Consider the following 144,179-nt stretch of genomic DNA (forward strand, 5'->3'; position numbering starts at 1 on the left):
CTTCGTAGTTGGCCGTTCTGCTGGCCTTATCGAAGTGATTGGATAATAGCTCTGCAATTTCATATGGAGTGTCTTTTATTTCATCTTCATCTTGAAGGCTAGTTATGGGAGCAAAATTATTACGCCCACAAATCGCCTTCACTTTCCTCCAAACATCTGCTGCAGTAGTGATTTTGTCGATGGATAACACGTATTGCTGCCAGGATCGTTTCTTTGAATCTATCATAAGACGTTTTGCATACGCCCTGTATTTCTTAAAGGCAACAAGATTTTCTATGCTAGGACGCTTCTTAAAGGCGTTATACGCCCTTTTCTTTCTTTTTATAGCTTCACTTATTTCATCGTTTCACCATGGAACGGGTTTCTTCGTAAGTTTCCCAGATGTATTGGGAATATATCTCGATGCCGACTCAAGAATTGCATTTGTTATGGCGTCGACATCGTCCCCGATAACTCCAGTTGTTTCAGAGAGTATCGTTCTAGCTGTGAAGCTCGTCCAGTCTGCCTTATCAAATAACCATCTTTTATAGATGGGATATGTTTTTCTTGTAACATCAGTTACAATTTGCACCGGGAAATGATCGCTTCCATGCAAATCGTCTAAGAAATGGAAGCTGTACCACGGTGCTATCGATCCGCTTATTAGAGCAAGATCTATACAGGACGTCGATCCATCTCTGGCATTGAAAAAGGTTCCTGATCCATCGTTTAAAATAATAAGTTCTGAATTCATCAGGAACCTTTCTAGTTCCCTTCCGCGGGGATCTACTCGATCCGATCCCCAAAGAGAATTATGAGCATTAAAGTCACCCACCAGTAAAACAGGTGGGGGAAGCTCAGAAATTAGTCTTGCTATGTCATCCTTATTCCAATCAAAAATCGGCAAGTATATGCTGCAGACAGTGACCTGAAGCGGACGCTTCATTCTAACGGCGACCGCTTGTAGGGTTGTGTTTAGAACAACCGCTTCGGTGGTAGCTCTAGTCGATGTTAATATGGCTACTCCACCTCTAGCTCTTACATTTGGCGGTTGATCTCGCCGAAATATATCGAATCCTTTTAATTAAAAATTTTCATTTCTGCGGAAATGCGTTTCTTGCAGACATATACAAATCGGGTCTACATCATGTACCAAGCGTTGGAGCTCATGGATGTTTGAAAAACATCCATTGATGTTCCATTGTACAATCGACTCGCTAATTTTTAATTAAATTAATATCTGGGTTTGCCTTTCGGCCACCCTTTTTTCCTTTTTTTCTCCATCTTTCGAACAGCATCGTGTTCGTGGAGAACGTCGTCGCCTGTGTAGCTTTCGGTCTCCGAATCGGAGACCACCGAAGCCGCCGACGACGACGGGCATGGATTGGCGCCGGTTTCAGGCGCCGATTTTGAGGTGGCAAGCTGGTCGCCCCCAGACACGGGGGTCGCACCGGTCACCGCCTGTGGAAGGGGGACACACTCGTCCCCCCTGTGTGATATTTTGTGGCCTCTTGCTTTAGAGGCCACCTCAGTTGCGAGAGGCTTTGCAGCCTCTATAACACACTCTTGTTTCTTGTCATGAAGGATCTCGCTGAGACGGACTTGACATTATGGTTTGGCGTCCATTTTCTTTTCTACAGGAGCAACTTTCATTTTTACAGATTTATCTTCAGTAGGCTGTACCGCTATCTTTGGCTTAACAAATCCTTTATTGCTGAAAGGTTTCATCTTGTTTTCGATGATCCTCTCAATCATGTTAGCCAAAGTAGGCGCAAGTTTATTTATAATTTGTGTCTCATCTACAGCGATTGGAGCAGGGGCAGGAACAGTAGCAGCAGCCTGAGCATAAAATGTTGTTGCTCTAGATTTGCGGGCGTTAACAATCTTCTTGGCTTCGATGTAGCTGACTTTCTGCAGGGTTTTAACTTCCTGCACAGCTACCTCTTCTTTGTAGACAGGACAATTCCTGGATCTACATGAATGCTCTCCCTTGCAATTGATGCATGTAGGGGACTCTTTACACGGCTCTCCCTCATGCACCTCTTCGCCGCACACGCATATTTGCGTTCTCTCACATTTGATAGCGGTGTGGCCAAAACGTTGGCACTTGAAGCATCGCATTGGTTGCGGGATCAATGCCCGCACATCCAATCGATGTATCCCCGCTCTAATCTTCTCCGGCAAGGTAGGCCGGTTAAATGTGAGAACATGAGAGGCTGAAGGTAAGACTTCGCCATTCCTCCTCATGTTCAATCGGCGACACTCTATTACCCCTTGTGATGACAACTCCTCAACAATTTCTTGCTCGGAGCAATTTAGAAGATCCCGACAGACGACCACACCCCTTGAGGTGTTGAGCGTACCGTGGGGATCGACATGTACAGCCAGTTCTCCAATCTTTTTAAGCCCTAGGATCTTTTGAGACTGGACATCATTTACAGTCTCAACATGAAGTCCCGTGAAGGTCTTCCTTATTTCTTTTATAGGGCCACCACCGCATTTGGTTATCTCCCGAGCGATGAGAAAAGGACTCACCCTCGAGAAATTTCCATCCTCCTTTGTAATGACCAAATATTTGGGTTTCGGTACATTACTACTCTTAAAAAAAGCTTTTTGTAAGCTTTTCCTAGCGTCAATCTCAATCTTTCTTGACTCTGGACTTTTTCTCCGTTTTGCCCCAGGCGAAACGGCTGGTTCTAGACGAGGGTGTTTACGTGAACCCTCTGCCACGTTTGGTTGTTCAGTTTGCATGAACGGTTAATCCCTTCTGTAGTAAGGCTAGCCGCCGGGGTACACCCCCACTCCAGGGCTACCAACCCTGGAGGTCCGTTCCGGTACTCCGGTGGAACCGGCATATGTCCTGGCAGAGAGCGGATGCGCAGTCTCTGCACTGACTCCAGGCCCTTACACACAGAGGCTTCAGGACTCCTATGCCCCGAACAATATGGGCACCTTAACTACATGCTTGCCATCGTGGGGGGCATGTGGACAACGAAAGGTCTCCGTTACACCTGCTAATAACTTCGACCGTGGCCACCACATCGCCAGCTCTAAAGGTGGTATCAATCCATTTCCATAATCAGTAAGAATTTCGTATCTGCAGGTGGCCGCGAAATCCAGTCCTCTAATTCGGCCTGCAGATGAAAATCGGCCGAAAAAACTATATCCGAGAAACAATACTCGGAACCCCGTTAGCCAGCTATATGTATTGTACGTAAGTACAGCTGTTGCCGCCCTGGACGTGGAACGTAGATGTTGTGTTCCGGACGTATTATCTACCTCAGGGAATTATTATTATTATTATTATTATTAATAGTATTATTATTATTTAGGAATCACAGAAAAGTAATGTTGATTACATAAATGAAAATCGTCTAATTGTATTTTTTTTAAAATTAAGCAATTTATTTTTTAAATATTCGGTAATTTTTTTTTTTAAATAGCAACGGGACTAAATGAGGCACTTTAATGCAAGAAAAGGTATTGTACTGAATTATACGAAATCTGTTTCGCTGTATTTTTTGATGGGTATGGAGATTTTTAATTTTTTCATAAGTAACTATAAGTTCTACGAAAAAAAACACAAAAATAAATTAAGATATTTAACTTTTAATTTTCTTATTATACAAGTTTGATGATAAAGGCTACCAGATAATGAACTGGCAGAATAATTTTGTACCTTAGAAACTTGTTATGACTTTTTAAGGAAACCGTAAGAAATGAAGTAATTTAGAATAGAAAATAAGTGGCGAAATGTATTTTTAACAACGAAGACAAGTTGGCTTTTTATTTTTACAGTTCAAAGGAAAACAACAATGTTTGCTTTTATTAAAAATGAAAAGAATGTTTTCATATGCAAACAACAATTGTTAGTTACCGGGTCCCAAACATTTTTAATGAAGAAGCGGCACGTTTAACAAGGTGAAATTGATTTACGAAATCCTATATAATATTACCCTCAACTATTTCTTGTATATAATACAGTTACATACAGTGACTTTAAAAAAATTTAAATCATAAATATTTTTATAAAATAAGTTTAATGGATTTGTTTAGTTAGATATTTCAATTTTCTTTTATTCACTTCTTTTTATAATTAGGACTCGGGAGGTAATACAGTTGATAAAATCCTTCGGAACCTCTTACATTAAAGGTAGAAAAACCAGAAAAAATTACATAAGAGGGAAAAAACAACAAAGAATTAAAAAATAATATTTTAATAAAAGCATTATTAAATGAATATTAAATTCTTTAAAATATTGAAAAAAAAAAGTTAACAAGTGTACATGGTTTATTCACCAATATAATAAAGAGGAAGAATAGAATAGAAGAATAACAAAATATAAGAATATTTTATTACCTGTTAGCACTTTCTTTTTATCTTTAACCTTCGGAACCACCGCAAGGTATGACTTCAAAGTATGAATGAGGATGATATGTATGAGTGTAAATGAAGTGCAATCTTGTACAGTCTCACGTCAACCATTTCTGAGATGTGTGGTTAATTGAAATCCAACCACCAAAGAACACCCAGTATCCTCGATTTAGTATTCAAATCCGTATAAAAGTCTTTACTATTAAATGTTAACTAGAATGAATATTAAATATCCTTTCTTCATTGCGGAATAAAATTACCATATTTTGCTAATTAATACTCTGCTAACTGTTCAGGTTATTACAATAATAGTATTTTTGTAAAACAAATAAGGACTATTTATGTTGTGTATTGCTACATAACGCGTTTGTATCGTAGTGTTAAAGTCGTATTTTTTAAATGTATTTTGAACACGAATCAATTTTAATGTTTCATTCTTATTGATTTTTTAACAAATGTTTAATTAAGCGATTTAAAACATTATACCGATAATTAATACAGTATACAAAAGAACAACCTTTGTGCCTTTTAAATAATATGGCCAAGGTGGCCGAAAAGGCACTGGCTGCTCTTTTATGGGTATTCATGAACATCAATATGGATTTGTCAGGGGTCAATCGACCATCAAGGCAGTCGAGAAGGTGGTAGAGTTGGCAACAGTAAGGTGTCAGAGTGGGTGGTAGAGAGGCACCTGGAGAACAAGCGGTATTTCGGCTCTAATATTGTTGGATGTCCGGAACGCTTTTAGTTCGGTCTCATGAGTGAGCATTGTGGATGCGTTGATACATAAAGGTATTAGCGGGGAACATTATGCGCCAGATTGGGCAATATTTATGATTGATGAGTCTCAGTTGAAACAATTGATGGCAGCTGTAGATCATTGTTTTTGATGGGATATTGCGTGTTCGATTCCCGCAACAGACAACAGCCATTGCTTACGTCGATGATCTGACAGTGATGGTTGGTGGACAGTTTGAGGAAGAAGTCCAGGACAGAGGTAACGAGGTCTTATCAACTATTAAGTCATAGCTTGGGCAGCGTGGTTTAGCGTCTCCAGAAAAATGTCAACATATAATGCTGACTGGAAAAACGAAACTGTGTCCCATAAGGTTCGAGGTAGGCAAACACCGGATTCGGGGAGTGGAGACTTAAGTATTTGGGCGTTACTTTGGATAAACTTGCTCATTCAGTGAACATGTGGTATACGTTTGTAAACATGCAGAGAGTAAACTTGCGGTGTTGAGACGACTTATGTCGGCCCAATTGGCACCAAGAGCTTCCAAAAGAAGGGCTATAATGACTGCTATGACATCTATATTTTTTTATGCGATGCCTGTTTGGAAAAGCGTAAAACGCATTAAATGGAGTCTGAGCAGGCTCTGCAGTACCTCTGTTGGGAGTGATTACAGGTTACCGTACGATGTCTACGGTATGTCGAATGATGTGTGCTGTCAGGCGTTCCGCCAATAGAACTGTTGATCATGGAGCGGGGATACAGGCATGATGGCATTTGTAAATCAGATGCGAGGTTAGATGTCATGCAAGGTTAAATGTCATACAAGTCTAATTCCAAACTTCCCGAAGCGGAATAATAGGGCTTTTGGGGAGATGAATTTCCATCTCTCTCAGGTACTGTCGGGCCATGGGTGCTTTGAGGCTTACTTAAATCAATTTGGCAGGAGAGAAACGTCTATATGTCTCTTTTACGATGATGTTGATACAGTTGAGCATACTGTATTCCATTTTATGGCTTAGCGTAATTTACGAGAAGCTGCTGGTATTGATGGCCTACAGCCTGGGACCTTTTTTTTCTTTTTTTTTTCCACTCTACTCCCCTGGGCCGGTCCGACTGGTTGGTATTGCGCCACCCAGGGGAGTGTCTGGTAAACTCTAACGAGCCTCTCCGCCTACCGGCTGAACGTCCGGCATGGCAGGTCGGCTCGCCGGTGTCAGTTCTTTTGAGTGATTTTCTGTTTGCCCATTTGGAAACCACGACATACCTCGAATAGCCGTAACGTGGCACCGGGTCTTTTCTTACTCTTCTTCTTCATCAGAACCTATCTAAACCCTTGGAGTCCTCAGTGGATCATTGAGAACGACACACCTCAGCGTGCCGTCTCTCACCACTGAGGCTGTCCACCCTACCCTATTCTACACTAGTAACCTAGTCGCCTTTCATCTAAAAATTGTCTGTAAATACTGCTACTATAAATTCCGTAACCTTCTTCCAGTTTATTTCGCTCCTCAACATGTGCTCTAGGACCTCTGCTGGGGTCATACCTATTATGCCACAGTTCCTCCTTTTAATTGCCCACCTCTTGCAGCAGAAAAATGTGTGTTCTGCATTGTCAATTTTCTCACAGTACATGCATTCTGGACCTGGCCTTCTTCCAACACGATGGAGGTACTCATTGAAATTGCCATGACGTGTAAAAAACTGCGTGATATGATAATTTAACTCACCATGTTCTCTGTCTAACCATAGTGCAAGATCTGGAATCAGCTCCTTCGTGCGTCTGGCTGGTCCATCCTCCAGCCATCTATTTTGCCATCTATGTCTAAGTCTATTTTTTGCTTCATTTGCTTCAAGGGCTTGCGCCCTCTCGACTCTATTTAGGGCCATTAAGTCTATTGGAGGCACCCCATACAACACGCACAATGCCTCATAGGAGACCGTCCTGTAAGCTGAAACAACCCCCAGCAACAGCCTCCTATGAGTACTAACCAGTCTGTTCAAATTTCTTTTAACCCTGACTGAGTGCCACCACACTGGTACTGATTATAACATCATGGATGTCACTGTGGACACTATCGCACTTCGCTTAGTGGGTCTTGGAGCTCTTTGCGAAGACATTATTATATTCAAATTCTTAGTCATCTGTTCACCTTTGGCAGATATGTCTATTATATGCTGGGTGAACCGGCAATTCCTCTCATAAGTCACACCCAGGTATTTAATCTTTTCGAGCTCTGTTATTTGTTGGTTTCCAATTTGGATGGCCGGACGGTCTAAAATCCTCTTCCCTGTGAACATAATATATTTACATTTTTCTATTGCCAGCTGGAGTCCCCTCTCTTTCAACCAATTATCTATCGTCCGTAACGTGTTGTTAGCACTCTCTTGTACATCGACAGTTGTTTTACCCTTGATGAGTATCGCCAGGTCATCGGCATAGACAATTACTTGTACCCCATCCTGATAGTCTAGTCTTAATATCCCATCGAAGGCCAGTACAGACCCCTGTGGCACACCGCCATAAATATTGAAACGTAGGCACTCACTTTGCAGCTCCACCAAGCATTCTCTATTTGAGAGGTATTCCCCTATCTGCCTTCTTAAATAACGAATGACACCTTTTTCCACTAATGCCCTATTTATTGATTCCCACTTAATAGAACCGAATGCATTTTTTACATCTAAAGCTATGAATAGGGGAATACGCCTCGTTCTCCATGTGCTGCTCCTAGAATCCTTAGCCCAGTCGATCACCTTTGTCGCCGCCTGTATCGTCGAACGACCCTTCATGAATCCAAACTGATTTCCACTAATGCCTATTCCTTCCTCAAGTTCCTTAAAGATTCGGCCAGCGAGCATCTTCTCCACTACCTTCGCCATAGTATTTAAAAGACTCAATGGTCTGAATAAAGGTTCTCCATTGTCATTTGTGCCTTTTGGGATAAACACCACCCTAGATTCCTTCCAGATTCCTGGAAATGTCTTGTTTTCTAATCCATGGCTGGCAACATCAAGCATTTCATAAGGAATTCTCTTTATCAGCCCTTTAAGGAGTGCCGCTGGAATTCCGTCTGGACCCAGGCTCTTCCTATTACCCAGTTGTGCTACAGCCAAGTGCAGTTCAGAGAATGTGAAGCATCTGAGTTCGCATATAACATTTCCTGCAGTTTCTACTCTACCGGGGAATAGCTCATTGATTTGTTGTTCTACCTACTCATTATTTAATACGGGCAGACGCCTTCCAAATCGCATAGTGATTATTTTGTATGCCTGTCCCCCGGGGGCTCTGTCTAACTCCTCGCAGAGTCTGTGCCATTGTTTTTTCTTTGACATACGAATAGCTTTGTTTAAGGCCCGTCTGGTCTCTTTATAAGCCAGAGATGCCTCCTCGTACTCCTGTCCGCCTCGAAATTCTGAGTCTCTGCTTCCTTCTTCTGCGCGATTGTAGGAGCCCTCTCAGTGTTTCAATCTCCATATTCCACCAATACACTGAGTGTCTATTGGCTCTTCTGTGAGCTACTCTGCCCATTTCTTGTCGTATAACGTTAGTCAGGGCAACTGGTGTCAGATTCTCTATGTTGATAATCCTTTTGGCCGTTCTATCGATTATGATCTCGATCTGTTCCTTTGTAAAACTACTATAAGGCATTTTCTCTCTAGTCACATAGTCTGAGCCTTTTATGGTAATCATAGTGGCATGATGGTCACTCGCCACATCATGTGGTAACACTCGCCAGTCCCAGTGTTCCCTACTCCATCTATCGTCTATGATTGTTAAGTCCAAGACTGACGAGTGTCCTCTCGCCTCATATGTAGGGGTCCCATCATTTACACAATGACAGCTAACTGCCCCCATCATATCCGTAAGGATCTCACCTCTGCGCTTGGTGTATGCGCTCCCTGCTGCAATCGCTTTACTATTGAAATCACCTAGAATAATGACTTTCTTCCTAGCGTTATTTACTACTCCTTGTATTATGTCTAGTCTTCTAGTAAATTCATGTATGTCACAGTTTGGAGACACATAGGCACCAATCGCTAGTGTTGAATCCGACTCCACCGCCAACATGCCTCCAGATCTGGACGTCAATCTCCATGCTATCCTGCCACTTACATCCATAATCGCCACGTCACCATTTGTAGCCACCATCCAGCCTGATCTAGCAACAAGGTACTTGTTCGGTTCCGTGATTATCAGTAAATCAGCCCTCTGCTCTATGACCAGTTCACTAACCAAATTATGAGACATGGTGCTTCTGTTTGCGTTAACCATTATCACCTTAAGCATTTAAATGTTTTGAGCACCCCCAGCCTCCGGTGCGGTGTTCTTGGCTCCCACAATCCAGGCAGCTACTATGCTCCCGGAATTCAGCAATCTTGTGGTCTCTGCCTCCACAATTGAAGCAGAGATCCATTCTGTCAGGGCCCTTGCACTCATGTTTACGATGTCCAGTATTCCAGCATCTGAAGCACTTTTCCTCTGATTCCCTAATATATGCCCGACAATTTACCCAGCCAATCCTCAACCTTTTTTCCACCAGCTTACAGGCAGCCCTATACGAGGTGATAACTGTAACATTTTGGGTCTCGGCGTACCCTTTTCTAATTGACGATATCTTGATGTCCTCATCAGTACCTACTCTTGCAGTAATTGCAGCAAAATTTTCTGTCTCAGTGGTGTCATATTCTACATCCCTGATGTGAACTATTGTGCACCTTCCCGCTCTGGAACGCAGGTCAACATTCAGATCTGCCGCCTTATCTCGTAGGTTACTTGTAAACTCAGCAGCTTTCTGCGCTCCCTGAATTCTCACGTGGAGTTCTTCATTCCTACCCTTACGTAAGGAGATGACCGCTTTTGTATCTTCGCTACTTACTGCAGACTTCATCGTTTTAAGTAAATCAGAATAGGATTTTCCAGCTGCTTTGATAACCACAGTACGACTGTCAACTGCCGGTGGTGTCGACTTTTTAATATGGGCTTGTCCAGACTTGCCTTGTATAGCTTTACCTTCAACTGGGATCGTAAGCACTTTAACCGCTACTTCCTCGTCTCTCCGCAAATAAGATAATAATTTCTTCATATAGTTTCCAATATTATTATTTGGGATGACAAAAACTAAATTACCAGCCTGAGGAATAATCTTCCTTAAAGCCCTCAATATAGCTCCCATTGTGCTCTTCTCAGTAGCATTACCATCATAGTAGATTTTGTATTTACTTTTCTTAATGTCGTCACAGTCTCCAAGAATTGATTGTACATCTTTACGAATGTCGCCTACTTTGTATTTGGTACTAATACCTTCTTTTTCATCCCCTTGACTTGATTTACTTAAATCATTAACAGTACAAGAGTCCACCACCTCAGAAGACAACTCGTTAATCAAACTAATTTTGTTCCGCAAACTATTTGGCCACCTTTTGTGCAGTAGATCTATTATTTGCTCATCTGTCAGCTCCTTAGTAAGAATTTGCTCCATCTCATTTTCCACAACTATAAGGATAGGGTCTGTCTGAGTAGCCTGCGTAACAACTGATAAAGGGGACGAGACTTGCGTCAAGGCATTAAGCCCATCATATATGCCTTTGAGCTCCTGCTCATGTGTACTTATGTATTTTGAAAGACCCGGTCCCATATGCTGTCTCAACGCCACCATAGTTAATCCCAATTGGTAAACCAGATTGCTAAGGCTCTCCGGCGGTCCTTCTTCTTCTTCTGAGGACCCATGTCGGGGTCTCTTTTTACATTTACCCTCCGTTTTCTTAGTAATGGTAACCTATTGTGAGCTAGAAGCTCCCTGCGATGATCCCTCTAAGGGGAGTCCCTCTTCCCTCTTCGGAATCCCTCTTTGTCTCATATTAGCGCTGTTGGACTATGGGGACGATCCCGAGTCCAACGAGTACTCACTCGGGGATGAGAGCCCCAAAAGAAATTTGGTGAGGTGGTCGGGGGGGTTGGGGGTTGGTAAAATGTATCAACCCAAAAATAGGGTCCAAAATTTTGGGGGGGTCAGTGGGTAGGAAAATTTTTGTGATGGATTTATAACTTGGGATGAGGGATGTAGGACGAGTGATTCAGAAATTATTAAGGAACAAAGAATTCCCTAATAAAAACTAGTCTAAGGACTTTGAAAAATTTCACTCATATAACTACTAATACACGAAAAAAATTTCCTAAGTCCTTGTTTACAGTTAATTTCACACTGGTATTAGCCTGTCGAATAACTTAGAATAATTTGCTATTATAAGCTCTATTATAACCTCACAAAACTGTTAAAAAGTTATTGTACAATAAGTTTACTCACTTTTTATACACACTAGTAGTCTTTTGGTTATTGATAAAAGTCACCGACACTTTAACACACTATAATATCTATGATTTAGCGAGTAAAAAACACAAAAATATTGATCTCACTAATGAGAACAAAAAACTATAAAAAAACTTGATAAATCCGTAACCAAATAACTCAAAAATGATAGTCCGTATTCCTTGTCCAATCCACTTATAGTTCCAGTCCACCAAATCAATGTAAAAACCAAAAAAAACCAATCGAAAACAACAAAAAACGCGGAGCTCTAGAAAGACACGTCTACATACCGTGCAGTCCACAACTCGACTACAGCCTGGGACCTTCTTCTTCTTTTTCCTGTTTAGCCTCCGGTAACTACCGTTTAGATAATACTTCAGAGGATGAATGAGGATGAAATGTATGAGTGTAAATGAAGTGTAGTCTTGTACATTCTCAGTTCGACCAATCCTGAGATGTGTGGTTAATTGAAAACCCAACCACCAAAGAACAACGGTATCCACGATCTAGCATTCAAATCCATGTAAAAATAACTGGCTTTAGTAGGACTTGAACGCTGGAACTCTCGGCTTCCAAATCAGCTGATTTGGGAAGACGCGTTCACCACTAGACCAACCCGGTGGGTTTACAGCCTGGGACCTGATGGACTATATGCTAACGTCTGAGGTTAACTGGAGGTTGGTAGACTGATTTGTTGCCGAATTAATAAAGAAAGAGAATAAAGAGGAGCGACGACTAAGGTGATAATGTGTGTGCGTGTTAGGGATGAGTGGACAGTCCCAGTCGGGAGGGTCGACATGTCGAGGTGTGCCGGCTTCGTTGATCGACTGTGGACTCCAGGGAGATTTCAAATGATGGGTGCCTATATATATATATATATATAAATTAAAAAGGGGGATTGATTAACATGTTAGAAGAAAATTCCATGTGACGGATTATTCGTCACGCCACCTCCTCCATACCTAGCCATTCGGAGCTTCACCGGAAGTTGTCTTCAAAAGACTCAAAACATCTTGCAGTCTGGCCATTGTCTAGATTTCACGATGTGAATGCCACAAATGGCATTCCATCGGTGTAAAAGCCTAATGTAGAGCCTAACAACAACATTAAATCAGTCGTAAAAAAGACTATACCGACTGAGCTGAATATCCCCCTAACTACACCCAAAATGAGTAGTGTAGGGTCCAACACGTATCACCGGCAACTTAAACTATTAATAAACAGAACAAGAACGAAAAATCTTTAACTAACTACGAAAATATAAACAAGAATAAAACAATACCACACCAGATAACTAAATAATATAACAAAATTAAATATAAAAAATACAACCAATCTAAAATATAAACAACCAAACAATATAAAACAAATATCTAAAAACATAAAAACCTAACCAAGAAACCAAAAAGCCCAGATATCAAAACAAATCTCCTAAAAGAAAAGCAAATCAAACAAAATACTAACGAAAACAACAAAATTCGAAATACCGAAACCTACAAATAAAAAAAAAATCGAAAAACTGACGGTTTTCCAAATCGAAAACAATTGGTCCATACAGGTGAACCCTCTTCCTTTTTAATTGTGTAGTCTTTCGCATGATGTCCTTCCTCGCCACAGAATGAACAGAGCTCCTTTTCCCTATAACTTTTAGCAACATATAACTTGTAGCCTAACCCTAAGATACCTGAAACAACGACTGTAGGTGAAATGATTCTTAAACTTCCATGAAAAGTAGTTATAAAAATACGGCCTTTCTCAAAAACCTCCTTTATTATATCCTTATCACGCTCCCAAACGTAGTGAACAACATTACTATCTCTTTTCACAAAACTCATCGTAATCGTAGTACTCTAGATTCTGATTCCAGATTGCACTTAAAAAGCCTTCATCTCCCAAATCGAGTGGGACATCGTAAACAATTACTCTTGACCGCAGAGGCTTGGTAGTAACTACCTTAATGGGATAATCTCTTAACTGATCATTCTGGTTAATTTCATGTTCAGTATCAATTTCGTCGGCCACAATTATCAAGCCTTTCGAGTGTCCTTGATACTAACAATCCGCAAATTATTCTCCTTTGCGTTTAATTTCTTAATGACATCTCTCTTAAAGGCCACGGAGGAAAGGCTGACAGGCTTGTCAATTAATAACACTTTTGGGGGTTTTGAGGTCACAGGAGTCGAGAGGACCTCAGAAGCCAGCCTGTGAGCCAATGTAGATGGAACAGTTTGCTCCCGTTTACCCATCCCGGCTTTACGTCATTCGATGTACCCTTGCAACCAATCGTTCCTCTTAAAAGTTTATAAATGTAAGAGTCTCAATTTTTGCATGTGAAACAGGATATACACAGCACTCGTTTCTCTGACATTCCTTGAGTCACAAACAAACTTTTCTAATTCACCACACAAACCATTGAACATGGCTATCAGTTCACTTACAACATCGTTTGAAATCAAATCTGTTGAGACCATCTAATATCTGCTTCTCTAAAATATCTGAAGCGGCAGCCTCTGCCTTTCTGGCCTTCGTGGGAAGTAACATCTGCTTACTTTGGTTCCTAGGAAGGTCCAAAAATCTCTTCAACTATCCCCGCATCCGTGTCTGAGTCACCTCCTACCACAGCAAATACAGTCTTGACAGCCCGTGCAACTTTATCCTTTTTGACCTTACCTACAGAGGAATCGGATAAGGGATCCATCCCTTTTCCCTTCTTGGAGTGCACTCGCTCAGTCCGCGACTGCGCCTGACTGTAAACAATCGCCATACTGAGAGTCTAGCCGTCAGAAACATTATGCTTCCTTCCACTGCCTCGATAGCCTGTTTCAAACGTCTGCTCATAACTACACACATAAAACAATCACTAATTAAACAACAAAACAAACTGGTAACTAAAATTACAAATCAAAACAAAATAACAACACAACAAGAAAATAAATAAACAGGCAACCATTAGCAGAAAATGTAAACAAAACTGTAGCCAACAGGAACAAACCAATGTTAATCCAAAAACTAAACTGCAAAACTATAAAATAATAAAAACTCGAAATTAAATACCTAAAACAATATTTAAAAACCACTAAAACCAAGAAAAACGTTGAGGAAATTACAACCCTAGCGGGTGATCAGAATTTCTAACCACCCACCCATCAAACAACCCAAGTAGCCTAACGCGAACAATAAAATATAAAAATTAGCAGAACAAATTAAACTTACCGCTAAATACTGAATAACAATAACAGAAACAATTTAAACCTACAATAAGAAACACATAAACCAAAAACTACAAATAATAACGAATAACAAAAAATGTAATTTATAATATCAGAGCTTCTACAAAGTCAACCTATCTCACCGGCCCTCCTTGATGAACTCGAAAAACATAGCAATCACTATGCAAATTGAAGGTCATATCAATCGTTTTCTTTGACCACCAGACCGTAATTCAGCTTTAGTGTACTTCTCAAACGACCACCGTTATTATAAAGTGCAGTCTAGGCAGATTATCAGACCCAAATCAATACCATTGCAAATCCATTAGACAAACATGGTATCGTACGTGTTTATCAGCCTCCCTACTTCCCAATCATGGTTCTATGACTTATGTTTTTTTATCATTTTCCAAACATCAATCGAAAGGATAAAGTTTCTGTGTAACAAACTATATCAAAACAAATGCAACGAAGCGGCTGTAAAAGATTATGATTTCAACACAAATTTTTAAATATTTCAAACAGTGGAACAAAGCAGGAAGAAATATATCAACAAAAAAGGGCTTCTTTTAAAGGATAATAACTATTCAACTAGTTTATTAAGTTAATTTTTTTCTTGCTCAATCTGATGTATTTTGATCAGATTTATTATGTACACTTCTGATGTATATATATGAAAATAGATGATACAATTTTTATTATTATCTCTGGTTTTGACCTTCGAGTTACGTTTATTAATAAAGAATACACTTAAGTAATAATGTGAACCATCTTCTCCACCGATTGTAAAATTTAATTTAAGTTTGACATATTGTTTGCTGCGTTACTACTTGTGAAAACTGACTTTCTTTTGAGAAAAATAGCTCTTCCTGTCTCCAGCGTTGTGTAGGGTATGTTGTTGGTTACTTTTTAATAAATAAGGATAATAAATAAGAAATATATTGAAAGAATAATTATTTTATTAAATTACATTTTGGTCAAGAATTGTTGATGAACTCCATTCATACTTTTATAATTTGGGGATGCTACTATTAAGAACACGTGTGTGTGTGTGTGTGTGTGTGTGTGTGTGTGTGTGTGTGTGTGTGTGTGTGTGTGTGTGTGTGTGTGCATATGCGTGCGCACACGCTTTTTTTTTATTTTACTACATAATAAGGTAAAACCATAAATCAGAAATTAAAATGCTTCCTTTTTGTTTTTAATTGGCTTGAAAAACTGATTTTTTTCTTGTAGATTATAGTTGGTGAATATTTTATAAAATATTTACTACAGTTCATCACGGTCCAACTGAAGAATTAATATTAATTGATTTATAATTTCATTTAAAACCTATAAAAAATAAAAACTTGTATCAGTGATCATATTATAACAATAGTAGTAAATTTTAATTACATAATTTTACATTTATTTATTATAATAAATGTTTAATTTTGTCTTACGATGGAATATGTGTGAAAAAATAACTAAAAAAAATAATAATAATAATAAAGTATAAAATTATTCATGCAGAATTATTTATCGGTTCTAGTGTTACTGTTTTGATCTGTAGTTTTATTTTTGTATATGTCCACATTAAAATTGTTAAGGGCTCTGTTTTAACATAATTTAGATCTATTTAGTCAAATTAGAAAGAAATGTACAAAAAGAAAGGGAACGCCTAGACTATAAATTTATTGAAAACATGTGCAAAAATAATATCTAGCCTTAACCCTAATCATAGGATAAAAAAGTACGGTAGAAAAGTAAACCAGTTAATTCTAAGTATCATTTTCGAAGGTCTGCATGATTTATAGCTTTTCCTTGAATGTGTCCTGAAAACAAAAAAAAAATATTTAAAAGAAATTACGTTGTATAAACGATGCGATAAAAGGTGTACCCAAATTTAATTAAAATTGACGTAAAATTATTATAACGTCAATGGGATTTAATTTTGATTTGGTTAAACTCTTTAGCATTTAATTCAGACCTTACATCTCAATCAATTTATTACAAATATGTAAAAATTTAATTACTCGCCGAGAAAGAAAATAACATCAAGAAAAGATGTTATATTCTACTGATTATAGTATTGTATTAGGAGCCAAGAATTTTCTCATAAGCACCTTACAGAAAGAATGGTGATTTTTAAACCAACTCGTTGTCGACAGTTCTTTACATGTACGAAGTAATGTTTCTCTCACAACCTCGCAGATATTAAGGATGCAAATGGAATGAAAGTTTCCTCTGCATCGTTAGCATTCATCCACGAATCATTTGGCTAAAATCGTTTAAGAAAACCACTTATTATATGAATGCTGATTGAAGAAAAGTGTAGTAAGAAAAAAGCATTCACAGCCATTAGAAGCATTAAACATCGAGCAGGCAAAAAGCTACTATATTGTTGTGTTCTACCACTTTAATGTTGGAAAAATCATCCTATCTACAATAGGTTAAGATGCAATCATATCTACATCTGCTATTACTGTAAGACGTTGCTCTGCACACGAAGTAAAGGAAGTATTGTGATCGCGAAAATTTTCGGTTTTCAGATTTCAACGGAAATATCCATTTTGACCATCCCTGAATACATTTTGGCTAGTTTCGGTGTGACGTCTGCACGTACGTATGTATGTACGTATCTTGCATAACTTAAAAACTAATAGTCTTAGGATGTTGAAATTTTGGATTTAGGACTGTTGTAATATCTAGTTGTGCAACTCCCCTTTTGATTGCAATCGACTGAACCAAAAGTGTCAAACCAAGCCCAAAATCCAAAAATAAATTATTTTTTTAACTTTTTCTTAACTGCAGTAATAATCCAACATTGAGAGCTTTTCAACGCTGTCATAAGTGGTACTTATTTTCACCGATTTCAGAATTATAGCCACATGAAATTTTAATTAATGAAATATTTGGATCTACAAGGGGAAGAAGGCACATCGGTTCGAATCAGACTTATCTACTTTTTTATTTTTTAACTTTTTTTTAAATGTATTTTTTATCATCATTTTTAAATTAAATATATTGATTTATTAATAATTGTTAACCCGTGTTTGTTTTACAATAAATAATTATTCAATAATAACAATAAAAAAAAAAATGAGAAGTTATTAGTGAAATCAAATTTTATGTACTTTTAAAAATGTGTATATATAATTTAATAGGCATTATTACATATGTGTATATGTAATAGAGTTTGGTGAAAAATCTGATTATTTAATATTATTTGAAAGTTATAATTTAGAAACGTATTATTTTTGGATTTTCTAGTTTAATTTATGTTCAATTTTATTTAATTATTCTGGAATTTCAGTTTAATATTATCTACATTAAAGTTAATTACAGTGTGACTGAAAAATAGATAGTGCTGTGCATTCAAGGTAGTGCTGTGCACTACGGATGTATCGTATATTCATCCGCTAGAAAGTCGCATTTAAAAAAGTTAGACGTAGTTCATAATAGCGGAATAAGATATGCAACAGGCGCTTTCCGCACAAGTTCGGCGGCTAGTCTGATGTCTGAAGCCGGAATAATGCCACTACATTATAGAAGAGAGATCCTTTTACTAAGAAACGCAGCAAATATATGGGCTTATCCTGCCCATATAAATAATAAACTTTTCAACAACCATCCTATGGCTGCATTATACGAACGTCGTGCTATCTATTCCAGACCAGCCGGAATTAGGTACCACAAATTAAGAAGTAAATACGAAATTGCCATTCCAGAGAGACTACCAATTTCTACTAGAGAAATACCGCCATGGCTTTTGCCAGCGGTAAATACAAGGTTGGATCTCTCTCAAGGAGAAATAAAAAAGAAACCAGCAGTGATCATCCAACAGGAACTTTTGGCCACCGTCAGTAGATACGAATAACATATTAGAATTTATACTGACGGTTCTACAACCGAACATGGTGTTGGATGCTGAATATATGCAAATGGAGAAGCCCACTTTTGGAAACTATCAGATGTGGCCAGTGTCTACACGGCAGAACTCACTGCAATTCAGCAAGCTCTTCGCGACACTGAACACTATTGCGAAGAGAGAGTGCTAATATTTTCCGATTCTTTAAGTGCACTTGTCGCAATTCTGAAGAAGAACATTGAGGATGTCCTAATTGCAAACATCCTGTCCATTTTATACGTTCTAAATCAATGAGGTCAGCGATGCGTATTTGTATGGACTCCGGGGCATGCTGGTATTACAGGTAATGAAATCGCAGACGAAGCTGCCAGAAAGGCAACAGTCTGCGATGATTTGGATGCATTTCCTGTAAGAGTGGCAGATGTTAAAAACCGTCTAACAAACATAGTTAAAAAACAAGTGGAAGGCTGAATGGAGGATTTTAAATACAAAATTAAACTCAGTAAAAACTTCTCCTTATAAATGGAAAAGCGACTTTAAGTTGACTCGCCGTGAACAAGTAGCGGTGACCAGACTTAAAATCGGTCACACGCGATTAACAAATTTATATTTGTTAACCGGCGAAGTGAAACCAATGTGCGGTGTTTGTAATAAAAGACTGACAATCAAGCATCTAATAGAAGAGTGTACCATATATGAGGACCTCAGAAAGAGGTTCGGTCTTAAAAATAATATTAGTGCTGATCTGAATAATGGAAATGAAGAAAATATTGTTGCATTTTTATACGCCAGTGGACTTCTTAAAAGTCTATAAAATGAAAGTTTAAAGCTGTGACAAAATAATCTCTAAGCGGTAGTTTTATATATATATATATATATATATAAGGGAGTCTCGAAGCGTGGCACGTATAGTGACGGGAGGTAGCCCTCTTGCCTAGGCCATTTTGGCTCACCTGCATTCTAGAGCAGTGAGTCGGGGTGTGTCCGATGATGGCATGGGGGACCCTCAAGAGTGGATTTAGGGCGCGAGGCTATGGGTGTGCGCGGTGTATGCCTATAGCCTGTTTATAAGAAGGATTCAACTGCCACGGCACCCTGGCGCGACTGATATACTGTTCAACGGCGATTCTGGTCGCCCCGAGGGTGCTCAAACAAACTATAAACGAGACTCGCAGAAGAAAGAAAGAAGGATGTGGTATTGATGGGTTGAATTTTTAATTTCATGTTCTTTTGAGAACCTTATCTCAAATTTTAATATTGGGGCCTTTTACACCCCGTAAGTGTTGTGTGTTGTACTTGTCTTTTGTGTCTAAATGTTTTGTGTAGTTTGTGTTTTTAAATAAAATGTAAGGGCCCTTTACACCCTTACATATGACGATCCAGATGGTGATAGTAATTTCTTTTAAAGAATGTGACGAGGGCTAATGACCTTAGCAGTCGATGCCCGTAAAAATACAGATAAAAAAAAAAAATAATGCCCTGAGTTAGATAATCCCCATGTCCGGAACACAACATCTACGTTCCACGTCCAGAGCGGCAACAGCTGTACTTACGTACAATACATATAGCTGGCTAACGGGGTTCCTGGTTACTAACAGATTAATTCCTGGGGGAATTTAAAAAGGAAAAAAAGCATATTCATATCCGAATATGCTTTTTCTTTTTGACCTGTATCCATATTCAGGACACCAGACGGATTGGATTTTTCGGTCACTGCAGGAATGAACAGTTAAATGATTTGGAAATGAGCTCACACCATATTTAGATCTGGTGATGTGGCGGCCAGGGTCAATGTTATTGCAGGTGTAACGGAGACCCTTCCGTTGTCCACATGCCCCCTGCGATGGCAAGCATGTAGCAATGGTGCCCATGTATGTCGGTGCATGGGAGCTCTGAAAGCTTCGGTGAGTAGGAGCCTGGAGTCAGTGCACAGATTTCGCATCCGCTCTCTGCCAGGACATATGCCGGTTCCACAGGAGTACCGGATCGGATCTCCAAGGTTGGTAGCCCTGAAATGAGGGTGTATCCTGGCAGCTAGCCTTGCTACAGAAGGGATGAACACAAATGAATATACTTGAACAATTAAACGTGGCAGAGGGTGCACGTAAACACCCTCGTTTAGAAACCTCCGATTCGCCACAAGTGAAGAGGAAAAAAGTAAGGAGTCAGATAAGATTAAGAAAGATGCTGATAGAATCAGTAAAGACTTATCAGTAAAGTTTATTTGGCTATAATGTACCTAAGTCAAGATTTTTAATTATTTCGAAGGAGAATGGAAACTTCCAAAAGGTTAGTCCATTCTTAATCGCTAGAGAGAGTCCTAATTGTGCTGGTGGTTCTGTTAAAGAAATCCGGAAGACTTTTAATGGATTGCACGTCGAAACTATCAACGACAGTCAAAGCCAGAAAGTCCAGGCATTGAAGAAGATCGGTAAATTTGCGGTATTTGTGCAACCGCATATCACGCTTAACACATCAAGAGGAGTTGTTGTTTGCCACGATCTTCTAAACTGTACAGAAGAAGAAATTGTACAAGAAATGTCAACTCAGGGAGTGACTCAGTGTCGCAGACTAACCATGAGAAGAAATGGTGAAGTTGTTCCTTCGGCCTCGCGTGTTTTGACATTCAACAGGCCTAACCTTCCTGAAAAGGTACGATCTGGCATACATCGGCTTGATGTTCGAGCTTTTATTCCACAGCCTATGAGATGTTGTCAACATGAGATGTTGTCAACACAAGTGTCAACGATTCGGACACACTGCAGCTAGATGTTAAGCGCAGGAAATATGCATATGTGGAATGAAAACACATGAGGGTGATCCATGTAAAGACCCTCCAAGCTGCATTAATTGTAAAGGGCACCATAACTGCCCATCAAGGAATTGCTCAGTATATAAATTGGAAACGGCCATTCAGAAAGTTAAACCGCTTCAAAAAGTCAGCTCTCCTGAAGCGAAGAAAATTGTTAGTCAACGAACACCTCGACCATCGACCGCTTATGCAGAAGCAGCTGCTGACCCTTCCACATCTAAAATTAACGTGGAGCAGTTGCTTAATACGATGTTACCAAGTCTTGCGACAATGACTGGAAGAATCATTGATTCAAAGATTGAGTCGACTCATCGGAAAGAACCAGCTAAACATGAGAAGGCTCATGTTTATGCCGCCAGCGCAGCATAAAAAACTAGCAAAACCTGCGATTATAACGCCACCAATTGATGTAATAAATGAAAATCTTGATTTAACTGAAAAAGGAAAAAAGATTACTTCGTCGTCTAGTCAAAAGGCTAAGGAAATTGTCCCGAGAGTACAGCAAAAGTCTGAGTCTATTGAAATGGAGGTGCAAGTCATTATCGAAAATGCACCAGACACAGACGATAATAAAACTGTATGCATAGAGCCTCCAAAAGCTCAGAGAGCAGCCACTGTGAGAGTGTCATATCAGCCGGCCCCAGCACAGCCTTAGAGATTGAATCCAGTTCATCAGTCCGAAAATGCATCGCTTGCGAGTTTAGATTAAATAGCAACGATGCTAACTGCACCAATGAAGCTTTCATCACCTGATGTAAGCCGGCGAACGTCATTGGCATCAGAAAGTGAAGAAGATGCCATGTCTGAGGCCTCAGACACACTCTCATCAGAAGTTGAGGCCGATCGAATAATTGAAAAACGGTGCAAGAAAGGATGGCCGAAAGGAAAGCCTAGGCGGTAAACTTTGGATTTGAAGTTATATCAGAATGTGAAATTGAGAACACTTTTTTTTTAATTTTTTTTTTTTGAAGTGGGCAGGGCTAATGACCAATAGTCAATGCCCCTAAAAACTACAAAAAATAAAAAAAATAATACTAATAATAATAATAACTGTAGTGATAAGAAAGGGTAAGAAAATGAAGAAAAAGAAGAAATTTTCTCAGTATCATTGTAATAACCTAATTGTATTATCATGTATTAAATGTTGTTCTTTAAGTCAAATTATGAATATCAGAAATTTTTATAATTGTCGTAAATTAGGTAGTTTTCAATGATAAATGTATTGTTTAAAGTTCAATTTATCAATAAATAATCAGGTTTAATGTCATCAGGAAAAATTAACATTTGTTCAGTGAATTGTAAAATAATTAGCACAAAAAAAGCCAATAAAATATAAATTTAGGAATAATAAATAATAACAATTAAAAAAAAAACATATTATTATAAGCAAGCAGAGAAAGTTAAGGTAGATTAGAAAGTGATAAACTAAGAAGGATTAATTAGATAGATTAAATGTAAAGCAATAAGTTCAAAACTCAAGCATTTAATAATATTGTAAATTTACATACCAACTTCTTTAACAGAAATGAAGGTATAGAAAATATACATTAAGAAATAGAGGACTAAATAAAACAAAATAAAATAAATTTTTTTTTGTTTTCAGGAGACTTGAGTACCAAAGCAGGGGAAAAGGGAAACAATTAAGAGATATGGGGTAAACTAAAAAAATAAAGAACTACTGTAATAGAATTTTGTACAAAGAATAAACTAGTAACATCTAAAAATCTATATTTAAAAATCATGAAAGAATGTGATGTGATGAGGTCAGAAAACACATAAAAGGATAAGATGGTCTATATAACAGTTAGGCAGAGCTAAACCAAATTACAAATTGTAAAATGTGTTCAAAAGTATACATCAGTTCTGATAACAGTTTAGTAATTATTTCACGAAATTAAATAAAAAATTGAGAACAAAGAGATGAAATGCAGTCATACTAAAAGAAAATTATGTAAAGTTAAAAAAAAATTTGAACAAATATATGTTCAGATCTGAAGTTTTTATATAATAATTGTACAATAATAAGAAGAAATAATACTGAATAAGAAAAAAACGTTTGGGGGAAATGAATCCAAAATATAATATCAGAGGTCCAGATAAAGGAATGATGTAAGAATAAACATTGGTTGAATGCGTAGATCAATAAAATCTGATAAATTACGAGAGAAGGGTAAGAGAAATTGATAATGATTTCAAATAAGAATCTACAATTTGAATTCAACAAAAATTTTAACAAAAGTAAGTCTGTAAGAAATTATGATTTAACAGCTAAATTATTATGCTGCCTGGGAGATGTAGGATTAAATAAGCTGTACACACTATTACACAAAATTTATTAGCCTGACTATTCATATCATCAATAAAAATTGAAAAACAAAAATTTAATCTGTTTCAAGTCTTAACTTAATCTAATTCAAGCCGAATATCTAAACATGTTGATCTACCTAAAATTCATTGAGCAAAGAAATTTTATTTTTCCTGATAACATCGTGTTTTTACTCATCATCCAAGCTTTACTGAACAGCAAGGTACAGTCATTGTTTTACATAAATTCAGCATAACCTTTTGTCTATATTTCTTTCAAGACATCCCACTAATCATCCTACAGATTACTTAATGTTTTTCAATTTCTTTTTTACATCAAAGTCATCCCAAACGATAAATCACATCAAAATAATAAAGTGACTCACTCACCTGTTACAATACAAATTAATTTATTATTTTTTTGATTTTGCTGGATTTTTGTTTCATCTTAAAAGCCATCCACCATGTTATTCTAATTTGCTGATACAGCTTAGATTACAACACAGATTACAAAATGTTAAAATCTTTTTTGTTAAATTTATAAACAATTCATAAATTATTTTCATTCTTTCGAAATACAATGAACAGGATTTCACAAAGATTCTTATTATCGCTCAATCTAATAATTAAATCTTTTGACCTTCAGAAAATACCAATTGATGGCTAGCAATCATCATCATCAAAGCTTATTGAAATAAGTTTTTTTTTGAAGATGTAAAATTCAGATTAAAAATAATAGGCTAGATTAGAAAGTTGTTCTATGTTTATATATTGTTTGTCAATTTAATAGTGAATAATTTTGTAAAAATATCTATGAAAATTATTATAGCAGAATTTATTTGTTTTTATTACTTTAACTACACCACAAAAACCCAGCAAAATGTCAAAAAGTAAAGTTAAAATGGAATCAATAAACTCTTATCAATACATGTAATATCACAAACAGATTCAGTAAGCAGATATATCAAACAGTCTTATATTTTGAGAATTAGGTTTTTATTTATTAGACATATCATCTGTTGTTGTTTGTGTTTGTGCTAATATGCTCCTTTTATCTTATCATTCAGATTTATAGAACTCAGTCTAACACATTAAAAGATCACAGTTTGTTAGTCCTGGATAAGACAGTAAACTACATCCAACTATATATAACCTTATGATGTAACAGTGTTTGAAATGTCTCAGAGAATATCATCCTGTAAATCGAAGGGTTTGAGGTAATGCCAAATTTCAATAGAATTAGCCATATAAAATAAAACTGGTTCCTGTAGATCATCAGAGTTAACCAAGATCACAGCATTGTTGGAATTTATTAGTGGATAATGACACCAAAGTAGAAAATTCTGCTTAACATTTATTTTTTTTAAAATCATCTTTTGATTCCTGGACATAGTATTAATGTTTAAATTAACTAACAATTTAATTAATTATTACTAATGTATTTAACTTACTTTTAATTAATAGTATTATGTTTACTTACTTTATTATTGTTTAATTATTAATTAATAATTATGGAATTATTAATTTGAATGTTTAAGTAGTCTGAAATTATTTTTGTTATGTAACACAGTAATCATGTTTATAACATTTCATACTGATGGGAGAAATATTTTTTTTCTTTTTTGATTGGGAAAGGAAGACAACTGTTTAAATCTTTATAAGTGATTTTCTTGTGAGCTTTTTGGGCTAGAATGTCCAATCTAGGCTAATTTTAAAATTGATAAAATATTGATCATTATTTTTCCTAATATATACGTTGCAACCTGTTCAACTGGTGAACAATAAACAATAACTCCCCATGTCCCAATGAGATGAGGATGATATGTATGACATGTAAATGAAATGTAATCTTGTACAGACTCAGAACAACAGCCAATTTAGAAAATAATATCAATGTAATTGTAAAAATGATTGAACAATATGGAATTTAAAAATGCTCCAAATTTGACAAAATGAACAAATGTAATTCGGATTAAACAAATTACTTGATTGTATGTTATGGGATTTCAGAATAATTTTAAGATGGGTAACATCAATAATAGTAATGATATAAATGTGCTTAATAACCATAAAAAAAAAATTGAAATACATTCTGTGTGTAATTTCAAAACAAGTCTTTTTTTAACTTTAACTTCTTTATTTTTAAATTCGTTTTAACACCCTCTATGAAGCCAAAGCTTTATTTTCTTGTTTTGGGATTACTAATCTCAAAAAAGGATTTAATTAATTAATAATGTCAGTATGTATATTTTTATATTTAATTCAAGAGAATTATTAATTTGTAATCAATTAATATTACATTCTCAGATCTAAACTTTCGATTCTACAAAGAACACATCATAATACGTCAACCGCATCCCCTGATATCATACGGTATGTAGCTATCACCCTGATTGCCGCTTGATGTTGCAAGGAGGTAAACCTTTCCACATTCTGTTTCTGGTCCAGGGCTTCCATCCAGACTGAAACCGCATACATCAGTGATGGCAGCCCAGCCGACATGATCAGTTTCCTCTTACTAGCCCTCGGTCCCTTCTGCGCCGTCATAAGCCTTCCTAAGGTTGCAACTATCTTCTCGCAAGTTGCTGTCACCTCTTGCAGGTGGGTGGTGAAGAACCCCGATCTATCAATCCACGCCCAGGTATTTGGCTTTATGTTGCTCCACCACCAGAACCCTGTCGACTTCTATCTCCATTTGATGTAACCTGTGTCTCCCCCACAACAGCTACTATTGCTGTCTTGTGAGAGGCAAGTCTCATTCCCTTTTTACGCAGCCATCCACTAACCCTCTCAACCGCAGTGTTAGCAACGCTTTCCACCTCCCTTTCCGTACGGCCGGCAACCAATAGGGCCAGGTCATCGGTGTACGCGACCACCTCTGCCGCCTCCAGGAGTTCCAATCCATTCTCAGGAGGATGTTGTACACCAGATTCCATAATAGGAACCAAAAGCACCGACCCCTGTGGCACACCACATGTCATATCGAAATTTACAATTCCTTTCTCCGTAAATGCTGCAACCCGCCGATCGTGGAGGTAGCTGTTAACAACCGCCAGTAGATAATCGCTTAGGCCCCTAAGAGCATTCACGATCACCCTCCGGGGAACGCTATTAAAAGCGTTTTCCATATCAAGTAGTACCACAAAGAGGATCTGATCCTCCTTGTGGATCAGCCGAGTGCCCGCGGCAAGTTCCCTGGTCCAGTTCACCACATATCTTATTGCGTCAACGGTTGATTTTCCTTTAACGAAGCCGAAATGGGTCGGAGAAGGTCCCCCTCCAGCCGCAATTTCGACCCACATTATCTACAAGCATCCTCTGGTTGCGTTTCGGAAGCTCATTTAATAGGCAGACCGTTCAGTAGTTGACTTCAGGTTGATCTATAGTCCCAGGCTTGGGGATTAGAACCATCTGGCCTTCTTCCAACTTTGGGGAAAAACCTGTCTCTCAGAGACCGCGTTCAGGGCATCCAGGACCACCCAAGGGTAGTAACTTGCCAGATTCTTTATCACTACGACTTGTCGCCGGGGTTGGGGATCGTTGAAGTTTCCCTTCTGTGCGGGTTGGCTTCCCTTCTCTTGACGTCTGGTGACGCAGCGGGGAGGCACCAGTGATGGCGAAAAGTTGGTATCGGGCATTTTGCTGAAGTGGGATTTTTAGTCGGTCATGACTTGATCGACCCGGGTCGGTTTTGCTAGAACTGACATAACTACATATGGGCGCGTTGTGGTATCTGCAAGCAGATTTTTGTCCTCCTACGTAAAAAAAAAAAAAAAAAAAAAAAAAAAAAAAAAAAAAAAAAAATACTCGGGACTCAATTATTATACCGATCATTATAAATAAGCGATTACGGTGATTATATATTGTTACGATTACACCCATGTGAAGTAACATAATCTTAAAATAAATTTAAAAGAATGTTTAAACGATTAGTACAAATAAACACTTTTGGTTTGGTTTTGACTGATAAAATATACAACTTATTTACAATCAATAATCATAATCTGAACACATATATATAACATCTTACATATATATAAGTACTGTGTTGTAAAAGTATACATTAACGATTATTAATCGTGTCCGTAACGATTACGATTATTACTTATCGGTAACACCTCAACGATTATGTACGTATCATTACTCTGATTCATTTCAATAATCACTATCTACTAACAATCGTTAGGAAACGATTAATAGACGCATATAATTTTTATAATCGATTATTTCGATTATCTAATCGATTATGCCCACCTATATCTGTTACGGCTACGGCGCCAGGCCGTTTGTTAACAATAGGGTTACCTCTCGTACATTACACTTCATTTACACTCATATATATCCTCTGAAGTATTATCTGAAAGGTAAGTACTGGAGGCAGTAAAAAGAAAGAAAGAAAGGTTACCTCTTGTAGTGATTGGAGATCCAACCATATTAGTAAAAATTTGGCAAAATCCTATTATTACATCCTAATAAGTAAGTTATTTGAAACGTTATTGATATTAATTTTTCTTAATAGTGAAGTGTGCTATAAACCACATGAATTGAGATAAAACATAGCTTACATTAAATTTATTATGAAAGTGATTGATGATGCGGTATCCCGCATCATCAATCATTATTGCATTATTTAATTATACTACATATTAAAAAGATATTAAAAAAGTTAACATTAAAAATATTAAATAAGCCATGCATGTGGCATAATATTTGTTACATTATTGTAATATAATGAAAATTGCGTATTGTGTTGCTGTATGTTGTTTTTATAAGACTTCCTGATGGTTTATCAAATTGAGATTTTGTTTGTTTTTATATAAGTAATATTTTTCGAATATGTTTAATTTTTTGTTGTCTTTATTAATTTCTAGTACTTCTAAATTTGTTATATCAGAAATAGAACGTTTATTGTTTATTAGATGGGCCGCCATATTTGATAAACCTAATTTACTATTTTTGTAATTTTCATAATGTTCCAGAAATCGAGTTTTAAAGGATTATTTGTTTTTCCTATATAAATACCATCACTATCATACATTTAATTATATAAAATTTATACAGTGTTTATTATTATTATTTTTGTCTTTACATATTTATTATGTGATGTATATATTTGAATGAACTTACAAACATCGCAATCTTTACAATAATTTAACAGTATTTTTAATGATATTATGTCTACTTATTATGTTTTTATCACAAATACAGGTCATAGTGGGTCAGTCATTCCAATGCTTCAGGGGTAAGGTCATGGAAGTCTTGTAGTGAGCTTCTAAAAGATTAATTAAAAGTAAGTTAAATACATTAGTAATAGTTAATTAAATTTTTAGTAATTTAAACATTAATACTATGTCTAGGAATCAAAAGATGCACTGTGCATTCGCACCATGATTTGTGTGAACCCTGTTGATGTTGCACCACCATCTTCTGGGAAGAGTAAATCCTGCTACCCTCAGAGTTGGATCTGTTACAAGGTTGGAGTTAGTAATATTCTCACCTTGACATAGTGATTTCCAGTGATCCTGTGTGTTGAAGTCATTGACCCAATTAGCAGCTGCTACAGGTGGATATCTGAACTGCAGTTTCGGGTGCTGCTGTTTGAAAAAATATATATATCGGCATTAATAGGTATAGATGTGTTAGCATTATATTTTTCCAATCGTGATTTGAGGGTTGCCAGTCATCTAGTTGGGGTGGGCGCGATATTAATGAGCAATGGTAGCTACTGCAGCGGAGTTGTTCCAGTAGTTTCAGTTATGGTTTGCACAGCCTGCTTCAGATGTGCTGACAAACGTGGTATGGCAGCTATTAATCTAGACAGGAATACATTATTCTATGGTTGTATGTAAGATGGCTAGTGCACCCGATTCTTAGATTTTTGACAGTAGCTCCCCAAATCGAATTGTCCAGCTTCTGAAATAGGCTCGTCCTAGTTTTAACTTTTAGTTTTATTCTTCAAGATGTTGTTTAAAGGTAAGTGTTCTGTCAAGCGTGACACCGAGGTATGTCAGGTGTGGGTTATGTTTTAGTGCGACTCCTTCAGTGTTAACGGTAAGAGTTTGTTGGGCTTCCCTGTTGTTAAGATTGAATGCCGTGACTTCAGTTTTATTTGGATTTGGCTGTAGTCCCCATTTTTTGAAATATTTACTGATTGTGCCAAGATCTTCTGTCAGTGTAGCCTTAGTTTGGGCTAAGTTCGAGCTTTCAGTACTGATGGCAATATCATCTGTATACATGAATTTTCGAGATGTAATTGGTGGCATATCTGAGGTATAAATATTAAACAATAGAAGTACCAGTACGGATCCTTGTGTTAGGCCACTTTTTGTAGGCTGTGGAAAATGCATGGCTTTCTGTTGAGATGTACTTGGCAAAGTCTATTACTCATCATCTCATTCAGTAAAGGAACAAGCTGGTACATCTTGAATAGTAGTCCTTCTTTCCAGACTGTATCATAGGCTGAACTGGGATCAATAAACACAGCAGATGTTTTAAGCCTTTGTTGAAATCCTTTCTCTATGGTATGGATATTCCATCTATGTATGGTTGTAAGCAAAAGGGCCTGATCGCAGTAACTTCTTGGCATAAAACTAGCTTGCTCTATTGGTATACCATTGCTGACAGTCGGTATTAGATACAAGAGTAGTATTCTTTCTAAGATCTTGAAATATTGTTTAAAAGTACTATTGGTCTGTAGCTTACGGGTTGAGCAATATCCTTCCCAGGTTTAGGAATGGCAATTACTTTTCTTGAAAAATTTTGGTAATTTACCCCTTAGAATATCTTTAGAAGATTTAAAAGCCATTGTTTCGTGTTTGGACCAGTACATATGTAGTCTAATCCAGCAGCTTTTCTACATTTTATTAAATTGAATGTTGGATTGAATTCTTTCATTGTGATATGGTCCATAATGGGGAAGAGCTGTTGACTTACAAATTTCGCCAATTGCATACCTCACTTTTCTATCAATAATGAACTTCAATAGGTTCTTAATTCTTTTGGCTTCGGCATCTGGAAGAGGAGTGTTAGTAGTAGGACGGGTGTTTTTTGTCTGGTTTCCAGCTTACGCAATAAATTCCATGCTGTCCTGCTCTTGTACTTAAAAGTTGAGGCTCTTCAGCGTTTCTTTCCATCTAACTGTTCTAGTGGTGTCTAAGGCTTCTAGCAATTGCTCGCCTATTGCCTGGTCTCTTGTGCATCGTAAGCTTTGTATACAGTTCTTGGCATTCTTCATTTCAACAGGGAATGTAGGATTTTATTACTCCTCGAGGATATATTTTTTGGCAGAGCTGATTACTAGAGCAGCAACTCTTTCATAGTTCTCTACTTTTGATGGGATCCACCTGATGTCATTCTCTAGTTGCTTGTTGAATTTATCCCAGTTGGCTTTCCTGAAATTCCATCTAGGTAAGGGAAAGAACAGTTAATGGGAACTGTTGTGCCTAGAGTGGTGACTATCCTTCTGTCAGAATTTGGATAGTTGTCAAGTAGTTTTCTAAAAGTGGTGTAGTTGTACGCCCATGGTTATAAAAGTTAGGTCAGGATTGTAGCCCTTTCTCTATCTTGCAAAATGAAATGTGGGTTTCTGCTTAGTATCAAGGAGTAGTTTAAGTTGGCTTTACTGTGCCCAGTCTACTAGGGTTTCGCCTAGTTTATTATTGTCATTATACCCCCATATTTGGTGGTGTGAGTTTAAATCTCCTGTATATATAGAAAGTTACAAAGTTTGGTTTCCAAAGTATATGTTTGTTTCAAAGTTTGGTTTGCCTTATTTTCATTGCAATGTTTTCGCCAGGAGATCAAAAGAATGAAAATACAGTCTGGCAGTTCTTTATCGCTACTCGTTTAGTGTTAACCAGGGGGCATGTGTACATTGTTTTACGGACACAAAAAGCTTTATAATTCCCCTTTATATGGTTATTTGGTTTGTATACTGGTTTGAATATTTCTTTATTGTAAGTTTTTATAGTTTTCAATGATGTTACTGTAATAATACTTAATGTATGTGTTTTTATTTTTTTTTATGTCATCTTATGTATTAATAAGGTATAAAGTAAGGGTAAGGGTAATAATTAATGGTATGAGGTATTTATTTTGATTGTAGTTTTTTTATAAATTTTATTAAAGTACTATCAAATCCATTTTCAATCGCTATATGTTTTACAATGTTTATTTCGTTATTTAACTTTTCTGTTTTATTATGTGTGTAGGGCAAGCACATTAATCATATTTGTAAAACTGTTAATTTTATGAGATCAAGTATGATTTGATTTTTTATAAATTGTATAGATGTAAGTTTTATATATACTAATGTTTCAGTTTTGTTGTCCTTGTGTATTTCACTATTGACATCTAAATAATTTAACATTCTATTATTATATATTTCAAATATGAATTTTAAAATTTCATTATGGGAATTTAATTTGTTTAGTATTGTTAGATGTTCGTTGATTATCACCAGGTTATATATAATGAGACTATCATCAACATACTGTGTCGATACTAAAACTTTGTGTGAATATACTAATTTATTCTCAAAATCCTGTAAATATATTTCTGATATAATTGCTGATAGTGGAAATCCCATAGCTAAGTATTTTTTTGTGTATAATATTTGTTATTAAATTTAAAATAGTTTAGTGACATATGTTTCTTACAATAGTGATAACTTTAACAAAATTAAGCATGTTGGTTACTTTTTAATCTTTTTTTTTTGTGGTATTGTGTATAGGTATGTTAGAATACATATTGGTCATGTCAACTAACCATTCCAATGTTTTTATTTGGATTTAAATTTTTTAATCTATTTACTAATTCGTAACCATTTTCTATGTTAAATGTAATTGATAAATTAATTTTTTTCCTAGAAATAGTATGTTGAATAATAGATTAATAAGCAATTTTCATTGTAATATTACAGTAATGTAACAAACGTTACACAATATGCATAGTTAATTTTGTATTTTTAATTTTTAACTTAATTATTTTAATGTGCAGTTTAATTAAATGAATTCAATCATGACTGGGGATGCAGGATCTGATGAATGTACTTTCATAATAAAATTAAAATAAGATATGTCTTATCTCATTATTATGTACTAGGTGGTTTATATTAATATAATGTAAAATATTATTTAACAGTACAGAGGAAAAATATGGATCTTAAAAAGATTAATTTAAGTAGTGATTTTTAATGCAGATGTGTGTGATGAAAAATAATAATCATCAGTTACTACAGTTTGTTGTATTAAACATATTTGATTGGCCATAGGATCACATTATTAAGTGCATTGATATTTCTAATTTTTTAATAACAATAAAATATCCAATTGTATTGTAAAACTGCCTTTTTACTTCTGTTTTATTTATTTCTTTACTTCAGTCGTTTATTAACAGCTCTTTGTTTTCTACTTATACCTTTTGTATGGTCTTATCTTTGTAGAGGCTGTAAATTTCATTCTGCAAGGGTAATATTCAATCTTCAATTGCATCAAATTTATAGAGTTTGGCATGGATCGTAGGATGCGTTGACGGTACACGGAAAGTGTTTTTGAATAATTTTCACTCTCAGAATTTTTCTTTAATTATATTCTGTAGTAATTATGCAAGTTAGAATTAGAAATATATTTGTGTTGTAATGGGTACAGAAGCTTGCAGATAGAAGATAGAGAGAGAGAAAATGAAGAAAGAAGAAACAGATGACTGAGTGTTTCTTTCTAGAAAAGAACTTATAGAGAAGTGTAGAAGGTATGGACTCCAGAAATTATTATGCTTGAACAATCAAAAGGACGGGTTGGGTTCTGGTACTACAGGTCAGAAAATACAGATGATGCAGGTCAGATGATACAGGACAATTGACTTATAGACCTTTGAGCCTCCTCAACACGATGGGAAAAGTGGTTGAGAAAATGTTGGCTGGCCGCATAGTGCAGGAGGTGGAGGATGGTGCAAGAATAAGTCCTAATCAGTTTGGTTTTTGGAAAGGCAGGTCAGCAGTACAGGCAATCAGTAAAGTTATCAATTGGGCCAACGAAACTAGAAGAGGTACTTGGCGTACAAGAAACGTTCAGGTTGAAGAGGGCACACAGGGGATACTCCTATCAACCTCATAGCCAGATACAGAACTGACAGCCCTACCTGACAGCCCTCATATTTTGGCCCTACTTTCTTTCTTTTTCCTGTTTAGCCTCCAGTAACTACCGTTTAGATAATACTTCAGAGGATGATATGTATGAGTGTAAATGAAGTGTAGTCTTGTACATTCTCAGTTCAACCATTCCTGAGATGTGTGGTTAATTAAAACCCAACCACCAAAGAACACCGGTATCCACGATCTAGTATTCAAATCCGTGTAAAAATAGCTGACTTTACTAGGACTTGAACACTGGAACTCTCGACTTCCAAATCAGCTGATTTGGGAAGACGCGTTCATCACTAGACCTTGCTTTCCTTGCACGGTTCTGGCCGAAGTCTTCCCCGCACAGTTCGGTGTAGAGGTATTGGCCGGATTTTTCGTGCAATCTGCCGGTGCACAAGAAGGTCTCCCCCCTCGTGGAGACCTGTGGCCTCACCGAAGACCTGCCCAGTGACCTTCTCGGAAGGAAGGGGTCACCGGTAACAAAGTTCTTGGCTAAACCAAACAAGTTCTTGAGTCAATCTCCTCCAGATTGCTCCATAGCAGCTTACCAATGTTAAAATACACCAACTGCAGTGCCAGGCACTACAGCTGTAGTTTGAAAGAAAGAATCCTATCACAAAACAGGCGAGCTTAGGCTTAGTTATTCCGAGCAAGGCCGCCTGTCCTTACGCAACCCCGTTCGAAACAGTCAAAGCTTAAAAGCTCCTACTGTAGACCACCAGCAAGGTCTGAATGAAATCGCTTCCCAAACCTGCAAGAGGATGTTAAGCTTTCCATGGCCTCACAAACTATAAAGATGGGGACACTGACACACAAAGAAAACTTCCTTATTTAGCTGATGGTGGCCCTCCTGCAACACACTACACCGCTGTTTCGTATAACACTTTGCAGCAACACAGGTTGACTAACTGCCACCGATTGTTGTACAGCTGACTACTTGTTCTAGAACATTGTTCTTGCAGAAAATCGCACCGGTATTGCAATGCAAGTTCACAGTACGGGGCCAGAGGCCAAGAAGTGATCATTAATCTTATGCTTTTGTTTGCTGTAAATCTATAAATTCAGAATTAAATGAGAAAATTTTAATTTTTGTTGCAATGTCAGGTAATTATTTTATGGCATTGATGCCAGTAATGGTTGGAGCATTTATTCTTCCTTGATAAACAATTTTTGGTGAAGTCAGATATGTATTTAGTATTATAAGGATTTTTGCTTGTGTTTTTCCAATAACAGTTGTATGATGTATATAGTCACTTGGTAAATGTATTAGCCATATTCTATTTTACCTCCAGTAGCGGAGCAGACTGAGCCCACTTCCATTTGAGTGTGTTCTTTTCAAAATATTTTTGAATTTACTTTTTCAAAATTGAACTTAATGAATTAAAACAGTGGAATTGTGGTTCTGAGCTTTGCATTCATCACTCTATATAAAGATAGGTTTTCCATTAAAATTATTTTGTACATAATTTATCATCCAGCTACCAAATGTGTTTACTGAAAGATCTGATTGTCTTTCATCAAACCATAATAAGTTGTTGATTCTTTGTTAACATCATATATGATAAAATTGCCAAATGACATTGCCATTTTTTTTTATTCATTTACTTTCATTGTTTACTAAATTTTTATCTATTCTTTTATTCTGTTTAAATAACATAACTCATATGAAATAAGTTACCTTCCTTTATAGTGATAGCTATTAATTCTTCATTTTGATTATAAATTTTAGAAATATTGCCAAGTGTCACCATTTTATTTTTTATTATTACTTTAGAATAGGTATGAAATATTAAATTTTGTTTAATTTATTTACATAAAAAATATAAAACAGAGTCATTTCACGCTTATTTCCATAAAGTTGAAATACTGTGTTGGTTTTGCCTATTTTTGTGACTGTTAACATACAATCATCTCCTAATTTTACATCAGTGGGTTTTTCCAAAATTATTTACTCAACAAACAAGGTGTCATCCATGGCCATATCCAGAGATGGTCGAATGTGGTATCTACCCTCCTTCAAGGGTAAGGTGGAAAAAATAATAATTTTTGAAAAATTTAAAATTAAAAAATTATTTAAGACAATACCACAATCTGTGGGAAGATTTAAGATCTACTGTTGCATATTGGCATCATCTTACTTGCAATAACAACATTTTTCTAGAATAGTCTCATCTCATTTCACGACACAACGGGAATATTCCATAAGCTATTTACCAAGTACATATGAGCATACGCATTTTTGGTTGGAGCGAGTGCAGTTTCTTTCACACAAGTATGTAAGTAATGTTTACCATATTTTACGACTGTAAAGTTTATTTTTTCATATCGGCCACCTGCCCACTTTATAATAATAAATGGGTATTAGAAAACATTTTGGTAAGTAGCCTACTGGGACGATTATTAGATGCTTTTCTTTAACTTGACAATATATGTACCGTAAATTTACATAAGTCCAGCTCTTAACCTCGGAAGTTGTTTTGGTGGCTTCTGCTTTAATCCAGAAGGTGTTGTTGATAGACAAACCTGCTGGTGTTTTGTTTGTGGCCATCAAGCGTGAGTTGATAAAGAAACTTGATCCTAGGGAGCATGGTTTAAGGATAGTCAGTATTAGAGACAACCCGAAAGAAGTAAGGATTGTGTGGCAAATGATACTGACACCGAATGTGAGATGCAGGAAATTGAGGAGTTATGTAAATATCCAGTTAAGGTGGTCTCGACAAAGCCTCTGCAGCCTAGGATAATAATTTACTATGTGCCAAGTGCCCTGGGGGAGGAGGGTTTCCTGGATGCAGCTGTAATCAGTATATAGTTTTATTGGAGTACGATTATAATGCTTATCAAGAAAAATTCAAAATTGTTTCGATTTGATAAGCGGAATAGTGACGTTGTGCATTACACAGTTGAGTGCAATTAGAAGATTTGTAAAGAGCTTGTGAGAACCAAGGTTATGTTTTTGTTGAACATCATTTCAACATTTATTGTTACGATATCACTGCTGCATAATTCAGCATTTTGAAAAATTAAACTTTATTCTTGGGTTAAATGCTCAGTATCTGACCCATAAAAGTTGACTACATTTTCAGTTCCATACTGGATCATAGGCAGTTACTTCAGCTGCAAAATATTTTTTCCATTTATTTCTTCCTGTGTCATTTTAGCTTATGGGTAGCAATTTTTTACAGCCAGAATAATATTTTCCACACCTTACTCATAGTCTCATTCATTCTAAAAAACGATACCAAAGAAAATTATGAAATTAAAGCGTTAAGAAAGTTCTGTGTTACTCATATGTCACATACCTTTGCCATGTAAAAAACCGTATTTTATAAATTAAGGGAATAGTAATAATTTTGAGGTGACTAAACTAAGTAAGTAAAAATAAAATTCATAATTTAATACCCGAAGTGATCTCGTATATCTTTGAAAATGGGTGATATACAAAATGGCGCTAAATTTGAAATATCAAATAACATAAATCAACTTGTTTAACATTAAATATTATTCTAATATTTAATGTTAAACTAGTACTTAGTGTTAAAGAATGTCAATAGTAAACAACAAATTTAAAAAAATTAACTTAAAAGTAAGAAAAAATACCACATTATAGTTGGTTAATGAAAAATGAAACTAAAGAACAAGAGGGAAAACAACATGACACTAAGCAGCTGGTTGCATTATACCAACAGCAATAAGATGACTCAAGAAAATTAATACAATTATTCATAATTGACATGCAAGGAAATACTTCTTTTTTTCTTTTTTTTTGTAAATGCAACATCTTGCTGCTAGAAGTGTAGCTTTTTTCTGTAATTCCATACTAATATCTAAAGTAAAATCTTGTATGTATATCAATATTTTTGCTCTCCTTAAGTAGTTTTCTTGTTTCACTGGTAAGTACTTCTTCGGTACCATGACAAAATGATTTTGATCCTATGAATATAAAAAATCCTTTTATATCATTAACCGATGTTTCTTACGCATTGAGATGCTTAATATTTTAAATGGTAAAAACAGGTGGCCTTCATTCAGTTCCATTTTCACAAAGTTTAAAAGAAAAATGTGAACAGGTTAAAAGGGTTTGAAATAACCATTATATTTTTCCTATGTGTTTAAAATTGTTACCTGTCATATTTGTCAGTTAATTAAACAATTTAAATTGGAGTTTGGCTATTCTGATTGTCATTTTCAGATATTGTCTTTGTTGAAAGTTAATTGGTTTTTTTTACCTCTTTTAATGTATAAACAATAACTCAATGTAAAATTATTGCAAAATGAATTTTTCTTAGTAATTTGGTTGAAGGATGTTTTAAAAAATATTATTAATAGTTGACATGACAAATTTATTTTTGAATTAAATCATATGATAATTCATACAGTAGCGGCTCGTGTATAGGCTCTGTGGAACTGCAGCACCCCCTATTTCCACATGATATTATTGATAACATTTAATGTATGAATCCTTTTTTCTTTATACTTGTACAATATATAATCCTTAAGGTTAATGTTAGTAATCTTCCCCAGTTTATGAAAAAGATACGAAAATATTTGTATGGAATATTCCTTGTTAGTTCCCTTTCCTAGTTGAGTCAGTGAAGGAATATCAAACTGATTTAGTTATTGTTTTCAGCAGTAATCAGAAGATGGCGGAAAGAAAGAGCTCTTTGGTTGTCAAATCTCTCCAAAAACACGCTGGAAGGGTGAAAGAGAAGGTAATTAGTAAAAACTAATTATGTATTTGTTTTTGTGTACATAGAAATTTATATTAAGCACCATTGGACTATGGTATTTTTAAGTAGACATTTTATTAAGTAGTTATCTAATAGTACTAAAAAATATCAGTATTGGCATTTTATTATTTATTCGGTTAAACCAAATATGGTTGTTAAGCATTATGTGCTTAAAAACCATGCATCATATTCTTGAATGTGATAAAATGTAGATCTAGATTATTATCCTGCTTCCAGCTATTCTATTTGATTCATTTTTTTTTTTGATTCTTTTATTTTAGAGAAAACTTAAACCATGTCCTTGATAGGTCCAGAAAAAAATTTTCTGCAGCAGCACCCCCACTAATTTTAGCTATGAGCAGGCACTGAATTCATAATAACTACTTTATTAATAAAACAAAATAAACATTTAAGAAACCATAAATTTTTACTTCTTTAATAATAATAATGTTTACAGTCATACTTAACTGATTGTGTTGAAGATAGTCAGTCATTAGGTCAGATGTTTAAAATAATCAAGTTTAAAATCTAAAACAAAAATCATAATAATCATAAATAATAATAATTGTTGGGTAAAGTTAACAAAAAACACACAGCTAGTATTTGCCAAAAGAAATTGGACTTTAATTGGAAATAAAACAAATGAACTTATGTTAAAAACATAACCTTAAAACATAAAAAAAAATTATGAAATTAACATAACTTAATGATACTTAAAATATCAGCTGAATCAACATATGAATAATGATGTTAAATGAAAAAATACATGAATATACATTTTTTAAATACACAATGTGACAAAGCCTGAAAACAAGAGAACACAAAACACCTTATTTTCATCTACATACTTAGAAAAACAAAACATCAATAAACATAGTATGAATGGAAAACTATTACATTACTGACATGTGCTGTAATATTGAAAAATTAGCAATGAACAGATGTCATTAACTTAGAAAAATAAATTACAATAATTTCAGTATAAAAAAAGAGTTAATTACAATATAATCACATTAAAGTAAGTAATAATATAAATAGAGTTCATTTTGGTAAATAAGCATTCTTGAAAATATAAAATTACAAAGCCCTAAAACATAACTGCACATCAGGAGTAATTTGCTTTAGGTTAATTTACGAGAAGTATTATGAATACAGTTCTTGAGTAGAAAAGGATTAATCTCGGCGATTAACAAGTTACAAAATTAAATTATAGAGTTAATTACTATAACAGCAAATTGAAATTAATTAAGCACGTAAAAATAAGTTGCAGCTGAACGATGACACAATCTTATATAAATCACCTGTCGTGACTGTACTTAAGTGAATAAAAGGTTTTTTAAACTAAACTTGAAATTGAAAGGCATAAGGTATGATGAACTGAATGTTCCACAAATGTTAATGATAAAATAACTGTTGAACGTAATAAATAATGAAAATTGAACTTGCCTGTAACACACAGCTAATATCAAGATACGAACTCGTGAATGAAGGTAAATGAATACATACAGTAATCCTGGGCGTAGTCCACACTGGTGTATCAGGAATATAGGGGTGTGACGTGGTTTAGTGATAGAATAATACGTAGCATCTCAGATATGTAGCGACGAGTTTGGAGATTCTGCATTGATGAAAATAATCCGCAGCTCGAGAAGATTCGGCGTCGATAGAATTGGCAGCTTGTAGTGATTGAAACACTTTCCACAGAGACGTAATGTAGAATTTGAAGAATAACTTAACGAAGAAATGAGGCAAAACAAAACATTGAGATCGGTGAAATTACGAGACACTGCCGAGTAGAGCTAGAGAATATTTAGACAGAGAAATACCACAACGTTTGTGCGGGTATGAATGCGGTGAAAATATTATCACAAAGTTTGAGAGAGAATGGCCATAGGCGACTGTACAGGAGGAATGTTGGATCTACTCAGCCGAAAAGATGGCGTGAAAGAAAAGAGGGGGAAACCAGACCCAGGTGGTCTGACAGGGGAGAGTGTGTGTAAAAACAAGAGATGTGTGCATGTGTTAGTACGGGAACGAATGAATAACGGGTGTGTGAAAAGGGTAGCCAAAAATAATTCGAGAAATGTATATACGCGGTCACTAAGGATGACGGAAGCAGACAGTCTGGCCGGAGCCAGAAGTGTCGAGCATGAGAACAAATAATCAACCAGGTACAAATGACAAGCACAAAATACTAAATATAGTAAAATTTACTATGCCTGTAACAAACAACATGACCCAACCCTAGCTTTGAATTCATTGGAAATAACGGAACTTTACGCATGGCGTAAACAATAATAATAAATCATAATAGTAGCTACTGCAACTTTTTTTAAAAATTTTACTTGTATAAAAAATTTATCATGTTAGTAAATACTTCAATTTTCTCATTGAAATAGAATGATTACATGAATAAAAAAAGAGATTCACATATGAGCAAGTTTTTTATCTTCTTTTAAAACCTCTGAACTTTCATCAACTGGTTGACAATTTTCCACCACTGCGGACTTGCTTTTGAAAATAAGTCATTAGCAGGTACTATGTGTTTATAAATATTGTAACTGCTGAAGAGCCCTCCATGTGTAGTCACAGATAGTGCTTTAATTATAAAATGTTAACTTCCTTTGGTTTAAAACACCTTCTTAGAGTTTTACCAGGACCTTTTAGCAAGACTATTTCATCTGAATTAATCATATTAAATTCTTCTTTTTGTATTTAGCAGTACTTCTGAAACTAGTAAAGCCATCCATTTTATAATGTAACTACCTTTTATTGAAAATATTAAAATTAGTTACAGATCATTTTACATGAAAATGTTTTGCTAATGAGAATTTAAAATGCCACTTGTCACGTGCTGTTTAAATATTTTGTACTTCCATTCTCCAGTTGTAAACAATCAGTTAAAGATTCTGTATAAATATTTAAACTTCAATCAGAAATGGTCCTTTATTTTTTTTGCTGTAGCTCCAAATGATCTATTCAGTGGTAGATGCTAATGCAGTAGGAATGCTTGGATTAATCAGTGACAATACATTACAGTAAGAAGAATATTCGTATTCTGGCTGCTGCAACCACTGGCAATCAGTATTATTGTTTTTGTTTATTTATCCAGGTTTATGTATGACAGCTGATAGAATACATCAGAGCCAGTTGCATTAAATTTTTTTAGTTATCTGTCTTCTATCCAATGATGTGTGAATACATTTTCTGAAGTTAATAGGGATTTAAAATGAACTTTAACAATTAATTGTTGTTGATCATGTGAAATATCAGACTATAATAGATTATCTAGGGTAATAATCATGCATGACCTGAGGTGGAACATTTTTTTGATAATCAAAATTAAAAGTCCTTAGATCACTTTTATTTTCTTAAATTCATAGAGTTTGAATTTTAATATTTTTATCCTTTTTTATCATTGAATTTTTCTTTTTTGGATTTGGTGTTTCAAATCTCCACTAGTTTGCAAACATTTTGAGCATATGTTTATATGAGTAGAGGTTTGAATCGTAGTTTGAGATTTTAATTTAAAACCTAATGGAACACCAACATTTATGTCTTTCTGAGCTTACGTTATGAAACACAGTGTACATTTTTTTATATTTAATTCAGTAGGAAAATATCTTCTAATTGTTGTTGCCTTACAGTAATGAAATAAATGCACTTTTTAAGAGAGAAAAAATTATTTAAAGGCAGCTCACTTATTATGTTTGTATTTTTATCACCTTTCTTTTCACAGAGATTTTTCAATTTTAATGTAATTGCTCTAAACACTGTTTATTTTACCTCTCTTTGCAAATAACATCTTTAGAAATGCAAACTCACAAACTGGAAATAATTCTTTTGGTAATTAATTATGGGAAATTGATCAAATCAAATATTTTTCATACTTTAATATATACCATTCTAAATATACTGAGGATCAGAAAACACAAGATCTAAATGTTGGAAAGAAAGTTGGAATAGTGGGTGACCTGTGCAAGTTCAAAATCTGTTCCCTATTATAAGTACAGTTAGTAATCAGTTTTGTAAGTTATGGTAACTTGTTCAGTTGCTAATCTATTCTGCGGAGAGAGATTAGGGTTAAAGTTAAGGTTATAGTTTTGTGTTAATAGTCAGCAGAATCAGCCTTTGAAAATTATAACTGGATTTTGTACAGAAGTTATATACATTATAGACTTTGCGAATAGCATGATACATAGGGTGAAGTCTTTCTCTATAGCGACTATATTTCTGTTAAGACATAAATCGGCCAAGTGCCCTATAAGATTGTATTAAGTATTGACATATCTTTGTAATTTATCTGAACTTTTTCCACAAAAATCTAATCTTAACTCTAACCTTTCTACACAGAACAGATATCGCAAAAATTGCTTTAATGGAAACATTTTTTATGTACATTAATTTGCATGAATTTAATCACTTAGTTAAGGTGTGTTTAACAGTAAAAGTAGTAAAACTGTGAAACAAGTGGAAATGAATACTGGTACTTTTTGGATGGTCAATTTTGAATAGTAGGAAATTTTTGATTCCAAAAATTACAATGGAGAAAAGTTGTTTCATTCAAAATCTACTCTTAGAGACTAGACCAATCAGTCTTTGTTGATAGTTTTGACCCAATCTGATTTTACTGTAAAAAGAACTTTGAATCTAATTTAATATTTTGCTTCTAAAAATGAAGAATAACTGTTTTTGACTCTACCTTCCTCAACTGTTGGTTGACATTTACTAGGATGTGACTTAATGATGTATGGTATTTCTTTTTCTGTTTAACCTCTGGAACTACCTTAAGGTATTACTTCAGAGGATGATATGTATGAATGTAAATGAAGTGTAGTCTTATACAGTCTCAGGTCGACCGTTCCTGAGATGTATGGTTAATTGAAACCCAACCACCAAAGAACACGGGTATCCATGATCTAGTATTCAAATCCATATAAAAGTAAACCTAACCTAGGATTTGAACCTAGAACTCTCGACTTTTAAATCAGCTGATTTGTAATGACGAATTCACCACTAAACCAATTCGGTGGGTTTAATTGTGTATGGTTGGTGAATCGTTAACCACATTTTTGTTGATGGATGAGGGTTTTCTTAAAGAAGCAGGGCCTATTCACAGGTAAGAAAGCAACTTGTTACAGTAGAATCTAATTGATCTGTTGCAGAATTACTGATCAGAAGCAGAGTTATTCCATTCTGTCTGAATATACCAGAGGAACTGTGAATAGCCAATGTCCAAGAAAGTCATTTAGGGAATTTATCTTGTTCAAGAAATTCTATTAATAGATTCACCCTACTCATTAAGCAGCCATTTCTCGTATTTGTGACTTCCTAACCGATGTGGCATTCCGATGATTTTAGCTGGACACGCAATAGATACATGCTAAGGAACTTTACAGTTATGTAACCTACACATTTTTGTGATGTTGTAGGATATGTTCATAAACACTTTTTACCTATTCATTCTGTGAAAAAGGAATTATAAGAGTTGTCTGTGTAATAGTGTCTTTACTTGCTCCCAAAAAGTCATTTGGTCTTCATTAACCCTTTCACTCCTTGTCCATCTCAGTGCCCAAATATTTTACACATTCACAACATAATATAATTTTTTTTAGTTTTAAAATAATATTTTCCAATTCATAAATGAATTACTTTTTGAAGGGGTGCATGCTGACATTTATAAATTACACAAAAACTTTGTATATACTTAAATGCCCAAGTGCAGTCAATGGTATTTCTACTGCAATGTAATTTTGAGGTTATGGTTATTTTTATTACAGTTAGTTTGCTTATTTGTGTACTGACCATAAGTGCTGATATCACATTTTTTACTTGGAAATTTACTTAATTAGAGGTGAGTAAATAATATTTCTAATTTATATTATTTATTAAGTTATGTAAGGTAATTTATACATTTATAAAATAACCAAGTAGCCCTACATAATAGGAAAAATATTCCTAACATCACATAATATAATCTGTAAACATCTTTTCATTCAGTTATTTTATCTGAGCATAAGATAGTTTATGCTTCAGTTTAGTTGTTTTTAGCATTTTCATAAACTGAAAAATTACAATAACCCTGAAATTTGTGCTATATGTAGAAATTTTATTATAAGGCTGTAAAAGCAAGATATGAATGGCTGATTTTCTAAAATAAGCATTAGGTCTATTATTATCTTATTATAATCAGCTAAAACGAAATTTATAGTATCCAGTAGACTATAAATTTCTTTTGTTTTCTCAGACTATTTTCTATTGCTATTCTTATGCTTATTTTACATTTTTGTTAGGTGTACGAATCAGACTACATGGTATTTTATTTTATTTTTCAGACATTATGAATTTTATGACAAAGATGACATTGGATCTGTTCTGAATCTATTAGATGGAAATTGTTCAGATTTGGAAGGTTTGGAGAGTGGTGATGAGATGGAAGATGAAGCACCATCAAAGGGACATATAAGAATTGGTAAGTTTCATTTTTATTTATATTTAGCCTAGTTTTGGCTCATGAAACAAATATCCTACCAGTATTAAAACGAATGGATTCAGTGAATACCTGCTAAAGCTACATTTTTTTATGCTGCAGGTGCTGATGTCCCACAAAATGAGGAATTAGCTATTCAAGATGATGCAGAAATACAAGAGTCGTTGTTGCAAGCAGCACCTGTGCTACATGAACTCCCATCATTACAAGTAGCACCAGATCAATCTGCACCTATTTTAAATGAAATAAATCAAGCAGGGGAACAAGTAAACCAATTACATGATAGGCCATCAACATCAGCTGGGTCAGATCCACCACTTTTAGTTAATTCTGCCAGGGATAAAAAAGATATCCGATTGAGAAGAAGGCCTTTCAATCCACCTACAACTGGTGATTTTTCTGTAAACACAGAGAATTATTTTGATTCAGATTCTCCTATGGATTATTTTTGCAAATATATAACTGAGAATGTATTTCATTCATGGTTGAAAAAACTAACATGTATGTCCTCCAGAAAGGTATAACATTTCAGCGCACAAATGCTCAAGAAATTCGTGCACTGATTGGGTTACACATTTATATGTCAGTTTTAAAATTTCCAAGAATAGAGATGTACCAGAGAAAATCCCTAAAAGTCATGATATTTTCTGAAACAATGACTCTTAATCAATTTTATCAGCTGAGATCAAACCTACACATAGTTAACAATTTAGAAATGAAAGACTCAGATGACAAAATTTTTAAGCCAATTTGTGAGTTTGTCAGAAAAAGATGCAAGGAATTAGAAATGGAACAAGATCTCAGTGTTGATGAGCAGATAATCACATTTAAAGGGCATCATTCTACTAAACAGTATATGAAAAAACCTAAGAAGTGGGGGATAAAAAATTTTATTTTGTGTGGGAAGAGTGGTATTATACATTACTTCATACTATACCAGGGCAAAACAACAGAATTTGATCAAACCGGTTTAGGAGGCTCTGTAGTATTAGAACTAAAAAAAAAAGTTTAAAAAAGAGAACCATCGTGTTTATTTTGATAATTTCTTTTGTACTTTCAATTTATTCGAGATTTTAAAAAATAATAAAATATTTACAGCCGGTACAGTTAGAGTTGATTGTTTTTGTAAGCCTCCATTTATGTCTGACAAAGAATGCTCAAAAAAGTCAAGAGGTTTTCACCAAGTGACCAGTTGAGATAGGGAAGTTGTTCTGTGCAAATGGACTGATAATCAATCAGTTGTTCTTGGTTCCAATTTTGTCAGTGTAGGTACACCAGATGAAGTAAACAGGTGTGATAAGAACAGTAAGAAATATGTTACAGTAACTAGACCAGAAATAGTTAAAAAATATAACTATGGAATGGGAGTAGTAGATACTCTGAATCAACTTACTGTGATGTATAGAATATTTTTAAAGAGTCGTAAGTGGACTTTAAGGATGATTTTTCATGCCATTGACATGGCTTGTGTAAATTCTTGGTTAGAGTATAGGCAGGCTAAACAGCTTAAAAAATAATCATTTGTTGATCTGTTGGATTTTAAATTATGTTTGGGTGAAGCTCTTGTAAAAATGGATAATCCAGTAGGTTCTTGCAGGAAAAGAGGTCGACCAAGTTCTCCTAGAGAACAAATTGTCCACCCATTGAAAAGACAGAATGTAGATGTAAGGCCTATAGTTAAAGTTCAGAAAGATCTAGTAGACCACCTATCAGAATATGATTCCAAAAAAGATGCAACTCGATGCAAAAATATTAAGTGCACCAAGAAAACTCATGTGTGCTGCACAAAATGTAAAGTCCATCTTTGTTTTGTGAATGGCAGAAATTGTTTCATGAACTTTTATAAAAGTAATAGATATATATTGATGTACTGATATTATGTTAAAAATTCCTTTTAACTTGTAATTGTTTGTTTATTTTTTAGTATAATAATAATAATTTCTAAGCATTTATTATGACTTGTAATGGTAAGATTTACTCAGCATTACTGTGTTTCTTGTTTCTAATTTTTTAATAATAGAATTTTTTTAAGTATTTATACACATAAGACAGAAAAAAAGTTATATTTTAATAATAATTTTATAAGAATTTTTGTATTGTTTTTATAAATAACTATTTTGTAAAAATTACATTTTTCATAATAAAGATGTTCATTTGTTATTTAATAGAAACTAACTACCGTTCACTACAGATGTCCATTCCAGTGGACATGTTCATATTTTATGACCAAGAAAAAATTTTTGGTCTAAATATATTTGAAGTAATAAAAATTACTTAACCTTTTCAGATCATGTAGGGTTTGCGTGTGTATTATAATTGCTGAGGGTTACGGATTTACAAAAATAGCTTATCTTATTAGCAACATATCGATGTATTGAAACACATAATAAATTATGATATATGGTACACAAAAAAAGAGGAATTTGTGGTCATAAATACGTCACTTTTACTTGAAGTCTATAAATATCTTTTCTGACAAATGATATCGGTAAACATGTAATATATCGATTCGTAATGAGTAAGAGTATACAGTAAAAATGGGTTTTTGTCAATTTGAATAGCCTGTTGAGTGGTGGGAATTTTTATAAAACGTAGTTTTCTGAATCTACTTTCACTTATACTAACATATGTTACTAATCTGTGATTTATGACACTGGTTTTTCACCATATTTTGTCCAATTTTCAACCGATTTGCTTGAAAGTATTATTTTTAAAATCAGCAAACTATGTTTCATAAACACAAATTTTTTTGTGAAACACAAATTTTTTGTTTCACAAAAAAAATTTCGCTAATAAAAAACGCAGTAGAAATGCGCAACAAAAATTCTGCAATTAAATTATCATAATTTTTGTACTGTTTCAATTTCTTTGTTGTTACAGGCATAAAAAATATCCAATCGTAATGGTTTATTTTGTCAAAATCTGTTAAATCTCTTTAATATATTGTAATTTTTTGAAATTTTTTTCACAAGAGGTTAACATAAGACTATGAAGGGAGGCAATCAGATACCAGCATATTTTCGCAGAACGCTAATCAACCGCGGATCATTGTGATAGGAAAAGGTTAAATAAACATGGCTGCAGAGTAAAAAATAATTATGATGAGCGACAAAAATTTGGTAGTGAAAGGATTAACTTGACCACTTTCAACAAGTCGAATTTAATAGTGCGGTAATTTTTCAAATATTCTGAAAAATCAATAGTTTGCAAATCTTATTTTAAAAGATCTGTAAGAATGAAGAGCATTTAATTAATTGTAATACGTTTTTTTTCTTTGGTAATAAACTAAATTATTTAAGTTGAAATTGCGTTGGAGTATTCCGATAACTTGTAATAGGTGTTAACCTATTTGCTGATACAATTTTCATTGTTAAGTTTGTAGTTTGTTGTATAGATTAATAATTTGATTGATTATCATAAGTATTTCTCGTTATCATTATTTATTAAATGTTTACTCATTATTTAATTTTGTAATAGTTCTACATGTTTTCCATTAATCTAAAATGATGATTTAGAAAAAAGTAATATCTTACAATAATTAGGCGCCCCAGTACCATGTATTATGCTGAAAGTAAGGAAATTAATTTTGGATTTTAATTTTTCAGCTGTTAAAATTGTTTTTCAAAATCATTGCCTTAAATACCATTTGTAATAACAGTAACATAGCCTTACTTCTGAGAATTTGGATTGTAGAGTAAGTACAGGCATATTTTCTAACACAAATTTATTTGTAATAGTCAGATGACACTACACTTGTTATTCATTATTGTACAAATTTAATAAGATTGGTTACAGAAATTAGAAATTTTTGAATGTCAACATGGATAGCACCGTATTATCTGACTGAGCTGTAAACCTCTCCGCATAGAATTCATGTTATGAAAGATGATCGTATTGTTGGTATATTGAGTAACTGTTAGACTTGTGAAGAATTTGTTTCAAAAGTTATATAATTTTGAAATCCAGAATAAACAAAATTTTGATCAGCGTTAAAAACAAACATATTAGGTAGGACAAATATCCTTATACAGACTCTGCATTTAATTTTATTTTAATTTTATATTTAACCCCTTTTTAAAAAAAAAATTTAATTTGTATAAAGATGGTTACATAATTTTGTGCTTAATAGAAGCATGAATAATTTTTTCTTCCTTGTACGAAGTAAAGGAAGTATTGTATAGCAAAAAATTGCGGTTTCAGATTTTAATGGGTAAAAAATATTCAGTTTTGACCTTCCCTGAATCGATTTTCACTAGTTTCGGTGTGACGTCTGTACATATGTATCACGCATAACTCAAAAATGATTAGACGTAGAATGTTAAAATTTTGGATTTAAGATTGTGTAATGTCTAATTGTGCACTCCTATTGACGTGAACAAAATCCATTTGGATTTTGGCGTTTTCTTAATTGCAGTAATAAGCCCTCATTAATAACTTTTCATCGATTTATCATAAGTGGTACTTATTTTCATTGGTTCCAGAGTTATAGCCAAATTTTTTTTTTTTTGTTTTCAGTCATTTGACTGGTTTGATGCAGCTCTCCAAGATTCCCTATCTAGTGCTAGTCGTTTCATTTCAGTATACCCTCTACATCCTACATCCCTAACAATTTGTTTTACATATTCCAAACGTGGCCTGCCTACACAGTTTTTTCCTTCCACCTGTCCTTCCAATATTAAAGTAATTCTACTTCCCAAATAACAAATTTCTTCTACCTCCATAATCTTTTCTCCTCCTATTTTCACATTCAGTGGTCCATCTTTGTTATTTCTACTACATTTCATTACTTTTGTTTTGTTCTTGTTTATTTTCATGCGATAGTTCTTGCGTAGGACTTCATCTATGCCATTCATTGTTTCTTCTAAATCCTTTTTACTCTCTGCTAGAATTACTATATCATCAGCAAATCATAGCATCTTTATCTTTTCACCTTGTACTGTTACTCGGAATCTAAATTGTTCTTTAACATCATTAACTGCTAGTTTCATGTAAAGATTAAAAAGTAACGGGGATAGGGAACATCCTTGTTGGAATTGCTTCCCTTGTCCCTATACTTTTCCTGAAACCAAATTGGTCTTCTCCTAACACTTCCTCCACTCTCCTCTCAATTCTTCTGTATAGAATTCTAGTTAAGATTTTTGATGCATGACTAGTTAAACTGACGGAAATTCCCCTTTTTCATAAATATTACACACCAGTTTGTATAATCTATCAATCGCTTCCTCACCTGCACTGCCCAGTAATTCTACAGGTATTAATATAATATAATCTATTCCAGGAGCCTTTCTGCCATTGGCAATAATAGCCAAATAAAAATTTTAATTAATGAAATATTTGGATCTTACAAGGGGTAGGGCACATTGGTTCAATGTGACTTGGATTTCTTTTTTTATTTAAATATTTGTATATTGATTTATTAATAATTATTAACCTCTGATTATAAAAGAAATTGTTACGTTAAATAATAATTCAGTAATAACAAAATAAAAAAAATAAATATCAGAAGTTATTAATGAAATAAAATTTTATGTACTTTTCATTTTAAAGAATGTGTATATGTAATTTAATAGGCGTACAAGGAAGTCATGTAGTGTCCACATCAGATTTAGTGAAACATCTGATTATTTTTTTTTTTAATTTAAATACAGGTGATTCAAAGAAATGGGAAAGTTGTGTTGCTAGCCATGGGCGATTGGTACCACTTGATAAGTGGTGCCAGCCTCTCTAACATAACCTGCCATTTAGTTGTCATGGATCCTTGGAGTGGTGCGTAACGTGCATTTGCTATCAAAGCGTTTTACAAAAACAATGACAGTGTGGAGGGTGCCCGTAGAGAATTTCGCCATCATTTTAATCTGGGACGGCACGACCGTGTTCCATCAGCACATGCACTTAAAACATGGATATCTAATTTTGAGGAAACTGGTTCGGCAATGAAAAAGAATCCTTCAGGCCGTGAGCGAACCGTCCGTACACCACAGAATGTTCAAGCTTTACAAGATGCTGTCACACGAAGTCCACATTGGTCAATCCGTTGTCTCTCAGCATCTTTACAATTGCATAGTGCAAGTGTTCGAAGAATGTTAGTGAAGGACTTGCAATACCATCCATACAAGTTGCAGATCGTCCAGGAACTGAAACCGAACGATGTAGTCGTATGAGAACAATTCTGTAATGTAATGCTTCAGAAGATAAAGATAACGAAGAGTTTGTTCACGAACTGTGGATGTCAGACGAAGCGCATTTCCACCTCAGTAGATTTGTTAACAAGCAAAATTTCAGATACTGGGCACAAGAAAATCCTACGCAGCTACACCAGCGTCCGTTGCACAGCCAGAAAGTGACCGTGTGGTGTGCTATCTCATCTTACGATGTTATAGGCCCTTATTTTTTTTGAGGATGACAACGGTCTTGCGATTACAGTGACGTCAGCTCATTACGTAGCCATGCTTGAAACCTTTGTTGAGTAACAACAAAAGAGATTTCCACCGATTCTTAACACAGCCTGGTTTCAACAAGACGGAGCAATGTCACATACTGCACGGATATCGATGGCAACTGTACGCCGATTGTTTGGATAACATGTCATTTCACGAAATGGTCACATTAGATGGCCTCCCAGATTGCCTGATCTCTCAGCTTGCGATTACTTTTTGTGGGGTCACCTTAAAAGCAAAGTGTTCACAGTAGACCTGCTACAACGGAAGAACTGAAGGCAAAGATCCGAGAAGCAATTGCGGAAATTCCAGTTGAGATGTTACGTCAAACCATGAACAATTTAACGAAGAGACTTCGTGAGTGTTTATGTAGAAGAGAAAGTCACCTGGAAAATGTCATCTTTAAAAAATAAACTAAAATGTATGTATCCTAAAATGGCAACATTTGTACAATTACATGAAATAAAATTCATTTTCAAAAAAAAATTTTTCATTAACGTTATTTAATTTTTTAAATTTCCCGTTTCTTTGAATCACCCTGTATATTGATTTATTAATCATTTTTTACCTCTGATTGTAAAAAAAATTACAATAAGTAATTCAATAACAAAAAAAAAGTATCAGAAGTTATTAAGTAATAAAATGTTATGTACTTCTCATTTTAAGAAAATGCAAATATGTAATTTAATAGGTATACAAGGAAATCATATGGTATCCACATCAGCTGTTTAGTGTACTGTTAACATTGGTAATCAAAAAATACACGTTTTATTTCACTAAAATATAAGGAAAAAAGTAACATAATCATTCATTACAAAGTTAAAGCATAAAGACAGAAGTGGATATTCATTTTATCAATTCATAAAAGTAATAATTACATGAAATAATAGTGATATAAATGTGCTAAGATATGAGTAAATAATTAATATAATAATTATTATTATTTAAAAATGACAATGTATCGTTGTAAATACTTTTTAAATAAATATTTATCATTTGCATAATAATTCAGCTTATAAAATTGGTATTATCTTTGCTGAAAAAGGATATGTGACACTTAGTTTTTGCGCCTACAAAAAGCAGAATGCTTTATATGGAGTGTTCCAGGACATATTCCCCAAACTTCAGGTACTGATTCAGGACACCAAAATGAGTTAAAAATTTCAATGTAAGTCCTATTTTGCTTTGGTTTTCTTCTGGTCGCCATTTTGTGATTTTCTACAACAAAAAAATTATTTCTCAGGAACGGTTAAACCTACTTTTATTCAATTTGGCTGATCTAAGAGGTGTCGTATTCTACAAAATAAAAAGAAATTTAAAATATCACTTTCAAAGTAGCGTCCATCTTAATTTTTTAATATTCAATATCTTTGTAATTATTTGTTTGATCAAATTTTTATCTATTATAAAATTTATTAAGTATTTTATTCTGAACAAAATAACATCTCATTTGTAAAAATCTGTTGACAAACAATTGAGTTATTGCAGAAAATTAACCCAGCAGTATGTTTATACACTATAATGTTAGCTGATAATTTTTTACCTGTTTTTTTTATTTTCTCCACCAAATCTAATAAAAATTATTATTAATAGATAATAATAGTAAATTAATAATAAAAATTATCAGCTTGCAGTATGGTGCAAGTTAATTAAAATTCAAAACTGAAGCATTTTTCATCTTTTTATGTAGTAGGTAAGAATGCTATGCAAGCTAACAAAGTGATCATTATTGTCTATTTCATTTTGCTCTTAAAGACTGTAATTGTTAAATGTACTTAAAAAACTTAAAAAAAGGACAGCAATCAGTAGATGGAAAACTAAGTGTTATTATATCTATGTTTATCCACTGTTTATTCTGAAAGTAACATTATTCTGATTGTGTTTAAAGTATAAATTAAATTTATTTCTGTTTACAGAAAATGGACACAACAATTAATGATTCATTTATGGCTGGAGAACCATTGTGCTCTGATATTAAAGTAGAAGTTAAGGATGAAGTGGAAGAGAATGAATTTTTGTTTGTACCAGTAGTTAAGGCAGAAACTGATTTGACATCTGAGCAAGTAAGTTTTTGGTAAGAATCTGGTGTAATTTTGTATCTTTTTTTTATTATTTGTTTCAATTATTTTAAAACTTTTTAAACAGACACAATTAAATAATTCCAAGTTCAAATTATTACACAATTCATAAAAAAAAAACAGGTAAAATATAACGTCATTAAATTGATCTCTTTTTATGTTCTACATATTTCTATTTTTTTATAAAGGATAACGGTTACAATTTTTCTTTGGAAGCCTATCAATTGCAAATTAATTAATTTAAAGAAATTTGTTTAAATTTTAAATTGACTTAATTTTTTCGAAAACTGTTAATTTTTCATTTTAATAATTCTTTTTTTAATCATTAATTTTAATTTTTCATGTGTCTTGTAACACCATATCAGATAATGCACAATAATACAGCTTTTGAACAGTAATACATGATTAAGTTATCAAAGGCCTTATTACAACCTGTACAAGTATCTATGTGCTTTCCATCTATGCTATCATATACTTAGCAACACTGAACTAGATGGAAACTTAGAACAGCCTTTTAAGAACCAGTATTGTAACTAATAACATGTATTTGTACAAAAGTGATTGAAAAAAGAATACACTAAAAAGAATTGTTATCAATATACAGGTTGTAAGTTTTTGTTTCACATGGCATTATTTAGTAAAGTTTTAACGTTTGTAATTTTTCATTGGAAGCCAGTTCACTTATTGAAAACTTCATGATTAACCAAGAAATATAATCAGAATCGCAAGATATTTCAGAATTAAAATTGCTAATTGCGTTAAGACTTTTTTTACCCTGATTTAAAAGTTACTAGCAGATCTGAACTTCCTCTTTTCTCTTTGGACAATTGACTCCATTCACGTAAAATATCTCTTAAATAGTTGAGGACTAGATACACATTTATTATTTTTAAAGTGAAAAAATCACAAAATTTTTAAATGTGTGTAGATTTGTCTTGTTTTATTCTAGCCACATATTCTGTTGTTCCACCACCTTTTTAAATAATTTTATAGCTGTTATTGTAAACTATTCGTTTTTCACATTCAGCTCGGCATTAATTCAACAGTTTTATTTGATATTTTGTTTCTGTGTGATAGTCTTTATATATTTTATTTTGTTGTTGATCTAATAATCATTTTGTTGCAGTTGTTTTCTGCCCAGAAAAATTAATGAAGGTAGTTAATTGTTAGTAACATTAGACATAAAATAAGCTTATAGTTTGACTGCTTATAAAAATTGATATTATATTTGGCATCCGGTTACTTAGGTAACTACATTGACATTGTCTTTATGGTTATGAACCAGGCCCATACACTTTTATTTCTTTTAATCAAAAAATCATGTGTTTTGGATCAAACCCTCTTATCACCATTTTGGAATTATGAACACTTTTTGTCTTCCATCATCTAGTGCCAGTTAATTCACTTCATTTTTATACCCCCTACTTCTTACATCCCTAACAATTTGTTTTACATATTCCAAACGTTGTCTGACTGCACTAGTTTTTCCATTTACATGTCCCTCCAATAGTGACTATTCCATGATCCTTAATATATGGCCTATAAGTCTTCCTCTTCTTTTAACTGTATTTTTCCAAATACTTCTTTCTTCTTCAATTTCCTGCAACACCTCTTTACTTGACACTTAATCCACCCACCCGATTTTTAATGTTCTCCTATAGTACCGCATTTAAAAAGCTTCTAATCATTTCTTCTCAGGTACTCCGATCGTCCAAGATTCACTTCCATATAAAGCTACACTCCAAACATATACTTTCAGAAATGTTTTCCTCGCGTTTAAATTAATTTTTGATGTAAGTAAATTATATTCTCACTAAAAGCTTGTTTTGCTGGCATTTTATATCATTCCTGCGTTGTCCATCTTTAGTAATTCTACTTCCGAAATAACAAAATTCTTGGTATTTTTCAAGAAGATGGCTGCATCTGATCTGTTGTTAGTCAGTTAATTGTTAGATGGTGCCACTGAAAGGAAGAAATAAATTTGTTAGTTTATATTTATAATTTATTTAAGTTAACCTATACTCACTTCACTTGGTAACCTTTACTAGTGAGCGAAGGTTAGTGTGCGAGTGAGCGTAGGTTAAGTTTGGTTAAATTTTTTTAACACTTTTAGATTTATTTATTATATAAATATATATTTATGTAAATTTATTATACCGTGCACCTTCAATTTATGTGGGTGTTACGTTCTAAAAAATTTCTGCATATAATGAAGTTGCTTAAATAGAGCCTAACATTTAAAGCATACATACAAATTAGGTTATTGTTAAGTTATATAGTAAGTGATATATGTAAATTACTGTATTCAAAAAATACTGTACTTTATTTTATTATTACAGTATCCACGTTTTATTTTAATGATATCACAGTATGTACTTAAAAAGAAAAAAATATATACTATGTATTTTCTCATTTCAGTGGCGCTGTCTAACAACTAACTAACTACAGCGACTAACTGACTAACTATAGATCGGTTGTAGGCATCTTCTTGAAAAGTACTAAATTCTTCTACCTTTGCAATCTTTTCTCTTCCTATTTTTTATTATGAACACATAAAATTCATCTTATATGTTAAAAGATGTTTTGAAAAATACATCTTTTATATATATGGTTACACTGTTACAGTACGTACTAAATCAAAGGTTAATTTAAAAAGAAGGTATATAACATTTACATCTGTCACTTTTTAATTAATTGAATTCATACCAGTGCTGTTTAAAGATTTCATGATGTAATAAAGATTGATGTGTTATTGTGCGCTATGTGTCATGCATTTGTAATTTTGTAAACTAACTCATTTTAAATAAATTAATTTTATAAATTAACTCACTATTTCAGTTGGAAAGTTTAGTCAGGAGTATCCTAGTCCAAAAAAAGTTAAGAATAATTAAAAATTTAATTTGTCATGAGTATAAAAGTATAATGTTTATCGCTTCTGTGAAATATCTCCTGTTCTTGTGTACTTAATTTCACTTCTTTAATTAATTCTTATGTTCTTGTAAAATTAATACAGAATTAAATTGAATGAAGAATAATGCAAACCCTTCTTATACTCTCCATTCCAGAACATACATACAAGTGAGCAGAATGGACTTTGGATATATGTTAAGTTAGATTATGTGAGTGAAATTTTAGATGTTAAACCAGAAAATGAAGATATTTTGTGTCATAAACCAATATTGGCTGCTATTAATTAATTATTTTCCTTCATTAAATTACTTAGAATAATTACACTTTTATTTATTTTTTTAAATACTTTTGAAAATGAATTACATGACTGAATTCTGCTGTTTGAATTACACAATATTTTATTCTACATATGCTAATTAATGCAGGTGATATCTTTAAAAAAAAGGTAATTTTGAAATATAAGTTTTTTTACTCATATTCCTTGTAACCTTCATACACAGCATTTACATAATTTAGCAATAATCTGACAACTAGTTCTATAATTCCTGTAAACCTGTTGCCAAGTTTATTACACTATTTCCAGTTGTTAGAAATGTAACTGCTTGAATTTTCATTTTAGCAGAAATGGAATCTGTTAGTCATTACTGTTTCACTTTGTAATCTTCTGTAATTTGTAGACAACTCTTGAGACTAATTTCAGATATTTTTAGAGTTTAAAAACTGGGATCTTCTGCATGCATCTAGTTTTTATATTAGATTATTTGAAGCACTGCTGTCATTTCTTTGTCAGACAAAGTTCCTTATCCAAACATACATTCTTTCTTATTCTCTTTGGAGATTTTTTCGTAATTCATGCAAACAGACTATAAACATCAGTGAACAGCTTCCCCAATGAAATATTTTCTCTTGTGAAGCTATTCCTAGTGTATTTTTATGTTTGTATAGTGTACTGAATTATTAAAACATTTAAAACACGATTGCAGTACCAGTTACGTATGTCCTGTACGAGCATTTACGGCAAGACCTTTGATTTCCCTTCTGCGGGTACAGGTCCTAGGTAGTTGGTTTTGACATCTCGTGACATGCATTTGGTCCTGATAAGCTCTGTAATAACCCACCAGATTGGTCTAGTGGTGAATGTGTCTTTGCAAATCAGCTGATTTTGGATTCTAGAGTTCTAAGGTTCAAATCCTAGTTAAGGCAGTTACTTTTATATGAATTTGAATACTAAATCTTTGATATACTGGGTTTTTTTATGATTGGGTTTCAATTAACCATATTCCTAGTTAAGGCAGTTAGTTTTATACGAATTTGAATACTAAATCTTGGATATACCGGGGTTTTTTGATGGTTGGGTTTCAATTAACCACACATCTCAGAAATGGTAGACCTTTTCTTTTCCCTGTTTAGCCTCTGGTAATTACCTTTCAGATAATACTTTAGAGGATGAATGAGGATGATATGTATGAATGTAAATGAAGTGTAGTCTTGTACAGTCTCAATTCGACCATTCATGATGTGTGGTTAATTGAAACCCAACCACTAAAGAACACTGGTATCCACAATCTAGTATTCAAATCCTTGTAAAAATAACTGACTTTACTAGGACTTGAACAAGAATAGTAGACCTGAGACTGTACAAAATTACACCTCATTTACATAAATACATATCATCCTCATTCATCCTCTGAAGTAATACTTTACAGCAGTTCCAGTGGCTAAACAGAAAAAGAGAGAAAGCTGTGTGATTTGTCAGCCTCAAAAATTGTCATTCATCTCATCCTCTGAAGCAATATTTTCTGTTGCATTTTGTTGTTTTTTGTTTTGTTGTTATTTTTACAGAGTTTTGTGTTTATTTTGTGGTGGCCTGGTCAGGATGTCTTCTTGGCTATTTGGGCTATCATGTTTTTGTGTTTGTACTGTTTGTGTTGCATAATTAATTTATTATTTCAGTGTTCTGGACGTTTATTTGTTATTTTATTTCTTTTTTGTGTATTTTTGTGATTAATTTAAGTTTGTGTCTTTCTTTGTTGGAGTCCACAGTTGCCAGTAGATATTTACTGTGTTACTACGTCGGTTTGTTTATTTTTGGTATTTATTTTCCAATGGTTGAAAAATTGTTTTTCATAATTTTCTTCGTGTACTTACTGTTGTTTATTATTTTAGATGTTTTTTCGGTGTTTTACTGGTTGTTCCTCTTCAGTATTTTTATTTGATTTACATTTCTTGTGACTTTTACGCTGGAGCCTACAGTTGCTATGAGATATGTATCCTGTTGCCAACCAGTTGGCAAACAGGATGTAATAGTTGTACATAACTGTTACATGTTGTTTACAATAAAAACCAAAATTTTTTGGTTTATTTTTCCGTGAAATATTTTAGCTTTGGAGAGGGTGCATGATGGTTATCTGGATGTGGCGACCTCCAGCAGGTGCTTGAGGACAGAGTAGATGAGTAGGAATTAGGAAAGTTGGTCCTTCGGGAATGGCCAAAGGATGTCTTCTGCTCCTGAACTTGTGGAGGATATCGATGGACTTGACTGGACTCCTCAGGCCTGGCTGTTTGATTTGGCAGCTGGTGTGGACCATCGGCAATCAAACACATTTCCTAGAGAGGGTACCTTGGATTCGGCACCTTCCATACTGGTAGGCTGTGGGTACAACATGGCTAGGAATGTGGGGGGGGGGTGGCGACCGGAACATCTCTAGGTGGGTGACTTCCCCCTAAGGAGTTGAGGTGGTAGGCTATGGGTGGAGCAGGTGCTGGTTGGGAGAACCATTGCCACTGCTCTCACTGGCAAAGCCAGGGGCTTCAGAGAGGTCCTCTTATTAGAGATGTGGCATAAAAGGTCGAGTCCTGGCTGCCTGGGTGGAGAAGTTGGGAACGGTATTGCCAGGCCCAGTGTTGCTGCCCAGGTGGTTAGAGACAGGGACGTCTCAGAGTTTGAGTAATACTTAATTGTGGGTCTGACTCTGGGAAGCAGGGCAAAACAAAGTTGAAGTTACTAAAGAAAAAAAAAGGTTCTAGATAGCTGGTAAAAAAAAAGAGAGTTAAAATTTCCATCACTTCAGTTTAGTGTTGAACATAAAGATTGGTACAGTCGAAGCCTAAACAAGATAGGCATTTATACTGCTCATAACATTGCTAAGTAACACAGATAGTTAGCACAAGTGAGACAGATAGCATTAGAAAATGTAAAAGCTTACAAGATTTGAACCTATAATGCACCGGTGAAAATGTTAATACTGACAATGGGGACTAGTGATAAAAATATGGCAATGTGTTAAAAAAGTAACTTGAAAAATTGGTGCTATCTGACAATTAGTTGATAAAAGTTCTCAAAATTGGTCAAAAAAATGATTTTGCAATAGAAAATAAAACCACCAACTTACAAAATAAAGGACACAGTTTTATTCTTATGTACCATTTCATCTGCTTAACTCTGCCAACTTTATTAAATTTAATGACACTCCTTATTTTATGATTCACCTACTGATTACACTGATAAACATAATTTTTATTTCATAACATGTGATACATGATTTTAATCTGTTTTTTGATGCTGAAAACGAATGTAAACTCAGAATCTTTCTATCACTCACCATTTTTGAAAAATTTTTAATTTAAGGATTTTTTCATTTTTCAGCATATAGTAGCATTTTAAGCTCCTATATTGTATTCTGTTAGCTCATTTTTTATTGTTTAACTTTGTTAATATAATTTGTAAGCTATAAATAAACAATACTAGACAAAGAATTAAATCGTATCACAGTCACATATTATGACATCATATCTAATACTGAAGAATCAGCCTTCATGGACAAGATTAATCATGTCTGTGCAGGTCAAAACATGTAGCTGAAAAAACAACAACTGTGTTGTTTGTATTAAGCACTGGATTTAGGAATGAATTAATTTTGTTCAGTCTTATTCCTGTCAAGTTTGTTAACAGTGCAGTGTCATAATGCCTCAGAATTGTGTAAATGATGTAGATGCCTTTTGTTATGTATGTGATGAGTTTACCTTAAAATCAAACAAAAACATTACACCTTTAATTAAAAAAGCATATCATTTATACATTCAGTGTAAAATTGGTTATCAGGATAAGACGTGGGCTCCTCATGTACTATGAAATAACTGCTCAGTATATTTAAGAGGGTGGCTGAAAGGTAAACAGAAGGCTTTGCCATTTGGTGTACCTATGGTTTGGTGTGAACTAAAGAATCATGTAACCCAGGGGTGGCCAACAAGTCGATTGCAAGGCCAATTTTGGTCAATCATCGATCGCTCGCAATATCTGGGGTGGAATTCCGTCTACCATGGAGTTTGAAGCGATTGTAGAAAACAAAACTTTATAGCAATAGTTTAATGCATTCTGGGAATTTGCCAAGGCCATAAATTCCTAGAATTCTGACAGCCTGACACTGTGATCTCTGCCCACCAGCACAATACATTTTGACTTATGTGTTACACTTGTCACCAGACGCTACGCGTGAACGCAACAGTTACGACTCGACTCATCGAAGAACACAGTCAGTTAGCTTGAATATTTGGTAGTGTCATACGGTAGCTTCTTTTCTTTTGTATTAACAGTATTATTATTAATCAATATTATTTATCCTCGTTGACCACGTTCAGTTTCAATTTTTCTTCCCTTTAAAACGTAAGTACCTTTTCTTTGTTTTAAATTAAATTGCTTTTCTTACCTATCTATTTACTTGATAAGTGAGCATTCTCGGCAACAGATGGCAACTGCGGTCATTACACTGAGAGAAAAATAAGTATTACAAATATATTAGGAATTACAATAATTCTATTTAAATTAAGAAGTCGGTATTGTAAACCATCATAAATATATTGTAACTTTAACATACTTCTTGTAAATTTGAATATATCTATATTAGATTTTAATATTCTTGTTTTGCTGTCTCCGATCGTAATATGCAGTATTGTTATTATTTCTCTCAATGTAACGGAGATAATTGCCGCAGTTCATGATTTTTTTAATTTTCTAGGAAAATATTTAATTCAATATTTATTCTTTAAATTGTCATATTTCTTTGCATTCTAGTATACCCATGGACACGAGTAGTAAACTGAAAAAATCAAAAACTTATCACTTCAATGAAGAATGGGAACTCGATTACTTTTTTACGATGGTGAATGTTAAACGTTGTTGTTTAATATGCCTTATCTCGGTAGTCATTGCTAAAAAGGATAATCTGGAGAGACATTTTTTAGCTTTACATAACATGTATCAAACAGATTATCCACCAAATTCTGAACTGAGACAACATAAATAAAGTTAGGGTTCTTAAAACTCAATTAACAAATCAACAAAGCATTTTTAAAAAGCCAAGGTTGAAGTCACAAGCAGTAACTACTGCATCATTCAAAGTAAGCTATCTCTTAGCAAAAAAGTGTAAGCCATTTTCCGACGGTGAATTTGTAAAGGAAGTTTTTTTGGAAATGTCAGACTCACTTTTTAATGATTTTAAGAACAAGAGTGAAATTGTGCTGCAATTCAAGATCTACAATTGTCTCGAAACACAGTGTTGCGACGAATTGAAAGGATGAGTGGGAATGTAAAAGAGCAGTTATATAATGATATTAATAGATGTTCATGTTTTTCCCTTCAGTGTGATGAATCGACAGATATAAGTGATACAGCACAATTACTTGTTTTCATTCGTATGGTTTTTAAGGATTTTACATCTAAAGAAGAATTGTTGAGTATGATTTCTTTGAAGGAAAGGACTAGAGGGGTAGACATATTCAATACCTTTAAAAACTTGCTCAGTGATTTGAAAGTACCACTTTTTAAGTTAGTCTCAATAACAACGGATGGCGCAGCTGCAATGATAGGTTGCAGAAATGGATTTATAGCCCTATGTCAAAATGAAGATGAATTCCCAGCCTTTTTGAGCTATCACTGCATAATTGACCAGCAAGTGTTAGCTAGCAAGAGACTAAACACAAAAGAAGTAATGGACATAGCATTTAAAATTGTTAATTCGATTTGAGGAAGTTCCCTCAAATGGCGTCTCTTCTAACTGCAGCTCGATGAAGGCCAAACTGAATTATTACTGCATACCAATTTCAGATGGCTAAGCAGAGGTAAATTTCTGCAGCGATTTTGAGATTTATTGTCTGAAATTATAGATTTTCTTCTCGAACAAGATGGAAACTGTGAAAATCTAAATGATGAAACTTGGCTTAGTGACTTAGCATTTCTTACCGATTTTACTTCAATATTAAGTCATAAATTTAGAATTACAAGATAAAAATAAAACAGTAATTGATATGATCAGCTGCATAGACGCATATAAAACAAAATTTATTTTGCTAATAGAAGATCTGCAACAAAATAATCTGAATCATTTTCCAAATATGGCAGATAACTTACAAAAACATAAAAATATTAATTGTAATATCAACAAATACGTCGCAGAAATCCAAAAAGTAATTGAAGATTTTGAGGTAAAATTCTAGGATTTTGAAAAATTAAAGAAATTGTGGAATTTATATATTTTCCTTTTAAAAAAGATTTAAGTGTGAAACGCATTAGCAAAAAAATTTCAAACATATTTCATATGGATTAAAGGGCATTAGAAAATTAAATAATAATTTTACAAACTGACAATCTTACTAGCCAGAAAATTTGAAGAAGATTTTTGGAAATATATCAATCAATAAAAATATCCCAGTATCACCAAATGTAGCGAATATATCTATTCTTGTTTTGGATCTACATACCTATGCAAATCGGCATTTTCATACTTGTAATAAAGGCTAAACAACGTTCTGTCCTGACTGATTCCCATACTGAAGACTCATTATTATTATCTTTGTCAGGATATACACCTAATTATGATTCCTTGGTTAGAGACATGCAAACTCAGTCTTCCCATTAATGTTAATGTAACAAAGTAAATTCTAAATCTGTATTTATCTGTAGCTACTTTGAATGAATAAATATTGTTAATAATTATCCATGTTCTTTTAATTCTCCTGGACGTGAGTTTTTTGGCCCTGTTTTTGTTTTTTACGTAGATAGATAAGCCGTATATCTATATTTCAGTATAAGGTGTACTCAGCGAGCTATTGATAGATTAGCAAAAAGTAAGCCTTATTATTCTTTCATTATAAATTGTCCTGGCCCCAAATAACTCAATGTGAAATACTGAAATCAAATTATCAGCCATACTGTGCATTTTTATAACAACTTTTTTATATTTACGAACAAATAGTACAACAACTTATACATTGCAGATGATAAAACACTTAATTGCATTTTAAGTTAGTAAAAATCTATGTTGAAAAAGTGTCGGAAAATCAAATTTTTTAAGTACCGCAAGTAATGCTGCTATCAAAAGTTGGGTCTGGAAATTTATTTTCTTCATGAGCCTATATCTTGAAAACTTAATAAGTGATTTAAAAAATAATATATTTTATTTATCTACCCATACCTCGCTGGAATGCACCTTATACTGAAACACAGTGTATAAACATAGTATGCATTTCACACCCCTTCTTCCCCCTTAGACTACGCCTATGACAACAAGTCGATCGCGACACACTTTTAAGATAAAAAGTCGATCTTATATACAGAAAAGTTGGCCACCCCTGATGTAACCGATTGTTACTTCATTGCAATCTACAATCAGGCTTACAGCTCACAGTGAAATTATTCCAGTTCCTGAGCCACCTAAGAATGTATGTTTCGAAAGCAGTGATGAAGAATCAGGCAGTACTGAAGAAGACAACAATGATTTTGATTTTGAATTATCTTCCAATAAGCCACATCTTATATCACAAGGTGAATTAAATGACATAGTTAGTATTTAAATTTATCAAAAAGTCAAGCTGAACTGTTAGGATCAAGACTGCAAGGTTGGAATTTACTTAAAAAAATACAACAATTTCGGGCTTTCGAATCTGACAAAAAGAATTTTCTTAGTACTTTAATGATGAAAATAATTTGGTTTATTGCACAAATATTGAAGAGCTTATGTTGCACTTAGAACAAGTTCATAAACCTGACGACTGGCACCTTCTCATAGATTCATCCAAGTATAGTTTAAAAGTGATACTACTACACAACTGTAACAAATATTGTTCAATACCTGTCGCTTATGGTATTAATTTGAAAGAGACATACGATGTGATGAAAGACGTTCTTGAAAAAATAAATCATAAAAAATCATAGCTGGAACATATATAGTGATTTGAAAATTATAGTTATTTTTCTAGTCATACAGTTAGGCTGTACTAAGTACATGTATTTTCTTTGTGAATGGGACAGCTGAGCTAGGGATAAACATTGTGTTACCAAACAGTGGAAGAAACAGACAATTTAACTCCAAATGGGAAAAATATTATTCATGAGCCTGTAGTTGAACACTAAAAAATATTTTTATCCCCTCACCTTATCAAGGTAGGACTAATGAAAAATTTTATAAAAGCAATGAAAAAGGATAGTCAACATCAGGCAGAAATTTCCGAATATAAGTGGAGGAAAAATTAAAGAAGGAATATTTGTTGGTCCTCAAATAAGAGTTGGTCAAAGATGATGTATTTAACTCAATGTTAAATAATGTAGAAAGTGCAGCTTGGGCTTCATTTAAAGATGTTTGCAAAACTTTCTCTTGGCAAACAAAAATCCAACAATTATTACGATATTGTTAATCAACTTCTTACTTCATCAGAGCTATGGAATATAACATGTCTATGAAAATATATTTCCTTCGCTCACATCCGGATTTTTATGCCGGATAACCTTGGAGTCATAAGTGACGAACACGGTGAACATTTCCACAGACATTTCAGTGATGGAAATCCGCTATAAAGGGAAATGGAATACTAACATGCTAGCTGATTACTGTTGGACATTAATTCGGGGTGTGCCTGAGGCTATTTATAAAAAAAAAGCATCAGTGAAATCATACTAATTCAGGTATGGCCGTGCAAAATTATACATTTTACAGATTTTTCCTTAATTTTTTTTGAAGCGTATAAAACTAAGGGGGTAGAAAAATTGTATTTACAGATCTGTAATGTATGAAAAAATCAATTCAAGAAATGGTACCACACTTAGAGAAACATTATTAAAAGTTTTTTTTTTATGTATCTGTGTTATTGTATTTTTCTCATGTATCCTAATACATGTTTGTTTCATATGTTTTTAGCATATCTTATTATCATATAAAAGTGTATAAGAAGAATATTTTTCATCTTTACATTTCTTTGTTCAACTGTATTTGCTTTTATCTATTTTTACACATTAAAAAGTGGTATCAGCCATGGTAGGTTGTAAAATATAATTCCTGATAAACTAATAAATTGAAACACATTTGTATAACTTAATGAAAACAAAATACTTTTATTTATGTTAAAGGATGTTGCTGAAGCACACACTTATTTGCCAAAAACAGAAGATCCACTTCATATAGAGAGCAGTGATATTTCATTGGCTTTTAGTAATTTGGACATTCCTTCAGTTAAATTAGAAAAGTTTGATATAAAACTTGAAGAAATGGTAAGATTTATTTTTTTATTATTATATAACTTTTTTTACAATCCAATTTTACATGGACTCTCTTTATCACCTTCGAAATAGTTCCCTTGGGAAGCCATGCAATGCTTCAAACGGTTTTCAACTTGTCATAGCAGTGTTAGAACTCAGAAACCGGAGTTCTCTTCTGATGGTTGGATACATTTTTTTAAATGTTTTCTGCTGTTCCAAAATGGTGTCCTTTGAGGTGTTTTTTTTAAAGTTGGGAACATGAAAACGTCGCAGGGACTCAATCCAGGTGAATAAGGTGGTTGAAGAACTACAGGAATGTTTTACTTTGCCAAAACTCTCTAATTGAGAGTACAGTGTGACAAGGTGCATTGTCATGATGAAGCACCACTTGCCTTTGATGGCTGGTCTCATGCGGGCAACTATTTTCCTCAGTCTTTCAAGAATTTCTCATTAAACATATTGATTTACAGTCTGTTCTGTTGGCAAAAACTCCTTATGAACAATGCTGTTACTATCAAAGAAACAAATTAGCATGGTTTGAATTTTTGATTTGCACATTTTTGTTTTTTTGGGACGTGGTGAGTTTTGAAGTGTGCTAATCCTCACTCTGGTGTTTTGTTTCTGGGTAATACTCAAATATCCAAGATTCATCAACAGTAGTAATATATTTTTAGAAAATGAGGATCAGTTACAATTCACCCTAGAAGATCGCGGCTTACTTCCACCCTGTTGTTTTTCTGTTCAGCAGTGAGGTTTTTTGGGACCAATTTTACACAAACTTTTTTAATGTTCAATTCGTTTGTCAAAATTTCATGGACTGTGGTATGATTCAAATTAAATTGTTCTGCAGTCATTCTGACAGTTAATTGCTGGTTGTACCGTATCAAGTTTCTGATTCATTCAACGTTGTCATCACTTTTTGACGTTAACGGTCTTTCAGAGCGTGGATTGTCTGTAAATGATTCCTGGCCATCAGAAAATGCTTTAAACCACCTAAAAACTTTGGCTCATGACAGAGCATTATCTCCATATGACCTTTTCAATCTTGAAAAAGTTTCAGTAGCATTCCCACACAGTTTAACACAGAACTTGATTGCATAACATTTTTCATAATCAGATCACTCATTTTTGTAACGCAAAACAAAAACTTGTTTTACAAAAAGTTTGTTTAGTCTCACGTGGCAACAATAGACCAAAAATATTAATACCGAATATACATTAGGTGTCCATATAACCATATGTTTACTAGTAACTTTACAGTGTTGCCACTTTTGCTGCCAAAGAAAACTAGTCTCATTACTTTTCTTACAGACCTCATATGGTGTACCAATTAAACCGTGCATGTGGGTTAGATTTTTAAGATTGTGGTTTGACCAACGACTAATGTTAATCGATATTCAGGAGTGGCAAAGATCTGCTGCTCTGCTAGGAACCAGAGCTCATTACCTTTTCTTATCTCTAAATGTACAATAACCTTCACTCAATGTTATTACAACCTTGACTGTCTTCTCTCGAAGCCATTGCTTTAGTCTTTGTCAGTAGTGTAAAAATTCACAAATGTGGTTTACTCCAGACACCTTATGTTCTGTGAAAAACAGTCTATTATTTCTGAAATGACTCAGTATAACTCAAGTTTGAGCTTCTTTTGGATCCCCAGCCATATTGGAATTTCAGGCAATGAGCATGCAGATCATGCGGTAAAAGAGGCTTGTTTACAGCCTCCTTTCACAAATTGCATTAGTTTGGACAATTTTTTTCTGTTTTGAAGAGTGTGGTTCGTAATGAGTGGCAAAGTGAATGATTGGTACCATCAACAATAAACTTCATACAGTTAAGAGCAGTGTGTGACCGTGAAACTCTTCATGCAGGGATAACCATCAAGAAAAGGTTATTATTTACCAATTGTGAATAGAGTACACTATTCATGGACACCTCATGAATTAGATCAATGCACCCGTTTGTGTTCTCTGTGACTACAATCTAACAATACCTTCTTGTGAGCTGTGTCTTTAATGCAGTATTGCATTGGAAATGTAAATTAGGGGCTAACGTCAAAAGTATTTTAGGAAACAAAACTATGTTACTGAATATTTTGTTGTTTCTTAAGACCATACATCTGTACTCAAATGCTTAATAATTATGTAATATGTTTTTAGAGTTTTATAATGTTACAATTTTATTTTTTTAATATTGTTTTTCCTGTGTTGTTATTGTGAATTTTGATTGTTAATTTTATTTTTATGTTACTGTTAGTTTATATTTCCATTATATTTAGCATTTGTTAATTTTATTTTTATGTTACTGTTAGTTTATATTTCCATTATATTTAGCATTAGTGATACTGACCATGTTTCTTTATTTTAGAAGTGTTGCTTCCAGGTGTTAACAAGGAATCTTAGTTTTTCATCCCAGCAAAATAAAAAACTAGTAAAAAAATGTAAATATAAAATTACTGTATTTGAAATAAAATTTGCGTATCTAATATATAAATGCAAAAGCTTGTGGTGGTTCTGTTTGATTGCAACAGCATCCATGTGAGAACCAACCGACCAATTGCTTCAAAATTTTCAGGATGCATTCATGTTATCCCGGGGAAGTAAGGCATATATTAAGGCCATAGACCCACTTGGGGTGTGAAGTTTTACTCTTGGATGACAACTTAATACCATTTTTGATTTTGTTTTTTGACATAAAAATAATAGACTATGCATTTTACAACAAATCTGATTTTCAGCTCTCTACCTTGATCCCTTCCTGATAAGGTATTACAAGGTAATGGGAAGGAGAACCAAGAAGGATATGTTTGTTTACAGCAGGAGGTTGTCAAGAACAAGGAAAACATTGGAGGAAAGAGAGCTTTTCAGGTTTTGTCATTTATTAGTGTTATTCACACAACCATGAGTATAAAAAATACAGTGGGTGTCCATGGAGGCTGTGCCCTCTGGACCTTCACTTTTCGGGTAATAATGTTCAATAGTGAACTTGATGAGATTTCTTTTCTATCTTTGTTTCAGCATACAAACTGTAATGTAGTTATTTTCTTAAAAGAATTTGTCATTATGCTTACCTGTAATTCTGTATTACAGATATTACAGAAATATACCACAGTAAATATTATACTCATTTTGTATCTATTTTACATATGAAATTCAATTTTTTGTTTCAACTTTTCATTATTTCCTAGCATAAATAAGACAACTCTTTAATTGTGGTTACAGAATTGTTTTAATTAGTAACATATTTATAGAACATAAATAAAAGACCATTATTAATGTAATATTGTAACAACATTATATTAAAATACTGAATCCTCTGTTAGCCCTCTTAAAATGTTATTTTTCTCTAATTATCCAAATATTACAACAGAAAAAGTAAGTAAAGTTAGCACATCAATTACTTGTTTATTATATTTAAAACTGAACAAACTTAATCAATTATTATTAATAATAATAATGATCGATAATATTATTAAAATTTTTCATTTTTCTGTAAATAATTTTCTTCTAATTTTATATTGTATACCATTGTAAATATATGCATTGTTTTACTTATCTGATAGAATAATTTATTTTTATCATTCTCTGTTTGTAGTTGATTTTATATTTACGAGTATATTCCTAGCACATTATAATAATGGAAATTATAATTAATGTAGTTTATGCACATAATGATACCTTTTGTGCTTGTGCGCATGTGTCTGTATACATATATTTAACTCTGCATGGTAAAGTAGTAATATCCCTACTTTCACTGGAAAGTTCTGGGTTTGAATGCAGTCTGGCATGGCAATTTTTCTCATGAAACAAAATTTATTTATCAAAAACTGAGTGTAGACTTGTTATTAGAGAGAGAAAAGTATATCTCATTTAACAATATCAATAAAAAAAAAACCTTTAAAATTATAAACTTTATTTGAAAAGCAATTTAAAAATTACTAGTGAAGAATTATATAAACTGTGCAATACAATATTAGTTGCACTGTATTTTTGCCATTTGCTGAAACAACTTGTTTGAACAAATTTTTGAATTGGTTGTAGTTTAGAATGTTAATTTTTTTTTGTTGAGAGGGCGAAAAATGTGTATGCATTATCATCACCCGGTCATGATGTATTTGTTTTACAAAACTAAATGTTAAAATTCTCAATTAAAAACAAATGTTAAATTAATTAAAAATAAAGCAATCTTTAAAAACATATAAAATATATTGTAAAATGAAAAATTATGAAAATAAAGTTACCATTTGCTTTGTGGCAAATAGCATAAATAGTTTTAAGCACAGTAATTTAAATATTTGAATATGAACGGATGGCCCTAAGAAATCGTAAAACATAGAAAACAACATTTCATTATCCCTTAAAATTGTTCGTATATTAGCCCCTAGGTTAAATTTGCAACATAATGCCACATAACAGATATAATCCAGAAAGATATGGTGCACTGTTAGTTGACAGTTGCAGCAAGCACAAAGGGGTGTATCCATTTGTGTCATCATATACTACTGAGTGATCCTAGTGTCCCCTGTTCATAAACAGCAGATAATAAGCGCTCGTGTAAGTTTTTTTAATGTTTATATTTTCATTTATTTTATAATTAAAAGTTTTATAATATACTCACAAATGTTTTTACATTATAATCATCTGTTAAATAAATCTTTCTGTGTACGGAATACAAAGTATACAATTTATCCATGATTTATCTAAAAAACATATTGCAACATTGAGACATATTTTTTTCACCCAAATGTTATATTATATTTCAATTAAATAGCTTTCTTTTGATCATTTTGAGAAGGAAGATAAATTAAAAATGAATTTTGTAACTATAATGGAGAATTAATTACCCACCACATATTAAGAGAATAATATCATTTATTAATAGTGTGTTTTATTAAACAAGCTTAGAAAAATGCAAATATTTAACTTATCTTTTATTAAATTTTTAAAATAGTAATATATTGAGAAATAAGTCTTCAGATTTTAATGTCAAGTATCACAATTTGGGTTTCATATATAGGAGTTAAAAACAATCAGATATACTAGATTCAAGTAACCTAAAGTTTATATTTCATTTTTTACTGGATAAACATGTTGTATTAATCTGTTTGCAGGATCATGGTAAAGGATCAGTTTTTGATGAAGAACCATCTCAGTTTAGAGAAAAAAAAGGAAAACACTGTGATGTGTGCTTAAATTCATTTTTAAGTAATGTAGATTACAAAAATCATGATTGTTTAAAGAACAAATTAATTCATGATAATAAGAAGAAATTCATGTGTGAAATATGTCAGAAGTCTTTTAGTCATAAATGTAATTTAAAATCACACATCTCCATTCATACTGGTGAAAAAAAATTCACATGCAATTTCTGTCAGAAATCTTTTAGTCAAAGCTGTAATTTAAAATCACATATTTCTGTTCATACTGGTGAAAAAAAATTCACGTGCAATATCTGCCAAAAATCTTTTAGTCAGAGATCTAATTTAAAATCACATATCTCTATTCATACTGGAGAAAAGAAATTCACATGTAATATTTGTCAGAAATCTTTTAATCAGAGATCAACTTTAAAATCACATATCTCCATTCATAATGGTGAAAAGAAATTCACATGCAATATCTGTCAGAAATCTTTTAATCAGAGAACAGGTTTAAAATCACATATCTTCATTCACACTGGTGAAAAGAAATTCACATGCAATATCTGTCTGAAATCTTTTAATCGGAGATCAAGTTTACAGTCGCATATCTCGATTCATACTGGCGAAAAAGAATTCACATGCAATTTCTGTCAGAGATCTTTTAATCAGAGATCTAATTTACAAAGACATATTTCCATTCATACTGGTGAAAAAAAAAATCTCATGTAAATATCTGTCAGAAATCATTTAGTCAGACAGATAATTTAAAAAAAAAAAACATTCATGATGGTGAAAAAATTCACATGCAATATCTGTCAGAAATCTTTTAGTCAAGATCTAATTTAAAAACTCATATCTCTATTCAAACTGGTGAAAAAAAATTCATTTTAATTATTGTGAAAAGTCTTTTAAATGAAATGAAAGAGTAATATCTGCTCATTAATACTGGTGATCAAAGTTCACATGTAATTTTTGTCATAAATCTTTTAATCAGAGATCAACTTTAAAGATGCATATCCCCATTCTCACTGGTGAAAAGAAATTCTTCAAAGTGAATGTAATATTTGTCAAAAATCGTTTGCTGTAAGTTATTCTTTGAATTTTATACTTCCTTGCTGTGTAAGTTATACATCTGTCTGTTCATACGTGTGAAAAAAACCTATATGTAGTATTTATCAGAAATTTTTTACTCATAGTTCTACTTTGAAGACGCATCTTCCATGCATTTTGTGTGTAAAGAAAGGTAACTTTTCATTCATACTGTAAAGAAAACTGATGTAAGGTGACCTAATGTAAATTTTTGTCTGAATTCATTTTTGCCGATCTAACTTGAAGAAAGAAACTTTTCTATTCTACTCATTTGAAAAATTAATATAAGTGCTTTTTTCTACTCTTTTCATTTGAATTATTTTGAAATGGCTTTTCGGATTATACCATTAATAAAAAGTCAATTTTGGTTAAACTTGTAAGTAAATAACAAACAATATAATACAAACAGCAAACCAGAATTAAGGACTGTAATATTCTTATCAGAAGCATTCTCCTAAAACATATGTAAAAACACATATCATATGTTTATGTGATGTTAAATTTATGTAATAGTATTATTTATTATATTTATGTAATATAATTTTTTTTAGATATTTTTTTATTTCATTTTGTTTAATTGTATAATATTGATAAATTGAATCAAACTTATTTTTATAATCTCTTTGAGATTTTTAGTTTAACTATCCTTTTTTATGAAATGTATGTGTAAATAAAAATGGTGGAAAGTAGTCTGATTTCTGAAAAGCCTGAATGTGAGGTTATAACTTTATGCATATTCCAAATCAATGCCCATTCTGTTTTAAATTAGTTTTTCTATGAATTAATTTTAATAGAAAATTATTTATTGTCTACAGACAGAAAACTTGGAAGCTTTTTTTGTACTTATTAACTGTTCTACATAAAAGAAATCATGAACTATGCAGATAACTTATATTAAAATATGTAATGTTTAGTTTCAGGCTGTCCCAATAATTATTTCAGTAATAGTGAGGTTTTAAAATTTCCACCATGTCATCTACAGAAGGTATAAAAAAAAAAAATTTTTAACATATAACATTAGACTATTAGGTCTATTGTATTATATAAACTGAATTTTAATTTATTCTGTAATCCTTCATTATTGAAACTAATAAATGTAATTAATACATGAAACAAAAAACAAAATGTTTTTGTAAGGAAAACTAATGTGTAAAAGCAAAATGTATACAGATGTTTAGTAATACAGCAGAAATTTACGATATTGGTTTAGAACAACTAAAAATTGAATAGTATGTTATCAAATATTGTTGATTGTGTACAATTGTTTGTTATGTATGTAGACAGATTATTTTATTAACAAAAACATGTAATGTTACATTTATTTATTGATATAGTCAAAATAAAATCAAAGAGCATAATTATATATAATAAACGTAAGGGAAAATAAATACTTATGTTGTAATAAATTTATGTAACCATGTTAAACAAATAATTCTAATACTTACATAGATTTATTAAAGCAAATCGCCGTGCAGTAATATTTCTATAAGTGTACTTTTTGTTAGTATTAACGTTACAGTGTAAATAAATATCTATTTTAGATGTTGGCATTATGAAGTATTTATTATCATCAATATTAAAGATAATTATAGAAGTTTGGTCCTAATATTCATTTAGGCTACTGAATAAAATATTAAGCATACAGGTTTCTAAAAACAAATTTTTTTGTTGTTCTAAATGATAGCTAGTTATTGCCTTAGACTACATTTTAATAGCGTACCTTCATTAAGTAGCGCACCATACTCTGATTGGAGTATCACTTTCAAACTGTTTTGCAAGGTATCTTTACTAAACTGTACTGCAGAGTAATCTTGTTATAGAATGTAATAAAAGCATCTGCACCTGCACCAGTTTTTAATTTTTATGAAGTTCAGGCTTCACCAGCCTAGCAGTCTTCTGCCAAATTGTAGTGCCAGTTCAGCCTGAAGGCTAGTGATTGTATTATATCTCGTATGCCGAATACCAAGCATTTCTGATGTGAAATAAGGATTTCCTCTTGTCACAGAAAACTGGAGCTGTTTAAAAAAAAATTACAGTTAGTACCTTACCTTTTAAGGGTTTCAATAACTTGTGAGACTATGTGAAATCTGTTGACCATAGGAGTTCTCTCATATACAGTGTACTGTATACATTTAATCATGAATGGTAAAGTAAAAATAAACTGTTCTTCCTCTTAAAATGTGCCTTTAATATTTAATTGAATATTCATTTTATCTTTCACTTTAGTCGCATGACTATTCTTCAATGTCTAAGTTTACATGTCTAGTTTTAATGCTTATAGTGCATTAGCTCTTAAATATTTTAATTGCATGCTCCCAGCAATTCGTAACCTTCCTGCTAGAGTGCATTTATCTTGTGGACAAAACACACTGCTCATCAAAATCAGTTTTATTTCTCAAAAAGTGTTACACTTAACCTTAAAAATGGGAAACCATCTGTAACATAAAGTGAACATTAATTGTAAATTACATTAATCCCAAAAATACTGAATAAATAAATAAATAAAAACTACTGAATAAATACAAATTCTGTATGTTAATCAACATTTAGGTGGGTATGGACACAATTTTATTAACTTATTTTGTATTTTGTTTTAGTTGTGCACAATGTAGCCACACAAAGTTTGTCTGATTCAGATGAATCCTTTCAAACTGTACAAGAAATATTTTAACATTTTTTATTAGTATTAAAATATCAGGTTGATGAGAATACTGAATTTTTAACTTTGTATGTTGTTACAGCTAATACAAGTAATCCACAAAATATCAACACCAAAGCTTTTATATGCACCACTGTAAGCCTTATTAGGGCTTTGGAGAAATAATGATGAATAAATGATTTGGACTATATCCTTTAAGTGTTTCTTAAGTGGATTAAATATTAGGTATACAGAATAACAGGATAAGGAACAACATAAAGGACGAAAATTAAGACATGCTTCTACTCGACTTTCATCACACTTTCACACTTTCTAATGTTTATCATGTCCCAGATGATACTTCATAGATTTAACTATAACCACTCCCAAGATTTTGAATGTTGATAAATGTGTTGGAATTTCCCAAGAAATTAACAATTTTTTAGTTTATATTTTCACATATTAATTTATTAAACAAAATTAATGGTTGTCTTAAATAAAATGTGTACCATTATGCTTTAAATTGTAGCACATAAAATTCTCCTTGATTAAAACGTCCTAACATCAAAAACCAAAAGACAGAAATCATAGGGGCATATGCATTTAATTACTCTATCCATTAATATCTGGAAATCATCACCAAAATGATTGACGATTGCTGATTGTCATATTATATCTCGTTTGTTTTAATGATGGTTGTTTGTATGAATTGGTTTTAGATCTTATTGATTGTTATCAGGAGAAAAAGTATTTGTATGTAGAGAGAGAAAGATTTCATCACTTGAACATTTAAAAGACATTTTTGAAAGTGTCTATCTGTGGAGGGAGACAATATAAGGGATTCACGTACTGTTAATTGATCATGTATTGTATAAGACTGAGTTTAACATATTATATTCTGTTCTATTTTTTACCTGATTCATTGTTTGAGTTCAATGAATATTCAATATTTGATATTGAATAATTCCAAATTATAAAGAGTTGCATATTTTTATTGATAGTGAAGAATTAATAATGGTTAATACATTTAGTCATTTACAGTTGAACAAACATAAAGTAGTAAATATGAGTAAAATTTTTTTAAAACATTGCGGTTTTTGCTCAGTGAACAGTATGGTAAAATTATTTTATCATTATTGTAATTGGTCTAGACCTCGCACAACAACATATTTTTATGCAGGTGAATGAAAATCCAAATTGCTCGATGTAACAAGCATTATTGGAACGACACACAAACAGCGCACTCGGAAAGAGAAGAAACAAATATTCATGAACTGCTGTCACTTTTGCCAACATAAAACTCATTAATAATTATTAATCTAAACATTGCCAAAAAAATGTTGGATCATTTCGTGCGCCATTTTGTATATCAAATCAATTTACACATTTTCCCTTCGATTTTCAAACATATTAATGGCTTAAACGTTGTTTAACTAAAATGCAAATATTTTTTGTCATTGAACATAAATAAATAAATTTATGTGAACCCACCTTGAAATTTTAAAATTTCTTTACCAATCTCATAATTGATTTAATATTACTTGTTTTTGTTTATTTTATTTGAAAATAATATATTATCACAAAAATATACACCTGAATTACAAACAGTACAATTAAATAAGCCTGATTTTTATATTTTTTTTTAATTGGTAGATTTATCTATTGATGGATTAATTACATATTTTAAAATATATTATTAATCTATTACCTTAATTATTGTGCCACTACGTATGACAAAGCTAAAACGACCACAAATATTAAATGAGACAATATTCAGTTGACTTATCAATAAGTATATCTGTAACAAAATACAAAAAGAAGCCATTAGATAACATTTAAATTAAATAGCAAAAACATTATCGTCTAATTATTCTCAACATCATATATACACATTCACATGCCGATACAATCTCCTTCTTAGGAATAGACTTAATATAATTACGTGCATATAATAACAATACCTCATTATGTAATCCTTCATCCATAAATGTTGTGTTCACTTTCAGCAAATCTTTTATCATTTCTCGTACCTTAAACAGAAATAGAATGCAGATGACATAAAATCTGTATTATAATATTATTCGACTATCAGGTTAAAATTACCCAAAAACAGATATAGATGTTTTTATAGTAAAATAGTATTAGGCCCTGTAAAAATTTTACGAGTTCTAAATTAATTATATAAATTGTTTTTTTTTGTTTCAGTCATTTGACTGGTTTGATGCAGCTCTCCAAGATTCTCTATCTAGTGCCAGTCGTTTCATTTCTGTATACACCCTACATCCTACATCTCTAACAATTTGTTTTACATATTCCAAACATTGTCTGCACATTTTTTTCCATCTACCTGTCCATCCAAAATCAAAGTTACTATTCCATGATGCCTTAAGATTTGGCCTACAATCTGGCTTTTCTTTTAGCTATATTTTTTCATATGCTTCTCTCTTCATCGATTGTGCCGCAACACATCTTCATTTGTCACTTTATCCGCCCATCTGATTTTTAACATTCTCCTATAATACTGCATTTCTATACCTTGTAATCTTTCCTTTTCAGGTACTCCGATCGTTCAAGTTTCACTAACATATAAAGAAATGTTTGAAGGTAGACTCTAAACTTATACTTTCAAAAATGTTTTCCTGATGTTTTAAGTAATTTTTGATGTATCAAATTATAAACTTGACTGAAAGGTCGTTTTGCATGTGCTATTCGGCTTTTTATATCGCTTCTGCTTCGTCCATCTTTAGTAATTTTACTTCCCAAATAACGGAATTCTTCTACCTCCATAACCTTTTCTCTCCCGATTTATATAAATTGAATGAATGGATTAAAAATCGAAGTAAAAAAGAATGAATAAAATAAAATTAACTCGCATGAACTCATGAATAAAGTAAAATCGCAATTATTTATGTTTCACAAAATGTCTCTCAATGTGCCCTCCATTAGTATTTACTTTAATTCTACGTGAAAAAACTCGAAAGAAATCATAACACAAATAACTCTGATGCAAGGAAGATTAAAAATCATTAAAAATTGAAACCAATATTTGTCATCACATACATTTTTCTAGAGCGGAAATGCATTATTCTGACGGTAACCTGCCTCGATGAAAAACATCCTTTCGGCAAGCCGGAAGGCGGAGGTAGATTTCACCGGTGCTTAGTAGGGTATAAAAAAGATTTCCACCTTAAAATTAAGAAAAACTTCAAATTTAATCAATACGACAATGGTTGCAAGAGAAAAAAAGTTTCACATGTTTAGCATACGACAAACCCAATTTCCTACAATTCCAGCAACATTTTGGTCATCCGTTGCCATAAGGGTTGGTCATATCAAAAACTGTTTCAGACAAACATTTTACGTAATGTTTAGAGGATTAACGATCACTTTAAACCGATTCGATACTGTGCCTATTAAGGGAGGTATGATTTTTTTCCACCCCTGGGCCATTGGTTGGTGATAAAAGAACTATTGAAAGCTATTTAATAACATCCATATTCAGTCACACTGGCGATGATTCAGTGAAATTTGGAATAAATCTGTAGTTATAACATTGAAAATTTAAATTATTTGTCTTTGTTATTTTTTGTCAAGTGTTTTTCTTTTATTTGTCTTAGCGTGTTTTTTAAAGTATAGTTTAAGGACCAAATTTTTCCGGTTTTTATCTCGCTAACTATATTTCTGGAAATCAACTTGCACAGATTAACAGATACGTAAGGTATTACGTACAAAAAAAGCAAAACTATCCCGATCGACTCATTGACGCAAAACTCGAGTTTCTTATAATCGGTTGGCCATAAAAAAAATCTACGTAAGAAAATTATGGCCTGTTATGGAAGTACTTTGTGTGACATTCCTACGAAGATGAAAAGAAACAATTTCTTAATGAAAGTCTTAATACGTCACAGTTTTAATAGGTCTCGTGAATCGATTGCGTTGCATTTTGATTCCTTTGCAAATGAAGGTCGCTATGTTTCTCCATTTTTCAAAAATCCGATTACCTTTTAATAGAAAGTAGATTAAAGATCATGCATTATGAGCTTCCAATGAAAAAGCAAATCTTCCTCGAACGCTAAACTCCGTACGTCAAAAATGTCCGCAGCGAACGTATTTGCAGGAGATATAACGACTAGAAACGATTTAACAAAATCCTCGCAAAAGTAAATAGAACGTACTCAAATAAGCCTGTAAAACGTCGACCTGAAAATCGGTGTAGAAATTTAACAAACATCTAATGTTTCATTTGAAAACATATTTAAACACAAATCAAAATCCTTTCTACCTAAGCCGGGTTCAACAGCTACTAAAATTACAAATTTTACTTATAAGTAATAAATTATTAAATCGATTATACTAAAAAAAATCACGAAATGATTATTTCAGGAGAAAAAAAATTCTTTCTGAAGCAGACAAAATAAATTACCAGTTTCGGAGGTCGGTCTGCCAAAAAAAATTAGAGACAAATAGCATATTGCATAGTATGCTACCCAGGATGATCTAATAAACCGATGCACGGTGTTCGATATATGATCGACGTCGATTGATGCAATTATTAAATAACAGAAAACTACAATAAATTACAAAAAGAATATTTTGGTAAAAAAAAAAAAAATGGCTGTATAAATTGTTTAATGCTGCGTAAATCATTGTGTAGAAGTCGTAATTTTTCAATATATTTTGTAGGGGTGTCATTTTTAAAAGATCCATTCTTAATCTTTTTTACAAATTCCTTTAGTAACTTGTTTAGAACTTGTAACCGACAATAGACACAGTATATAACAGAAATAACAAATATAAAATTAGTGTGTTCTGGGTACAGTGAGACTTTATCAAATAATAACAAATACACTTCAAAACCAAATAATTTTAACCCTCCGTAAATTAACTGAATTAGACGACCTTTAATAGTTAAAGGAATCATTACAAGACCAGAAGCAAGAAAAATGTATTTATAAGCTTTACGCTTCCCTAGGATAACTTGTAAACTTTAGTCACAACTGAATCAAAAAAGAACTCAGCGTTTTCATACTGAATGAGCCAGCGCTCAAGGGAAATTCTGAAGGAATTTAAACCTAGAATATCTTTCACACAAATTGACAAAAAATGATAAAACACTGGTACCATATAAGTGAAGAATTGCCGGCCTCCGTGGCGCGAGGGGTAGCGACTCTGCCTTTCATCCGAAGGTCCCGGGTTCAAATCCCGGTCAGGCATGGCATTTTCACACCCTACATATCATTCATCTTATCCTCTGAAGCAATACCTAACGGTGGTCCAGAAGATTAAAAAAAAACAGTGAAACTCTACGAAAATACTGTAGGCGTCTAGAAAGTATGAAATTACCCTAGAAAATAATTTTTTTTCCTAAATCCTGCTAAAAACTTAAAATATCAAAGTTTGGCGTTTTAATATTTCATTTAATCCTTAAATTGCATATTTTATTTTATTTCTGAAAAAGGAAAAAAAGGCTATTTTATGTAAGAAAGTTAGAAATTACTTTTTAATGTGTTTATTCATTACAGCTTAGGTATAATCTCTACAATGTTACGTATTTTGTTAATCTGCAGTTTTCAGAAGAAATTACATACTTACAAGGAAAATAAATAAAAGACGCATATTCATTTATTTTCCTTATATTTAGAATTACATATAGTTATAACATCAAATATTTGTATATAGGTAGTCAAAAACGAATAATCATTTTCAAAAAAGGCTTCAATATATTTAATCAGTTGATCGTTTACTACTCGTATAGATACTTTTATAATTGAATATATCTCTATGTCCACGATAAATACTTTGTTATTATAAGTATTCGAATTTTCATAAGTGCTTTTAACTTAATGATTTTGAAAAGAATTTGAATAAAATAGAACTATTATTGTAACAGTAATCATCGATACCAGAGAGGTTTTACAATAATTGCATAGACGTTGGGGAACTAAAATTTTATCATTAAATCGAAACATATTACGGTACAGTATTAGTATTATGTAAAAAGAAAACTGCTGAAATTTTTGGAAAGGAATTTTTAAACATATTTTAACTTTAGGATGAAAAATAAACTAATATGAATAACGATAGACATAATAGGAGTAGAAATAAAGAAATTCCTAGTTTTTATAATTCCATTCAACTTCTTTTAAAGACATTTAAATTTGTTGGTCTACTTCCATTAAAGGAAAAAACATATGAATTCGGTTATTTTTTTGCGATTGGCGAAGTAAACAGTTTTTTTACTCGTATTCGTTAATCATTTTTTTTTATTTTTCTGCTGTATATCTTTTTCAAAACTTTTCGAATGTAAGCGAAAATCAACGAAAAATGGTGGTCTCCTACACAATTTTTAGGTTTATAGATGCAATCCTTAAACATGTGTCATTTTTTCTAGTTTATAAAAATATTTTTATCATTATTATAAAATTTGATATATTTGATAAAAATGTAACAAAAAGTTTTGAATCACAGCGAATTTATCATTATTCAGGAAAACCTACAAAAAAAAATATTATAAAAACCTATAAAATATTTTCTTGCTTCTTCGCTTTTGACTACATATATACAAATATTTGATGTTATACCTATATGTAATTCTAAATATAAGGAAAATAAATGAATATGCGTCTTTTATTTATTTTCCTTATAAGTAAGTAATTTCTTCTGAAGACCTTTATCTATTAAAGATCGTCTAATTCAGTTAATTTACGGAGGGTTAACCTCCTCTATGAATCATGAGACCTTGCCGTTGGTGAGGGGGCCTGAGTGCTCAGTGATACAGAGTAGCTGGACCGAAGGTGCAACTATATCGGAGAGGTATCTGTTGAGAGCCAGACTAAGGAATGATTCCTGAAAGAGGGCAGCAGCTCTTTCAGTAGTTGTTAGGGGCGTGAGTCAGGACGACTTTAGGGGCGTGAGTCAGAACAACGGCCATATTAACATCACTCAGTCATCTGAGTACTGCGCAGCTGAAAGCAATGGAAAACTACAGCTGCTTTTTTTCCAAGAAAATGTGGCTCTCTGCATTTTCATATAGCAATGATGGAGGCGCCTTCCTTGGTAAAATATTCCGGAGGTAGAACCTTCTTGTCTGAATAATTGACGTAGTAAGAAAATGTCGTGTTTTGAAAATATAAATTCGGTTTAAAAAAACCCAGCTTGATATAAATCAATTTTATTGTTTTTTTTATTTTAAATTCAATTATATTACACAGATTTAACAGAAAAATATTTAGTTTGACGAAGATTAAAAAAAATACTACCTTCATGTCCGAATATCTGACGTAGTAAGAATATGTCGTGTTTTGAAAATATAAATGCGGTTTAAAAAAACCCAGCTTGATATTAATCAATTTTATTGATTTTATATGTTAAATTGAATTATATTACACATCTATAAGAGAAAAATATTTAGTTTGACGAAGATTTAAAAAAAAACTACCTTCATGTCCGAATATCTGACGTAGTAAGAATATGTCGTGTTTTGAAAATATAAATGCGGTTTAAAAAAACCCAGCTTGATATTAATCAATTTTATTGATTTTATATGTTAAATTGAATTATATTACACATCTATAAGAGAAAAATATTTAGTTTGACGAAGATTTAAAAAAAAACTACCTTCATGTCCGAATATCTGACGTAGTAAGAATATGTCGTGTTTTGAAAATATAAATGCGGTTTAAAAAAACCCAGCTTGATATTAATCAATTTTATTGATTTTATATGTTAAATTGAATTATATTACACATCTATAAGAGAAAAATATTTAGTTTGACGAAGATTTAAAAAAAAACTACCTTCATGTCCGAATATCTGACGTAGTAAGAATATGTCGTGTTTTGAAAATATAAATGCGGTTTAAAAAAACCCAGCTTGATATTAATCAATTTTATTGATTTTATATGTTAAATTGAATTATATTACACATCTATAAGAGAAAAATATTTAGTTTGACGAAGATTTAAAAAAAAACTACCTTCATGTCCGAATATCTGACGTAGTAAGAATATGTCTTGTTTTTAAAATATTAATTCGGTTTAAAAAAACCCAGCTTGATATAAATCAATTTTATTGTTTTTTTTATTTTAAATTCAATTATATTACACAGATTTAACAGAAAAATATTTAGTTTGACGAAGATTAAAAAAAATACTACCTTCATGTCCGAATATCTGACGTAGTAAGAATATGTCGTGTTTTGAAAATATAAATGCGGTTTAAAAAAACCCAGCTTGATATTAATCAATTTTATTGATTTTATATGTTAAATTGAATTATATTACACATCTATAAGAGAAAAATATTTAGTTTGACGAAGATTTAAAAAAAAACTACCTTCTCGTCTGAATAATTGACGTAGTAAGAATATGTCTTGTTTTTAAAATATTAATTCGGTTTAAAAAAACCCAGCTTGATATAAATCAATTTTATTGTTTTTTTTATTTTAAATTCAATTATATTACACAGATTTAACAGAAAAATATTTAGTTTGACGAAGATTAAAAAAAATACTACCTTCATGTCCGAATATCTGACGTAGTAAGAATATGTCGTGTTTTGAAAATATAAATGCGGTTTAAAAAAACCCAGCTTGATATTAATCAATTTTATTGATTTTATATGTTAAATTGAATTATATTACACATCTATAAGAGAAAAATATTTAGTTTGACGAAGATTTAAAAAAAAACTACCTTCTCGTCTGAATAATTGACGTAGTAAGAAGATGTCTTGTTTTTAAAATATTAATTCGGTTTAAAAAAACCCAGCTTGATATAAATCAATTTTATTGTTTTTTTTATTTTAAATTCAATTATATTACACAGATTTAACAGAAAAATATTTAGTTTGACGAAGATCAAAAAAAAAACTACCTTCTTGTCCGAATAATTGTCGTAGTAAGAATATGTCGTGTTTTGAAAGTATAAATTCCGTTTAATAAAACCCAGCTTTATATAATTCAATTTTATTGATTTTTTATTTTAAATTCAATTATATTACACAGCTTTAAGAGAAAAATATTTAGTTTGACGAAGATTTAAAAAAAATATACCTTCTCGTCTGAATAATTGACGTAGTAAGAAGATGTCGTGTTTTGAAAATATAAATTCGGTTAAAAAAACCCAACTTGATACTAATCAATTTTATTAATTTTTTATTTTAAATTCAATTATATTACACAGATTTAACAGAAAAAACATTTAGTTTGACGAAGATTAAAAAAAATACTACCTTCATGTCCGAATATCTGACGTAGTAAGAATATGTCGTGTTTTGAAAATATAAATGCGGTTTAAAAAAACCCAGCTTGATATTAATCAATTTTATTGATTTTATATGTTAAATTGAATTATATTACACATCTATAAGAGAAAAATATTTAGTTTGACGAAGATTTAAAAAAAAACTACCTTCTCGTCTGAATAATTGACGTAGTAAGAAGATGTCTTGTTTTTAAAATATTAATTCGGTTTAAAAAAACCCAGCTTGATATAAATCAATTTTATTGTTTTTTTTTATTTTAAATTCAATTATATTACACAGATTTAACAGAAAAATATTTAGTTTGACGAAGATTAAAAAAAATACTACCTTCATGTCCGAATATCTGACGTAGTAAGAATATGTCGTGTTTTGAAAATATAAATGCGGTTTAAAAAAACCCAGCTTGATATTAATCAATTTTATTGATTTTATATGTTAAATTGAATTATATTACACATCTATAAGAGAAAAATATTTAGTTTGACGAAGATTTAAAAAAAAACTACCTTCATGTCCGAATATCTGACGTAGTAAGAATATGTCTTGTTTTTAAAATATTAATTCGGTTTAAAAAAACCCAGCTTGATATAAATCAATTTTATTGTTTTTTTTATTTTAAATTCAATTATATTACACAGATTTAACAGAAAAATATTTAGTTTGACGAAGATTAAAAAAAATACTACCTTCATGTCCGAATATCTGACGTAGTAAGAATATGTCGTGTTTTGAAAATATAAATGCGGTTTAAAAAAACCCAGCTTGATATTAATCAATTTTATTGATTTTATATGTTAAATTGAATTATATTACACATCTATAAGAGAAAAATATTTAGTTTGACGAAGATTTAAAAAAAAACTACCTTCTCGTCTGAATAATTGACGTAGTAAGAAGATGTCTTGTTTTTAAAATATTAATTCGGTTTAAAAAAACCCAGCTTGATATAAATCAATTTTATTGTTTTTTTTATTTAAATTCAATTATATTACACAGATTTAACAGAAAAATATTTAGTTTGACGAAGATTAAAAAAAATACTACCTTCATGTCCGAATATCTGACGTAGTAAGAATATGTCGTGTTTTGAAAATATAAATGCGGTTTAAAAAAACCCAGCTTGATATTAATCAATTTTATTGATTTTATATGTTAAATTGAATTATATTACACATCTATAAGAGAAAAATATTTAGTTTGACGAAGATTTAAAAAAAAACTACCTTCTCGTCTGAATAATTGACGTAGTAAGAAGATGTCTTGTTTTTAAAATATTAATTCGGTTTAAAAAAACCCAGCTTGATATAAATCAATTTTATTGTTTTTTTTATTTTAAATTCAATTATATTACACAGATTTAACAGAAAAATATTTAGTTTGACGAAGATTAAAAAAAATACTACCTTCATGTCCGAATATCTGACGTAGTAAGAATATGTCGTGTTTTGAAAATATAAATGCGGTTTAAAAAAACCCAGCTTGATATTAATCAATTTTATTGATTTTATATGTTAAATTGAATTATATTACACATCTATAAGAGAAAAATATTTAGTTTGACGAAGATTTAAAAAAAAACTACCTTCTCGTCTGAATAATTGACGTAGTAAGAAGATGTCTTGTTTTTAAAATATTAATTCCGTTTTAAAAAACCCAGCTTGATATAAATCAATTTTATTGTTTTTTTTATTTTAAATTCAATTATATTACACAGATTTAACAGAAAAATATTTAGTTTGACGAAGATTAAAAAAAATACTACCTTCATGTCCGAATATCTGACGTAGTAAGAATATGTCGTGTTTTGAAAATATAAATGCGGTTTAAAAAAACCCAGCTTGATATTAATCAATTTTATTGATTTTATATGTTAAATTGAATTATATTACACATCTATAAGAGAAAAATATTTAGTTTGACGAAGATTTAAAAAAAAACTACCTTCTCGTCTGAATAATTGACGTAGTAAGAAGATGTCTTGTTTTTAAAATATTAATTCGGTTTAAAAAAACCCAGCTTGATATAAATCAATTTTATTGTTTTTTTTATTTTAAATTCAATTATATTACACAGATTTAACAGAAAAATATTTAGTTTGACGAAGATCTAAAAAAAAAACTACCTTCTTGTCCGAATATCTGACGTAGTAAGAATATGTCGTGTTTTGAAAATATAAATGCGGTTTAAAAAAACCCAGCTTGATATTAATCAATTTTATTGATTTTATATGTTAAATTGAATTATATTACACATCTATAAGAGAAAAATATTTAGTTTGACGAAGATTTAAAAAAAAACTACCTTCTCGTCTGAATAATTGACGTAGTAAGAAGATGTCTTGTTTTTAAAATATTAATTCGGTTTAAAAAAACCCAGCTTGATATAAATCAATTTTATTGTTTTTTTTATTTTAAATTCAATTATATTACACAGATTTAACAGAAAAATATTTAGTTTGACGAAGATTAAAAAAAATACTACCTTCATGTCCGAATATCTGACGTAGTAAGAATATGTCGTGTTTTGAAAATATAAATGCGGTTTAAAAAAACCCAGCTTGATATTAATCAATTTTATTGATTTTATATGTTAAATTGAATTATATTACACATCTATAAGAGAAAAATATTTAGTTTGACGAAGATTTAAAAAAAAACTACCTTCATGTCCGAATATCTGACGTAGTAAGAATATGTCTTGTTTTTAAAATATTAATTCGGTTTAAAAAAACCCAGCTTGATATAAATCAATTTTATTGTTTTTTTTATTTTAAATTCAATTATATTACACAGATTTAACAGAAAAATATTTAGTTTGACGAAGATTAAAAAAAATACTACCTTCATGTCCGAATATCTGACGTAGTAAGAATATGTCGTGTTTTGAAAATATAAATGCGGTTTAAAAAAACCCAGCTTGATATTAATCAATTTTATTGATTTTATATGTTAAATTGAATTATATTACACATCTATAAGAGAAAAATATTTAGTTTGACGAAGATTTAAAAAAAAACTACCTTCATGTCCGAATATCTGACGTAGTAAGAATATGTCTTGTTTTTAAAATATTAATTCGGTTTAAAAAAACCCAGCTTGATATAAATCAATTTTATTGTTTTTTTTATTTTAAATTCAATTATATTACACAGATTTAACAGAAAAATATTTAGTTTGACGAAGATTAAAAAAAATACTACCTTCATGTCCGAATATCTGACGTAGTAAGAATATGTCGTGTTTTGAAAATATAAATGCGGTTTAAAAAAACCCAGCTTGATATTAATCAATTTTATTGATTTTATATGTTAAATTGAATTATATTACACATCTATAAGAGAAAAATATTTAGTTTGACGAAGATTTAAAAAAAAACTACCTTCTCGTCTGAATAATTGACGTAGTAAGAAGATGTCTTGTTTTTAAAATATTAATTCGGTTTAAAAAAACCCAGCTTGATATAAATCAATTTTATTGTTTTTTTTATTTTAAATTCAATTATATTACACAGATTTAACAGAAAAATATTTAGTTTGACGAAGATCTAAAAAAAAAACTACCTTCTTGTCCGAATAATTGTCGTAGTAAGAATATGTCGTGTTTTGAAAGTATAAATTCCGTTTAATAAAACCCAGCTTTATATAATTCAATTTTATTGATTTTTTATTTTAAATTCAATTATATTACACAGCTTTAAGAGAAAAATATTTAGTTTGACGAAGATTTAAAAAAAATATACCTTCTCGTCTGAATAATTGACGTAGTAAGAAGATGTCGTGTTTTGAAAATATAAATTCGGTTAAAAAAACCCAACTTGATACTAATCAATTTTATTAATTTTTTATTTTAAATTCAATTATATTACACAGATTTAACAGAAAAATATTTAGTTTGACGAAGATTAAAAAAAATACTACCTTCATGTCCGAATATCTGACGTAGTAAGAATATGTCGTGTTTTGAAAATATAAATGCGGTTTAAAAAAACCCAGCTTGATATTAATCAATTTTATTGATTTTATATGTTAAATTGAATTATATTACACATCTATAAGAGAAAAATATTTAGTTTGACGAAGATTTAAAAAAAAACTACCTTCTCGTCTGAATAATTGACGTAGTAAGAAGATGTCTTGTTTTTAAAATATTAATTCGGTTTAAAAAAACCCAGCTTGATATAAATCAATTTTATTGTTTTTTTTATTTTAAATTCAATTATATTACACAGATTTAACAGAAAAATATTTAGTTTGACGAAGATTAAAAAAAATACTACCTTCATGTCCGAATATCTGACGTAGTAAGAATATGTCGTGTTTTAAAAATATAAATGCGGTTTAAAAAAACCCAGCTTGATATTAATCAATTTTATTGATTTTATATGTTAAATTGAATTATATTACACATCTATAAGAGAAAAATATTTAGTTTGACGAAGATTTAAAAAAAAACTACCTTCTCGTCTGAATAATTGACGTAGTAAGAAGATGTCTTGTTTTTAAAATATTAATTCGGTTTAAAAAAACCCAGCTTGATATAAATCAATTTTATTGTTTTTTTTATTTTAAATTCAATTATATTACACAGATTTAACAGAAAAATATTTAGTTTGACGAAGATTAAAAAAAATACTACCTTCATGTCCGAATATCTGACGTAGTAAGAATATGTCGTGTTTTGAAAATATAAATGCGGTTTAAAAAAACCCAGCTTGATATTAATCAATTTTATTGATTTTATATGTTAAATTGAATTATATTACACATCTATAAGAGAAAAATATTTAGTTTGACGAAGATTTAAAAAAAAACTACCTTCATGTCCGAATATCTGACGTAGTAAGAATATGTCGTGTTTTGAAAATATAAATGCGGTTTAAAAAAACCCAGCTTGATATTAATCAATTTTATTGATTTTATATGTTAAATTGAATTATATTACACATCTATAAGAGAAAAATATTTAGTTTGACGAAGATTTAAAAAAAAACTACCTTCATGTCCGAATATCTGACGTAGTAAGAATATGTCGTGTTTTGAAAATATAAATGCGGTTTAAAAAAACCCAGCTTGATATTAATCAATTTTATTGATTTTATATGTTAAATTGAATTATATTACACATCTATAAGAGAAAAATATTTAGTTTGACGAAGATTTAAAAAAAAACTACCTTCATGTCCGAATATCTGACGTAGTAAGAATATGTCGTGTTTTGAAAATATAAATGCGGTTTAAAAAAACCCAGCTTGATATTAATCAATTTTATTGAGTTTATATGTTAAATTGAATTATATTACACATCTATAAGAGAAAAATATTTAGTTTGACGAAGATTAAAAAAAATACTACCTTCATGTCCGAATATCTGACGTAGTAAGAATATGTCGTGTTTTGAAAATATAAATGCGGTTTAAAAAAACCCAGCTTGATATTAATCAATTTTATTGATTTTATATGTTAAATTGAATTATATTACACATCTATAAGAGAAAAATATTTAGTTTGACGAAGATTTAAAAAAAAACTACCTTCTCGTCTGAATAATTGACGTAGTAAGAAGATGTCTTGTTTTTAAAATATTAATTCGGTTTAAAAAAACCCAGCTTGATATAAATCAATTTTATTGTTTTTTTTATTTTAAATTCAATTATATTACACAGATTTAACAGAAAAATATTTAGTTTGACGAAGATTAAAAAAAATACTACCTTCATGTCCGAATATCTGACGTAGTAAGAATATGTCGTGTTTTGAAAATATAAATGCGGTTTAAAAAAACCCAGCTTGATATTAATCAATTTTATTGATTTTATATGTTAAATTGAATTATATTACACATCTATAAGAGAAAAATATTTAGTTTGACGAAGATTTAAAAAAAAACTACCTTCTCGTCTGAATAATTGACGTAGTAAGAAGATGTCTTGTTTTTAAAATATTAATTCGGTTTAAAAAAACCCAGCTTGATATAAATCAATTTTATTGTTTTTTTTATTTAAATTCAATTATATTACACAGATTTAACAGAAAAATATTTAGTTTGACGAAGATTAAAAAAAATACTACCTTCATGTCCGAATATCTGACGTAGTAAGAATATGTCGTGTTTTGAAAATATAAATGCGGTTTAAAAAAACCCAGCTTGATATTAATCAATTTTATTGATTTTATATGTTAAATTGAATTATATTACACATCTATAAGAGAAAAATATTTAGTTTGACGAAGATTTAAAAAAAAACTACCTTCTCGTCTGAATAATTGACGTAGTAAGAAGATGTCTTGTTTTTAAAATATTAATTCGGTTTAAAAAAACCCAGCTTGATATAAATCAATTTTATTGTTTTTTTTATTTTAAATTCAATTATATTACACAGATTTAACAGAAAAATATTTAGTTTGACGAAGATTAAAAAAAATACTACCTTCATGTCCGAATATCTGACGTAGTAAGAATATGTCGTGTTTTGAAAATATAAATGCGGTTTAAAAAAACCCAGCTTGATATTAATCAATTTTATTGATTTTATATGTTAAATTGAATTATATTACACATCTATAAGAGAAAAATATTTAGTTTGACGAAGATTTAAAAAAAAACTACCTTCTCGTCTGAATAATTGACGTAGTAAGAAGATGTCTTGTTTTTAAAATATTAATTCCGTTTTAAAAAACCCAGCTTGATATAAATCAATTTTATTGTTTTTTTTATTTTAAATTCAATTATATTACACAGATTTAACAGAAAAATATTTAGTTTGACGAAGATTAAAAAAAATACTACCTTCATGTCCGAATATCTGACGTAGTAAGAATATGTCGTGTTTTGAAAATATAAATGCGGTTTAAAAAAACCCAGCTTGATATTAATCAATTTTATTGATTTTATATGTTAAATTGAATTATATTACACATCTATAAGAGAAAAATATTTAGTTTGACGAAGATTTAAAAAAAAACTACCTTCTCGTCTGAATAATTGACGTAGTAAGAAGATGTCTTGTTTTTAAAATATTAATTCGGTTTAAAAAAACCCAGCTTGATATAAATCAATTTTATTGTTTTTTTTATTTTAAATTCAATTATATTACACAGATTTAACAGAAAAATATTTAGTTTGACGAAGATCTAAAAAAAAAACTACCTTCTTGTCCGAATATCTGACGTAGTAAGAATATGTCGTGTTTTGAAAATATAAATGCGGTTTAAAAAAACCCAGCTTGATATTAATCAATTTTATTGATTTTATATGTTAAATTGAATTATATTACACATCTATAAGAGAAAAATATTTAGTTTGACGAAGATTTAAAAAAAAACTACCTTCTCGTCTGAATAATTGACGTAGTAAGAAGATGTCTTGTTTTTAAAATATTAATTCGGTTTAAAAAAACCCAGCTTGATATAAATCAATTTTATTGTTTTTTTTATTTTAAATTCAATTATATTACACAGATTTAACAGAAAAATATTTAGTTTGACGAAGATTAAAAAAAATACTACCTTCATGTCCGAATATCTGACGTAGTAAGAATATGTCGTGTTTTGAAAATATAAATGCGGTTTAAAAAAACCCAGCTTGATATTAATCAATTTTATTGATTTTATATGTTAAATTGAATTATATTACACATCTATAAGAGAAAAATATTTAGTTTGACGAAGATTTAAAAAAAAACTACCTTCATGTCCGAATATCTGACGTAGTAAGAATATGTCTTGTTTTTAAAATATTAATTCGGTTTAAAAAAACCCAGCTTGATATAAATCAATTTTATTGTTTTTTTTATTTTAAATTCAATTATATTACACAGATTTAACAGAAAAATATTTAGTTTGACGAAGATTAAAAAAAATACTACCTTCATGTCCGAATATCTGACGTAGTAAGAATATGTCGTGTTTTGAAAATATAAATGCGGTTTAAAAAAACCCAGCTTGATATTAATCAATTTTATTGATTTTATATGTTAAATTGAATTATATTACACATCTATAAGAGAAAAATATTTAGTTTGACGAAGATTTAAAAAAAAACTACCTTCATGTCCGAATATCTGACGTAGTAAGAATATGTCTTGTTTTTAAAATATTAATTCGGTTTAAAAAAACCCAGCTTGATATAAATCAATTTTATTGTTTTTTTTATTTTAAATTCAATTATATTACACAGATTTAACAGAAAAATATTTAGTTTGACGAAGATTAAAAAAAATACTACCTTCATGTCCGAATATCTGACGTAGTAAGAATATGTCGTGTTTTGAAAATATAAATGCGGTTTAAAAAAACCCAGCTTGATATTAATCAATTTTATTGATTTTATATGTTAAATTGAATTATATTACACATCTATAAGAGAAAAATATTTAGTTTGACGAAGATTTAAAAAAAAACTACCTTCTCGTCTGAATAATTGACGTAGTAAGAAGATGTCTTGTTTTTAAAATATTAATTCGGTTTAAAAAAACCCAGCTTGATATAAATCAATTTTATTGTTTTTTTTATTTTAAATTCAATTATATTACACAGATTTAACAGAAAAATATTTAGTTTGACGAAGATCTAAAAAAAAAACTACCTTCTTGTCCGAATAATTGTCGTAGTAAGAATATGTCGTGTTTTGAAAGTATAAATTCCGTTTAATAAAACCCAGCTTTATATAATTCAATTTTATTGATTTTTTATTTTAAATTCAATTATATTACACAGCTTTAAGAGAAAAATATTTAGTTTGACGAAGATTTAAAAAAAATATACCTTCTCGTCTGAATAATTGACGTAGTAAGAAGATGTCGTGTTTTGAAAATATAAATTCGGTTAAAAAAACCCAACTTGATACTAATCAATTTTATTAATTTTTTATTTTAAATTCAATTATATTACACAGATTTAACAGAAAAATATTTAGTTTGACGAAGATTAAAAAAAATACTACCTTCATGTCCGAATATCTGACGTAGTAAGAATATGTCGTGTTTTGAAAATATAAATGCGGTTTAAAAAAACCCAGCTTGATATTAATCAATTTTATTGATTTTATATGTTAAATTGAATTATATTACACATCTATAAGAGAAAAATATTTAGTTTGACGAAGATTTAAAAAAAAACTACCTTCTCGTCTGAATAATTGACGTAGTAAGAAGATGTCTTGTTTTTAAAATATTAATTCGGTTTAAAAAAACCCAGCTTGATATAAATCAATTTTATTGTTTTTTTTATTTTAAATTCAATTATATTACACAGATTTAACAGAAAAATATTTAGTTTGACGAAGATTAAAAAAAATACTACCTTCATGTCCGAATATCTGACGTAGTAAGAATATGTCGTGTTTTAAAAATATAAATGCGGTTTAAAAAAACCCAGCTTGATATTAATCAATTTTATTGATTTTATATGTTAAATTGAATTATATTACACATCTATAAGAGAAAAATATTTAGTTTGACGAAGATTTAAAAAAAAACTACCTTCTCGTCTGAATAATTGACGTAGTAAGAAGATGTCTTGTTTTTAAAATATTAATTCGGTTTAAAAAAACCCAGCTTGATATAAATCAATTTTATTGTTTTTTTTATTTTAAATTCAATTATATTACACAGATTTAACAGAAAAATATTTAGTTTGACGAAGATTAAAAAAAATACTACCTTCATGTCCGAATATCTGACGTAGTAAGAATATGTCGTGTTTTGAAAATATAAATGCGGTTTAAAAAAACCCAGCTTGATATTAATCAATTTTATTGATTTTATATGTTAAATTGAATTATATTACACATCTATAAGAGAAAAATATTTAGTTTGACGAAGATTTAAAAAAAAACTACCTTCATGTCCGAATATCTGACGTAGTAAGAATATGTCGTGTTTTGAAAATATAAATGCGGTTTAAAAAAACCCAGCTTGATATTAATCAATTTTATTGATTTTATATGTTAAATTGAATTATATTACACATCTATAAGAGAAAAATATTTAGTTTGACGAAGATTTAAAAAAAAACTACCTTCATGTCCGAATATCTGACGTAGTAAGAATATGTCGTGTTTTGAAAATATAAATGCGGTTTAAAAAAACCCAGCTTGATATTAATCAATTTTATTGATTTTATATGTTAAATTGAATTATATTACACATCTATAAGAGAAAAATATTTAGTTTGACGAAGATTTAAAAAAAAACTACCTTCATGTCCGAATATCTGACGTAGTAAGAATATGTCGTGTTTTGAAAATATAAATGCGGTTTAAAAAAACCCAGCTTGATATTAATCAATTTTATTGAGTTTATATGTTAAATTGAATTATATTACACATCTATAAGAGAAAAATATTTAGTTTGACGAAGATTAAAAAAAATACTACCTTCATGTCCGAATATCTGACGTAGTAAGAATATGTCGTGTTTTGAAAATATAAATGCGGTTTAAAAAAACCCAGCTTGATATTAATCAATTTTATTGATTTTATATGTTAAATTGAATTATATTACACATCTATAAGAGAAAAATATTTAGTTTGACGAAGATTTAAAAAAAAACTACCTTCTCGTCTGAATAATTGACGTAGTAAGAAGATGTCTTGTTTTTAAAATATTAATTCGGTTTAAAAAAACCCAGCTTGATATAAATCAATTTTATTGTTTTTTTTATTTTAAATTCAATTATATTACACAGATTTAACAGAAAAATATTTAGTTTGACGAAGATTAAAAAAAATACTACCTTCATGTCCGAATATCTGACGTAGTAAGAATATGTCGTGTTTTGAAAATATAAATGCGGTTTAAAAAAACCCAGCTTGATATTAATCAATTTTATTGATTTTATATGTTAAATTGAATTATATTACACATCTATAAGAGAAAAATATTTAGTTTGACGAAGATTTAAAAAAAAACTACCTTCTCGTCTGAATAATTGACGTAGTAAGAAGATGTCTTGTTTTTAAAATATTAATTCGGTTTAAAAAAACCCAGCTTGATATAAATCAATTTTATTGTTTTTTTTATTTTAAATTCAATTATATTACACAGATTTAACAGAAAAATATTTAGTTTGACGAAGATTAAAAAAAATACTACCTTCATGTCCGAATAGCTGACGTAGTAAGAATATGTCGTGTTTTGAAAATATAAATGCGGTTTAAAAAAACCCAGCTTGATATTAATCAATTTTATTGATTTTATATGTTAAATTGAATTATATTACACATCTATAAGAGAAAAATATTTAGTTTGACGAAGATTTAAAAAAAAACTACCTTCTCGTCTGAATAATTGACGTAGTAAGAAGATGTCTTGTTTTTAAAATATTAATTCGGTTTAAAAAAACCCAGCTTGATATAAATCAATTTTATTGTTTTTTTTATTTTAAATTCAATTATATTACACAGATTTAACAGAAAAATATTTAGTTTGACGAAGATTAAAAAAAATACTACCTTCATGTCCGAATAGCTGACGTAGTAAGAATATGTCGTGTTTTGAAAATATAAATGCGGTTTAAAAAAACCCAGCTTGATATTAATCAATTTTATTGATTTTATATGTTAAATTGAATTATATTACACATCTATAAGAGAAAAATATTTAGTTTGACGAAGATTTAAAAAAAAACTACCTTCTCGTCTGAATAATTGACGTAGTAAGAAGATGTCTTGTTTTTAAAATATTAATTCGGTTTAAAAAAACCCAGCTTGATATAAATCAATTTTATTGTTTTTTTTATTTTAAATTCAATTATATTACACAGATTTAACAGAAAAATATTTAGTTTGACGAAGATTAAAAAAAATACTACCTTCATGTCCGAATAGCTGACGTAGTAAGAATATGTCGTGTTTTGAAAATATAAATGCGGTTTAAAAAAACCCAGCTTGATATTAATCAATTTTATTGATTTTATATGTTAAATTGAATTATATTACACATCTATAAGAGAAAAATATTTAGTTTGACGAAGATTTAAAAAAAAACTACCTTCTCGTCTGAATAATTGACGTAGTAAGAAGATGTCTTGTTTTTAAAATATTAATTCGGTTTAAAAAAACCCAGCTTGATATAAATCAATTTTATTGTTTTTTTATTTTAAATTCAATTATATTACACAGATTTAACAGAAAAATATTTAGTTTGACGAAGATTAAAAAAAATACTACCTTCATGTCCGAATATCTGACGTAGTAAGAATATGTCGTGTTTTGAAAATATAAATGCGGTTTAAAAAAACCCAGCTTGATATTAATCAATTTTATTGATTTTATATGTTAAATTGAATTATATTACACATCTATAAGAGAAAAATATTTAGTTTGACGAAGATTTAAAAAAAAACTACCTTCTCGTCTGAATAATTGACGTAGTAAGAAGATGTCTTGTTTTTAAAATATTAATTCGGTTTAAAAAAACCCAGCTTGATATAAATCAATTTTATTGTTTTTTTTATTTTAAATTCAATTATATTACACAGATTTAACAGAAAAATATTTAGTTTGACGAAGATTAAAAAAAATACTACCTTCATGTCCGAATAGCTGACGTAGTAAGAATATGTCGTGTTTTGAAAATATAAATGCGGTTTAAAAAAACCCAGCTTGATATTAATCAATTTTATTGATTTTATATGTTAAATTGAATTATATTACACATCTATAAGAGAAAAATATTTAGTTTGACGAAGATTTAAAAAAAAACTACCTTCTCGTCTGAATAATTGACGTAGTAAGAAGATGTCTTGTTTTTAAAATATTAATTCGGTTTAAAAAAACCCAGCTTGATATAAATCAATTTTATTGTTTTTTTTATTTTAAATTCAATTATATTACACAGATTTAACAGAAAAATATTTAGTTTGACGAAGATTAAAAAAAATACTACCTTCATGTCCGAATATCTGACGTAGTAAGAATATGTCGTGTTTTGAAAATATAAATGCGGTTTAAAAAAACCCAGCTTGATATTAATCAATTTTATTGATTTTATATGTTAAATTGAATTATATTACACATCTATAAGAGAAAAATATTTAGTTTGACGAAGATTAAAAAAAATACTACCTTCATGTCCGAATATCTGACGTAGTAAGAATATGTCGTGTTTTGAAAATATAAATGCGGTTTAAAAAAACCCAGCTTGATATTAATCAATTTTATTGATTTTATATGTTAAATTGAATTATATTACACATCTATAAGAGAAAAATATTTAGTTTGACGAAGATTAAAAAAAATACTACCTTCATGTCCGAATATCTGACGTAGTAAGAATATGTCGTGTTTTGAAAATATAAATGCGGTTTAAAAAAACCCAGCTTGATATTAATCAATTTTATTGATTTTATATGTTAAATTGAATTATATTACACATCTATAAGAGAAAAATATTTAGTTTGACGAAGATTAAAAAAAATACTACCTTCATGTCCGAATATCTGACGTAGTAAGAATATGTCGTGTTTTGAAAATATAAATGCGGTTTAAAAAAACCCAGCTTGATATTAATCAATTTTATTGATTTTATATGTTAAATTGAATTATATTACACATCTATAAGAGAAAAATATTTAGTTTGACGAAGATTTAAAAAAAAACTACCTTCTCGTCTGAATAATTGACGTAGTAAGAAGATGTCTTGTTTTTAAAATATTAATTCGGTTTAAAAAAACCCAGCTTGATATAAATCAATTTTATTGTTTTTTTTATTTTAAATTCAATTATATTACACAGATTTAACAGAAAAATATTTAGTTTGACGAAGATTAAAAAAAATACTACCTTCATGTCCGAATATCTGACGTAGTAAGAATATGTCGTGTTTTAAAAATATAAATGCGGTTTAAAAAAACCCAGCTTGATATTAATCAATTTTATTGATTTTATATGTTAAATTGAATTATATTACACATCTATAAGAGAAAAATATTTAGTTTGACGAAGATTTAAAAAAAAACTACCTTCTCGTCTGAATAATTGACGTAGTAAGAAGATGTCTTGTTTTTAAAATATTAATTCGGTTTAAAAAAACCCAGCTTGATATAAATCAATTTTATTGTTTTTTTTATTTTAAATTCAATTATATTACACAGATTTAACAGAAAAATATTTAGTTTGACGAAGATTAAAAAAAATACTACCTTCATGTCCGAATATCTGACGTAGTAAGAATATGTCGTGTTTTGAAAATATAAATGCGGTTTAAAAAAACCCAGCTTGATATTAATCAATTTTATTGATTTTATATGTTAAATTGAATTATATTACACATCTATAAGAGAAAAATATTTAGTTTGACGAAGATTTAAAAAAAAACTACCTTCATGTCCGAATATCTGACGTAGTAAGAATATGTCGTGTTTTGAAAATATAAATGCGGTTTAAAAAAACCCAGCTTGATATTAATCAATTTTATTGATTTTATATGTTAAATTGAATTATATTACACATCTATAAGAGAAAAATATTTAGTTTGACGAAGATTTAAAAAAAAACTACCTTCATGTCCGAATATCTGACGTAGTAAGAATATGTCGTGTTTTGAAAATATAAATGCGGTTTAAAAAAACCCAGCTTGATATTAATCAATTTTATTGATTTTATATGTTAAATTGAATTATATTACACATCTATAAGAGAAAAATATTTAGTTTGACGAAGATTTAAAAAAAAACTACCTTCATGTCCGAATATCTGACGTAGTAAGAATATGTCGTGTTTTGAAAATATAAATGCGGTTTAAAAAAACCCAGCTTGATATTAATCAATTTTATTGATTTTATATGTTAAATTGAATTATATTACACATCTATAAGAGAAAAATATTTAGTTTGACGAAGATTAAAAAAAATACTACCTTCATGTCCGAATATCTGACGTAGTAAGAATATGTCGTGTTTTGAAAATATAAATGCGGTTTAAAAAAACCCAGCTTGATATTAATCAATTTTATTGATTTTATATGTTAAATTGAATTATATTACACATCTATAAGAGAAAAATATTTAGTTTGACGAAGATTTAAAAAAAAACTACCTTCTCGTCTGAATAATTGACGTAGTAAGAAGATGTCTTGTTTTTAAAATATTAATTCGGTTTAAAAAAACCCAGCTTGATATAAATCAATTTTATTGTTTTTTTTATTTTAAATTCAATTATATTACACAGATTTAACAGAAAAATATTTAGTTTGACGAAGATTAAAAAAAATACTACCTTCATGTCCGAATATCTGACGTAGTAAGAATATGTCGTGTTTTGAAAATATAAATGCGGTTTAAAAAAACCCAGCTTGATATTAATCAATTTTATTGATTTTATATGTTAAATTGAATTATATTACACATCTATAAGAGAAAAATATTTAGTTTGACGAAGATTTAAAAAAAAACTACCTTCATGTCCGAATATCTGACGTAGTAAGAATATGTCGTGTTTTGAAAATATAAATGCGGTTTAAAAAAACCCAGCTTGATATTAATCAATTTTATTGATTTTATATGTTAAATTGAATTATATTACACATCTATAAGAGAAAAATATTTAGTTTGACGAAGATTTAAAAAAAAACTACCTTCATGTCCGAATATCTGACGTAGTAAGAATATGTCGTGTTTTGAAAATATAAATGCGGTTTAAAAAAACCCAGCTTGATATTAATCAATTTTATTGATTTTATATGTTAAATTGAATTATATTACACATCTATAAGAGAAAAATATTTAGTTTGACGAAGATTTAAAAAAAAACTACCTTCATGTCCGAATATCTGACGTAGTAAGAATATGTCGTGTTTTGAAAATATAAATGCGGTTTAAAAAAACCCAGCTTGATATTAATCAATTTTATTGATTTTATATGTTAAATTGAATTATATTACACATCTATAAGAGAAAAATATTTAGTTTGACGAAGATTAAAAAAAATACTACCTTCATGTCCGAATATCTGACGTAGTAAGAATATGTCGTGTTTTGAAAATATAAATGCGGTTTAAAAAAACCCAGCTTGATATTAATCAATTTTATTGATTTTATATGTTAAATTGAATTATATTACACATCTATAAGAGAAAAATATTTAGTTTGACGAAGATTTAAAAAAAAACTACCTTCTCGTCTGAATAATTGACGTAGTAAGAAGATGTCTTGTTTTTAAAATATTAATTCGGTTTAAAAAAACCCAGCTTGATATAAATCAATTTTATTGTTTTTTTTATTTTAAATTCAATTATATTACACAGATTTAACAGAAAAATATTTAGTTTGACGAAGATTAAAAAAAATACTACCTTCATGTCCGAATATCTGACGTAGTAAGAATATGTCGTGTTTTGAAAATATAAATGCGGTTTAAAAAAACCCAGCTTGATATTAATCAATTTTATTGATTTTATATGTTAAATTGAATTATATTACACATCTATAAGAGAAAAATATTTAGTTTGACGAAGATTTAAAAAAAAACTACCTTCTCGTCTGAATAATTGACGTAGTAAGAAGATGTCTTGTTTTTAAAATATTAATTCGGTTTAAAAAAACCCAGCTTGATATAAATCAATTTTATTGTTTTTTTTATTTTAAATTCAATTATATTACACAGATTTAACAGAAAAATATTTAGTTTGACGAAGATTAAAAAAAATACTACCTTCATGTCCGAATAGCTGACGTAGTAAGAATATGTCGTGTTTTGAAAATATAAATGCGGTTTAAAAAAACCCAGCTTGATATTAATCAATTTTATTGATTTTATATGTTAAATTGAATTATATTACACATCTATAAGAGAAAAATATTTAGTTTGACGAAGATTTAAAAAAAAACTACCTTCTCGTCTGAATAATTGACGTAGTAAGAAGATGTCTTGTTTTTAAAATATTAATTCGGTTTAAAAAAACCCAGCTTGATATAAATCAATTTTATTGTTTTTTTTATTTTAAATTCAATTATATTACACAGATTTAACAGAAAAATATTTAGTTTGACGAAGATTAAAAAAAATACTACCTTCATGTCCGAATATCTGACGTAGTAAGAATATGTCGTGTTTTGAAAATATAAATGCGGTTTAAAAAAACCCAGCTTGATATTAATCAATTTTATTGATTTTATATGTTAAATTGAATTATATTACACATCTATAAGAGAAAAATATTTAGTTTGACGAAGATTTAAAAAAAAACTACCTTCATGTCCGAATATCTGACGTAGTAAGAATATGTCGTGTTTTGAAAATATAAATGCGGTTTAAAAAAACCCAGCTTGATATTAATCAATTTTATTGATTTTATATGTTAAATTGAATTATATTACACATCTATAAGAGAAAAATATTTAGTTTGACGAAGATTAAAAAAAATACTACCTTCATGTCCGAATATCTGACGTAGTAAGAATATGTCGTGTTTTGAAAATATAAATGCGGTTTAAAAAAACCCAGCTTGATATTAATCAATTTTATTGATTTTATATGTTAAATTGAATTATATTACACATCTATAAGAGAAAAATATTTAGTTTGACGAAGATTAAAAAAAATACTACCTTCATGTCCGAATATCTGACGTAGTAAGAATATGTCGTGTTTTGAAAATATAAATGCGGTTTAAAAAAACCCAGCTTGATATTAATCAATTTTATTGATTTTATATGTTAAATTGAATTATATTACACATCTATAAGAGAAAAATATTTAGTTTGACGAAGATTAAAAAAAATACTACCTTCATGTCCGAATATCTGACGTAGTAAGAATATGTCGTGTTTTGAAAATATAAATGCGGTTTAAAAAAACCCAGCTTGATATTAATCAATTTTATTGATTTTATATGTTAAATTGAATTATATTACACATCTATAAGAGAAAAATATTTAGTTTGACGAAGATTAAAAAAAATACTACCTTCATGTCCGAATATCTGACGTAGTAAGAATATGTCGTGTTTTGAAAATATAAATGCGGTTTAAAAAAACCCAGCTTGATATTAATCAATTTTATTGATTTTATATGTTAAATTGAATTATATTACACATCTATAAGAGAAAAATATTTAGTTTGACGAAGATTTAAAAAAAAACTACCTTCTCGTCTGAATAATTGACGTAGTAAGAAGATGTCTTGTTTTTAAAATATTAATTCGGTTTAAAAAAACCCAGCTTGATATAAATCAATTTTATTGTTTTTTTTATTTTAAATTCAATTATATTACACAGATTTAACAGAAAAATATTTAGTTTGACGAAGATTAAAAAAAATACTACCTTCATGTCCGAATATCTGACGTAGTAAGAATATGTCGTGTTTTGAAAATATAAATGCGGTTTAAAAAAACCCAGCTTGATATTAATCAATTTTATTGATTTTATATGTTAAATTGAATTATATTACACATCTATAAGAGAAAAATATTTAGTTTGACGAAGATTTAAAAAAAAACTACCTTCTCGTCTGAATAATTGACGTAGTAAGAAGATGTCTTGTTTTTAAAATATTAATTCGGTTTAAAAAAACCCAGCTTGATATAAATCAATTTTATTGTTTTTTTTATTTTAAATTCAATTATATTACACAGATTTAACAGAAAAATATTTAGTTTGACGAAGATTAAAAAAAATACTACCTTCATGTCCGAATATCTGACGTAGTAAGAATATGTCGTGTTTTGAAAATATAAATGCGGTTTAAAAAAACCCAGCTTGATATTAATCAATTTTATTGATTTTATATGTTAAATTGAATTATATTACACATCTATAAGAGAAAAATATTTAGTTTGACGAAGATTTAAAAAAAAACTACCTTCTCGTCTGAATAATTGACGTAGTAAGAAGATGTCTTGTTTTTAAAATATTAATTCGGTTTAAAAAAACCCAGCTTGATATAAATCAATTTTATTGTTTTTTTTATTTTAAATTCAATTATATTACACAGATTTAACAGAAAAATATTTAGTTTGACGAAGATTAAAAAAAATACTACCTTCATGTCCGAATATCTGACGTAGTAAGAATATGTCGTGTTTTGAAAATATAAATGCGGTTTAAAAAAACCCAGCTTGATATTAATCAATTTTATTGATTTTATATGTTAAATTGAATTATATTACACATCTATAAGAGAAAAATATTTAGTTTGACGAAGATTTAAAAAAAACTACCTTCATGTCCGAATATCTGACGTAGTAAGAATATGTCGTGTTTTGAAAATATAAATGCGGTTTAAAAAAACCCAGCTTGATATTAATCAATTTTATTGATTTTATATGTTAAATTGAATTATATTACACATCTATAAGAGAAAAATATTTAGTTTGACGAAGATTAAAAAAAATACTACCTTCATGTCCGAATATCTGACGTAGTAAGAATATGTCGTGTTTTGAAAATATAAATGCGGTTTAAAAAAACCCAGCTTGATATTAATCAATTTTATTGATTTTATATGTTAAATTGAATTATATTACACATCTATAAGAGAAAAATATTTAGTTTGACGAAGATTAAAAAAAATACTACCTTCATGTCCGAATATCTGACGTAGTAAGAATATGTCGTGTTTTGAAAATATAAATGCGGTTTAAAAAAACCCAGCTTGATATTAATCAATTTTATTGATTTTATATGTTAAATTGAATTATATTACACATCTATAAGAGAAAAATATTTAGTTTGACGAAGATTAAAAAAAATACTACCTTCATGTCCGAATATCTGACGTAGTAAGAATATGTCGTGTTTTGAAAATATAAATGCGGTTTAAAAAAACCCAGCTTGATATTAATCAATTTTATTGATTTTATATGTTAAATTGAATTATATTACACATCTATAAGAGAAAAATATTTAGTTTGACGAAGATTAAAAAAAATACTACCTTCATGTCCGAATATCTGACGTAGTAAGAATATGTCGTGTTTTGAAAATATAAATGCGGTTTAAAAAAACCCAGCTTGATATTAATCAATTTTATTGATTTTATATGTTAAATTGAATTATATTACACATCTATAAGAGAAAAATATTTAGTTTGACGAAGATTAAAAAAAATACTACCTTCATGTCCGAATATCTGACGTAGTAAGAATATGTCGTGTTTTGAAAATATAAATGCGGTTTAAAAAAACCCAGCTTGATATTAATCAATTTTATTGATTTTATATGTTAAATTGAATTATATTACACATCTATAAGAGAAAAATATTTAGTTTGACGAAGATTAAAAAAAATACTACCTTCATGTCCGAATATCTGACGTAGTAAGAATATGTCGTGTTTTGAAAATATAAATGCGGTTTAAAAAAACCCAGCTTGATATTAATCAATTTTATTGATTTTATATGTTAAATTGAATTATATTACACATCTATAAGAGAAAAATATTTAGTTTGACGAAGATTAAAAAAAATACTACCTTCATGTCCGAATATCTGACGTAGTAAGAATATGTCGTGTTTTGAAAATATAAATGCGGTTTAAAAAAACCCAGCTTGATATTAATCAATTTTATTGATTTTATATGTTAAATTGAATTATATTACACATCTATAAGAGAAAAATATTTAGTTTGACGAAGATTAAAAAAAATACTACCTTCATGTCCGAATATCTGACGTAGTAAGAATATGTCGTGTTTTGAAAATATAAATGCGGTTTAAAAAAACCCAGCTTGATATTAATCAATTTTATTGATTTTATATGTTAAATTGAATTATATTACACATCTATAAGAGAAAAATATTTAGTTTGACGAAGATTAAAAAAAATACTACCTTCATGTCCGAATATCTGACGTAGTAAGAATATGTCGTGTTTTGAAAATATAAATGCGGTTTAAAAAAACCCAGCTTGATATTAATCAATTTTATTGATTTTATATGTTAAATTGAATTATATTACACATCTATAAGAGAAAAATATTTAGTTTGACGAAGATTAAAAAAAATACTACCTTCATGTCCGAATATCTGACGTAGTAAGAATATGTCGTGTTTTGAAAATATAAATGCGGTTTAAAAAAACCCAGCTTGATATTAATCAATTTTATTGATTTTATATGTTAAATTGAATTATATTACACATCTATAAGAGAAAAATATTTAGTTTGACGAAGATTAAAAAAAATACTACCTTCATGTCCGAATATCTGACGTAGTAAGAATATGTCGTGTTTTGAAAATATAAATGCGGTTTAAAAAAACCCAGCTTGATATTAATCAATTTTATTGATTTTATATGTTAAATTGAATTATATTACACATCTATAAGAGAAAAATATTTAGTTTGACGAAGATTAAAAAAAATACTACCTTCATGTCCGAATATCTGACGTAGTAAGAATATGTCGTGTTTTGAAAATATAAATGCGGTTTAAAAAAACCCAGCTTGATATTAATCAATTTTATTGATTTTATATGTTAAATTGAATTATATTACACATCTATAAGAGAAAAATATTTAGTTTGACGAAGATTAAAAAAAATACTACCTTCATGTCCGAATATCTGACGTAGTAAGAATATGTCGTGTTTTGAAAATATAAATGCGGTTTAAAAAAACCCAGCTTGATATTAATCAATTTTATTGATTTTATATGTTAAATTGAATTATATTACACATCTATAAGAGAAAAATATTTAGTTTGACGAAGATTTAAAAAAAAACTACCTTCTCGTCTGAATAATTGACGTAGTAAGAAGATGTCTTGTTTTTAAAATATTAATTCGGTTTAAAAAAACCCAGCTTGATATAAATCAATTTTATTGTTTTTTTTATTTTAAATTCAATTATATTACACAGATTTAACAGAAAAATATTTAGTTTGACGAAGATTAAAAAAAATACTACCTTCATGTCCGAATATCTGACGTAGTAAGAATATGTCGTGTTTTGAAAATATAAATGCGGTTTAAAAAAACCCAGCTTGATATTAATCAATTTTATTGATTTTATATGTTAAATTGAATTATATTACACATCTATAAGAGAAAAATATTTAGTTTGACGAAGATTAAAAAAAATACTACCTTCATGTCCGAATATCTGACGTAGTAAGAATATGTCGTGTTTTGAAAATATAAATGCGGTTTAAAAAAACCCAGCTTGATATTAATCAATTTTATTGATTTTATATGTTAAATTGAATTATATTACACATCTATAAGAGAAAAATATTTAGTTTGACGAAGATTTAAAAAAAAACTACCTTCTCGTCTGAATAATTGACGTAGTAAGAAGATGTCTTGTTTTTAAAATATTAATTCGGTTTAAAAAAACCCAGCTTGATATAAATCAATTTTATTGTTTTTTTTATTTTAAATTCAATTATATTACACAGATTTAACAGAAAAATATTTAGTTTGACGAAGATTAAAAAAAATACTACCTTCATGTCCGAATATCTGACGTAGTAAGAATATGTCGTGTTTTGAAAATATAAATGCGGTTTAAAAAAACCCAGCTTGATATTAATCAATTTTATTGATTTTATATGTTAAATTGAATTATATTACACATCTATAAGAGAAAAATATTTAGTTTGACGAAGATTTAAAAAAAAACTACCTTCTCGTCTGAATAATTGACGTAGTAAGAAGATGTCTTGTTTTTAAAATATTAATTCGGTTTAAAAAAACCCAGCTTGATATAAATCAATTTTATTGTTTTTTTTATTTTAAATTCAATTATATTACACAGATTTAACAGAAAAATATTTAGTTTGACGAAGATTAAAAAAAATACTACCTTCATGTCCGAATATCTGACGTAGTAAGAATATGTCGTGTTTTGAAAATATAAATGCGGTTTAAAAAAACCCAGCTTGATATTAATCAATTTTATTGATTTTATATGTTAAATTGAATTATATTACACATCTATAAGAGAAAAATATTTAGTTTGACGAAGATTTAAAAAAAAACTACCTTCTCGTCTGAATAATTGACGTAGTAAGAAGATGTCTTGTTTTTAAAATATTAATTCGGTTTAAAAAAACCCAGCTTGATATTAATCAATTTTATTGATTTTATATGTTAAATTGAATTATATTACACATCTATAAGAGAAAAATATTTAGTTTGACGAAGATTTAAAAAAAAACTACCTTCTCGTCTGAATAATTGACGTAGTAAGAAGATGTCTTGTTTTTAAAATATTAATTCGGTTTAAAAAAACCCAGCTTGATATAAATCAATTTTATTGTTTTTTTTATTTTAAATTCAATTATATTACACAGATTTAACAGAAAAATATTTAGTTTGACGAAGATTAAAAAAAATACTACCTTCATGTCCGAATATCTGACGTAGTAAGAATATGTCGTGTTTTGAAAATATAAATGCGGTTTAAAAAAACCCAGCTTGATATTAATCAATTTTATTGATTTTATATGTTAAATTGAATTATATTACACATCTATAAGAGAAAAATATTTAGTTTGACGAAGATTTAAAAAAAAACTACCTTCTCGTCTGAATAATTGACGTAGTAAGAAGATGTCTTGTTTTTAAAATATTAATTCGGTTTAAAAAAACCCAGCTTGATATTAATCAATTTTATTGTTTTTTTTATTTTAAATTCAATTATATTACACAGATTTAACAGAAAAATATTTAGTTTGACGAAGATTAAAAAAAATACTACCTTCATGTCCGAATATCTGACGTAGTAAGAATATGTCGTGTTTTGAAAATATAAATGCGGTTTAAAAAAACCCAGCTTGATATTAATCAATTTTATTGATTTTATATGTTAAATTGAATTATATTACACATCTATAAGAGAAAAATATTTAGTTTGACGAAGATTTAAAAAAAAACTACCTTCTCGTCTGAATAATTGACGTAGTAAGAAGATGTCTTGTTTTTAAAATATTAATTCGGTTTAAAAAAACCCAGCTTGATATTAATCAATTTTATTGTTTTTTTTATTTTAAATTCAATTATATTACACAGATTTAACAGAAAAATATTTAGTTTGACGAAGATTAAAAAAAATACTACCTTCATGTCCGAATATCTGACGTAGTAAGAATATGTCGTGTTTTGAAAATATAAATGCGGTTTAAAAAAACCCAGCTTGATATTAATCAATTTTATTGATTTTATATGTTAAATTGAATTATATTACACATCTATAAGAGAAAAATATTTAGTTTGACGAAGATTAAAAAAAATACTACCTTCATGTCCGAATATCTGACGTAGTAAGAATATGTCGTGTTTTGAAAATATAAATGCGGTTTAAAAAAACCCAGCTTGATATTAATCAATTTTATTGATTTTATATGTTAAATTGAATTATATTACACATCTATAAGAGAAAAATATTTAGTTTGACGAAGATTAAAAAAAATACTACCTTCATGTCCGAATATCTGACGTAGTAAGAATATGTCGTGTTTTGAAAATATAAATGCGGTTTAAAAAAACCCAGCTTGATATTAATCAATTTTATTGATTTTATATGTTAAATTGAATTATATTACACATCTATAAGAGAAAAATATTTAGTTTGACGAAGATTTAAAAAAAAACTACCTTCTCGTCTGAATAATTGACGTAGTAAGAAGATGTCTTGTTTTTAAAATATTAATTCGGTTTAAAAAAACCCAGCTTGATATTAATCAATTTTATTGTTTTTTTTATTTTAAATTCAATTATATTACACAGATTTAACAGAAAAATATTTAGTTTGACGAAGATTAAAAAAAATACTACCTTCATGTCCGAATATCTGACGTAGTAAGAATATGTCGTGTTTTGAAAATATAAATGCGGTTTAAAAAAACCCAGCTTGATATTAATCAATTTTATTGATTTTATATGTTAAATTGAATTATATTACACATCTATAAGAGAAAAATATTTAGTTTGACGAAGATTAAAAAAAATACTACCTTCATGTCCGAATATCTGACGTAGTAAGAATATGTCGTGTTTTGAAAATATAAATGCGGTTTAAAAAAACCCAGCTTGATATTAATCAATTTTATTGATTTTATATGTTAAATTGAATTATATTACACATCTATAAGAGAAAAATATTTAGTTTGACGAAGATTTAAAAAAAAACTACCTTCTCGTCTGAATAATTGACGTAGTAAGAAGATGTCTTGTTTTTAAAATATTAATTCGGTTTAAAAAAACCCAGCTTGATATTAATCAATTTTATTGATTTTATATGTTAAATTGAATTATATTACACATCTATAAGAGAAAAATATTTAGTTTGACGAAGATTTAAAAAAAAACTACCTTCTCGTCTGAATAATTGACGTAGTAAGAAGATGTCTTGTTTTTAAAATATTAATTCGGTTTAAAAAAACCCAGCTTGATATTAATCAATTTTATTGTTTTTTTTATTTTAAATTCAATTATATTACACAGATTTAACAGAAAAATATTTAGTTTGACGAAGATTAAAAAAAATACTACCTTCATGTCCGAATATCTGACGTAGTAAGAATATGTCGTGTTTTGAAAATATAAATGCGGTTTAAAAAAACCCAGCTTGATATTAATCAATTTTATTGATTTTATATGTTAAATTGAATTATATTACACATCTATAAGAGAAAAATATTTAGTTTGACGAAGATTAAAAAAAATACTACCTTCATGTCCGAATATCTGACGTAGTAAGAATATGTCGTGTTTTGAAAATATAAATGCGGTTTAAAAAAACCCAGCTTGATATTAATCAATTTTATTGATTTTATATGTTAAATTGAATTATATTACACATCTATAAGAGAAAAATATTTAGTTTGACGAAGATTAAAAAAAATACTACCTTCATGTCCGAATATCTGACGTAGTAAGAATATGTCGTGTTTTGAAAATATAAATGCGGTTTAAAAAAACCCAGCTTGATATTAATCAATTTTATTGATTTTATATGTTAAATTGAATTATATTACACATCTATAAGAGAAAAATATTTAGTTTGACGAAGATTTAAAAAAAAACTACCTTCTCGTCTGAATAATTGACGTAGTAAGAAGATGTCTTGTTTTTAAAATATTAATTCGGTTTAAAAAAACCCAGCTTGATATTAATCAATTTTATTGTTTTTTTTATTTTAAATTCAATTATATTACACAGATTTAACAGAAAAATATTTAGTTTGACGAAGATTAAAAAAAATACTACCTTCATGTCCGAATATCTGACGTAGTAAGAATATGTCGTGTTTTGAAAATATAAATGCGGTTTAAAAAAACCCAGCTTGATATTAATCAATTTTATTGATTTTATATGTTAAATTGAATTATATTACACATCTATAAGAGAAAAATATTTAGTTTGACGAAGATTAAAAAAAATACTACCTTCATGTCCGAATATCTGACGTAGTAAGAATATGTCGTGTTTTGAAAATATAAATGCGGTTTAAAAAAACCCAGCTTGATATTAATCAATTTTATTGATTTTATATGTTAAATTGAATTATATTACACATCTATAAGAGAAAAATATTTAGTTTGACGAAGATTTAAAAAAAAACTACCTTCTCGTCTGAATAATTGACGTAGTAAGAAGATGTCTTGTTTTTAAAATATTAATTCGGTTTAAAAAAACCCAGCTTGATATTAATCAATTTTATTGTTTTTTTTATTTTAAATTCAATTATATTACACAGATTTAACAGAAAAATATTTAGTTTGACGAAGATTAAAAAAAATACTACCTTCATGTCCGAATATCTGACGTAGTAAGAATATGTCGTGTTTTGAAAATATAAATGCGGTTTAAAAAAACCCAGCTTGATATTAATCAATTTTATTGATTTTATATGTTAAATTGAATTATATTACACATCTATAAGAGAAAAATATTTAGTTTGACGAAGATTTAAAAAAAAACTACCTTCTCGTCTGAATAATTGACGTAGTAAGAAGATGTCTTGTTTTTAAAATATTAATTCGGTTTAAAAAAACCCAGCTTGATATAAATCAATTTTATTGTTTTTTTTATTTTAAATTCAATTATATTACACAGATTTAACAGAAAAATATTTAGTTTGACGAAGATTAAAAAAAATACTACCTTCATGTCCGAATATCTGACGTAGTAAGAATATGTCGTGTTTTGAAAATATAAATGCGGTTTAAAAAAACCCAGCTTGATATTAATCAATTTTATTGATTTTATATGTTAAATTGAATTATATTACACATCTATAAGAGAAAAATATTTAGTTTGACGAAGATTAAAAAAAATACTACCTTCATGTCCGAATATCTGACGTAGTAAGAATATGTCGTGTTTTGAAAATATAAATGCGGTTTAAAAAAACCCAGCTTGATATTAATCAATTTTATTGATTTTATATGTTAAATTGAATTATATTACACATCTATAAGAGAAAAATATTTAGTTTGACGAAGATTTAAAAAAAAACTACCTTCTCGTCTGAATAATTGACGTAGTAAGAAGATGTCTTGTTTTTAAAATATTAATTCGGTTTAAAAAAACCCAGCTTGATATAAATCAATTTTATTGTTTTTTTTATTTTAAATTCAATTATATTACACAGATTTAACAGAAAAATATTTAGTTTGACGAAGATTAAAAAAAATACTACCTTCATGTCCGAATATCTGACGTAGTAAGAATATGTCGTGTTTTGAAAATATAAATGCGGTTTAAAAAAACCCAGCTTGATATTAATCAATTTTATTGATTTTATATGTTAAATTGAATTATATTACACATCTATAAGAGAAAAATATTTAGTTTGACGAAGATTTAAAAAAAAACTACCTTCTCGTCTGAATAATTGACGTAGTAAGAAGATGTCTTGTTTTTAAAATATTAATTCGGTTTAAAAAAACCCAGCTTGATATTAATCAATTTTATTGATTTTATATGTTAAATTGAATTATATTACACATCTATAAGAGAAAAATATTTAGTTTGACGAAGATTAAAAAAAATACTACCTTCATGTCCGAATATCTGACGTAGTAAGAATATGTCGTGTTTTGAAAATATAAATGCGGTTTAAAAAAACCCAGCTTGATATTAATCAATTTTATTGATTTTATATGTTAAATTGAATTATATTACACATCTATAAGAGAAAAATATTTAGTTTGACGAAGATTTAAAAAAAAACTACCTTCTCGTCTGAATAATTGACGTAGTAAGAAGATGTCTTGTTTTTAAAATATTAATTCGGTTTAAAAAAACCCAGCTTGATATTAATCAATTTTATTGATTTTATATGTTAAATTGAATTATATTACACATCTATAAGAGAAAAATATTTAGTTTGACGAAGATTAAAAAAAATACTACCTTCATGTCCGAATATCTGACGTAGTAAGAATATGTCGTGTTTTGAAAATATAAATGCGGTTTAAAAAAACCCAGCTTGATATTAATCAATTTTATTGATTTTATATGTTAAATTGAATTATATTACACATCTATAAGAGAAAAATATTTAGTTTGACGAAGATTAAAAAAAATACTACCTTCATGTCCGAATATCTGACGTAGTAAGAATATGTCGTGTTTTGAAAATATAAATGCGGTTTAAAAAAACCCAGCTTGATATTAATCAATTTTATTGATTTTATATGTTAAATTGAATTATATTACACATCTATAAGAGAAAAATATTTAGTTTGACGAAGATTAAAAAAAATACTACCTTCATGTCCGAATATCTGACGTAGTAAGAATATGTCGTGTTTTGAAAATATAAATGCGGTTTAAAAAAACCCAGCTTGATATTAATCAATTTTATTGATTTTATATGTTAAATTGAATTATATTACACATCTATAAGAGAAAAATATTTAGTTTGACGAAGATTAAAAAAAATACTACCTTCATGTCCGAATATCTGACGTAGTAAGAATATGTCGTGTTTTGAAAATATAAATGCGGTTTAAAAAAACCCAGCTTGATATTAATCAATTTTATTGATTTTATATGTTAAATTGAATTATATTACACATCTATAAGAGAAAAATATTTAGTTTGACGAAGATTTAAAAAAAAACTACCTTCTCGTCTGAATAATTGACGTAGTAAGAATATGTCTTGTTTTTAAAATATTAATTCGGTTTAAAAAAACCCAGCTTGATATTAATCAATTTTATTGATTTTATATGTTAAATTGAATTATATTACACATCTATAAGAGAAAAATATTTAGTTTGACGAAGATTAAAAAAAATACTACCTTCATGTCCGAATATCTGACGTAGTAAGAATATGTCGTGTTTTGAAAATATAAATGCGGTTTAAAAAAACCCAGCTTGATATTAATCAATTTTATTGATTTTATATGTTAAATTGAATTATATTACACATCTATAAGAGAAAAATATTTAGTTTGACGAAGATTTAAAAAAAAACTACCTTCTCGTCTGAATAATTGACGTAGTAAGAAGATGTCTTGTTTTTAAAATATTAATTCGGTTTAAAAAAACCCAGCTTGATATTAATCAATTTTATTGATTTTATATGTTAAATTGAATTATATTACACATCTATAAGAGAAAAATATTTAGTTTGACGAAGATTAAAAAAAATACTACCTTCATGTCCGAATATCTGACGTAGTAAGAATATGTCGTGTTTTGAAAATATAAATGCGGTTTAAAAAAACCCAGCTTGATATTAATCAATTTTATTGATTTTATATGTTAAATTGAATTATATTACACATCTATAAGAGAAAAATATTTAGTTTGACGAAGATTTAAAAAAAAACTACCTTCTCGTCTGAATAATTGACGTAGTAAGAAGATGTCTTGTTTTTAAAATATTAATTCGGTTTAAAAAAACCCAGCTTGATATAAATCAATTTTATTGTTTTTTTTATTTTAAATTCAATTATATTACACAGATTTAACAGAAAAATATTTAGTTTGACGAAGATTAAAAAAAATACTACCTTCATGTCCGAATATCTGACGTAGTAAGAATATGTCGTGTTTTGAAAATATAAATGCGGTTTAAAAAAACCCAGCTTGATATTAATCAATTTTATTGATTTTATATGTTAAATTGAATTATATTACACATCTATAAGAGAAAAATATTTAGTTTGACGAAGATTTAAAAAAAAACTACCTTCTCGTCTGAATAATTGACGTAGTAAGAAGATGTCTTGTTTTTAAAATATTAATTCGGTTTAAAAAAACCCAGCTTGATAAAAATCAATTTTATTGTTTTTTTTATTTTAAATTCAATTATATTACACAGATTTAACAGAAAAATATTTAGTTTGACGAAGATTAAAAAAAATACTACCTTCATGTCCGAATATCTGACGTAGTAAGAATATGTCGTGTTTTGAAAATATAAATGCGGTTTAAAAAAACCCAGCTTGATATTAATCAATTTTATTGATTTTATATGTTAAATTGAATTATATTACACATCTATAAGAGAAAAATATTTAGTTTGACGAAGATTTAAAAAAAAACTACCTTCTCGTCTGAATAATTGACGTAGTAAGAAGATGTCTTGTTTTTAAAATATTAATTCGGTTTAAAAAAACCCAGCTTGATATTAATCAATTTTATTGATTTTATATGTTAAATTGAATTATATTACACATCTATAAGAGAAAAATATTTAGTTTGACGAAGATTTAAAAAAAAACTACCTTCTCGTCTGAATAATTGACGTAGTAAGAAGATGTCTTGTTTTTAAAATATTAATTCGGTTTAAAAAAACCCAGCTTGATATAAATCAATTTTATTGTTTTTTTTATTTTAAATTCAATTATATTACACAGATTTAACAGAAAAATATTTAGTTTGACGAAGATTAAAAAAAATACTACCTTCATGTCCGAATATCTGACGTAGTAAGAATATGTCGTGTTTTGAAAATATAAATGCGGTTTAAAAAAACCCAGCTTGATATTAATCAATTTTATTGATTTTATATGTTAAATTGAATTATATTACACATCTATAAGAGAAAAATATTTAGTTTGACGAAGATTTAAAAAAAAACTACCTTCTCGTCTGAATAATTGACGTAGTAAGAAGATGTCTTGTTTTTAAAATATTAATTCGGTTTAAAAAAACCCAGCTTGATAAAAATCAATTTTATTGTTTTTTTTATTTTAAATTCAATTATATTACACAGATTTAACAGAAAAATATTTAGTTTGACGAAGATTAAAAAAAATACTACCTTCATGTCCGAATATCTGACGTAGTAAGAATATGTCGTGTTTTGAAAATATAAATGCGGTTTAAAAAAACCCAGCTTGATATTAATCAATTTTATTGATTTTATATGTTAAATTGAATTATATTACACATCTATAAGAGAAAAATATTTAGTTTGACGAAGATTTAAAAAAAAACTACCTTCTCGTCTGAATAATTGACGTAGTAAGAAGATGTCTTGTTTTTAAAATATTAATTCGGTTTAAAAAAACCCAGCTTGATATTAATCAATTTTATTGATTTTATATGTTAAATTGAATTATATTACACATCTATAAGAGAAAAATATTTAGTTTGACGAAGATTTAAAAAAAAACTACCTTCTCGTCTGAATAATTGACGTAGTAAGAAGATGTCTTGTTTTTAAAATATTAATTCGGTTTAAAAAAACCCAGCTTGATATAAATCAATTTTATTGTTTTTTTTATTTTAAATTCAATTATATTACACAGATTTAACAGAAAAATATTTAGTTTGACGAAGATTAAAAAAAATACTACCTTCATGTCCGAATATCTGACGTAGTAAGAATATGTCGTGTTTTGAAAATATAAATGCGGTTTAAAAAAACCCAGCTTGATATTAATCAATTTTATTGATTTTATATGTTAAATTGAATTATATTACACATCTATAAGAGAAAAATATTTAGTTTGACGAAGATTTAAAAAAAAACTACCTTCTCGTCTGAATAATTGACGTAGTAAGAAGATGTCTTGTTTTTAAAATATTAATTCGGTTTAAAAAAACCCAGCTTGATATAAATCAATTTTATTGTTTTTTTTATTTTAAATTCAATTATATTACACAGATTTAACAGAAAAATATTTAGTTTGACGAAGATTAAAAAAAATACTACCTTCATGTCCGAATATCTGACGTAGTAAGAATATGTCGTGTTTTGAAAATATAAATGCGGTTTAAAAAAACCCAGCTTGATATTAATCAATTTTATTGATTTTATATGTTAAATTGAATTATATTACACATCTATAAGAGAAAAATATTTAGTTTGACGAAGATTTAAAAAAAAACTACCTTCTCGTCTGAATAATTGACGTAGTAAGAAGATGTCTTGTTTTTAAAATATTAATTCGGTTTAAAAAAACCCAGCTTGATATTAATCAATTTTATTGATTTTATATGTTAAATTGAATTATATTACACATCTATAAGAGAAAAATATTTAGTTTGACGAAGATTTAAAAAAAAACTACCTTCTCGTCTGAATAATTGACGTAGTAAGAAGATGTCTTGTTTTTAAAATATTAATTCGGTTTAAAAAAACCCAGCTTGATATAAATCAATTTTATTGTTTTTTTTATTTTAAATTCAATTATATTACACAGATTTAACAGAAAAATATTTAGTTTGACGAAGATTAAAAAAAATACTACCTTCATGTCCGAATATCTGACGTAGTAAGAATATGTCGTGTTTTGAAAATATAAATGCGGTTTAAAAAAACCCAGCTTGATATTAATCAATTTTATTGATTTTATATGTTAAATTGAATTATATTACACATCTATAAGAGAAAAATATTTAGTTTGACGAAGATTTAAAAAAAAACTACCTTCATGTCCGAATATCTGACGTAGTAAGAATATGTCGTGTTTTGAAAATATAAATGCGGTTTAAAAAAACCCAGCTTGATATTAATCAATTTTATTGATTTTATATGTTAAATTGAATTATATTACACATCTATAAGAGAAAAATATTTAGTTTGACGAAGATTAAAAACAATACTACCTTCATGTCCGAATATCTGACGTAGTAAGAATATGTCGTGTTTTGAAAATATAAATGCGGTTTAAAAAAACCCAGCTTGATATTAATCAATTTTATTGATTTTATATGTTAAATTGAATTATATTACACATCTATAAGAGAAAAATATTTAGTTTGACGAAGATTTAAAAAAAAACTACCTTCTCGTCTGAATAATTGACGTAGTAAGAAGATGTCTTGTTTTTAAAATATTAATTCGGTTTAAAAAAACCCAGCTTGATATAAATCAATTTTATTGTTTTTTTTATTTTAAATTCAATTATATTACACAGATTTAACAGAAAAATATTTAGTTTGACGAAGATTAAAAAAAATACTACCTTCATGTCCGAATATCTGACGTAGTAAGAATATGTCGTGTTTTGAAAATATAAATGCGGTTTAAAAAAACCCAGCTTGATATTAATCAATTTTATTGATTTTATATGTTAAATTGAATTATATTACACATCTATAAGAGAAAAATATTTAGTTTGACGAAGATTTAAAAAAAAACTACCTTCTCGTCTGAATAATTGACGTAGTAAGAAGATGTCTTGTTTTTAAAATATTAATTCGGTTTAAAAAAACCCAGCTTGATATAAATCAATTTTATTGATTTTTTTATTTTAAATTCAATTATATTACACAGATTTAACAGAAAAATATTTAGTTTGACGAAGATTAAAAAAAATACTACCTTCATGTCCGAATATCTGACGTAGTAAGAATATGTCGTGTTTTGAAAATATAAATGCGGTTTAAAAAAACCCAGCTTGATATTAATCAATTTTATTGATTTTATATGTTAAATTGAATTATATTACACATCTATAAGAGAAAAATATTTAGTTTGACGAAGATTTAAAAAAAAACTACCTTCTCGTCTGAATAATTGACGTAGTAAGAAGATGTCTTGTTTTTAAAATATTAATTCGGTTTAAAAAAACCCAGCTTGATATAAATCAATTTTATTGATTTTTTTATTTTAAATTCAATTATATTACACAGATTTAACAGAAAAATATTTAGTTTGACGAAGATTAAAAAAAATACTACCTTCATGTCCGAATATCTGACGTAGTAAGAATATGTCGTGTTTTGAAAATATAAATGCGGTTTAAAAAAACCCAGCTTGATATTAATCAATTTTATTGATTTTATATGTTAAATTGAATTATATTACACATCTATAAGAGAAAAATATTTAGTTTGACGAAGATTTAAAAAAAAACTACCTTCTCGTCTGAATAATTGACGTAGTAAGAAGATGTCTTGTTTTTAAAATATTAATTCGGTTTAAAAAAACCCAGCTTGATATAAATCAATTTTATTGATTTTTTTATTTTAAATTCAATTATATTACACAGATTTAACAGAAAAATATTTAGTTTGACGAAGATTAAAAAAAATACTACCTTCATGTCCGAATATCTGACGTAGTAAGAATATGTCGTGTTTTGAAAATATAAATGCGGTTTAAAAAACCCAGCTTGATATTAATCAATTTTATTGATTTTATATGTTAAATTGAATTATATTACACATCTATAAGAGAAAAATATTTAGTTTGACGAAGATTTAAAAAAAAACTACCTTCTCGTCTGAATAATTGACGTAGTAAGAAGATGTCTTGTTTTTAAAATATTAATTCGGTTTAAAAAAACCCAGCTTGATATAAATCAATTTTATTGTTTTTTTTATTTTAAATTCAATTATATTACACAGATTTAACAGAAAAATATTTAGTTTGACGAAGATTAAAAAAAATACTACCTTCATGTCCGAATATCTGACGTAGTAAGAATATGTCGTGTTTTGAAAATATAAATGCGGTTTAAAAAAACCCAGCTTGATATTAATCAATTTTATTGATTTTATATGTTAAATTGAATTATATTACACATCTATAAGAGAAAAATATTTAGTTTGACGAAGATTTAAAAAAAAACTACCTTCTCGTCTGAATAATTGACGTAGTAAGAAGATGTCTTGTTTTTAAAATATTAATTCGGTTTAAAAAAACCCAGCTTGATATAAATCAATTTTATTGTTTTTTTTATTTTAAATTCAATTATATTACACAGATTTAACAGAAAAATATTTAGTTTGACGAAGATTAAAAAAAATACTACCTTCATGTCCGAATATCTGACGTAGTAAGAATATGTCGTGTTTTGAAAATATAAATGCGGTTTAAAAAAACCCAGCTTGATATTAATCAATTTTATTGATTTTATATGTTAAATTGAATTATATTACACATCTATAAGAGAAAAATATTTAGTTTGACGAAGATTTAAAAAAAAACTACCTTCTCGTCTGAATAATTGACGTAGTAAGAAGATGTCTTGTTTTTAAAATATTAATTCGGTTTAAAAAAACCCAGCTTGATATAAATCAATTTTATTGTTTTTTTTATTTTAAATTCAATTATATTACACAGATTTAACAGAAAAATATTTAGTTTGACGAAGATTAAAAAAAATACTACCTTCATGTCCGAATATCTGACGTAGTAAGAATATGTCGTGTTTTGAAAATATAAATGCGGTTTAAAAAAACCCAGCTTGATATTAATCAATTTTATTGATTTTATATGTTAAATTGAATTATATTACACATCTATAAGAGAAAAATATTTAGTTTGACGAAGATTTAAAAAAAAACTACCTTCTCGTCTGAATAATTGACGTAGTAAGAAGATGTCTTGTTTTTAAAATATTAATTCGGTTTAAAAAAACCCAGCTTGATATAAATCAATTTTATTGTTTTTTTTATTTTAAATTCAATTATATTACACAGATTTAACAGAAAAATATTTAGTTTGACGAAGATTAAAAAAAATACTACCTTCATGTCCGAATATCTGACGTAGTAAGAATATGTCGTGTTTTGAAAATATAAATGCGGTTTAAAAAAACCCAGCTTGATATTAATCAATTTTATTGATTTTATATGTTAAATTGAATTATATTACACATCTATAAGAGAAAAATATTTAGTTTGACGAAGATTAAAAAAAATACTACCTTCATGTCCGAATATCTGACGTAGTAAGAATATGTCGTGTTTTGAAAATATAAATGCGGTTTAAAAAAACCCAGCTTGATATTAATCAATTTTATTGATTTTATATGTTAAATTGAATTATATTACACATCTATAAGAGAAAAATATTTAGTTTGACGAAGATTTAAAAAAAAACTACCTTCTCGTCTGAATAATTGACGTAGTAAGAAGATGTCTTGTTTTTAAAATATTAATTCGGTTTAAAAAAACCCAGCTTGATATAAATCAATTTTATTGTTTTTTTTATTTTAAATTCAATTATATTACACAGATTTAACAGAAAAATATTTAGTTTGACGAAGATTAAAAAAAATACTACCTTCATGTCCGAATATCTGACGTAGTAAGAATATGTCGTGTTTTGAAAATATAAATGCGGTTTAAAAAAACCCAGCTTGATATTAATCAATTTTATTGATTTTATATGTTAAATTGAATTATATTACACATCTATAAGAGAAAAATATTTAGTTTGACGAAGATTTAAAAAAAAACTACCTTCTCGTCTGAATAATTGACGTAGTAAGAAGATGTCTTGTTTTTAAAATATTAATTCGGTTTAAAAAAACCCAGCTTGATATAAATCAATTTTATTGTTTTTTTTATTTTAAATTCAATTATATTACACAGATTTAACAGAAAAATATTTAGTTTGACGAAGATTAAAAAAAATACTACCTTCATGTCCGAATATCTGACGTAGTAAGAATATGTCGTGTTTTGAAAATATAAATGCGGTTTAAAAAAACCCAGCTTGATATTAATCAATTTTATTGATTTTATATGTTAAATTGAATTATATTACACATCTATAAGAGAAAAATATTTAGTTTGACGAAGATTTAAAAAAAAACTACCTTCTCGTCTGAATAATTGACGTAGTAAGAAGATGTCTTGTTTTTAAAATATTAATTCGGTTTAAAAAAACCCAGCTTGATATAAATCAATTTTATTGTTTTTTTTATTTTAAATTCAATTATATTACACAGATTTAACAGAAAAATATTTAGTTTGACGAAGATTAAAAAAAATACTACCTTCATGTCCGAATATCTGACGTAGTAAGAATATGTCGTGTTTTGAAAATATAAATGCGGTTTAAAAAAACCCAGCTTGATATTAATCAATTTTATTGATTTTATATGTTAAATTGAATTATATTACACATCTATAAGAGAAAAATATTTAGTTTGACGAAGATTAAAAAAAATACTACCTTCATGTCCGAATATCTGACGTAGTAAGAATATGTCGTGTTTTAAAAATATAAATTCGGTTTAAAAAAACCCAGCTTGATATTAATCAATTTTATTGATTTTATATGTTAAATTGAATTATATTACACATCTATAAGAGAAAAATATTTAGTTTGACGAAGATTAAAAAAAATACTACCTTCATGTCCGAATATCTGACGTAGTAAGAATATGTCGTGTTTTGAAAATATAAATGCGGTTTAAAAAAACCCAGCTTGATATTAATCAATTTTATTGATTTTATATGTTAAATTGAATTATATTACACATCTATAAGAGAAAAATATTTAGTTTGACGAAGATTAAAAAAAATACTACCTTCATGTCCGAATATCTGACGTAGTAAGAATATGTCGTGTTTTGAAAATATAAATGCGGTTTAAAAAAACCCAGCTTGATATTAATCAATTTTATTGATTTTATATGTTAAATTGAATTATATTACACATCTATAAGAGAAAAATATTTAGTTTGACGAAGATTTAAAAAAAAACTACCTTCTCGTCTGAATAATTGACGTAGTAAGAAGATGTCTTGTTTTTAAAATATTAATTCGGTTTAAAAAAACCCAGCTTGATATAAATCAATTTTATTGTTTTTTTTATTTTAAATTCAATTATATTACACAGATTTAACAGAAAAATATTTAGTTTGACGAAGATTAAAAAAAATACTACCTTCATGTCCGAATATCTGACGTAGTAAGAATATGTCGTGTTTTGAAAATATAAATGCGGTTTAAAAAAACCCAGCTTGATATTAATCAATTTTATTGATTTTATATGTTAAATTGAATTATATTACACATCTATAAGAGAAAAATATTTAGTTTGACGAAGATTAAAAAAAATACTACCTTCATGTCCGAATATCTGACGTAGTAAGAATATGTCGTGTTTTGAAAATATAAATGCGGTTTAAAAAAACCCAGCTTGATATTAATCAATTTTATTGATTTTATATGTTAAATTGAATTATATTACACATCTATAAGAGAAAAATATTTAGTTTGACGAAGATTTAAAAAAAAACTACCTTCTCGTCTGAATAATTGACGTAGTAAGAAGATGTCTTGTTTTTAAAATATTAATTCGGTTTAAAAAAACCCAGCTTGATATAAATCAATTTTATTGTTTTTTTTATTTTAAATTCAATTATATTACACAGATTTAACAGAAAAATATTTAGTTTGACGAAGATTAAAAAAAATACTACCTTCATGTCCGAATATCTGACGTAGTAAGAATATGTCGTGTTTTGAAAATATAAATGCGGTTTAAAAAAACCCAGCTTGATATTAATCAATTTTATTGATTTTATATGTTAAATTGAATTATATTACACATCTATAAGAGAAAAATATTTAGTTTGACGAAGATTTAAAAAAAAACTACCTTCTCGTCTGAATAATTGACGTAGTAAGAAGATGTCTTGTTTTTAAAATATTAATTCGGTTTAAAAAAACCCAGCTTGATATAAATCAATTTTATTGTTTTTTTTATTTTAAATTCAATTATATTACACAGATTTAACAGAAAAATATTTAGTTTGACGAAGATTAAAAAAAATACTACCTTCATGTCCGAATATCTGACGTAGTAAGAATATGTCGTGTTTTGAAAATATAAATGCGGTTTAAAAAAACCCAGCTTGATATTAATCAATTTTATTGATTTTATATGTTAAATTGAATTATATTACACATCTATAAGAGAAAAATATTTAGTTTGACGAAGATTTAAAAAAAAACTACCTTCTCGTCTGAATAATTGACGTAGTAAGAAGATGTCTTGTTTTTAAAATATTAATTCGGTTTAAAAAAACCCAGCTTGATATAAATCAATTTTATTGTTTTTTTTATTTTAAATTCAATTATATTACACAGATTTAACAGAAAAATATTTAGTTTGACGAAGATTAAAAAAAATACTACCTTCATGTCCGAATATCTGACGTAGTAAGAATATGTCGTGTTTTGAAAATATAAATGCGGTTTAAAAAAACCCAGCTTGATATTAATCAATTTTATTGATTTTATATGTTAAATTGAATTATATTACACATCTATAAGAGAAAAATATTTAGTTTGACGAAGATTTAAAAAAAAACTACCTTCTCGTCTGAATAATTGACGTAGTAAGAAGATGTCTTGTTTTTAAAATATTAATTCGGTTTAAAAAAACCCAGCTTGATATAAATCAATTTTATTGTTTTTTTTATTTTAAATTCAATTATATTACACAGATTTAACAGAAAAATATTTAGTTTGACGAAGATTAAAAAAAATACTACCTTCATGTCCGAATATCTGACGTAGTAAGAATATGTCGTGTTTTGAAAATATAAATGCGGTTTAAAAAACCCAGCTTGATATTAATCAATTTTATTGATTTTATATGTTAAATTGAATTATATTACACATCTATAAGAGAAAAATATTTAGTTTGACGAAGATTTAAAAAAAAACTACCTTCTCGTCTGAATAATTGACGTAGTAAGAAGATGTCTTGTTTTTAAAATATTAATTCGGTTTAAAAAAACCCAGCTTGATATAAATCAATTTTATTGTTTTTTTTATTTTAAATTCAATTATATTACACAGATTTAACAGAAAAATATTTAGTTTGACGAAGATTAAAAAAAATACTACCTTCATGTCCGAATATCTGACGTAGTAAGAATATGTCGTGTTTTAAAAATATAAATGCGGTTTAAAAAAACCCAGCTTGATATTAATCAATTTTATTGATTTTATATGTTAAATTGAATTATATTACACATCTATAAGAGAAAAATATTTAGTTTGACGAAGATTTAAAAAAAAACTACCTTCTCGTCTGAATAATTGACGTAGTAAGAAGATGTCTTGTTTTTAAAATATTAATTCGGTTTAAAAAATCCCAGCTTGATATAAATCAATTTTATTGTTTTTTTTATTTTAAATTCAATTATATTACACAGATTTAACAGAAAAATATTTAGTTTGACGAAGATTAAAAAAAATACTACCTTCATGTCCGAATATCTGACGTAGTAAGAATATGTCGTGTTTTAAAAATATAAATTCGGTTTAAAAAAACCCAGCTTGATATTAATCAATTTTATTGATTTTATATGTTAAATTGAATTATATTACACATCTATAAGAGAAAAATATTTAGTTTGACGAAGATTTAAAAAAAAACTACCTTCTCGTCTGAATAATTGACGTAGTAAGAAGATGTCTTGTTTTTAAAATATTAATTCGGTTTAAAAAATCCCAGCTTGATATAAATCAATTTTATTGTTTTTTTTATTTTAAATTCAATTATATTACACAGATTTAACAGAAAAATATTTAGTTTGACGAAGATTAAAAAAAATACTACCTTCATGTCCGAATATCTGACGTAGTAAGAATATGTCGTGTTTTGAAAATATAAATGCGGTTTAAAAAAACCCAGCTTGATATTAATCAATTTTATTGATTTTATATGTTAAATTGAATTATATTACACATCTATAAGAGAAAAATATTTAGTTTGACGAAGATTTAAAAAAAAACTACCTTCATGTCCGAATATCTGACGTAGTAAGAATATGTCGTGTTTTGAAAATATAAATGCGGTTTAAAAAAACCCAGCTTGATATTAATCAATTTTATTGATTTTATATGTTAAATTGAATTATATTACACATCTATAAGGGAAAAATATTTAGTTTGACGAAGATTAAAAAAAATACTACCTTCATGTCCGAATATCTGACGTAGTAAGAATATGTCGTGTTTTGAAAATATAAATGCGGTTTAAAAAAACCCAGCTTGATATTAATCAATTTTATTGATTTTATATGTTAAATTGAATTATATTACACATCTATAAGAGAAAAATATTTAGTTTTACGAAGATTTAAAAAAAAACTACCTTCTCGTCTGAATAATTGACGTAGTAAGAAGATGTCTTGTTTTTAAAATATTAATTCGGTTTAAAAAATCCCAGCTTGATATAAATCAATTTTATTGTTTTTTTTATTTTAAATTCAATTATATTACACAGATTTAACAGAAAAATATTTAGTTTGACGAAGATTAAAAAAAATACTACCTTCATGTCCGAATATCTGACGTAGTAAGAATATGTCGTGTTTTGAAAATATAAATGCGGTTTAAAAAAACCCAGCTTGATATTAATCAATTTTATTGATTTTATATGTTAAATTGAATTATATTACACATCTATAAGAGAAAAATATTTAGTTTGACGAAGATTAAAAAAAATACTACCTTCATGTCCGAATATCTGACGTAGTAAGAATATGTCGTGTTTTAAAAATATAAATTCGGTTTAAAAAAACCCAGCTTGATATTAATCAATTTTATTGATTTTATATGTTAAATTGAATTATATTACACATCTATAAGAGAAAAATATTTAGTTTGACGAAGATTAAAAAAAATACTACCTTCATGTCCGAATATCTGACGTAGTAAGAATATGTCGTGTTTTAAAAATATAAATTCGGTTTAAAAAAACCCAGCTTGATATTAATCAATTTTATTGATTTTATATGTTAAATTGAATTATATTACACATCTATAAGAGAAAAATATTTAGTTTGACGAAGATTAAAAAAAATACTACCTTCATGTCCGAATATCTGACGTAGTAAGAATATGTCGTGTTTTGAAAATATAAATGCGGTTTAAAAAAACCCAGCTTGATATTAATCAATTTTATTGATTTTATATGTTAAATTGAATTATATTACACATCTATAAGAGAAAAATATTTAGTTTGACGAAGATTAAAAAAAATACTACCTTCATGTCCGAATATCTGACGTAGTAAGAATATGTCGTGTTTTAAAAATATAAATTCGGTTTAAAAAAACCCAGCTTGATATTAATCAATTTTATTGATTTTATATGTTAAATTGAATTATATTACACATCTATAAGAGAAAAATATTTAGTTTGACGAAGATTAAAAAAAATACTACCTTCATGTCCGAATATCTGACGTAGTAAGAATATGTCGTGTTTTGAAAATATAAATGCGGTTTAAAAAAACCCAGCTTGATATTAATCAATTTTATTGATTTTATATGTTAAATTGAATTATATTACACATCTATAAGAGAAAAATATTTAGTTTGACGAAGATTAAAAAAAATACTACCTTCATGTCCGAATATCTGACGTAGTAAGAATATGTCGTGTTTTAAAAATATAAATTCGGTTTAAAAAAACCCAGCTTGATATTAATCAATTTTATTGATTTTATATGTTAAATTGAATTATATTACACATCTATAAGAGAAAAATATTTAGTTTGACGAAGATTAAAAAAAATACTACCTTCATGTCCGAATATCTGACGTAGTAAGAATATGTCGTGTTTTGAAAATATAAATGCGGTTTAAAAAAACCCAGCTTGATATTAATCAATTTTATTGATTTTATATGTTAAATTGAATTATATTACACATCTATAAGAGAAAAATATTTAGTTTGACGAAGATTAAAAAAAATACTACCTTCATGTCCGAATATCTGACGTAGTAAGAATATGTCGTGTTTTGAAAATATAAATGCGGTTTAAAAAAACCCAGCTTGATATTAATCAATTTTTTTGATTTTATATGTTAAATTGAATTATATTACACATCTATAAGAGAAAAATATTTAGTTTGACGAAGATTAAAAAAAATACTACCTTCATGTCCGAATATCTGACGTAGTAAGAATATGTCGTGTTTTAAAAATATAAATTCGGTTTAAAAAAACCCAGCTTGATATTAATCAATTTTATTGATTTTATATGTTAAATTGAATTATATTACACATCTATAAGAGAAAAATATTTAGTTTGACGAAGATTAAAAAAAATACTACCTTCATGTCCGAATATCTGACGTAGTAAGAATATGTCGTGTTTTAAAAATATAAATTCGGTTTAAAAAAACCCAGCTTGATATTAATCAATTTTATTGATTTTATATGTTAAATTGAATTATATTACACATCTATAAGAGAAAAATATTTAGTTTGACGAAGATTAAAAAAAATACTACCTTCATGTCCGAATATCTGACGTAGTAAGAATATGTCGTGTTTTAAAAATATAAATTCGGTTTAAAAAAACCCAGCTTGATATTAATCAATTTTATTGATTTTATATGTTAAATTGAATTATATTACACATCTATAAGAGAAAAATATTTAGTTTGACGAAGATTAAAAAAAATACTACCTTCATGTCCGAATATCTGACGTAGTAAGAATATGTCGTGTTTTGAAAATATAAATGCGGTTTAAAAAAACCCAGCTTGATATTAATCAATTTTATTGATTTTATATGTTAAATTGAATTATATTACACATCTATAAGAGAAAAATATTTAGTTTGACGAAGATTAAAAAAAATACTACCTTCATGTCCGAATATCTGACGTAGTAAGAATATGTCGTGTTTTAAAAATATAAATTCGGTTTAAAAAAACCCAGCTTGATATTAATCAATTTTATTGATTTTATATGTTAAATTGAATTATATTACACATCTATAAGAGAAAAATATTTAGTTTGACGAAGATTAAAAAAAATACTACCTTCATGTCCGAATATCTGACGTAGTAAGAATATGTCGTGTTTTGAAAATATAAATGCGGTTTAAAAAAACCCAGCTTGATATTAATCAATTTTATTGATTTTATATGTTAAATTGAATTATATTACACATCTATAAGAGAAAAATATTTAGTTTGACGAAGATTAAAAAAAATACTACCTTCATGTCCGAATATCTGACGTAGTAAGAATATGTCGTGTTTTAAAAATATAAATTCGGTTTAAAAAAACCCAGCTTGATATTAATCAATTTTATTGATTTTATATGTTAAATTGAATTATATTACACATCTATAAGAGAAAAATATTTAGTTTGACGAAGATTAAAAAAAATACTACCTTCATGTCCGAATATCTGACGTAGTAAGAATATGTCGTGTTTTAAAAATATAAATTCGGTTTAAAAAAACCCAGCTTGATATTAATCAATTTTATTGATTTTATATGTTAAATTGAATTATATTACACATCTATAAGAGAAAAATATTTAGTTTGACGAAGATTAAAAAAAATACTACCTTCATGTCCGAATATCTGACGTAGTAAGAATATGTCGTGTTTTGAAAATATAAATGCGGTTTAAAAAAACCCAGCTTGATATTAATCAATTTTATTGATTTTATATGTTAAATTGAATTATATTACACATCTATAAGAGAAAAATATTTAGTTTGACGAAGATTAAAAAAAATACTACCTTCATGTCCGAATATCTGACGTAGTAAGAATATGTCGTGTTTTAAAAATATAAATTCGGTTTAAAAAAACCCAGCTTGATATTAATCAATTTTATTGATTTTATATGTTAAATTGAATTATATTACACATCTATAAGAGAAAAATATTTAGTTTGACGAAGATTAAAAAAAATACTACCTTCATGTCCGAATATCTGACGTAGTAAGAATATGTCGTGTTTTGAAAATATAAATGCGGTTTAAAAAAACCCAGCTTGATATTAATCAATTTTATTGATTTTATATGTTAAATTGAATTATATTACACATCTATAAGAGAAAAATATTTAGTTTGACGAAGATTAAAAAAAATACTACCTTCATGTCCGAATATCTGACGTAGTAAGAATATGTCGTGTTTTGAAAATATAAATGCGGTTTAAAAAAACCCAGCTTGATATTAATCAATTTTATTGATTTTATATGTTAAATTGAATTATATTACACATCTATAAGAGAAAAATATTTAGTTTGACGAAGATTAAAAAAAATACTACCTTCATGTCCGAATATCTGACGTAGTAAGAATATGTCGTGTTTTAAAAATATAAATTCGGTTTAAAAAAACCCAGCTTGATATTAATCAATTTTATTGATTTTATATGTTAAATTGAATTATATTACACATCTATAAGAGAAAAATATTTAGTTTGACGAAGATTAAAAAAAATACTACCTTCATGTCCGAATATCTGACGTAGTAAGAATATGTCGTGTTTTAAAAATATAAATTCGGTTTAAAAAAACCCAGCTTGATATTAATCAATTTTATTGATTTTATATGTTAAATTGAATTATATTACACATCTATAAGAGAAAAATATTTAGTTTGACGAAGATTAAAAAAAATACTACCTTCATGTCCGAATATCTGACGTAGTAAGAATATGTCGTGTTTTGAAAATATAAATGCGGTTTAAAAAAACCCAGCTTGATATTAATCAATTTTATTGATTTTATATGTTAAATTGAATTATATTACACATCTATAAGAGAAAAATATTTAGTTTGACGAAGATTAAAAAAAATACTACCTTCATGTCCGAATATCTGACGTAGTAAGAATATGTCGTGTTTTAAAAATATAAATTCGGTTTAAAAAAACCCAGCTTGATATTAATCAATTTTATTGATTTTATATGTTAAATTGAATTATATTACACATCTATAAGAGAAAAATATTTAGTTTGACGAAGATTAAAAAAAATACTACCTTCATGTCCGAATATCTGACGTAGTAAGAATATGTCGTGTTTTGAAAATATAAATGCGGTTTAAAAAAACCCAGCTTGATATTAATCAATTTTATTGATTTTATATGTTAAATTGAATTATATTACACATCTATAAGAGAAAAATATTTAGTTTGACGAAGATTAAAAAAAATACTACCTTCATGTCCGAATATCTGACGTAGTAAGAATATGTCGTGTTTTAAAAATATAAATTCGGTTTAAAAAAACCCAGCTTGATATTAATCAATTTTATTGATTTTATATGTTAAATTGAATTATATTACACATCTATAAGAGAAAAATATTTAGTTTGACGAAGATTAAAAAAAATACTACCTTCATGTCCGAATATCTGACGTAGTAAGAATATGTCGTGTTTTGAAAATATAAATGCGGTTTAAAAAAACCCAGCTTGATATTAATCAATTTTATTGATTTTATATGTTAAATTGAATTATATTACACATCTATAAGAGAAAAATATTTAGTTTGACGAAGATTAAAAAAAATACTACCTTCATGTCCGAATATCTGACGTAGTAAGAATATGTCGTGTTTTAAAAATATAAATTCGGTTTAAAAAAACCCAGCTTGATATTAATCAATTTTATTGATTTTATATGTTAAATTGAATTATATTACACATCTATAAGAGAAAAATATTTAGTTTGACGAAGATTAAAAAAAATACTACCTTCATGTCCGAATATCTGACGTAGTAAGAATATGTCGTGTTTTAAAAATATAAATTCGGTTTAAAAAAACCCAGCTTGATATTAATCAATTTTATTGATTTTATATGTTAAATTGAATTATATTACACATCTATAAGAGAAAAATATTTAGTTTGACGAAGATTAAAAAAAATACTACCTTCATGTCCGAATATCTGACGTAGTAAGAATATGTCGTGTTTTAAAAATATAAATTCGGTTTAAAAAAACCCAGCTTGATATTAATCAATTTTATTGATTTTATATGTTAAATTGAATTATATTACACATCTATAAGAGAAAAATATTTAGTTTGACGAAGATTTAAAAAAAAACTACCTTCTCGTCTGAATAATTGACGTAGTAAGAAGATGTCTTGTTTTTAAAATATTAATTCGGTTTAAAAAATCCCAGCTTGATATAAATCAATTTTATTGTTTTTTTTATTTTAAATTCAATTATATTACACAGATTTAACAGAAAAATATTTAGTTTGACGAAGATTAAAAAAAATACTACCTTCATGTCCGAATATCTGACGTAGTAAGAATATGTCGTGTTTTGAAAATATAAATGCGGTTTAAAAAAACCCAGCTTGATATTAATCAATTTTATTGATTTTATATGTTAAATTGAATTATATTACACATCTATAAGAGAAAAATATTTAGTTTGACGAAGATTTAAAAAAAAACTACCTTCTCGTCTGAATAATTGACGTAGTAAGAAGATGTCTTGTTTTTAAAATATTAATTCGGTTTAAAAAAACCCAGCTTGATATAAATCAATTTTATTGTTTTTTTTATTTTAAATTCAATTATATTACACAGATTTAACAGAAAAATATTTAGTTTGACGAAGATTAAAAAAAATACTACCTTCATGTCCGAATATCTGACGTAGTAAGAATATGTCGTGTTTTAAAAATATAAATGCGGTTTAAAAAAACCCAGCTTGATATTAATCAATTTTATTGATTTTATATGTTAAATTGAATTATATTACACATCTATAAGAGAAAAATATTTAGTTTGACGAAGATTTAAAAAAAAACTACCTTCTCGTCTGAATAATTGACGTAGTAAGAAGATGTCTTGTTTTTAAAATATTAATTCGGTTTAAAAAATCCCAGCTTGATATAAATCAATTTTATTGTTTTTTTTATTTTAAATTCAATTATATTACACAGATTTAACAGAAAAATATTTAGTTTGACGAAGATTAAAAAAAATACTACCTTCATGTCCGAATATCTGACGTAGTAAGAATATGTCGTGTTTTAAAAATATAAATGCGGTTTAAAAAAACCCAGCTTGATATTAATCAATTTTATTGATTTTATATGTTAAATTGAATTATATTACACATCTATAAGAGAAAAATATTTAGTTTGACGAAGATTTAAAAAAAAACTACCTTCTCGTCTGAATAATTGACGTAGTAAGAAGATGTCTTGTTTTTAAAATATTAATTCGGTTTAAAAAATCCCAGCTTGATATAAATCAATTTTATTGTTTTTTTTATTTTAAATTCAATTATATTACACAGATTTAACAGAAAAATATTTAGTTTGACGAAGATTAAAAAAAATACTACCTTCATGTCCGAATATCTGACGTAGTAAGAATATGTCGTGTTTTAAAAATATAAATGCGGTTTAAAAAAACCCAGCTTGATATTAATCAATTTTATTGATTTTATATGTTAAATTGAATTATATTACACATCTATAAGAGAAAAATATTTAGTTTGACGAAGATTTAAAAAAAAACTACCTTCTCGTCTGAATAATTGACGTAGTAAGAAGATGTCTTGTTTTTAAAATATTAATTCGGTTTAAAAAATCCCAGCTTGATATAAATCAATTTTATTGTTTTTTTTATTTTAAATTCAATTATATTACACAGATTTAACAGAAAAATATTTAGTTTGACGAAGATTAAAAAAAATACTACCTTCATGTCCGAATATCTGACGTAGTAAGAATATGTCGTGTTTTAAAAATATAAATGCGGTTTAAAAAAACCCAGCTTGATATTAATCAATTTTATTGTTTTTTTTATTTTAAATTCAATTATATTACACAGATTTAACAGAAAAATATTTAGTTTGACGAAGATTAAAAAAAATACTACCTTCATGTCCGAATATCTGACGTAGTAAGAATATGTCGTGTTTTAAAAATATAAATGCGGTTTAAAAAAACCCAGCTTGATATTAATCAATTTTATTGATTTTATATGTTAAATTGAATTATATTACACATCTATAAGAGAAAAATATTTAGTTTGACGAAGATTTAAAAAAAAACTACCTTCTCGTCTGAATAATTGACGTAGTAAGAAGATGTCTTGTTTTTAAAATATTAATTCGGTTTAAAAAAACCCAGCTTGATATAAATCAATTTTATTGTTTTTTTTATTTTAAATTCAATTATATTACACAGATTTAACAGAAAAATATTTAGTTTGACGAAGATTAAAAAAAATACTACCTTCATGTCCGAATATCTGACGTAGTAAGAATATGTCGTGTTTTGAAAATATAAATGCGGTTTAAAAAAACCCAGCTTGATATTAATCAATTTTATTGATTTTATATGTTAAATTGAATTATATTACACATCTATAAGAGAAAAATATTTAGTTTGACGAAGATTTAAAAAAAAACTACCTTCATGTCCGAATATCTGACGTAGTAAGAATATGTCGTGTTTTGAAAATATAAATGCGGTTTAAAAAAACCCAGCTTGATATTAATCAATTTTATTGATTTTATATGTTAAATTGAATTATATTACACATCTATAAGAGAAAAATATTTAGTTTGACGAAGATTTAAAAAAAAACTACCTTCATGTCCGAATATCTGACGTAGTAAGAATATGTCGTGTTTTGAAAATATAAATGCGGTTTAAAAAAACCCAGCTTGATATTAATCAATTTTATTGATTTTATATGTTAAATTGAATTATATTACACATCTATAAGAGAAAAATATTTAGTTTGACGAAGATTTAAAAAAAAACTACCTTCATGTCCGAATATCTGACGTAGTAAGAATATGTCGTGTTTTGAAAATATAAATGCGGTTTAAAAAAACCCAGCTTGATATTAATCAATTTTATTGATTTTATATGTTAAATTGAATTATGTTACACATCTATAAGAGAAAAATATTTAGTTTGACGAAGATTTAAAAAAAAACTACCTTCATGTCCGAATATCTGACGTAGTAAGAATATGTCGTGTTTTGAAAATATAAATGCGGTTTAAAAAAACCCAGCTTGATATTAATCAATTTTATTGATTTTATATGTTAAATTGAATTATATTACACATCTATAAGAGAAAAATATTTAGTTTGACGAAGATTAAAAAAAATACTACCTTCATGTCCGAATATCTGACGTAGTAAGAATATGTCGTGTTTTGAAAATATAAATGCGGTTTAAAAAAACCCAGCTTGATATTAATCAATTTTATTGATTTTATATGTTAAATTGAATTATATTACACATCTATAAGAGAAAAATATTTAGTTTGACGAAGATTAAAAAAAATACTACCTTCATGTCCGAATATCTGACGTAGTAAGAATATGTCGTGTTTTAAAAATATAAATTCGGTTTAAAAAAACCCAGCTTGATATTAATCAATTTTATTGATTTTATATGTTAAATTGAATTATATTACACATCTATAAGAGAAAAATATTTAGTTTGACGAAGATTAAAAAAAATACTACCTTCATGTCCGAATATCTGACGTAGTAAGAATATGTCGTGTTTTGAAAATATAAATGCGGTTTAAAAAAACCCAGCTTGATATTAATCAATTTTATTGATTTTATATGTTAAATTGAATTATATTACACATCTATAAGAGAAAAATATTTAGTTTGACGAAGATTAAAAAAAATACTACCTTCATGTCCGAATATCTGACGTAGTAAGAATATGTCGTGTTTTGAAAATATAAATGCGGTTTAAAAAAACCCAGCTTGATATTAATCAATTTTATTGATTTTATATGTTAAATTGAATTATATTACACATCTATAAGAGAAAAATATTTAGTTTGACGAAGATTAAAAAAAATACTACCTTCATGTCCGAATATCTGACGTAGTAAGAATATGTCGTGTTTTAAAAATATAAATTCGGTTTAAAAAAACCCAGCTTGATATTAATCAATTTTATTGATTTTATATGTTAAATTGAATTATATTACACATCTATAAGAGAAAAATATTTAGTTTGACGAAGATTAAAAAAAATACTACCTTCATGTCCGAATATCTGACGTAGTAAGAATATGTCGTGTTTTAAAAATATAAATTCGGTTTAAAAAAACCCAGCTTGATATTAATCAATTTTATTGATTTTATATGTTAAATTGAATTATATTACACATCTATAAGAGAAAAATATTTAGTTTGACGAAGATTAAAAAAAATACTACCTTCATGTCCGAATATCTGACGTAGTAAGAATATGTCGTGTTTTGAAAATATAAATGCGGTTTAAAAAAACCCAGCTTGATATTAATCAATTTTATTGATTTTATATGTTAAATTGAATTATATTACACATCTATAAGAGAAAAATATTTAGTTTGACGAAGATTAAAAAAAATACTACCTTCATGTCCGAATATCTGACGTAGTAAGAATATGTCGTGTTTTAAAAATATAAATTCGGTTTAAAAAAACCCAGCTTGATATTAATCAATTTTATTGATTTTATATGTTAAATTGAATTATATTACACATCTATAAGAGAAAAATATTTAGTTTGACGAAGATTAAAAAAAATACTACCTTCATGTCCGAATATCTGACGTAGTAAGAATATGTCGTGTTTTGAAAATATAAATGCGGTTTAAAAAAACCCAGCTTGATATTAATCAATTTTATTGATTTTATATGTTAAATTGAATTATATTACACATCTATAAGAGAAAAATATTTAGTTTGACGAAGATTAAAAAAAATACTACCTTCATGTCCGAATATCTGACGTAGTAAGAATATGTCGTGTTTTAAAAATATAAATTCGGTTTAAAAAAACCCAGCTTGATATTAATCAATTTTATTGATTTTATATGTTAAATTGAATTATATTACACATCTATAAGAGAAAAATATTTAGTTTGACGAAGATTAAAAAAAATACTACCTTCATGTCCGAATATCTGACGTAGTAAGAATATGTCGTGTTTTGAAAATATAAATGCGGTTTAAAAAAACCCAGCTTGATATTAATCAATTTTATTGATTTTATATGTTAAATTGAATTATATTACACATCTATAAGAGAAAAATATTTAGTTTGACGAAGATTAAAAAAAATACTACCTTCATGTCCGAATATCTGACGTAGTAAGAATATGTCGTGTTTTAAAAATATAAATTCGGTTTAAAAAAACCCAGCTTGATATTAATCAATTTTATTGATTTTATATGTTAAATTGAATTATATTACACATCTATAAGAGAAAAATATTTAGTTTGACGAAGATTAAAAAAAATACTACCTTCATGTCCGAATATCTGACGTAGTAAGAATATGTCGTGTTTTAAAAATATAAATTCGGTTTAAAAAAACCCAGCTTGATATTAATCAATTTTATTGATTTTATATGTTAAATTGAATTATATTACACATCTATAAGAGAAAAATATTTAGTTTGACGAAGATTAAAAAAAATACTACCTTCATGTCCGAATATCTGACGTAGTAAGAATATGTCGTGTTTTAAAAATATAAATTCGGTTTAAAAAAACCCAGCTTGATATTAATCAATTTTATTGATTTTATATGTTAAATTGAATTATATTACACATCTATAAGAGAAAAATATTTAGTTTGACGAAGATTTAAAAAAAAACTACCTTCTCGTCTGAATAATTGACGTAGTAAGAAGATGTCTTGTTTTTAAAATATTAATTCGGTTTAAAAAATCCCAGCTTGATATAAATCAATTTTATTGTTTTTTTTATTTTAAATTCAATTATATTACACAGATTTAACAGAAAAATATTTAGTTTGACGAAGATTAAAAAAAATACTACCTTCATGTCCGAATATCTGACGTAGTAAGAATATGTCGTGTTTTGAAAATATAAATGCGGTTTAAAAAAACCCAGCTTGATATTAATCAATTTTATTGATTTTATATGTTAAATTGAATTATATTACACATCTATAAGAGAAAAATATTTAGTTTGACGAAGATTTAAAAAAAAACTACCTTCTCGTCTGAATAATTGACGTAGTAAGAAGATGTCTTGTTTTTAAAATATTAATTCGGTTTAAAAAAACCCAGCTTGATATAAATCAATTTTATTGTTTTTTTTATTTTAAATTCAATTATATTACACAGATTTAACAGAAAAATATTTAGTTTGACGAAGATTAAAAAAAATACTACCTTCATGTCCGAATATCTGACGTAGTAAGAATATGTCGTGTTTTAAAAATATAAATGCGGTTTAAAAAAACCCAGCTTGATATTAATCAATTTTATTGATTTTATATGTTAAATTGAATTATATTACACATCTATAAGAGAAAAATATTTAGTTTGACGAAGATTTAAAAAAAAACTACCTTCTCGTCTGAATAATTGACGTAGTAAGAAGATGTCTTGTTTTTAAAATATTAATTCGGTTTAAAAAATCCCAGCTTGATATAAATCAATTTTATTGTTTTTTTTATTTTAAATTCAATTATATTACACAGATTTAACAGAAAAATATTTAGTTTGACGAAGATTAAAAAAAATACTACCTTCATGTCCGAATATCTGACGTAGTAAGAATATGTCGTGTTTTAAAAATATAAATGCGGTTTAAAAAAACCCAGCTTGATATTAATCAATTTTATTGATTTTATATGTTAAATTGAATTATATTACACATCTATAAGAGAAAAATATTTAGTTTGACGAAGATTTAAAAAAAAACTACCTTCTCGTCTGAATAATTGACGTAGTAAGAAGATGTCTTGTTTTTAAAATATTAATTCGGTTTAAAAAATCCCAGCTTGATATAAATCAATTTTATTGTTTTTTTTATTTTAAATTCAATTATATTACACAGATTTAACAGAAAAATATTTAGTTTGACGAAGATTAAAAAAAATACTACCTTCATGTCCGAATATCTGACGTAGTAAGAATATGTCGTGTTTTAAAAATATAAATGCGGTTTAAAAAAACCCAGCTTGATATTAATCAATTTTATTGATTTTATATGTTAAATTGAATTATATTACACATCTATAAGAGAAAAATATTTAGTTTGACGAAGATTTAAAAAAAAACTACCTTCTCGTCTGAATAATTGACGTAGTAAGAAGATGTCTTGTTTTTAAAATATTAATTCGGTTTAAAAAATCCCAGCTTGATATAAATCAATTTTATTGTTTTTTTTATTTTAAATTCAATTATATTACACAGATTTAACAGAAAAATATTTAGTTTGACGAAGATTAAAAAAAATACTACCTTCATGTCCGAATATCTGACGTAGTAAGAATATGTCGTGTTTTAAAAATATAAATGCGGTTTAAAAAAACCCAGCTTGATATTAATCAATTTTATTGTTTTTTTTATTTTAAATTCAATTATATTACACAGATTTAACAGAAAAATATTTAGTTTGACGAAGATTAAAAAAAATACTACCTTCATGTCCGAATATCTGACGTAGTAAGAATATGTCGTGTTTTAAAAATATAAATGCGGTTTAAAAAAACCCAGCTTGATATTAATCAATTTTATTGATTTTATATGTTAAATTGAATTATATTACACATCTATAAGAGAAAAATATTTAGTTTGACGAAGATTTAAAAAAAAACTACCTTCTCGTCTGAATAATTGACGTAGTAAGAAGATGTCTTGTTTTTAAAATATTAATTCGGTTTAAAAAAACCCAGCTTGATATAAATCAATTTTATTGTTTTTTTTATTTTAAATTCAATTATATTACACAGATTTAACAGAAAAATATTTAGTTTGACGAAGATTAAAAAAAATACTACCTTCATGTCCGAATATCTGACGTAGTAAGAATATGTCGTGTTTTGAAAATATAAATGCGGTTTAAAAAAACCCAGCTTGATATTAATCAATTTTATTGATTTTATATGTTAAATTGAATTATATTACACATCTATAAGAGAAAAATATTTAGTTTGACGAAGATTTAAAAAAAAACTACCTTCATGTCCGAATATCTGACGTAGTAAGAATATGTCGTGTTTTGAAAATATAAATGCGGTTTAAAAAAACCCAGCTTGATATTAATCAATTTTATTGATTTTATATGTTAAATTGAATTATATTACACATCTATAAGAGAAAAATATTTAGTTTGACGAAGATTTAAAAAAAAACTACCTTCATGTCCGAATATCTGACGTAGTAAGAATATGTCGTGTTTTGAAAATATAAATGCGGTTTAAAAAAACCCAGCTTGATATTAATCAATTTTATTGATTTTATATGTTAAATTGAATTATATTACACATCTATAAGAGAAAAATATTTAGTTTGACGAAGATTTAAAAAAAAACTACCTTCATGTCCGAATATCTGACGTAGTAAGAATATGTCGTGTTTTGAAAATATAAATGCGGTTTAAAAAAACCCAGCTTGATATTAATCAATTTTATTGATTTTATATGTTAAATTGAATTATGTTACACATCTATAAGAGAAAAATATTTAGTTTGACGAAGATTTAAAAAAAAACTACCTTCATGTCCGAATATCTGACGTAGTAAGAATATGTCGTGTTTTGAAAATATAAATGCGGTTTAAAAAAACCCAGCTTGATATTAATCAATTTTATTGATTTTATATGTTAAATTGAATTATATTACACATCTATAAGAGAAAAATATTTAGTTTGACGAAGATTAAAAAAAATACTACCTTCATGTCCGAATATCTGACGTAGTAAGAATATGTCGTGTTTTGAAAATATAAATGCGGTTTAAAAAAACCCAGCTTGATATTAATCAATTTTATTGATTTTATATGTTAAATTGAATTATATTACACATCTATAAGAGAAAAATATTTAGTTTGACGAAGATTTAAAAAAAAACTACCTTCTCGTCTGAATAATTGACGTAGTAAGAAGATGTCTTGTTTTTAAAATATTAATTCGGTTTAAAAAAACCCAGCTTGATATAAATCAATTTTATTGTTTTTTTTATTTTAAATTCAATTATATTACACAGATTTAACAGAAAAATATTTAGTTTGACGAAGATTAAAAAAAATACTACCTTCATGTCCGAATATCTGACGTAGTAAGAATATGTCGTGTTTTAAAAATATAAATGCGGTTTAAAAAAACCCAGCTTGATATTAATCAATTTTATTGATTTTATATGTTAAATTGAATTATATTACACATCTATAAGAGAAAAATATTTAGTTTGACGAAGATTTAAAAAAAAACTACCTTCTCGTCTGAATAATTGACGTAGTAAGAAGATGTCTTGTTTTTAAAATATTAATTCGGTTTAAAAAATCCCAGCTTGATATAAATCAATTTTATTGTTTTTTTTATTTTAAATTCAATTATATTACACAGATTTAACAGAAAAATATTTAGTTTGACGAAGATTAAAAAAAATACTACCTTCATGTCCGAATATCTGACGTAGTAAGAATATGTCGTGTTTTAAAAATATAAATGCGGTTTAAAAAAACCCAGCTTGATATTAATCAATTTTATTGATTTTATATGTTAAATTGAATTATATTACACATCTATAAGAGAAAAATATTTAGTTTGACGAAGATTTAAAAAAAAACTACCTTCTCGTCTGAATAATTGACGTAGTAAGAAGATGTCTTGTTTTTAAAATATTAATTCGGTTTAAAAAAACCCAGCTTGATATAAATCAATTTTATTGTTTTTTTTATTTTAAATTCAATTATATTACACAGATTTAACAGAAAAATATTTAGTTTGACGAAGATTAAAAAAAATACTACCTTCATGTCCGAATATCTGACGTAGTAAGAATATGTCGTGTTTTAAAAATATAAATGCGGTTTAAAAAAACCCAGCTTGATATTAATCAATTTTATTGATTTTATATGTTAAATTGAATTATATTACACATCTATAAGAGAAAAATATTTAGTTTGACGAAGATTTAAAAAAAAACTACCTTCTCGTCTGAATAATTGACGTAGTAAGAAGATGTCTTGTTTTTAAAATATTAATTCGGTTTAAAAAATCCCAGCTTGATATAAATCAATTTTATTGTTTTTTTTATTTTAAATTCAATTATATTACACAGATTTAACAGAAAAATATTTAGTTTGACGAAGATTAAAAAAAATACTACCTTCATGTCCGAATATCTGACGTAGTAAGAATATGTCGTGTTTTAAAAATATAAATGCGGTTTAAAAAAACCCAGCTTGATATTAATCAATTTTATTGTTTTTTTTATTTTAAATTCAATTATATTACACAGATTTAACAGAAAAATATTTAGTTTGACGAAGATTAAAAAAAATACTACCTTCATGTCCGAATATCTGACGTAGTAAGAATATGTCGTGTTTTAAAAATATAAATGCGGTTTAAAAAAACCCAGCTTGATATTAATCAATTTTATTGATTTTATATGTTAAATTGAATTATATTACACATCTATAAGAGAAAAATATTTAGTTTGACGAAGATTTAAAAAAAAACTACCTTCTCGTCTGAATAATTGACGTAGTAAGAAGATGTCTTGTTTTTAAAATATTAATTCGGTTTAAAAAAACCCAGCTTGATATAAATCAATTTTATTGTTTTTTTTATTTTAAATTCAATTATATTACACAGATTTAACAGAAAAATATTTAGTTTGACGAAGATTAAAAAAAATACTACCTTCATGTCCGAATATCTGACGTAGTAAGAATATGTCGTGTTTTGAAAATATAAATGCGGTTTAAAAAAACCCAGCTTGATATTAATCAATTTTATTGATTTTATATGTTAAATTGAATTATATTACACATCTATAAGAGAAAAATATTTAGTTTGACGAAGATTTAAAAAAAAACTACCTTCATGTCCGAATATCTGACGTAGTAAGAATATGTCGTGTTTTGAAAATATAAATGCGGTTTAAAAAAACCCAGCTTGATATTAATCAATTTTATTGATTTTATATGTTAAATTGAATTATATTACACATCTATAAGAGAAAAATATTTAGTTTGACGAAGATTTAAAAAAAAACTACCTTCATGTCCGAATATCTGACGTAGTAAGAATATGTCGTGTTTTGAAAATATAAATGCGGTTTAAAAAAACCCAGCTTGATATTAATCAATTTTATTGATTTTATATGTTAAATTGAATTATATTACACATCTATAAGAGAAAAATATTTAGTTTGACGAAGATTTAAAAAAAAACTACCTTCATGTCCGAATATCTGACGTAGTAAGAATATGTCGTGTTTTGAAAATATAAATGCGGTTTAAAAAAACCCAGCTTGATATTAATCAATTTTATTGATTTTATATGTTAAATTGAATTATATTACACATCTATAAGAGAAAAATATTTAGTTTGACGAAGATTTAAAAAAAAACTACCTTCATGTCCGAATATCTGACGTAGTAAGAATATGTCGTGTTTTGAAAATATAAATGCGGTTTAAAAAAACCCAGCTTGATATTAATCAATTTTATTGATTTTATATGTTAAATTGAATTATATTACACATCTATAAGAGAAAAATATTTAGTTTGACGAAGATTAAAAAAAATACTACCTTCATGTCCGAATATCTGACGTAGTAAGAATATGTCGTGTTTTGAAAATATAAATGCGGTTTAAAAAAACCCAGCTTGATATTAATCAATTTTATTGATTTTATATGTTAAATTGAATTATATTACACATCTATAAGAGAAAAATATTTAGTTTGACGAAGATTTAAAAAAAAACTACCTTCTCGTCTGAATAATTGACGTAGTAAGAAGATGTCTTGTTTTTAAAATATTAATTCGGTTTAAAAAAACCCAGCTTGATATAAATCAATTTTATTGTTTTTTTTATTTTAAATTCAATTATATTACACAGATTTAACAGAAAAATATTTAGTTTGACGAAGATTAAAAAAAATACTACCTTCATGTCCGAATATCTGACGTAGTAAGAATATGTCGTGTTTTAAAAATATAAATGCGGTTTAAAAAAACCCAGCTTGATATTAATCAATTTTATTGATTTTATATGTTAAATTGAATTATATTACACATCTATAAGAGAAAAATATTTAGTTTGACGAAGATTTAAAAAAAAACTACCTTCTCGTCTGAATAATTGACGTAGTAAGAAGATGTCTTGTTTTTAAAATATTAATTCGGTTTAAAAAATCCCAGCTTGATATAAATCAATTTTATTGTTTTTTTTATTTTAAATTCAATTATATTACACAGATTTAACAGAAAAATATTTAGTTTGACGAAGATTAAAAAAAATACTACCTTCATGTCCGAATATCTGACGTAGTAAGAATATGTCGTGTTTTAAAAATATAAATGCGGTTTAAAAAAACCCAGCTTGATATTAATCAATTTTATTGATTTTATATGTTAAATTGAATTATATTACACATCTATAAGAGAAAAATATTTAGTTTGACGAAGATTTAAAAAAAAACTACCTTCTCGTCTGAATAATTGACGTAGTAAGAAGATGTCTTGTTTTTAAAATATTAATTCGGTTTAAAAAAACCCAGCTTGATATAAATCAATTTTATTGTTTTTTTTATTTTAAATTCAATTATATTACACAGATTTAACAGAAAAATATTTAGTTTGACGAAGATTAAAAAAAATACTACCTTCATGTCCGAATATCTGACGTAGTAAGAATATGTCGTGTTTTGAAAATATAAATGCGGTTTAAAAAAACCCAGCTTGATATTAATCAATTTTATTGATTTTATATGTTAAATTGAATTATATTACACATCTATAAGAGAAAAATATTTAGTTTGACGAAGATTAAAAAAAATACTACCTTCATGTCCGAATATCTGACGTAGTAAGAATATGTCGTGTTTTGAAAATATAAATGCGGTTTAAAAAAACCCAGCTTGATATTAATCAATTTTATTGATTTTATATGTTAAATTGAATTATATTACACATCTATAAGAGAAAAATATTTAGTTTGACGAAGATTTAAAAAAAAACTACCTTCTCGTCTGAATAATTGACGTAGTAAGAAGATGTCTTGTTTTTAAAATATTAATTCGGTTTAAAAAAACCCAGCTTGATATAAATCAATTTTATTGTTTTTTTTATTTTAAATTCAATTATATTACACAGATTTAACAGAAAAATATTTAGTTTGACGAAGATTAAAAAAAATACTACCTTCATGTCCGAATATCTGACGTAGTAAGAATATGTCGTGTTTTAAAAATATAAATGCGGTTTAAAAAAACCCAGCTTGATATTAATCAATTTTATTGATTTTATATGTTAAATTGAATTATATTACACATCTATAAGAGAAAA

General features: G+C 28.8%; 1 protein-coding gene across 4 annotated transcripts; it reads left to right on the forward strand.

Moving 5' to 3' along the window:
• Positions 1–27,850: 27,850 nt before the first annotated feature.
• LOC142319647 (uncharacterized) lies at positions 27,851–73,620 on the forward strand. 4 transcript variants are annotated; one of them, XM_075357176.1, is made up of 6 exons: positions 27,851–28,046; positions 28,779–28,860; positions 38,336–38,417; positions 53,279–53,425; positions 65,748–65,888; positions 70,984–73,620. In XM_075357176.1, the coding sequence occupies exons 3-6, from the start codon at positions 38,349–38,351 to the stop codon at positions 71,740–71,742; spliced, it is 1,116 nt and encodes a 371-aa protein (XP_075213291.1). In that variant the 5' UTR covers positions 27,851–28,046; positions 28,779–28,860; positions 38,336–38,348; the 3' UTR covers positions 71,743–73,620. The 4 variants fall into 4 exon arrangements, with proteins under 4 accessions (XP_075213291.1, XP_075213302.1, XP_075213310.1 ...); XM_075357187.1 differs by having other exon boundaries at positions 38,339–38,417; XM_075357195.1 differs by having other exon boundaries at positions 27,861–27,934; positions 38,339–38,417.
• Positions 73,621–144,179: the final 70,559 nt, after the last annotated feature.

The sequence above is a fragment of the Lycorma delicatula genome, chromosome 1 (assembly GCF_047948215.1).
Source record: "Lycorma delicatula isolate Av1 chromosome 1, ASM4794821v1, whole genome shotgun sequence".
Taxonomy (NCBI): Eukaryota; Metazoa; Arthropoda; class Insecta; order Hemiptera; family Fulgoridae; genus Lycorma; species Lycorma delicatula.

Coding starts and splice junctions, on each gene's coding strand:
- LOC142319647 (XM_075357176.1), top strand. CDS start 38,349: ATGGCGGAAAGAAAGAGCTCTTTGGTTGTCAAATCTCTCCAAAAACAC. Junction 38,418..53,278: donor CTGGAAGGGTGAAAGAGAAG/GTAATTAGTAAA, acceptor TTCTGTTTACAG/AAAATGGACACAACAATTAA. Junction 65,889..70,983: donor ATATAAAACTTGAAGAAATG/GTAAGATTTATT, acceptor ATCTGTTTGCAG/GATCATGGTAAAGGATCAGT.